The sequence below is a fragment of the Anser brachyrhynchus genome (assembly GCF_964034855.1).
Source record: "Anser brachyrhynchus genome assembly, chromosome: 7".
Classification (NCBI taxonomy): Eukaryota; Metazoa; Chordata; class Aves; order Anseriformes; family Anatidae; genus Anser; species Anser brachyrhynchus.
This window is the reverse complement of record NC_137701.1, coordinates 32,913,751-33,057,929: the sequence shown is the minus strand read 5'-3', so window position 1 is coordinate 33,057,929 and position 144,179 is coordinate 32,913,751. Positions and strand designations below refer to the sequence as shown.

Here is a 144,179-nt window from a genome sequence, read left to right as displayed (position 1 = left end):
ACAACAGATTTTGTGTTTCTATAAACAGAGCAAAGCAAAAGTAAAGAAGAACTAAGTGAGTGTTCAAAGTAAGATTTGAAGCTATCTTTGAAGTTTTGAGCGAATGAAAGGAGATTGATAAAGGATTCTTAAGGAAACTCATCAGAAACTTTATTTAACTGGAAAATAACTTTCATTTCATAAAACTGCCTAAAACAACTATCTTAATAAATCTTCCAGTAAAACAAAACTTGTTTAGTCACACAGTGCCTCAACACTAACTGAGCAATAAATGCAGAAATGACAACCGTATGAGACTATAACACATGAAGTAGTTTGAACTCTGATTAGAATTTCATTTTTATGCTCTTCCCAAAGTGTTTCATCTCCAAAGTAATAAATTCTTTTAAAATATTCTTTTTTATCATCCGATATTGCTACTGTAATGATTTACAAATAACTAAAGACACTTGCACATTTACATTATTATAAACTGCACAAGTATTTCAAAACTGTCATAACAGAGATACAGCAAAAATAGTAATAACAATGATAACAATTGCCAATAATCATCTCATTTTTTTCAAACTAATGTGCCTTTTTCCTCATTTAAATGCCATTTCCATAGGACAATTTATCCACCGTTGTGGGTTTTTTGTTTTTTAGTGAAGTGGTTTCTTCTGTGCTTATTACTGAACAAATATTTTGTAGGAATTGAATCAGAATCAATATCCATCAGAACCAAAACTGTCCAGAAGACTGCGTGTTCCTGTCTGTAATCAAAATAAGAATTATTTTGAAATTCCATGCCATCTGAAAGAAACTGAAAAGAGAGCAGCAGAACAAAACCAGATGTTTTTTACCAAATGTGAGTTTGAAAGTCTTGCTGTGATTAAGACTTTTTCATATTTTTTTTCTGACAATAAGGTGAAAAAAAAGAGAGGAAAACCTCATTATTTCAAATAAAAATCCTAATTGCCTTTTCTGCCTGTCTCAACAATTTATGATTTGCACTGTAAGACTACAAAGCCACAAATCTGATTCTCCACTAAAAGGGAAATGTGCACCGTCTAGCTCCTTTATGTCACCTGCTAAAGAGAAAGTAATCTGTGACAGTATTGTGCTAATCTTTTGAGAGGAAGGATTCAATATTTTGTCCATCCAGATGCACAAAATAATCCCAGAATTATGATAGTTACTAAAAATTGCTTTTTATAGGCTCCAGTGGCTAGTCCACCATATGATGGTGGTCAAGACATCTGAGGAGCTGCTGAGGTCCCTTGGGTAGTTTAGCCCAGAGCAGAGCAGGCCGAGGGGAGGCCTCATGGCGGCCTGCAGCTCCCTCACGAGGGGAGCGGAGGGGCAGGCGCTGAGCTCTGCTCTCTGGGGACAGCGACAGGACCCGAGGGAACGGCACGGAGCTGGGACAGGGGAGGGTCAGGCTGGGGGTTAGGGAAAGGTTCTGCACCCAGAGGGTGGTCAGGCACTTGGACGGGGCACTGGTGAAGGCACCGAGCCTACCAGAGTTCAAGAAGTGCTTGGACAATGCTCTCAGACATAGGGTCTGGTTTTTGGGTGGTCCTGTTTGAAGCCAGGAGTTTCTCCACATATGACTCACAGGGAACCCTCAATACTTTTGTAGCACATTTTTGTAGATGTGTTAAGTTATATAGGAATATTTTGTGGGTTTATGTTTTACAACTTCTAAAATGTCTAAAACAAATCACACAGTGTATCCCAAGGATATCATGGCACAGGTAAATGTTAGAATGGATTTATTTTAACAACTGGAAAACTTATATTCCCCATATTCTGTCTCTATGATACTTTTATCCCAGTGATACTCTTATTGGGCTTTTGTTTCTTTTTGTTTGTTTGTTTTGGTTGTGTTTTTAATCATTCACAGTTTGTTAGGAAAAAGTTTTCTATAATACAGTATGTTAAATGTTAACCTCTGATCTATTGTGCCCCTTGCACCCAAGAAGTTACCTCATTTCTTTACATATAGTTAATAAAAAGACATTTTAAAAATACTACAGCGTTAGTTTCCATCCAGCTGAAACTGATGCAAACAAAAAACTCCTCTATCCAAAATCAAAGATGAGTTCACTTTTGTTTCATAACTGTCTCTGGTATAGCTGTACTGAAATCAATAGCTTTCTACTGGCATCACACAAGTGTAGGAATCAAGCTTTTCCTCCTTATCTACAAAGAGGTGAAGAAGCATGACGTGCATATCAAAGTTTCTTTTCAGAGATTCAGAGCAAACTTCTAAGTCCCTGGCACAAACTGCTTCAAGTAATCTTAGCAGTAAATTGTATCTAGTTACTGAGTCTGAAGCATGGGATACATGTTCGACTGTTTCCTTGCATGGCACAGAATCTGACATATCTTGACCATAATACCTGGACTGGTTACTTCAGCCCCAGATTGGATCTTTGATCTTGCTTCAAAGGGTTCAATTAGTCACTATCCATGGGGGAAAAAAAAAAAAAAGAAGCAGCAATGTCAGCTTTGCTTAAAGCCAAAAGAGTTCAGGGCTTGGTATGTGACTACACAAAATAGATTGTACCTATGTCCTCAATTTGAGCTCACAAAATGGGAGGTTATAACGGAACTGTAATCTATTATTGCTTACTAGTCACTCCTTTTTTAAAGCAAGATACAGCCATTTGGGCTGGAAAGGGCACACAGGAATGACACCTTTCTCTAGCAGGAACAAGAAGTTACAGAACAAATAGAGGCACAGGCTTCAAAGGGAACTTTATCAAACCAACTGGGTAGAAAGTAGTAATATGTCCATGATTAAGCTTAGCAGCCCCAGTAGTAATACTATTGACTAGGACACCCACTGTATTATCTGTTCTTCCTGCCAAGCCCTTTAGAGTAGTCATGCAAGTACTGGTACTAACAACAAGCAAAACCTATCTTTAATATGAAATTTAAGGATGCAAAAACAAACATAAACCTCAGAATCTATTTCTTACTTTGAAGAAAGATTAGTTGTATCAGTGTCTGAATTCATTAAAAATTAACAAACTTGTTTTTAATTATAATACATATATGTTTAATAGCCTACAAATAATCTACCCAAGACTATATGAGACTGAAGATTTAGTCTAGGGAACCTACATTTCCTCTTGTCAAAATCAAATCAGGTTGTGTTACTGAAGAGACACGAAACAAGATCAGTGGTCCCATAGCTTGAGGGTTATTTTTAGTCTATTTCTCCCACTGTACCAGCGTTGCCTGCTTGTGAAGTGTAAAGCAAAATGATACTTCATATAACATAAATTTTGTTACCATATTTAGCTTTTAAATTAATTTCAATATGAAAAACAATATACATCAATAATCATATTCTAAATAAATAGATAATATATATAAACATATTTTTGCTTCTAAAAAGCCTCGTTACATCTTTTTGCTGAGATATTCAAAATGAGGTAGAAGATTCAAAATCAACATTTTCAATTTTAATACAAGATATGTATCTGAATTGTTCATCTAAATCCCAAGATTATTTTATAATCTCAACCCATTTTTCCTAATGACATGAGTTCGCTCAATTATATAACGATGCAAAATGATTTGGATATTTAATAATCATATCTTCTTAAATTTGTTAGTACAGAAGATCAAAGAAAATACAACAATACTGTATTATCTGTACATGACATGGAACAATACAGAGTAAGAATACTTTGTCAATGCTTTGCCACACTGTAGAATGGTAGAATAGCCTTGATGATTTCTATTTAAAGGTAATTATTTAGAGAGGGTGGCAGGGTCACTGATCAAAATACCTGAGATGATGTATTTTTCATAGTCTTCATTGAATAATTCATTAATTTAAAATTCAGTCTCCATTTTACATATTTATTTTGCATGTATTTGACAGCTCCTACATTTCCTTTAATATTTAATTTTCCTAATATATCTCTGTAGGTAGATTAGCAAGAAAACCTAACTGAATTAACAGCATCATAATTTGAAAAATGTTTGTCTAAATTTCAGTGGGTAGTAACTGTAAACAATGAAGTAATTAAGCAGTACAAGTTTAAATATAGTCAATATAGCCCTTTACAGACCCCTTCAGGGAAAATAGAATACAAAAATGCTAGATAAAAAAACGATATCCATCTAATTTTGAAACATCAGAATAAATGTTAGACACAATTATAATCCCATGACACTTTCAGCAAAAGCTGGTTGAGTCTTTTTGCTTTAATTACTTGTGGGTAGAACTTGCCAAGCTTTTACACTAAAAATGGAACACTTCATGTCTAAGCATGTGCAGGAAAGAATTAATACTTGAGACATCTCAGCAAATTAGCACTACATTTATTATGATGAGGCATTAGGGGTAACCAAGAACTGGTCAGACATAAACCAAGGGATACTTCCCATTTAGAGTACCATAAAGAGGCAATAAATGTATCAGAGAACAGAGAATTTTGAACACAAATCCAACCTGGTTTTTAATCACTACATTACGGACCACTCTGAGTTTCTTTACTGAAGACTTTCTGAGCTTAAACCACTTGACTCATGAACGAGCTCTCTGTACAATCTATGCCCTGCTAATGTCATCTTTGTTCTGCAAAACAGCCAGGACAGCTGCTGTAATGTAGTGCTGTCTTGTCAAGGTAATCAAGGCATTATCATGCTAGGTGATAATAATTGAGTTGGAGAGATGTCAAAAGTGTAAACAAAGCATGTGATCTGACTGCCTCTTTAGAGAACAGAGAATAAAAAATATGTCAAAATATTTCGTGCCTTTTAAAGACAGTCCACAGATGATGAAAGCTAAAGGATGTTCCCATGCTTAGGCAATTGAGAAAATACATGAGGCAAGATAGAGAGGGGGGAGAGACAGAATCAAAGGAAGTCTTTAAAGTGCTTTTCCATCTCTGTAATTAACCAGAGTGCCAAGCGTTCAGCAGGAAAGGGTGCATCTGACCTGTGATCACCTCTGTGCCTCTCAGCAGCACGTGTAAGTAAAGCTTTCAGCCTCAGAAGCTGCACTGTAAGGGAATCCAAATGTCACACATCATTCCAGAAAGGGAAGCTGAAAGTCAAAGGGTATATTCAGCCTGCTGCATGTGTGTGCTTCAGCTGAGCCATTATCCAAATGTCAGGTGCCGACTGGTTTAGTCAGAACAGGTGAAGCCTTAAAAAAGGATCCAGAAGAGAGAAAAAGGTCAAAAACACCAGTACAAAATAATAGGTCACCTCTCTCCTTTTTTGCGTGTTGCCTTACAGGTCTTTGGCCTGCCAAAGTCAAAGAAGTAATCCACTGGCTTCTGAAGCCAAAATCAGAGGCTGATCAAATGCCTAGTGAAGTCATGCTTTTATTTCTAAGCCCTTCACAACCAAACAGCCTCACAAATGTTGCCTTTGGGTGGTTTGTGCTGCAAGACTGCTTTTTAAAGAACTGCAATATATAGGACAGAATGGCAGTAGCCCTTCTGGTAAAATCATAGAGCAAATTACTTTACATTGCTGGTCTAAAGGCTGAATGGTGGAACCTGTCTCTTTAATTGAAGGAATTTAACTATGAATCTAGACACATAAATAGGGGTCTGGACTGGCACCAGTCTAAACTATCATAATGGAGGTAGCTGAGAACATATTTTGCTTTCTGATACCTGAGCTGCCCAGAAACAAGTGCCCAAAGTGATATATGAGTACTTAGCAGCTGCAAATGGGGCTCCCAACTAATTAAAAATGTTAGCTGACATCTAGCCGCTGCACTAATTTTAACTGTTAGACTAGAAAACATTAAATCTCTATTTGCTTTAATTATCATCAAGAGAACAACAAATAAGGTGTTTTTTTTTCAGGGCTTCTTTTGTCTGAGATGGAACTCACTATACTCTTGGCTGTGCATGCTGTAAATGCTCCTCCAAAAATTGTCTCTGACTTAAATGATGTAGTGCAGGATGTGTTCCAATGTAAATGAGTACAGAATTTAGCTCCTGAGCATTTTATATTGTGACAGAGCATCACTAAGAAATGAAAATGAAACCAAAACAAGCAGCACCATATTTGTGTTTGTTGCCAAGATTGCAGGTATGGACTTGCTTCTCTCTTCAAATGCTGAAAAAGCCTGCATATAGCTAACACATCAAAGGTAACGAACTCTCTGATTTAAAAAAAAAAAAAAAAGAGAAAGAAAAAAAAGGTTATTATAATCGTATTGATGTACTAATATTAGAATTATTGAAGTTACTAGTGTTGTTGACAGTTCAAGGGTTGCCTGAGGAAAGACAGCCTAAACTATTTTGATGTTGGCTTTGCCTCTGGCTTGGAAATAACTTTCTCCTGAATTAGTTTTAGGATATGTTTTCCAGAGGTAAAGTCAAAGCCTCTATAACTCCTACCGCCTTCCAACAGACCATTTGAAAGTAGCTATAATAGGGTTATTTCAGGCAGCTTAGCAGCATGTGACTGCATCATGCCACAGCTGCTCTAAAACTTTGTAGAGCATTCGTATTTCCATTCCCAGCAGACTCAGGATTTCCTCATCAGCCTGTTTGCATAGCTCAGTCCATGCTGATATCTTGATTGAGACAGATTCTGGTCACTGTAAAGACTGCTATATTCATAGTGACATATGGATATTGGCTGTACTATGTATGCACGTGACCAAACAAAAGAGGAGACATGAAGACAAACAAGAAGTTGTGTCTTAAGAATAGAACTGGAGAAACAGCTGTTACAAAATATTCATCAGGAAATTCAAAGGCAAATGTAAACAAGCCTAAAGAAGACCAACTCACCACCACAACCACCCCCAACAAAGGGGGAAAAAAAAAAAAGAGCTAAAAAAAGAGCTTCTTCCCTACTTTGTAATGTTCCTGCTATCAAATTATATCATATTCTTGTTTTAAATGTTGTCTTTGCAGTCCAATTCCAAAGGGAAAGTCAGTGAGACATGTTAAAATACAAATGAGAAGTTGAAGTAAAAATCTCATCTAAAACTAAGAAAAGAACTGTAAGAGTTTTAAGCATGTGATACTTTGTACTTGAAAGATTTCACCCAAAGCACTGTGAGAAAGAATTAGAAATGAAGCTGTCATCAGTACAGTGATATCCTTCATTTTAATTTTGCTGTGAAGCAATGGAAATTCAAAGGACAATAACTCTGGCATTTTGGGGTATGACCATAAAGCTCTCCGGTTTTGGTGCATTTTTGGATGAGGTCCAGGCAACACTGGTGAGCAATCAAACTTTATCAATGACATCGTGAGGCATAGTTAAAAAAAACACAAGATTCATTTTCATCTAAGTGAGTCACTAGAAATAACATTTGCACAAAGTTCAGTTGAAGTAAAAAGGGTATTGTGACTGTGTTTAAATCAGTGGACCTAAAAGCACTTCCAAGATATTAAATACAAGTCCGTGTCCTTGAACATTCTTACTTATGGAGAGGAATTTTTACATGCAACAGCCATGATGCTCTAATTTCCACTGAAAGGAAACCCAGCCCACAGATCAGCATCTTCCGGACACGTCCTTGGTATGGAACAACCTGATAGGCATTGTGCACAACCCAGACAGTCAGAGTCAATGCATCTGTCAACCCAAATTTCCTTCTCCAGGTAGGACTGAGCATAATCATTAAAAAAGATCAATATAAAACTATTGTGTAGCACTTTGATTTCCTCATTGCACTTGATTTGGTTTTATTTAATGTGACTTAATGAAAAAATATTTTACAAATGTCATGAAAATTTTCTGCAGGAGTGGAAAACCTGAGGCAGTTTATGCATGTAAAGACAGTGTTTTGAAAACCTCACTTTCTCAGAAAGTTTTAATTTCTCAAGGGAATCAGGATTTCCTACCCCTATACTCAGCTTATTAGCACTGCATAAATATGAGTCATGACACACTGGATTTACAAAGGTAAATGTGTGTTCCCTGAAAAAGAAGTCATCCATATTTCATCTCAAGGACCTTTGCGCTGCCAGCAAAATGAGCAGCTAGCTGTACACCTCCACCGTGTGACACAGACCCGCCTGGAGCCCTGCCAACAGAAAAATGTTGGACGTGTCCCCAGTTGTGTAACTGGACTGAATTCATATAAAATAGAAACTTAAGTTACAAAATAGGCACATTTGCATGTACATTGCTTCTGGGACTGATACAAAAACAGGAGGAGAGGATTGAGCTTGTGCGGAAGTTGGAAGATGAACTCTAACATTATACATAAGTAAACACCTTATCCTTTTTCATATTTTCATGATTGTTAAAACATCTCTACAAAAAAGTTCATTAAAAAAATAAAAAGGAAAGAAAACAGTCAAATAAGGTAAAGATTTTTAGAACAACACCAATAATCTCATGGGCTTCTTCGATGACTTTGCAGTAATTGGCAGTGTCTTGGCATAGTCAGAGGTCAATAAATGTCCTGGCCCACCTCTCTATTCATCAGGTATTGACCATTTTTGTAGCAATGTGCATCTGTTGGTCAGCCTACTCATCGTTTCCCTGGATGATTTTGATTTCATCCAGGGAGATATCCGAGGAGAAGAGAAGGACTGAAAGATTTTTTCATTATTTGTATCATTAAAAATTACTTCAGTGGATTTTGTATTTGTATTCACAGCTCACCAAAGCTTCATTTCTTCCTTGGGCATGTTCCACCATGGGAACTCCTCCCAGGGGCACTAATGACCTTCACGTACCCAGAGGTGATTTGAACTATGTTTGATAATTCCACAGTCAAAGCAGAGACTGTCATATATTGCAGATATTTTATCTATAAGCACATTAGACTGTCTGAATTTGTTATTTCTTGGTATTGTTTATATCATAAGGCATTTCTTTCCACATTGTATTCTTTTACCCTAACTGCATAGGGATAGATAAGTTAGTTATTTAGAGCACTGTCAGCAAAAATGTAGATAGAAAGGAAAAGAAACAGATTTTTTTTTTTTTAGTTTTTAGTTTTATGAAAAGATGCTGTATACTTTCTCCTATAAAAGCCACTCAGCTCTCCTCAAAAAGTTCCACTAAGCTTTCAGTATCTTTACTGCATTTGGGAAACCCAAGATAGCTAGTCAAAAAAAGAATTGAGAAGCATGTATCCACACTCATAACAACGTTGCTCTGATCCCTGTAACTCACCGGCCAAGCTCATTCTGAGAAAGTCAGTATGAATAAACTGGTTAAGCACGTATTGAAGGACAAGCAGAGAAGAACACACAAACACACACACGCACAAAGCATGCAAGCATGCACCCCAGCCAGTGGAGAATGTAAATGTTTCCAAGTCCTGGAGCCAACAAAGCTGCTGAAATATGAGATAATATTCAACAAAAGATCCCTACATCAGGATCACTTTCTGAATATGACTTTCATTATTGCTTATTTTTCATAAAAGAGATAGATGGGCACAAGGTCAATGGAGTGTCAGTGTCACAATGAGAAAGTAGGTTTTGGCTCAAATGCTAGGAGTGGATATAATGAGTATAGGAAAGTATGAAATCATTCAAAGAGGGCTACAGGTGGTATTAGGGATTATGGAGTTTGAAAGCAGAAAGACCGTTTTTATATTCAGTCTTGTGCAAGTAGAATGGGAAAAGAAAAGAGAAGGAACAAAAAAAAAAGCCCCAAAGCAGCTGCTTCAGTGTTAGATTCTCTCTCAAAAGCAAGCAAATGGACTTGAAATTCATGTCTGTGGTATAAATGCATGCAGGATCTGTGCTCCAAAGAAATACATCACCCACCTGAACAGATTACTACAGATACAGACAAACCATTTCATGGATGTACTGGGTCCAAGGCTCTGCTAGGAGGACAATTAAGGATAATGTGGGAGAAAAGGCACTTAAATTTTACCTAAGAGATGATTACCTACTTGCTAGGTAAGCCTTGTATGTATGTTTCGTCCTGTCCTGTTTCATCTTCTTCTGCCCTTACAGTTACCTTTGAATCACTTGATCAAGGATTTACCAAGTACCCTGGCAGCACTGTAGAGTCACAAGATCTTCAACCTCTCCCTCCTCAAGGAAAGACCAATACGTTTACATTTAGGAATACGTTCAAGGACATATGTGGGACTGGCCCTCTGTATCTGAATCCCTTTACAACTAGAACTACTGGTGAAGCATCAAAAATCCTGATCTGTCATATAAATGGCAAGCAAAAATGAGGTTGTACTTATGACTGTTTTCTTTTAAAATCTAAGCACAAATGCACAGTATTATCTGGCACACTAACCATTATGCAAAACATATGCATTTTAGCCCCGTGTTTTCCCCGTCATACTCCATTCTCCCGTTATTTCTTTCTATCCTGTAACACATTCAGGATATCTACTCTCTCTTTTGTATATATTAGTAAAGTAATTCACACAATAAAGACTTGTTTATTATTTGGCTCTGCAATTCTACTATAATGTAAAACAAAAACAAAAAATAACAAAAACTAATAATAATAATAACAATAAAATATTGCCAATAGAAAAGGAGACATGGAAGAAAAACAAAGCATCTATCCCTGACTACACAAATACAAAATTAATGTGCAAATACATTCATAAATTAAAGCATTGAGTTCTGATGACTGTTATTTCTGGAGCTGTATTATTCATTGTTTGCTATGTTGTACTGAATTATATTGCAGTCTTGTGTGAATTCCCTGACAGCTACGTAAAAATGTTCATTTCTCTTGCAGCTTTCATGAGTTTTAGCACAAGCAATCATTTGTATCTAAACTGCTGTATCTGCTATACAATATAGTTTTTTCTCCCCTTCTAAAAAGTTTTTTATATATATATAATTTTAATAGAAAGAAGTACAAGAAAATTCCATATAGATACAAAGACATGCTTAGTAAATAGAGAATAGAGCAGAATAGTTTGTCAACATATCTTCAACTGAAATAATTTGACAAACCTTTATGACTGACTAATAGAATTAAGGGAAATGAGCAATTCAGTGTGATTGATTTCCAGAGTGTAAAAGAGCTAAATTCAGGGTAAATTTTAAGCAGATGAAATCAACCACAGATTTATTGGGTCTGCCAGATCTCTGACAGCTTCGCCAGCTGAAACTGCTTTGTGAATAAGATCCAAAACCCACCCTTTCTTCCTCATGTGCTATCATTTTTATAAACTTAAATTGCAGCCTATGTTACATATGGAAGGCTCCTGCTTCACACAGATGGAAGTGGAAATTGCAAAGCCATCGAGCGCCATGCCTTTTACCAACATGATGCTATTTCAGAAACACCTGTGCTAACCACCTAACCTACTGTGAAAATGCACACTATTCTGCAGCCTTTAAAATTTTTCATTTGTTGCCCATGGTGAGGAAAAGAGGAGGTGAAGTGGCTGCATACCAGTCTACAGAATTAACAAAAAAAAAAAAAAACACCACTGAGACAATGGATTTTAACTCCTAGAAAGACCTTTTGACAATCTGCCAGAAAGGTACCCTGGAGCTTCTTCACCTGTTGATCCTTGTTTCTTGTTTCTACATTGATATTTAATCACTTTCTAATGGGACTGGGAGGAACTTCTAAATATAACCCCAGTGAAGAATGCTTTGAAGAGCTTGTGCCCACTGTTTCTGTTACTTTCACACAGCAAACTAAGATGAATGTTAAGGCTTGCTTGTATCATAAAATCTAAGCAACCCCACCCCATATAGGGAGAGCACATAATAGGAAAGTCAAAAGATGGTTCATGAACATAAAGCATGTGGCAATGCTATCAAGCACATGAAGTTCCCCAGTAAACTATGAAGTGCTATTGGAAGAAATAACTCAGCTTTAAAGGACACTGGATTAAGCTATCAGTTTGGAGGAAATAGTTGCTTTAGTGACAGAAAAAGAGACCAAAGAATCTCAGTTAACTGCTGGCACAGTAGGCTATAAAGTGACCTGCAGAGTCTCAGCAAGAGCATACTGGAATAAATGAACAGTGAATCATTTTCATGAATGAAAAGTAAAAAGCTCCCTCAGTGAAGAGAAAAGGAAAGAATAAAAAATGAGGAAAAAAATGAAGAGGCTCATCAGATAACTTTCTTATCTGTGTGACTTGGGACAGAAAAGGAAACCGTGAAGAAAAATGGGACCAAACATACATTACAGATTTTCAAGAAATGTTGGAACACTATGTGAAAATGTATTCTTATAAGTATCAAAGCTTTAAATTTCCACAAATACTCATGTGAATACACTTATTCAGAATCTACATGCTAGGGAAAAAAAATATTATATATATATATATACAACTCATGTTCACATCCATGTGAAGCTACAGCTCCCTAATTAGGCATAAGAAACAGTTCTATCTGACTAATGCAACCAGTTGTGGAGGGTGACCAGGATTTTACAAATGAGATTTGGAAGAGCCCATTAAAAAGCAAACTGACATGCCAAAGCCAGAAACAGAAGCAAAACATGCCAGGTTTTGACAAAAAGGTGGGTACCCACCATTAGCTATATTACAGAGAATGTTTTTGATACTTCCAGCAGGAATACTCCTGCAAGTGTTTATTGACATAAGTATTCCCAGTACATTCTCTTTTTACCAATTAGTAGGCAGCCATGTATGATCTCTGCCCACAAAAGAGCTTAATGTTGAATCTTTGACCCACAGAAGTCACTCATGCTGTTTATCCTGCTGAAATGTTCATTGGCCTGTGCTGAGCAAAAGATTTCATGTGGATCACTGAAGAGGAAGAAACAAGATCAAAAGGAAGAAGCCAATTAAGAGGTGTTGTGGCTGATGTAGTAAAGAATAAGAAAATATTTACTTCACAAGTTTTAAGTTAGACAAGATGCAATCCATAAAGCTAGAAAGAACAATGCTACAGAATATGACCAAAAGCTGGCTAATTCAAAAAACATTCATTATAAGGCTAACAAGGAAAGGGTAAACTTTGCACATGGTGTGGAAGATAGGGAAGAAGAATTCAGCCATGAATGAGAAAGGAGTTAAAAAAAATTACAGGAGATCAAATTATAATCTGTTATGAACAACTATTTCATTACTTTTTCCTGGTTACCATCAGCAGATATTTTGTCCCAGAGCTGGAAAAAATGCAGTGGCTAGAAAAGTGTGGAATAGCTGACAGTGACGGAGGAGAGAAGGATAGGGGGAGAAATAATTATTGAAGAACATGGCTTTATTTAATACTGTAAATTGAATTTGGGCGTGGAACACAGATCTCTAGGATGACAAAAGAATGCCCCAAAACATAATATAGATAATTGGAACACCAAGAAATGCCTTCATAGCTTTTCCTCCACAAATTTTTAGAGATAATTTGTCACTTTTTATAAATGTCGAGAAAACTTAGTTTTGTCAGAAGGATCTTTGAATTTGTTGCCAAAACTGTCACAGAAACTGCACTAACAGTTTGATCCAAAGGTCACTGAAGTCAGCAAGAAGAATACCACTTTTTTATGGGGCTTTGGATAAAACAAAAATATGCCCTGTCCATATTTTAATATTGAATAAATAAAATTCAACAAGAATGATAGGAAAAAAAGAGAAAGGAAAGTAAGGAACAAACAGCCCTAAAATTAGAGTCACCACATACTTCCTCTCTACCATTATAACTGTTATTTTCAGAAGAGAAGGGAACAGCAAACTCCCTTTCACTACAGCCTATTTAAGTAGAGCAAGGATTGCGTTCTCACATCAGTCCTGTGTCCCCTCCTTTATAAAAGAGCCTTGCTTTGAGCTACATACTTCTGTGCTCCTCTTGGGACGGTCTAGAGCATATAATTGGATCCACTTCATATGGAGAAAAAAGCCTGTTAACCAGCAGTCAGTTGTAGCAGATGCTCATTCCCTTGCAAAAATAAAGACAGGAAGTTCCCATCATTCATTTAGAACTATAAACACAATTGGCTGGGTACATTTTCTGCAGCTTTCATGTGCATGTGGTGGTGGTACACTTTCCCTTTGTGAATCAGTTTTCAGGCTTTCAAAAAAATAATTCATTGCCCTTAAATAATGGTGTAACGGTTAGTGAGAATCACTAAAGTCATCCCTGCCAGTTGGCGGTAGCTCCTTAGCAATATGTCACTGAAGTAATTATATCTTGGTACAGATTAGCACAATGTATCATCCAAGTGAGAGTCCTTGATGATGTACTGACGAAGACAGGACTGTCCAAAAAGAAGAGATGGATTCAGAAGGCAGACAGCTTGTTTCTGATTATGCAAAGGGGAAAAGGACTTCCAAAGAGAGATGGAAGTTATACAGGGCATATCACTTTTGAGAATGATGTAGGTGATCTTAGTAAAGTAGGACAAAATCACGATCCTGCTGAAAGACTGCTGCCCTCTGTGAAAGTAAATCCATTTCTTTCCTTGCAGCACACATATAATCCTCATCTGAGTACTCATGCTTGGGCAACTTGCACTAGGCTAAAAATGAATTTCATGGTAAAATCTCTTGTAAAGGATACTCATCTCTCTAAGGGTGTTCACGTGACCACCACAGTTCTGCTAATTATCAGCCTTTCTTTCTTCTTTTCTTTCTTTCTTCCTTCCTTTCTGCCTGCTTCTCTATCCAGTTAATCTACAAGCTTTCTTTATACCCTGGGTAAGTAAAATTTGGTATCAAACATGTTAATAGGGTGGACAGCACATTGCTTAAAATAGGTAATCTCCTACAACAGCATCTCTTCCCTCAGCATTACATGTACCACGGCACTGCAGAGTCCGGGACCAAATGTTCATCTGTGCCCCATCTGTGCAGGTAGTTGTCATGGGTAGCCGCATTCATACCCACAAATGTCTGAAGCTAGGAAACTGGTAAGGCTAAAGTAGTTCTTAAACAGCTAGAGATTTGCTTGCCGTATTCCAGGAAAAACCTGGAAACATGCAAACGATCTTAGAATGCAGAGGTGTTGGGTTTGTGGTTTTTTTTAGAAACAATATCCTTCCTAATTCCATGTGTTGAGGACTCCATTTCATCATGGTGCATAAGGGATTCAGATTTCATAGCCAGAGCTTTTCCTCCTGCATGCCAGAATGGCACCAACTGCTTTGCCTTTTGGCCTTTAGGCACACAGAGAAAACAAACAGGATTTGGGCAACAGAAAGATTTTCTTGAAATAGCTTGTTCCCTTGGCACTATGCAAAGCCAGCACAAGACTGCAGGCAACATAAGCAGCCACCAAGGATAGCATAAAATCAAAGCAAGTGCAGCTTTAGTGTCTAAGCTGCAAAATTCAACTAACATAACAAAATGGGAGCATTAGCCTTAAGATTTTATACAGCTTTCAAATGATTTTAAAGCCAGTTGGAAAAGTAGTTATTTTACCAAACTACTGTAGCTCAAAAGGAGGACTTTTGTTTGCCTTTTTTTTTTTTTTTTACATAGTTGGAGGTAGGTGGAAGGAGTCATTTTTTCCCAGAAAATTCAGTCTTTGTAGCATAGCCAGAGAAGAAATCAAATGTTAGCCTTTTATTTCATTCTTCTACACATCCTTCTCATAAAGAAACTGCAGATTTCAGAATAACAAGAGTTAAACAGGTCTTTTAGTCTTGATTTCTGGCCTTTCATTCTGTTTCACGCAAAACCACAGTAATGTCTCACATTTCAGAACAAATCTGAAGAGCGTGAAGGGAACCATAAGTCTGTGAGTCATGGACAGGAGTTCATCACACTCTCCCTCTCAGCTCCCCCTTCCAGTTAGTTTAGTGCTGTGCTAAATACCCAGGGATAACCTATGGTATAAATATATATATATATATATACACACACAGAGGGAACTATCAGGAGCCTGCAGGAACAAGCAATCCTCCTGTGCTTGTAGCAAACCCCAGTGCTACACTGGGGCAGCACACTCGCACATGCCAGCATGCACAGCTGGGGTGCAGCAGTTTGCCTGTGCACGTGCAAATACACACACAGGCAAGCTTCCTCCCTTGTATGCCCATGTTCTCATATCCATTAGTGTCTCACAGCAATCTGGAGTTCATACTCTTAGTGGTGAATATCAGTAGCCTCTTTCAAAAAACATCATTTACCATACTGAGTAATTTTTGCTTAGACGGAAGGCTATTATTTTAAACCTCAGCATTTCTTCTCAGCAGCAGCAAGATACAGAAGCACGGACCGGTAGGCAGGCAGATGCTTACTCATTAACAGGTACCATCTGGACTAATTTCTATAGGTGGTGATGGACACAGTGGCTTAAAAGTCCCTGTGGAGGCTGCTTTGCAGATGGGAATTTCTTAGACACTCACGTCCTGCTGCTCACACAGAGCTGTCTGAGCAGCACTACCTCTGGGAGCTTAGGAGCTGACTCAGGAAACCAGAAAGCAGGTGGGGCCACAAGACATGGTGTGAGTGCTTGGTGAAAGGATACAGCACACAGATTTAGGTCACTTCATGGGGCTGGGGTGGCCAAGACTGCCAGAAAGAACAGTGCAGAGCTGGGTAGAATCTATAACATTTCCCATAGGGCTCTGTGTGCAATGATCCAAAGCTCGCCACGCTGCAGATTAGGCAATAGGAGTAGTGATGCATCTGACCGGTGCTTGCCACTTCCCAATAACTATTAGATGAAGGAACGAGTCAAGCAAATACAGCTCTGTGCTGAATAATCACAAAGCATCCATGGGTGGGCATTGGGAATTCTGCTGTAAGAGAAAACTACCATTAAAAAAAAAGCTGAACCCCAGCCCTTTCCCTCCATAAAGCCTGTTTTCTTAATGAGTCCACTGCTCAGTCCATTTCTGTCCACCAGCCAAAAAACAAGATACACAAAAGCACAAGATAAATCATCAGAAATCAATTGACTATTCCCCAAATACCCCAATTTATGCCTTTGTTTTGCTACAGTAAGAAATAATGAGACTAAGCAACATACCCTCATTTATAAAGCTTAGCCTTCCAAGAGGAGGGTGTTCTGTTTCTTTCAGCAAGTGGGATTTAGCAAAACAACACTAGAGAAATTAGATGCATACAGTTTTTTAACAATACATTGCTTCTTATTTATCGAGGAATATATAACTGTGCCCAGAAGAGAAACAAGAAGCCAACAACATGAAGCCTCACACAACCATTTTAATTTGACTGGCAAAACATTAAAAACCCTTCACTGCAATGAATCCTACAAAGTCTGGGTGTGTTTTGTGTCAAGAGTGCACAAGTCCCACAATGACTGAGAGATGACAAAACTAAAGAGATGCTGAAAAAAAAATAATAAAAGAAAAGAGGAGTGGAGGATCTGGCCAGCCAAACAGTGAGACTGCACCATACATCCATATGTGCCTGATCTTTTTATTACAAGAGAAATTTAGTGGGTGTTTTGCCCACATAAACACCCTGTGGAAAACTGCACTACAGATCCTCTCTTGCATCGTGAAACAGAATTTTAAATAAATAATTACAATAAATATTTAATAATATACATTAAAAAAATTGAAAATGGTGTTCCTAGGTATTCACACCACTTCTATTTATGATTCTGAATTGATTAATAGACTATCACTTCTAACAGTAGAAAATAAAAAGTAGAGAAAATACAACCTTTTCCACACAGCTTTACTTTGGATATGTTGAATTACTTAAATTGACCATTAGAAACACAGAAATTTAATCTCTATAATTTTGACATTAAAACAACAGAGACTTGTTAAGAAAGACATTCTGAAATGATGCAAATAAAACGTCCATAACAAAAACCTATCAGTGAATTTTTTCACTTACTTAAAGCAACATAATGTTTTATGTTTCTAAGTTATGATTGTTTTTTCTTTCAGCAAAAGGCAGGTTGAAAAATTAAAAGTGTCACTGTTTTTCGTTTTAGAAACTTCTACTGAATTAAGAATGCCCTTCCCACTGAAGCAGAACGACCCCAAATAACCTCAATGTTTTTCAAAACCATATTCTATATGCTATTATGCTGACATGAGATGATCCCTGCTTAAGAAATTTTCATTGGAATCCAGATTTCAGCACTCTTTCTCATAACGAACAGTCATTTTCTTCAGGAAAAATCTCATTAAAGCAAAGTTCTTAGCTAAGATATTTAAAGCAATCATACCTTCTGCAACTAAGCTCTTGCTTTTGAAGCCAAGGTCTTTAAAAAAGAAAGTAAGAAAAAAATTTTTGTTTAACTTTTCTTAATGTTCACCCTTAACGGCTGTTTTGCTGAGAAGTAAAAAAGGTATAGCTGTAAAAAGAAGTTCATTTTTCTCTTCCACTACTAACCTGTTTCACAAGCTACACGAGAAAATGGTCTCTGGCTCCAGCTTTCAGAACACTCAACACAAGAACTGCTGCTGTTATGGAAGGTCCAAGTCAGACACAACATGGAAACCAGGACACTGGTCATAACCTCCACCTGTGTGCTCCTCAGCTGAGAATTTCTATCAGGATATGAAGACCTACAATGCATTCTTCAGAATCTATCACTTTATGACATTGATTTGCACTAAGTGATTAATCTGGAAGCTTTCATTTGACATGCTTTTGCAGGTTTCAGTAATTATACGAGGTTCACAATAAAGAACTCTTATTAGATGACACTGATGTGCTATAGAATCAGAGAATCATTAAGGTTGGAAAAGACCTCCAAGGTCATCTGGTCCAACCATCACCCTACCACCAATGTTACCCACTAAACAATGTCCCCCACCATGCCCAACCTTTCCTTAAACATTCCCAAGGACGGCGACTCCACCACCTCCAAGGCAGACACAAGTCCTAGTAGTAATTCAGTAAGACTCCAGAAATGGAAACATTTGTGCAATTAAAACATTTTTTCCAGGAACCCTCCTGATCTCATTTCTTTCTAAGAGACATCTTTCTCACAACGAGAATTACCCTAGAATGTAGTTTGGTTTGCTTTTTAAATCAAGCCACAACACTTTTGGAACTCAGTACAAGATGTCTCTTTTGCAACCATCTCAGCAATCAACCCCCAACTTTTGCTTAAAAATTCAGTGCTCCCAAAATACATGAAATAAAAACACAGTAAATCCCTACCTTAAAATATTAGCAATGTAAAATATTGATATGTGAATCATTCCAGGGATCACAAGTATTCCCAGCCTCTCATAAGTACAGACATTTCAATGAAACTCAGATAGGGAAGTTCTACACATCTCCAGATATGAAGGAGAAGATGGAATAACATAATTTGAAGTAAATAGCTATTAAAATATGCAGTGACAATTGGTAGGTCATATCCTTTATAGTCATATCCATGGAAATGTCCCACCTATATGTTGTTTTATCATTGCAAGCTCCAATGGCAGTTAACATCACGGGAACTGGTGAATATTGCTCCATCCCAGTGAGCAAGCAGGAGAGTACAACCCATGCTGCTCAGTAAGTCTGTGTCTTGTTCTAGTGGCTGGTAAAATATTAGTTCTATTAAAGTTGGCAGGTTAAGGCTGGAGGCTTAAACTCTGCAAATGTACCTGCATATTTTTCAATTACCTAAGTGTTAGCAGGAGACTACAGAGGTCCCAGACAACCCTAAAGGCATCCTAATGTCTTCAGATATGCTACTTTGAGCCTAATAGACCCACAGAGACTTTGTTAGAGATGCATAAAATGATTGCCTCTGGCTCACTTTGTTCGGCCACCTCCAAATGCTGGGGTGTTGCAATGCAGAGTGTTGCAGAGTCAAAGTGCCTTTCTGGATCCTTCCTTTACATCCTGAAGCAGAATCTCAGGTTGGATGCAATTCTCATTTTAAACAGGAATTTCACCACTGGTATCACCTGGCCTTGCATTAGGACTTTAGAGGGAAATCTTCCAGTCTCACTCCTTTATGATGACCTATATTCAAACCAGAAGAATATTTCAATTTATTTTGGTGAGTTATTAGATGTATCCTTCTCCTTGACTTTTTAGCATTAGTTGTTTTACTATCATTTCTCTTACCTTACTAAATGGAGGCAAAACCTCCTACAGAAGATTTCTTAGTTGATGCTAAGCTAATGAACTTGAATGAAATTAACAGTGGGTGAGGGCAGCTTGGGGAATTCATTTTATTTTATTTTTTTTAATACTAATTATATTTGTCCTTAATAAATATCAAACAGAGCACAGGAAAATATCCAGAGTCCCTTTTTATCTTTTCTTGGGTAAGGAATTACAAGAGTAAATGGACAAAACCTGTTACACATTTCAGGATAATTTTATTTTCTTCCACAAAAAGTGCTGCCGCCTGGTACTGTTTTTGAACTTGATGTTCCATCACATTCCAGTGCTGAAACTATCCTCCAACATTACACATTTACAGAAAAAAAAAAAACCTCTCACTGGGATTTAAGTGACAAAACCACATGTGTGGGCTGTCCCAGTAGAGCAACTAGGCTCAGAAGGAGCCCTGCACCTAAGGCAAAGAGACATCAGTAGAGTACTCCCATAAAGGAACAAGGCCAAGACATGTAGTTTCAAATTAAAATATCGCTTCAAATAAATTACATCAATGGCTCTGGTCTTCAGATCTCTGAATGTCAGAATTGTTCTGATTATGGTTAAAATAGCAGAAGAGCTAGGAAAGCAAGCTTGCATGCAGCCCCAATCCTCTTTCCTTGGATTTATAATTTTACCCGAGACCTGTCTTAAGTGCATTTCACAATTCACCTCCAATGTGGGTCATGTAACTGCTAGCAACATTTGAATTAAAGAGATGCCACAAGTGTTTAGAGGAGGTTGCAGAAGGTTCACTTTGAAGTACCTTCTTTATTGCTACAAACCAGAAAAACTGCTGAAAGACAAAGAAGCCCTCCCCACCATTTTTTGTGGACTCATTTTCAAAACAAAATGAAGTTTTAAATATGAGTGCAAACACAGGTGTGGACATGTCACACAGAGGGCCATCAGTCATTAGCAACTGGAGATAAGACTCCACAGACATCCACGGGAGCTTCATCTCCTCTTCTGATGTTAAGGGTCTTATGATTTAACAGTATTCTTAACCCTACCCTGCTGACTGCTCAATAACCTAATTTTTCCTCACTGGAAATGTGAGATTTAAACTGTTTGTCTTGTAAACCACTAGATTATAAAGAGAACTTTCTTGCTGCCTACTTCTCTTGTTGTGGTCAAGAACTCAAGAACCCAATCTCAAGACAACCTAAAAACAGTACTTCAGACCTTATAGGACAGTTCAAGTTCTTAGGCCAGTTCAAGCAGACCATGTGTTAGATATATGAGGTTAGCAATATTCCAACCAAATGCTTCTTTCAACCAAGACCCGCAATGTGTCTGTGTGGTGCAACTGCAGGTGTGCGGCACAGGATCCAGATCTACACATGCACTTTGGAAGTGTAATGGCTGCATAAACCTGTCCATATACTGCATATAATTGTGCTTATATGATCAAATAGGCTCTGTAACAGATGGCAAAGAGACAGAAAAAAAAATCCAACAAAAGTACTAATTTTTGTGATCAGTGTTTCAAAGAGTTATTATCTACTGTCACTGTTGTGTAAGTGTTGCTTCAGAAGTTTTCACTAAACCTGAAGACATCAAAACTTAAGTGGTTGTAACTCATGTCTAAAATAAATCCATTCTTATTCACAATTCAAATTAAATGCACACTCAGTAGGTATTCATTTAGGCTCTGCTCCAGTTGAAATGGATCTTAGATGGCAGCAAGTTTCCAAGTGACTTGGATCAGAGTGCCTGTAAGCACACATAGCAACTGAAACATCAGCATCTAAGAACTGTCCTTACCCAAACAACAAGTTCCTAATAGGTTTTTGCTGCTGCAGAAACAAAGATTTTTTGGACCACCTTCACAGATTAAGGTTCCTAATTTCATCTAGATCGTGCCTTTCTGGATGTTTCCCTGACCTCTAAATTTGCTAAGCCAAGTTCAACTTTATGTCTACATTCTCTAGCTTTTGTCGGTGTCTTTCATATCCTTACTGTTATTTCTGTGTCATTGTTTTTTATGGCTTAGTGGTTATTTTGTTGCTTAATGCAAATCAAAACCATTTGAAAAGCAGGGAAGATTCATAAATCTTGGAAAGGAAAACTGCTGGAATACTAGATATTAGCTTCCTGCCAAAGAAAGAAAAAAAAACTAGTCAACAAATAAGTGTGCTCTAGCACACTATGCAAATTTTGCTTCCCTGAAGTGACATGCAAGAATGATTTTCTGATTTTAGCCTTTACAGCATCCTCTGAATAGTCTTTGCAAAATTGAGTATTGCACAGAAAGTACAACACCATGTAAAGGTGTTTAGTTTTATCTAAAAACCCAAATAATGGGTTAATAAACCATAAAATTACCGAATAAGAGAGGAAAATAATTAATTGGTTAGCTTACTGGTTTTGCTCCTTCCTTAAGATAAAGATGAACCAGAAAAATATATATATATATATACACATATATATACATATATATATATTTAAAAGATAGGTTCCCTGCTACCATGGAAAATTGAAAGTGTTAATTTTATATTAAAGTTAAAACCATTAATTCTGTTTTTAATACTTGTCTTTGGTGTTAACAGTGTGGTTATAACTTGACAAGTAGAGATTATAGCCCTTACATCTTCCAAGGTGTTAGACATTAATATTGTAGGTGAGCATCACTATGGGTTATGTCAATGTATTTTAATCTAAATTTAAAAGTACCTATTCGGAGTGGTTTTGTTTGCTTTTACTGTGCTTGCATTGTACAGGGTATTTTAGATATAAAGAAAATGAGAGAGTAAAGAATCACTCAAAAAATTGTTTATGACAAGCTGTGCAAAATTCTCAACATGAACTCTAATATTAAGAATGAGTCCGAAGAGCTCTCATTCTCTTGCTCAGTCTCTCCCACACAATGGTTGTAGAAATAAAGCTCTGATACTGCAGTCTGCATGCCAACAGACTGTCTTTGAAAGCTGTGACAGAGAGGAACTGATGTGTGAGATGAGGGAAACAACAGTGAAGAAAATAAGCAATTTTAGATGACTTCTGAATGCTGAAAAATATTTCACACAGGTTATTTCATGAAAAATGAAATATTTTTCAGTCATTATTAGATCTGAGAATGATTCCCTAAAAAATGAAAGGAAAATTGCCCCAGTTACTCAAAAAGCATAAGTGCTGTAAAGATGTTATTTACCTGATCTGTTCCCTGCATGAAACTCTTCTTATCTGCTTCCTTTAACCACACAAACTTTTTTTTTTTTTTTTTTTAGTGGAAGATAGTTTTAACTGTCAACATAGAAAAAGAGTTGGATTTTCTATATGCTCATGGCATTTTATCCCAGTAAGAAGACATTTTAGCCTCCTGTTATGCCTACTAACAAATATGTGAGCATTCCACTAAAACAAACAGTTTAGTTATCATTCCTGTAAGATAAATGTTCATTCAGTGATGCACTAGATATGGCAACAGAGCCTTCAGTTCCCACATGCCCTGCTGACTTCTGGAATCTGGTGGGAGCTTTGTCTGAATATTGACAACAAGACTGGGTGAAATTGCAGTCATCCAATAGCAGGCAACCAGTCGGCACTTCATCCATTCCTCTTCCCAATCAGGAACAGGAGGATTGAAAATTAATAGGTAAAATAAACCTCTGGAAGCATTTGGAAGGACAGAGAGCCAATAAATCATCTGTGTGCTGGTAAAGTGTGACAGCATAGACTGGGGTAGGAAATGTAACATGATAGATAAGATCAAAGAAGAAAAGGTCACTGGGAAGGTTTGAATGATAAACTGCTCTATGAATATTGTGAAGATGTACATATGAGACTGACCACAAATGGAAAGTGTCAAAAATATGGTTAGAGAAATATCTGGTTCTAGTATTCATTAGCGGTAATGTTACTTCATAACTTTGTGTTTCTGCATCCAACAGCTGCCATTGAAAATTTCAAGCATTCTCCTTTAAAAGCATTTTGTACTGAATAAAAAATGAGTGAGAGCATATGAACACGTAATTGTTTCACATTAAACTTCATTAGGATACTGTAGGTGCATTAGAAACCTGTAGGTGCAAAAGGAATCACATGCTAGGTATCTTACTAGTCATTACAAGAGGAAAAACATGAAGAGATGGTTTATGTTTTCAGGAAAGGCATAATACACAATCCAAAACAATTCCTGCACACTTCATTTATAATCCTTCCTTGATTAGTTACTACCCTTTATTCAACAGAAGTACTTTTATGATTTGTGTTCTTAACAGCTGCTACTCTAATGTAGCGGCTACTCTTGTTTAGCATCCTCACCTTTAGCACATCTTTCAGATTGAAGTAATTACATTTAATAGAAGCTGCCCATTTTTGAAGTTGCCCTTGATTTAGAGCTTCAAAGGGAAGTACTTAAATAGAATAAAAGCCATGACCTGCAAACAAAGTCTAGAACAAAGATTAGTTCATAGACCCAGTGTAACACTATCTATAAGTGGAGCGTGCCAATGAGAAAGGATGGTTCCTGGAAAAGATTATACTTCATACTGAAAGAAAGCTTCATTCATATCTGAGCAAGAGGACCACCATTCTGTTGCACCATAAGCAATCTGCTTTTGTTTAGGTGAATAAATAGCCCTTGAAATGATCTTACCATAAAACGTTATGCTCCTTTTTATTTTTAAAACCATCATCTACCTGCTTTCTGAGTCTCTGACACAGATTTCCTTTATGGCTAGGTGGAAAGATTTGTTGCCTCAGTCATCTCCATTTGTGAAAGTGAGATTTCTGTGGCCACTTTGTCTTGTTCATTTTCACCAGTAAGGCAGAAACTGCTTCCTCCCTTGGACTTGGCATGTATCCCCTACTTTAGAGAGTGATAATATCCTAGAAATCATTCCAACCCCCTTTGTTAATAACAGTCTGTCAAAACAATCTATGACAGTCACTCATATCAGTGAAAAAACCATGGTTGCCAGGGATGACCTTTTGGCTTCCAATTAAAATGGATGTATTTTACTTGGCAAAAAAAAATGCTCCTGAGGTCACTTCCAAAGTCCTAAACAAAGGGACGTTAACTTCCAAATGATGGTCAAATCAGCTCCATTAACAGGCACAGCTCATCCATTCAGACCAACGCAGCTCTCCCTATACCGTGAGGCTCTCTTCTGGAAATAACCACCAGCCCATAGTTCAGAGTCTCCACACACTGTATGTCAAAAGCAGGCATATAATTACCCAGCTCTGCCCCGTTGAAGAGAAAAGAGGGATTTCCTGCCATCTCAGAAGACAACTGCACAGGTCAACAGACTAGACTCCTTCATTAGCCTGTTCCCTGGTCAGAAGCAAAGATTGACAGCTACTTTTCCTACAGCTGCTGATGATTAGGACAAGTTTTTCAGTCTCAGAGTTTCCCTAATATATATAGATTAGGGCACATAATTCTAATATAATTTTAACAAGAATAAATGAATTATATACTGGAATATGCAATTATACTTTAATGTAAGTATATTAAATTATAAAAGAGAGTAATTATAATATAAGCATATTATAACATTATACAGTGAGCTACACATGCCAGAGATGGTAATGAATATTTACTTTGCATGTGAATGAAAACTGATATAATATTCAGCTATCTGATTAATGCTAAAATTCTTTCTGTTCTCCTCCCATTAAAAGTAAAAAAATAAATAACACAGAATGAATTGATATATAACTATTGATAATACATGTACTACATGGAACAATATACAGTACAACAACATGAACATTTAACTTTTCTAATGACCTCAGTGTGGTCACGACTCTACCCAGATTGCTCAGAAAGTAACTCAGCTAAAGATGACCCTTAGTGAAAGAGATGAGAGTCATCCCACTGGAATACAGTAGGTACAAAGTATTTCTTCTTGTAATCCAGTGTTACTCATTTGGCAGCCAATAAACCAGATCTCATCCATGGTACAATTTGCCCCTATCTTTTCTGGGCAGTACGTTTGTGCTTGAAACTGGTTAAAGATGTCCAAATATCTGTTTCCATGAGCTCTAGTGAAAAAAATAGAAAGAGATTTGTTGTTGCTGTTATCTTCAGTGTCAATATCTGATTGACATCTGTAATGTACAGGACTGATGAATGCTGTCCTGTCACACAAGGTTCTTACCTTGTGATAAGTGAAATTTGGAGTGCATTTTACAACAATGAACTAACTATACATGATTTTCAAATGGGTCTTTGAATGCCCTTAAGGTTAGTTAGAAGTTTCACAAGTGGAATTTGTGAATTTTATTTCCAACGAAATTATAGAAGTGAAAAAATGTTTGCCTTATACTGACAACACCAAAAAAAAAATCTTTACAGTATCTGAAGGAAATTGTCAGTACAAGTAGCTTTCAGCAATGAGCAAAAGACAACTGTCAGTGAAGTGGCTAAATTTTATAGCCATTCTTACTGATGAGTTCTTGAAGTATTAAAGACATTGATTTAGAAATGGAAGCAGTGGACAAGAATCTGCTAGAAAGCGGGAAATAGGGCACAACCGTGAAAATCAATGCAGTTGGCAAAGAGAGGGACAAAAATATGGAAACATGCAATCACCTTTAAAGTGGAAATGAAAGGAAACATGAAATAGGGCTCCCCAACAGAAGTACCTAACAAGGCAACTTTGCCTGGAATGAATGAAAAATGAAAAGGAAAGCAGAAACTTCTTAATTTCTACAGGGACAAGCACAACGATAAAATTATCTTATGACAACATTTGTCTGATATCCAGGTTAAACCATTTTCTGTCGACTGAGCAACTATTTTAGACTTGCCACTGTTAAAAGGCAACTGTAGACATTTTTAGGAGTGAATATAGACATGGTACACTTGTCTCTGTGATTGTCACTGGCATGACAGCAGAGGAAGTTGAGTCTTGTGCTGTGCTGCCTGCAAAAACCTCTGCAAACAGCTCCATTTTAAATCACAGGTAAGAAGTATTGCACTATGCATGGAGACATAGAGACAGCTCTCATGTCTGAAAGCAGTCCAGGGTTAGTCAATATGTGATTTTAGTGGAGAAAGTGTTGCACTAAGAAACAGTATTTCAGGATTTCAAGTTAGCCATAAAACTCTTATATACCCCGCTAGGGTAGGATACCTGACCACACAGCCACACTTATCAAAACTTGTTTGTGCATCTTATTAATGATTCTTATCCCATCCCTACCTGAAGAACAGGTAGGCCATGAACATATTTTTGCCTGGTGATAGTGCTAGAAGAAAATGCACCACCACCATTGCCCCTAGCAAAACAAATCATAAAATGTATCCTAACAAACATTGCTTTGAACTTCAGTATAAATTGTCATGCGTTTCAGATAGACACTTTTTTTCTTTGCAAAACAAATGTTTTATGTCATAATTCAAAATTACCATAAAATATCTAATGAAAATAAAGATTATCTCAAGCCATAAGATTCAAAAACTAATCACGGTCATTAGCATTATATAACAGTATAACAGTATGAGAGAATAAGATTATAGTTTCCTCTAAAACCAGAAGATATCCACATATTTCAAAAATGTGCATACAATACACTATCTTCAACTTACAGTTGGACTTCTATCCCATTGCTAGACAACATTTTGCATTATAAATTATATCAAATAATAATAATAATAATAAAGTAAAATCCATATATGCAAAGTACACTAAATCTGATTGCACTTCTGTGTTTCAGCTGATTCTGTCTAGGATCTCAGACCATGACCACACACCAACTCCTTTTTCTCACTGTCTCTTTCCTCTTGTGAAACAACAGAAAGCAAGGGCCCATGAGCTCCTGTTACTTAAAAATAATCTTTTCCTTCATTGCCTTTTTATCCTGCCTTCCTCTTTTCCCTACAGCTTGAGGGGGATCAAATTTTGCCATTTGACTTGCATGTTCTCCTTGGGGAAGAGCACAGAAGCCAAGAACTGCATGTAGCATAGTTAATGTTAGACACAGCCACAGAAGTTCCTCTGTGCAGAATGGCAAAAAAAATGTGACAATGATTATGTCTGTTGTACCTAGCACAAACCTTTTTACAACATCATTTGGCTGAATTTTGGCCAGCAGTGCTAGGTTTTCATTTTATTGTGCCAAATGTAATGTTGGAGTGCATGTGCCATCTTTAGGCATTTTAACATGCTGGATGAACACCCGAGTGCCCTAAGATCTAAGCATTTAATCAGAGCTATCATTCTGCTGTTACGGATGCTACCTGGAATGCTGTAGACAGGGAAAGTGCAGGAAGGGGCCGTAATATGTACTGTTTATTAAAATAAAAAGCCAAAATAAGGCTAAAGGTATGTTTAATCATTGAAATGAGAATCTCATAGTGAGACACTTTTAGAATTTATTCTAAATTATATATTAATTTACGTTTTCTGCTATATGCTACTACTCTGGCCTGGATTGCTACTTGGACTGGGTACACACCAACCTGTACATGTAGAAGCCTGACCTTGCTGCTTATTTATTCTCTACTTCCTCACATAATAGTAGGAGTTCTTCAAACCTCATCCCTTTAAAGCACTGGACAGGAGGATCAGGACTGTGTGAAATGTGTTTAAATTTTGTCTTTTGCCAAAAAAAAAAAAAGCTACTCCCATATTGGACAAATATAAAAGCACAAAGGACATTACTGTTCAGGTGGAGCACTTCATCAAGCTTTAGAACTGAAATATGGTTTAATCTAAAAATATCTGGGGATGGACTAGGTTATTGGCTGGTGTAAATCAGCATATTGCCCTGTTTTCTTCTGAAGCTGACAGCCTGTCCATACCCTTTATAAATATTGTTGCAGAGAACATTCAGTAAGAATAAGATTCAGAGTTTACCATTTAGCTTTTCTCATAGCTCAAGTGAGAGTCTCAGCTATCTGCAAGTCTGCCTACGCCCTTGTGTTTGAAGGTGCCAGATCCAAATCTAATCCAATCAACCCATCTTTGACAATTACTGGGTAGGGATTTAGTAGGACATTTCTCATTATGCCAATCTAGTATTTCAGTACACTATACCCCTAGTGACTAGATGTCTTTTCATCCTCCTTTATCTCTCTCTAGTATTTCTTCTGTCTAAAGCCTTCAAATCGTATTAGCCGGCTGTTATATTTATTAGGCATCCTCAATACATTAAAACATTGTTCCCTGTGAAATGTGCTGTTAAGTATTACCTTGGTTAGCAATTTAATTTAATAGGATAGTGACAACACATTGACATTGTTCAGGTTTCTGACCTAATGATTTATGAGACAAGTTACATTTGCAGACACATTGATTTTGGTAACTGCAATGAACAAAAGTGAAGAACAATTTCACTTTATTTATTTATTTATACATCTTTTTTTCCTCATCTCCCAGTATTACTCTATTCATAGAATGGCCTCTTTTAAAGCTCTCTGGCAGTTTGAAAGAGGTTTTGGGTCATGGCATTACTTTTTGAAAGATGCTTAAATCTTTTGTACACTTGAGAACTTCTGTGCATCCCAACAAGTGCCAATTAATGTGTTCCACATCACTGGGTCTTAGAAGTGATATGATAAAACGCACTGACTGTAGTAATCCAATTTAAATGACGGTGATAACTTTGTGCCTTGATGCTTAGATGAAATAAGGAGGACAAGCGATACAGCAATCCCATCACAAACAGAGTGCTTTCCTGCATCAGCTGGTGAGTGCGGCTGGCCAGAGCTGGCCCTGTTCACTCAGATGAATACTACTGGGAGCATCTGAGCAGAAATCAGGATCCTTCACTGCTCATAGGAGAAATGCTCTGCCATGTCACTGTTAGCCACACTAGTCTCACCAGGTAAATCAGGTACGGTGATCAGAATGGAGAGGAGTGAGGAAATGTTGTGGGAGGTAACCTTCTGCAAACAGGACAAGAGATGTTAAGAATTGCCCTACTTTTTTCCGCCATCCATACCCAAGTGGCTGTGTGGAACAAAGAATACAAACTTTGTGACAAGGGAGGGAATGCACAAATATTTGCCATCAAAAATACGCTGGCATTTATGAGATGCATGAGGACTGAGAGTGGAGATGGTGCCTGTGATAGGGCTGCAGCCAACACCCAGAGTTTTCTGCAGATGAGAAGCAACCAGTGAGCAACAACCCTCAGATGTAGATCAGGCAGCAAACAACTCACCTGACTGTCACTCAGTAAGGGCTGACACAGGGAATGCACACTGTATGGCCTGAGAGAGGGGGCCCGCACTCCCATACCGGTCCCCACCAGCAGGAATCATGAAGGACAAACTGGGAGTTAATCGAGTGTTTTCCTCTAGTGATGTGTAACTAAATTTACCCACAGCTAGAAACTGTGCAGGAGTCAATCAAGGTTCACATAGTAAAGCCAAATAACAAACATCTCCTTCCTTCCTTTACTCCAGGTTGAGTGAGAAAAGCCATGTGCTGGTTAGACAGACTGCCAGACTAAAGCTAAATCCATGACAGACTCATGGATTACACCATACTAGGTAATACCACAACATGGCAGTATCTATCTGAAATCTAGAAGGTCTCTTGTTCTATCAAAATGTATCCCAGTTTAAATCTTCATGATCGATCCATGTTTTCCAGACTGATGGAATCTCTTCACCTCTTCCTCTCCCTACTTCTGTCCTCATCCTGACACCCCCAAGCATGCGACCAAAGCAAGTAACGTTCATTTGCTGTTAGCAGCTCTGCTCCGTTACTCAGTTCAACTTGCTCCACTTTATGTCATACTACCTCACATTTATATCCTTTTCACATCTATTTTAAGCTATGCTCTTTTTCTCATTAAATATCTTTTCTAGCTTTAGTATGATTTGGGTATACTAAGTCCATGACAGCATTTCAATAGAATCTTAAATACAACTTTGCCTACTTTGTAAACTCCATCATATTTCTTGCACCCTTGTCCTTTTCCTTTCTTCTGATGTTCTCTAGTTAAATAACATTCTTCTAAAATGTGAAAAAATGTGTGTTTTTCTTTTTTCAATAGCGTGTCTTTCTATGCATTTATAAAATAGCAGCATCTTTCTTACACAATATTAAGAGGATTTCTACCTGTCTCAGTACTGCATGAATGAAAACTAGCAGAGTTGGTTCTACAAAAGTCCTAATGAGAGGCAGAATACAATAGGTGACACCCAGTAAGTGTCATACTGTGTCCCATCATTTGAGCTAGCCCAGCTCATTCGAGCTATGAGTAGTTTGTGCTGTAAGCAAGCAGTGCTACACTATCCTTTGTAGGCATATCATAAAAGACACTTAATACCAATGTGTGAGACATAGGATTAATGATGGAGGAGATTTAAGAGAGAAATGAAACTAAGTAGTGGTAAGAAAAAAAATGGCAGACAATGCCAGGAAGGCCTTTTGAATTCACTACTCTACTAGAGAAAAATTTCTTGTTAATACCACAAAAAGTCTAATAGTAACAACAGCAGAGAATAATTGAGAATCCTTTTCTGTACAAATATAGGACCTTATCACCAATCTTGCAGAGCCATCAATTTCCAACATCACCAATGTGAATTTTACATTGGGTTTATAAGCTAATATTCTGTTGGTTAAAGAATAATATTTTAAGCAAAATGTACCTTTTTATTGCATGAGGTTAATACTTTCATCCCTCTTCTACCATTAAATTAGGTTTTACAATAAAATAATTATTAGGTTTCTGTGAAGTTATTGATGGATTGAAATGTATGTGGCTCTGTGATACACATGTCTCTGTGAATGTGACTACCCACATTTGAAGAGATCTGCAGAGATCACCAGTGTTAAACACTGCTATTCAGTTAAGATCGTTTCAGCCAAAATAATAGAATTTAAATCAATTTTTTTGAATGCTATATTAATTATAAATGAACAAAAGTAGTTGTTTAGCAAGTTTATCTGCTTCCAGCTCTATCAAATGCCACTACCTCTCACTGGTGTGAGTGCTGTGAGATCAGCACGCTGGTACCCTGCCACAGACTCTTTGTGTGACCCTGAATATCTCACTTACAAACAGATCTAATTAGGTGCTTAAATATTAAGTGCTGCAATCCAGAACCCAGATGGAGTCACTGAAGACCCCAGAGAGGAGGAGAAACTGTTCCAAGCAGGAACTAAGCAGACAACAGCCAAAAGCTGCTGTAGCCTGATTTAATGCAGCATGGGGTACTGGGCTACTCCTTGGGCAGGAGTCGAATCCTAGACCAGGATTTGATTCCCTCTTCTGCTCTGGAGCCCTTAAACTCTGATCCTCTTAAACTAGCAGACTATATAGGTGAAGTTGTTTTTCTTCTGTCCTGTCAATCAAAAATAAATAAAATTAAATAATTAAAAAAAAAGTAAAATAAAAAGTTTCACTAGGTCAGAATAGGGAAAAACAACCAGTAGGAGCCATATTTCCGTAGCCTTTGATACTCTGTCTCACCTCCACAAAACTGATTTAAGAACTTCACTATGGAAGCAACCTCTTTTACATGCTCTTCCTCAAATCCTGAAAGTCTTGTCCTGAAAGTACTCATTTGTACACTGGCACAGATTCTGTAAATACCCTTGCAGAATTGTGAAAGGATAAGAATAATGAGAAGAAGAAAAAAATAAATAAATAAAAAGATTACCATAAAAAAAAGAATATATTTGAAATACAACTCAAGAAGAAAAATTTTACAGAAAATCCCATATTTGCCAAGACAGAACATATGCACAGTTTTTATTCCAAGGGACAAAAGTTTCCACTGTGTTTATGCAGAAAATATATCAAATGTATTTGCAGAGAAACAACCAGAAGCTCTCATCCACTACTATAGTTAAAGGGGGGGGGGAGCAGACGGTGTGGGAACTGTGTATCCCTTACAAGTGTCTCTCAAGGCTAGGCACAATTCTTAAATGTTTGTTGCCTTCCTAGTACTATGACTATATCTGCAGTGAAAGCAATAAGCTTAGTCAAACATACGGAAAATTAGAAATCGGAACATTTTCAATTATGGTTATTTCACTCTGAAATCGTTTACTCACTTTAGGAAAACCTTTCCAATTTTCAGACTTGTCAGTTCTATTGAAAGTCTCCCAGTATCCTAGGAAAAAAATCCTGTAATTACTGCTTCATTGAAAGGCATCACAACTGTAAAGCATCACAAACATCACAGGAGTCTTCTCATTTACCTTCATTAGTTTTCGTATCATAAAAGGCTGGAAGATGCTCACAAAAAATAGAGAAGCTAAAAGGTATGACGAAATGTATGCATATAGAATCAACAGGGTAGCTGAAATTAGTTTTGGGAAGAAGTTACTTTTCTTTTACTATAACTGATTAAAGCCAACTTAATGACTATTTTAAGATTTCCTAAGCTAACACCACTTCAACTCCTTGCTGGAATTTTGCATTCCAGTAAAGAACTCATATTTGTTTTGCTTTTGAAATTATGGATTTCTTCAGAGGCTCTGGGATACTATCATATACAGACACTGTATTGCAGGTATTCCCTTACAGAAATAGCATTGAATCTTATGCCACACCTACTCATTGATTTATTGTTTAGAGAACTTCTAATTACAGTAACACTGAGTTCACACTAAACTTAAGAACTGCTACACCAAATTTAAGATTTGCTCGTTACTAGTACTGTTATTTGTTTGTGGCTTTTTTTTGTTTTGTTTTGGATACTAATGTGCAAGCTGCCCACATCAAAAGAAATGGTAGGCCTACATGCATAGTGAAAAGAACTGCTGCTAGAAAGAGACATTACCTTCACACGTCTGTAAAATGCCTATGTTTTATTCCCATTGTCAACAATGTAACTAAACAAAGAACCATACCATTTAATACATGACAGATAAAGGATTTCCACAAGATCACTCATGGCATCTTCAAGAGATTTGGCAAGAAAAGCCAGATCTTAGTTTCTGCCTAGTGTTATAGTGACAAAATAACTTTTCTAGAGCCTACCAAATCTGATAAGAAGTCTTCTGGCCACTCTGTGAGCCTTCAGAAGAAGGTTAGTCCATATCATTGTGAATTTCTACATTGTTATTTTCTGTTTAAGAGTCTTATAAAAGTATATTAACTAAGTGTACGACATCTCTTTCCACAACCCATCAAGCACATCATTTGCAACAGCCTAGGAAAGTCTTACACATCAAGAACATGCCATAACTTTTTTTCAAAAAGCGTACAAATGTTTACCTTCAGTTTTAAGATGAAATCTGTGTACTGGACATGATCTATCCAACCTATCTGGAATTGATTTTTATTGAAACACTCTAGAAAAACAATACTCAAAATCTCCTCTAACAAGACCTATTTTTTTAAGTTTGAAGAAAAAAATTGGTCCAGGGTATCACATTAGGATATATTTTAAGCAGTTAGGTTTGGATCAGATTTGGATTTAGATCAAACATATACTCAAGAAATCAAAGAACTATAAGTTTTGTTTGTTGATATTTTTTTTCCTGAGAAAAATGTACGTAGAGAAACTCATCTAGAATCCGATCCCCAACTGGCAAGCACCACTGGCTAATAAAATTACTGTACAGAAACTGTAACATCAATGACTGTGTTTTTGAAAAAGGGGCAAAATATAATTACAGAACACATTTCTCTTAGAAGTCTGGTCTAGTCCAGTGACAAAGTGAAAGCAAAGGAAGGTGCAAAACAAACTAATTACATATCAGTTATTCTAAAATGGAAATAATTAACTTCTGCAGGCAGTGCAAAGTAATTGAAAGACTTGTTTTTTTCTCAGAATTACTTGGAAATGAAGATGACTTCCTACCTAACCACATTTTGTTCTTAAACCATGTGTAAAATTGTAATATTAGATAAAAAGTAACCAACAAGAAATCACAATTGGTTCACCTGCATTTTAGGCCCATTCTAGGCAGAGTGGAATTAATCAGTACACTGAATTTACGATACTACAGTGAACACAGCTCAGTAGTAATTGATCCAACAGCAGGTGTGTGTAAAATCTAAATACAGGTTTAATAAATTAGACTAGCTTGCTAATTTTTACTTTGGATTTTCATTTATAATCATAATATTTCAAACATGCATCACTATGTATCTTGAAAAGACAATTTTTGGGCTATCAACTTCTGCAAAAGTAAATCTGCTTGGCACAGTACAGAATGCTTCCATTTGTTATTAGTGAAATAAATATACACTCATGAAATTAAGATAAATTTACTGTGTCACTTTTGCAGAGCAAAACATAGCATATTCCCATGGCTTCATTCATGGAACAGGCCATGCCCAGTTTCTGCTTGGGGAGGGAAACACCAGCTTGGGCAGAAAGGAGATGGGGAGGAAGCCAGGCAGCACGTAGAAAAGCCAACTTCATCCAATGAGTCTAGTAATGCCACACTTCCTATTTGCTTAATGGAAAGAGACAAGTTTCTCTAGAGAGCAATTCAGATCAGGAGCCTAATGTAGTTGTTTTGTCTCCTATCTCTCCCCAGTTACTACAGAAGGTGTCTAAACACATTAGTTTTAGTAGAGTAGAGTTACCCCCACCAGCGGCTAATCGACTAAGACATGTGTTGAGACTAATTAAGAGCTTGATTTTCCTTTATTTCTAGGGCATCAGAAAGCTCCAGCATATCCAGATAACCCAAAGTTCCTGTTAGGCACATTTAAATTATGACACTAATTTAAGACATTTTAAACTCAGAGCTAGTGGTGGGCTGTTGGGGGCACTGCAGAAATCTGCTGCACTGCCAATATCCTTCCAGTGTCAGAGAAAAGGCTCAGAGACCAGTTGGCAGAATAGATGCACAAGCAGTAAGTTCCTAAAACCAGCAAGGTGACTTACTTCTACATCATAATGCCATTTGCACTCAACCGCAGACAGTCTGGCGTCTAGAGACCCAAGCACAAAAAAAAATCACTCTTGTTCCGTTAGGGATATACCTATTGGTAAATGCCAGTAAGCAGACAAAACAGCTGACTGCCATGTTTAAGTTCAATTCTGTTTGCCTAAATTATTGACTATAGTTTGTATAGCAAGTATGAAAATATGACCCACAAAGCTGGATTTGAACTATTCAAAGTATGTGAAAACTATATATTCTTATGGCACTTGTATCTGAAATCAGACATTAGCTTCTGAGTACAGCAAGGAAAAGAAGCTGTGTTGAGAGAAATACTGAAAAATCATTGGCAATGGCCCTGCCTGCCAGATCTAGCCCTGGGGTCACTTCATAACCCAAGAGGGCTAGCAAAGTGCAAGCTTGGGGAATTGCAGGAATAGTGCAAATGTGGTAGAAACGTTGCTCTGTGGGATGGACAGTAATTTCCTGTTAGTGACAAATAACTCTAGACACCAGTGGTACTCCAATAGCTTCAATCATCTAAGCATCGTTAGTTTAAAACTGATCTTTGTCAGGAAGTGTGGATCAACTGGGATATTCAGGAAGTCTAAGCAGGAAAACTGACAACAGTTGAAATACATCAAAAAAAATTTTTGAAAAACAATCTATACCAAGTAAAACTGTATCTTCAACTGCAATAAATCACTGGAATTAGAAAAGTGGAAAAATTCCATTCTTTAACACTTTTTGTTCTGAATTTTCAGAATTATTCATGAAAAGTATCCAGTATCTGATAGAACAGAATGCATCCTTAACTAGAAAGATAACTGATGACATGGAACTGCTGCTGAGACAAATTCGTCTAAAAGTCTAGAAACAATATTCTTCCATGTTTTCATTGCAGTAATGTATTTGGTTTTGTATCATTTGCTGACAACAAATGGATATAATCCCATCTGTTCTATATGCCTTCTAGTGATGAATTACCAGCTGTCAGATGGGTTCTTGTTATTTCAGGGCAAACTTAAAAGTGTTTTTAATTTCATTTCAAAAAAATATCAAATACCTACATATTTAGCTTCCATAATAATCCCTCTGACTCCACCTGAAAGAGTGGTCTGAAAGCATTTATATTCCTGAACACAAATAAAACAACCTACATGTAGTTGATAAGTTACATTTAATATGGCTAATTAGCAATACCTGTTAAACCTCATTTACGGTTCAACAGTTTACACTGAGACTTCAGATATTCAGAAGAGATTCCTCAAACAGAAGGGTTGAAGAAGCGTGTCCATTTTCTCACCACAGCAACTGCCTGGCACAATTTCTCAGTCCTATTAGAGTGACATCAAAGCTGCTCGGGGAGCCTGGAAGGATTGTGCGCTATCAGTGTTGTTTACTGAGAGATGTATTACAAACTACTGCAGTGTGCCCTCTGACACCCAAGGAACACAGGATTTTTCAGCCAGAAACACTGTTGCATTGCAATTGATAATTCTGTGTCTTTCAGCCAAGGTATAACCTCATGGTATTGCTAAGGAACAAAGAGAATTGTATTGCCTTATTCTTCCTTTTGTTTAGTTCTTGCTCTTTTATTGTAATGCCAAAAGGGTACTGGACTTCAGATGCCAGCAAGGTTGGCATTTCATAAAGGACATTCAATCAGTCAACAAGGAACTTCTGCAGTTTTTAAATTATTATTCTTTGTCCCAGTTCATCTGTTGCTTCTTTGGTTCTTTGATATCGTTGAAGAATGGCCAGATTATGCAGCACCGATTGCAAAATAGAAGTGCAAAACAGAAATCACAAAACAGGGTCTCCCATAACATAGCAGGCTGATCTAAAAGCTTTTTGCCCAGTGACCTTGGAACAAATCCTTACCTCAGAGCAACCACTCAATAGCATGGTAGATGTCTGTGTCTGTCATTTCATTAAGGCACGACATGGTCCAGCACACCAGGATTTCTGTGAGCAACTGTAGGTTTTGACAAGTTTCAGAAGAAAGGTCCAGTGTCTCCCACCAGGAAGGCAATATTTACTAAAATACCTAGGTACCCCACTCTCCTAAGTGAATCCAGAAAATGTGGTATTTCACTGCATTATAGCAGCTGATAAAAGCCAATGAATGAAGAAGATGGGAATGTCTGGAAAACCTCAGGTAGGTCAGGCTCATTCTCCATTTTGTGCATATTTCTTGCCTTTCATAAACACTGCATTTATCCTTGACTTAAAACTAGATCTATACCTTTGCAGAGCAAATTTTTTCAACAGGTGTCAAGGGACTGAAGTAGAATTTGCATTTTGTTACACTCAGCTTTCACTCCTCCAAGCACCCACGCACTGGGGAACCTGGCACCCAAGCAAATCAGCAGCGTTTCTTACTCAGGGGTCTTGAATCCACCACTAAGAAAGCCTCTCTTCATTTTGGGAGAAAACAACTGACATGAGACAGGAGTCCTTGTCTCTGCTTGCAGAAAGGAGTTTCAGCAGCATGCCAGGAGTAAAACCTGCCTTTTCCCTTCCAGTCCTTGCTGACAACTGCAGTCCTTGGTGATAACTGCTCAAATGCTGTGGGATCCTCACTCTTACCTCTCACAAGAAAGCAGTAAAACAATTTTATATCAAAGAGGTAAACAAATACCATAATGATAAGTACATAACTTCCTTTATAAAGGGTGCATAAAAGGCAAATTAAGCCTGCTGTTTGGTATGATGGTTATTACATACATGTCTTTCTGAGTATTTTAGGTGCTTAAAAGCCTCTTATTATTAGAGTGATGCATACTCTTTTATGAATGTATCCTCAGAAGACCTTGATAGTAAGGGTAATGTTATTGCCTCCTTTTTTAACATTTGTGGGTATTAAACACAAGATGTATATTAGGCATAAAATAGATGAACTCGGGACCTTCACATGGGATTATCCCATAATAACAACAAGAAAAAAAACAGAAGTCCAGATTTTTCAGTCCACAAGAACTTTTTGAGGAAAGGTCAATAAAATTACATTTGCTTAAGTTTAGAAAGAGCATATTGATTATATATATGAGTTCCCTAAATTTAAGGAAGGTTGAAGTACTAGATGAGACTGCCTAAATCCTAGAGTCTTTCAAGGGGAGATTAAAACACCATTTGGCCTAGGAAGATTTAGATTAAGTTGTTTTTACTTTTGTGGAAACAGGATGGATTTACTGACCTCTGGAGGTGCTTACTGACATAAGCTGAAAGTCCCTCTGGGCCTTCAGAGTGATTTAAGTCCAGATCTACGTGACATAACTCATTAAGGATGATCTCAGTGGAAACTGAACACATCCCAGCGCCATCCTTTTAAAGTCAGTACAGCCTGCTATGGTAGTCACTGGGATGAGTTAATCCAGGCTCATCTCATGCAGTCTTCTATCATTCAACAAACTCAAAGATTTACACCACTGCTGTTGGTAGGCAATGTGCACAGAAAATGTAATCAGGCTATACGGCATATATTTAATAAAATAATAAAATAAAAAATAAAAATAATAAAATAAAAATAAAAAAATAAAAATAAAAATAAAATAAACAGCTGATGCATTAGCTTATTTTAACATTAGGAAATATTCCTTTTAGATATAGTCCAACTCAGAATGTTGAGCAGCTGCAGATACAACTAAATTCTCCTGGAGTTATTATAAATTCACTGCATCTCAAAATTAGGCATTTATCTGTCTGGCTACTGTGGCGATTGTTACTATTAAAAGAGAGTACAGAAGAGATAAATAAAAAACACATTGATGCCCTTGATCATTCACTTATTTCTTTCCTGTACCACCCTATTCTATTGGTAAGAAAAAATAAAATATATCTATTCATAATAGCATATTATTTAATTAGCTTTTCAAGACAACACTAGGCAACACACCAGATGCTAATGAAATTCTGGAAGTCCATTATGTAATGAAGCACATATGTACCAACATATTTTGATTTCAAATTGGTTTAGAGATTACAGAGAGAAATTGGAAGCTACAACGCTGAGATGCAGTCTCAATACTGCATGCAGACATGCAATAAGGAAAGGAAGACAACTGATGGTATTGGGAGTATAATTAACAGTTTAAATAAAATATTATTATCAACAATTAAAACCAAAACCAATCAGTATATTCATCAGATTAAAACAACTATGACAGCTGGCAGCACTACTGATAAATTCCTTAAAGATAAAAAAAAAAACCAGCACCAAGTCAGAAATCATTGGTATCCTGAAGGTAGCCTAGAAAAGACAAAAAAAAAGAGTAAAAGATGTGTAATTTGATAAAAACTGAGTGAAGATCTGCAAACAGGGAATCACGATCAAAGGATTAGGCCAGGAATATTATCTATTTAAAATCCTTTAAAGTTACCAGTGTGAATTTCTAAGTCTCTATTTCTGCCTAAATGTAAAATCTCTCTCCAAGGACCCAGTTCAAAGCCAGTCAAAGTCACTGAGAGCTGTAAATTTTGGATTAGGCCTTTATGGTCATCCTGAGGATGTCTATAATTACCGTCATTGCATCACCCTTTTGGAGGGAAAGCAAAACCAGCACATGGTGTCCCACTCTCATGCGTGCCCAGGGCCCAGAGCTGGGAATTGAACCAGACTATGGCTTGTCCCAAGGAGTCCCCTGGCTGCTGAACCTGCGGGCAGAAAATGAAGCCTTCTCTCCTCCCCCTGCACATGCTCAGAAAACTCCAAATTGGTGCTTCCGGTCATATTAAATAGAGAAAACCAAAGAACAAATTTTCTGATGACCTCACTGCATGTCAAGTAGTGCTACATTGCAGGAGTGGCGTGAATTTTCACGTGCCTTTGAATTGCTGTTGTGCTGAAGCATCACATACACAGCAGTCAGACGTCTCCAGTAGTTGGGAGCAGTCACATAGCTATTTCAAGATTGCTGGTGATAGATTTACACAGCGAAAGCAGTGTAAAAAAAAAAAACAATATATATATATGTATATATATATAAAGAGTTCTACCCAAACAAAATGGAAATTGAAGCAATTAAGAATTAGTTTTTGAATATCCAATCCTCTAACCATTGGGACATCATTTTACAAGAGATTTTTGTTACATTATTGTGGCAGTATACAGCTATGTTAATATCCCTTTACCTTATCATAGTCAGGAACGTCTCTTTAGTCTTAAACGTAAATTAAAAAAATAAATAAATAAATAAAAGCAAAAATATACAATATCTAACCATATTTTACAGGAATCCTCCATAGCATTCCACCTGATCTCCATGATATTACTTCACCTAGCGCAGTAAATATTTTTAAGGACTGAAATAATGCAGCAATTCTAACAACTGAATTGATGCTCAGCAGCACAATTATTGTTTCTCTCTATTTGGAAACATTCAGTTTCAAACTCTTTGAAGTAACCCGAAAAAGAAACTGCTGCAGAAGCTCAATCCATGACCACTGTCAAAAATGTTATTGCTCACAATAAGATTACTGCAGTGACTGGGACAATTCCCACTTTTTTACAGAATGCTTAATAGTTGTTACGCATATTACCTAATAAAACATGCATTTTTTCAAGCATGGGTGGAACATAAAAATTCATGTAAGAGCTTTATGTGAAGGTGAATGAGCATAAAAATGAGCAAAATGAATGAGATACAGTTTTATTAACATAATGAAATCTAAACCCAGCAAATTCTCCCTCATTTTAAAATTAGCAGTTAGATCTATGTTATTATTATGTGGTTCTCCTTCTTCCTTTGCCCTCAATGTATTGATTTTTCTTTTCTGCTAATGAACTAGGCACTTTGACAAATGTAAACATGCCAGTATCCAGTAATTTCAATATATGAGCGTACTAGGAAGTATTTACAGAGGTATTCCACAGTAGTCACAAAATGCTTATTTTACTAGTCATCATCAATGCCCACTACATAAATGTATATAATTGTTCAAGTGTTCCATAAGGCATTGTTCCCTGGTCGAAGAACTTGGACAAATTGTTTGACTTATGCTGTGCTCACATCCTCAGCATGCATTGGAGATGTGCCAGAGGAATAAAGTACTCAGCAGATGTTAATTGTGCACTAGACCACACTGCATGACTCTGCATTGTACATGATTTTAAATATTCCAATTACTCAAAGATACGAGGGCAGACTTTTCAGACAGACTTCTACACCTTAAAATTCTTTTTGGAAATGTGCAAGGAAAACAAAGTTAAGAGCTTCTGTAAAAGACACAAGGAATTAAGACGTTTTCATGAGTTTCCCCAAATTTTACATATTATGCTAACAGAAAGAGAAATTCAGCAAAATACAAGTAAAGAAGTTTTGGGAGGGAAGATATATAAGGACTAGCAACAACTGAAAAAGCCTGGAATAAACAAAGAGCAGAGAAAGCTTTACAATCAGCATCTCCACTGAACTAATTCAGGAGCATAAAGTGGGGGAAAATTAGAAATCTGTGGATTCAAAGACCCACAGTAGAGTTTGTGTATTTGAATTCTAAATCCAGGTTTGTAAATTTCTCCACACTAGACCTGTTAAAATACCAGGCCTAGAATACCAAAGACATAAGTCCAGATCTGTATTTTGCATCAAGATATCACCTCATCTCACAGCTTTTTTTGTTTGTTTTGTTTTAGAAAGTTTAGGTAAAAGCTGTCTGATTTCCATTTTCCTTCCTCCCACATGCAATGATCATCTTGTCCAAGGTGCCAGTGCTTTGGATATTTTTTTAAAGAAACTTTTCATTCCATGGTTATACAGGGTATGCATAACAGGACCCTGCTCTTACTTTGGGTACCATTTTGATTTCTTGCCGATATTCTCCTTTAAGAACTCCTCCTGTATTTGGTCATTAGGTAAGCATCAAATTAAGAAGGGAGACATTTTCCAGAGTTGTTCATTTCATGAGAAGATGAATTAAGCGTCTTCCAGTAACTGCTACCAAAATATAATTAGATAGGTTTACAAAACATACTCCTATATATATATTTTTTCCTCTAACGAAAATCATAATTTAAAGGAGATCTCAATGTGTAAATTTTAAGCAGAATCAAAGGAGTTCATCAACACATAAGTCTTTTATTGTCTGACAAGCATGAAAATTTCCTCTAAGTAGAGACTGATTTGATGCCAGCTTGCTGCAATTAGAAAGTAATTAGCATTCTTTTAAAGTGAGGACCAGAAGAATGGCCGGAGGTTGACATTCAATTCAGTGAATAAGCAAGAAAAATGGTGTCTCCTCCTCTTGTGTAGGTGCCGATAGAATTTGGAAATCTCTGGCTGTACTGTAATTCAACTACCTCTAAGGCCAAGCCCAAGAAGTACAAAACAGAGACCTTTTTAATTAGTGAACACATCATACCTTGACTCCTATAAAGAAGTCTGCTAGTAGGTTTTCCTTATTATTTAACACGTCTTCAGCACCTTTTAAGATGAAGATGTTGCCCCTACTAGCTTATTGACTAAAATAACTCAGCTGTCTTATGCGCCAAGGATGGTAACATTACACAGAAGACAAGTTCAAAGACGTCATATCTTTTAAGTTCTACTCTAATGCTTTTTTCAGCTTTTTGCAGCTCTTTTTCATTTCAGTCTCTGTTCAAAGTTGTGCAACAGCATAACTTGAACAAGTGGCAAAAGACTACTTCCCCTTCATAAAATGACAAGAATCTTTAAAAACAGCCTACTGAAGTAGTTCTTACTGAAAAGCAAACCTTAAATTTCATCATGAGCTAGCACTGCATCTGACTGTAGTAAATGCAGATCTAAATCACCCATTCCTTTTGTTTTCTTAAATAGCATATCATTAGGAAGCTTACTGGAAGGTAAAGTTACTGAAAATGTAGAAACATTTGAAGTCATCATGAAAAGCTGCTCCATGATGGAAACAATGAAAAATGCAAACCAGTGATCTGTCATGCTTTTTTTTTTTGAAAGTTTTATATTTTTACGCCTAAACCAGGAAAGGCTGTAGAGACGAGAAGACAAAAGGTTTCTGATTCTGCACTAAAAAAGTAGTTACTTTTTCTCTCATCATTATCTTTCAACAACCGTTTCCTGGAACATAGGGATAAAGAGAGTGAATTATAGTACACAGGGTAAAAGAAAACTAAATACAGGTCAGGATTAAGGAAAAACATGCACAGTTTTCTTTTTCTTTTACTTGCCTATAAATATTAAATTTACCAATAGTGGCACCAGTAAACACTCTTTCACTGGAAGTAGACATGTGAACCAATTGATGACCTGACTTTTGACACCACCAGCTGGAATAGGACTAACCACTATAACATGCTCATCATTAATGGCTCTGAATTGCTAGTAAAATAGAAAGAAATATATATTAAAAATAATAATAAATCACAAAAAGCGGAAATGAAGAAAGAACCAGAAATAAAGTTGAAGAGAAAAGGAGCCAATTAATTTCTCAATTAGGAAAAAAAAAACATAATAGAGGATTAAATTTAATTTTCTTTCTATTTAGAACTTCATTATTCTTCAATTTTATGCAGTTATGTGGAAATTAAATCATGGTGGAGATGGTGTATAAGTCTACTTTAACGCTCACCGGCAGCCACAATAGGCTGTAACCAAAGCTGTAATTATACATGGTTTCTTGGCAGAGTTGTACAAGTTTCAGTTTCTCGGCTTTAATGACTGAAAGTAGAAAAAACTTTAGATATTAGAAAGACACCTCTCCTTTACCAAAGACTATTTCACTTGAAAACAAACAAATAAACAAAAAAACAGACCTCACCAGAAGTGAAAGCTTTAACAAGTCCTGTGCCAGGAATACATTTACTCTTACAGACTGAATGAACAATAACTGATCTGAATATAAATATGACTTCTAATGTGGCTTTCCTTATTGAAACCCCAGCAAAAATCAAAACAGCAAACATGACAGCCCAAAAGCCCTTCAATTATATAGTCTGACAAGACCCAAAAACAGAATAAAATCTCATTGAGGGGAGAGGGAGAGAGAATTTAGTAGGGTACTCAGAAAAGAAAGAAGAAGAAAAAAAAAGTACGTATAGGAAAAAAAAACTATACTATTCTTTTGGAAAACATAATTCAAGGAAGGTGATAAAGGCTTCTATCACCACTGATAGAAGCAAAAATAATTAACAGCCATGCTTGACACTACAGTTATAAGTAACAAATCCTTAGTACAGACAGACTTTTGAGAACCATGCATGGATCACAAAGAGAAGCAGAAAAGTAATCTAAAAAATGAAAGAAATGAGCCAGCACATAAAGAGGAAATCAGTGTTACACCCTTAGGTTGCTCCTAGAACTTGGACAGCTGTGGTAGAGCTCTGGACAGAGCACAGGACACTGTGCCTAACAAAATTAAGAAAAATAAATCACTGGTTGTTGATTTTTTCATGTGATACTCCCTTGTTATTTTTATTTTACCTAAAAGCACTGTTCCTAAAGTCACATAAAGATGAGATTTCTGGCCAAAAATTCGGCCAGGGTTTGTACCTATGCTGAAGTTAATGACTTCGCCCTTCAAGGGTAACAAGCAATTCAGTAAACAATTACATGTAACCATAAAACAAATTAATGCTAAACCTTTAGCTATCCCTCACTGTTGTGGTGACATAATGCAACCTCAAAAGTTCCCCACACAAATACTCTCTGGTTCTGGTAGAAAACAGGGCCATCAAAAATGGATAGAAGGAGAAGAATGCAAAGAGCTCTCTAGTTTTGTAATGAAATTGTGGATCAAAATTGTGGTGAGGCTATACACACCTCAAATACTGTGTTCAGTTTTAGGCTCCTCACTACAAGAAAGACATTGAGGTGCTGAAACATGTCCAAAGAAGAGCAAAAAAGCTGGTGAAGGGTCTAGAGAACAAGTCTGATAAGAAGCAGTTGAGGGTCTGGGGCTATTTATCCTAGAGAAAAGGAGGCTCCAGGGAGACCTCATTGCTCTCTACAACTACATCAAAGGAGGCTGTAGCAGGGTGGGAGTCAGTCACTTCTCCCAAGTAATGGGACAAGAGGAAATGGCCTCAAGTTGCACCAGGGGAGGTTTACATTAGATATTAGGGGACAAAAAAAATCTTCACTGAAAGGATTGTGGAGCATTGGAACAGGTTGCCATAGGAAGTGTTTGAGTCACCATTCCTGGAGTTATCTAAAAGAAGCATAAATGTGGTGTTTAGGGACATGGTTTAGTGGTAGACCTGGCAGTGACTGGTTAATAGTTGGACTTGATAATCTTAGAATTTTTTCCAACCTAAATAATTATATGATTCTGTGAAAATTTGGGGATTAACATGTTTAAGAAGAAAGATATATTTGTATTTATATGGATAAATGATTATTGGAGCATACTACCATAGAAAAAGTATGAATTTATCTTGTCTTGCCGGCTTCAGATCAAGACTAGAGACCTATTCAGAAGATATACAGGTTTAACATAAACAAGTTTAATGTAAGACGAAATTCCATGATCTGTATGACACAATGCCAGAGTAAATGATTGAATGTCCCAGTTTTAAAAGCCATGGGTCCCTAATAAGAATCATTTTTGAAGCAATGAGAAGATGGAAATGTATAAATTTTCTACACTGATGAATGTTAAAGTGTCCTTTCCCTCTTCTTATAGGCACCAAAGCAAAAAGATTTATCTTCTAAAGCTTTGAATCAACAAAAGTGGCTCCTTTAACATCTACTCCTTTCCTGATAAAATAACAATTGTACTCTTATGAATAACGTCCCAAAACTAATGATTTAAAACAAAACTTTTTGTTGTTGTTGTAATTACAACAGGGTTGTTACTTAGTTTTTATAATTCCCACCAAGGAAAATACCTGTTTCCACTTTGAAAAGCCCACTTCCACCCATAGACTTCCACCCCTCTGTGAATGCAGCAAATAGGTTCGCTTCCAAACATTTTAGACTACCTTGCTGCACTTGCAGACAGCTTTGAAATGGAAACAAAAAGACTGACAAAGAGGTGGACCTTTCTGGAGTAAATGATTACATATGATTTGACCAGTTTATTTTACAATATAAAACTTTCCTGTTTTAGGTAGAAAGCCTGAAATCACTTCTAGTGTAGTATATTCTTTTTACTTTAATTATTATCTAAGCAATTTAAATGACAAATCTTGTTTTCACAGTCACTGTTGTTATCAAAGGGACTGTTGACTGCAAAGTCCCCCTTGGTCTCTCATCTTCATTAAGTTTTAATTTTAAACTCATCCAAATTTTCCTCACTCTCAAATTTATCCACATGCAGGGGGTGAGACAGAGCCTTCTAAGTCATTTAAATCCACACAGACCCTCAAAATAGAACATTAGCTGTTCATTGAACTTAATCCCCCTTAGGCAAAACAGCAATTCAACCTCCACTTATTTCTCAAAGCTACCTGTGTCATTTCTATATGGTACTTCCAGAGCTCCTCTGACGGCTTCCATCAACATTTTTTGGCCCTCAGAGGTGCTCTCAGGCTAAAACCAGAGGAGCACCACTGAGAACAAGGTGAGACTGGGGGTCCATGTCAGCCTATGAGGCTTCATAGCCTTTTCCTGAATATTAACATATCCTGAAACTACTAGGTTGAAAGCAGACATTTTTGGGTGTGAATAACAGGAACTGCAGAAAGTGAAAGAAAGGAAATTCAGAAAGCAGCTTGGAAGCTGCTCCCACAGCTGCAGAAATATTGATGATGTGACAGGGAATGATTTGGGGTTACATATGGTTTGAAAGAAGCTGAGAACTGTAAGGAGTTAATGCATCTTCTGTTCAATTCTTATGTTCAGAAAAAAACAGGAGGTTTTACCTTTTTTAATTAAATAGGATTGTATATAAAAAATAACCAGTTCCCTTACAGACATGTCTTAACAGAAGCAACCTACAAGACTCAGAGATTTTGACTAATTGCCCATGTCAAATGGAGAGGGGGCATAATACAGCTATAAGTTTTAAGTTTTAATAATTGGATGTATTAATGAGACCAACATCTCCGACTGTCCTTGGGATCACAATTTCTTTTGGCAATAAAGCATTCACAACAGTTATGGTGAATGTTATGAATGTTTATTAAAATAATGGTACATTCTCGTTCCACAACGTGCAGGAAGTGTATAATGGTGCTACATGCATTATTCATACTATGCAAGACCAAAATAATTCTTTGCTTCAGTCTTATGGATTCATAATTTAAGATGAAGAGACAGTCCCTCTCTTACAAGAGATGTTTATTTTGTTTATATTTAGGTTCACATGAGTCTCGTGGGACACAAGGCAGAGAATGTGACCTAACAAATCAATCAATATGAGAAACAGTTAACAGCATTTCTGAGCACCCTGATAAACTCAGAATAAAAAGCAATATGACAGTCCCCTTTCTCATGCAAAATATCATGTGTTAGACATAACAGACGGAAAATGGCATTATATAAGCTAGCTGGTTGATAAATTCAGAGTAGGAGCACAAAGCAGTGTGTGTAGGAGCCAGCAACCTATTATTTCCTATTGTTGTTCTTTTGTCTCCTGCAGCTCTAAATTTGGAAACACAGTAGCTTAAACTATTTTTGAAAGCTCAAAGAACTTAAACAACAAGCACAGCTAAGGATGAAATTTCAACCTGGTCGTTGTGACTGCCTGCACACTGAGGTTAATAAAGGAAGTGTTGACAGATCCCTACCTATGGCAGTGCTAAGATTATCAATCAAAATGTCTCGTTTGCCTCAACAGCTCTCATTTCTTGACCAGCTGAAGGGATGACAATTCTCTTTTTTCTTTTTTTTCACACAGGGTAGCGAAATACAGATTTCAGTAACGTCTCTTTGGAAATATTGTTTGTGTACTAGAAGTATTTATTGGTTTATATTCTTCATAAATGTTATAGAACAGTTTGTATTTTTGACAGATATTTGCTGATTTATTGTTTGTAAATTCAGATTTGGATCAAGCAAACTATTCCGGAATTCTTAGAGAAACTGTCTAAAGCATGAAGCTGAAAAAAATCTTCAGAAACAAGGTATTCAATATTTCATTTTGACACTGTCAGATAAAATACTTGAGTTTGTATCCAAAAATATATTTTTGTTCAGAATAAAGTACTAAAAACAGAGCTTAAGTTTATTTCATTTTGGTGGAGAAATATATATATTATATATAATATTTGTATCAACCCAAACCAATTCATTCAAAAAAATCATAGCAATAAAATACATCCCTGTTATTGGGCCAGCTAACCATTTGTTAAAATTCAACTACAGAAACACTATCAAGTCCAGATCCGCTGTCTTCTGAATAGGATGACAGCCCTTCTTGTGCCCTGCAGGACCAGGTATCCTTCCAGCCTATGAACCTGCCAGCAGCTATGAGCTTCTGCTCTATACACATTACCTTGGTTGCTTTTTAACAACAGGGGGAAAAAATGACCTTATTTTTCTTCATGCTTCCTCAGTTGTCGGTTTCCCAGTAATATCCCCCTTTTCCCTTCCTCTTTAGGGAGGGTTTTTGTTATCAGGGCCAAACACTAGAATTTCTGTAGCATCCCATAGGATTAGTGGCAAGTTGCAGACATTTAAGAAAAACCCTAAGAAAACAAACATGAAAGTCAGTGAACCTGACCACAGCATTCACATGCGGGGTCTGGTGATCACAAACTGAGCACTTTCCTGAGCCAGAGGATATAGAAATAAACTGTGATGCTTAGTAGAAACCCCCAAACTGTGAATTGCCTAACCAATTTTTAAATTCCTTCTCAGTTCTGGCCTCACAATTTCCACTGTGAATGAGAATTTTTAAGATATTCATAAAGATTTTGCAAGATATTTAATTATCCATTAATTTATCCAGCAATATTAACTATACATAATGTGGGAATTGGCAATCCACATGCCCTACAGAGTAACTGTTTTAAGCAGTCAAAGGGATTTTCAGTGTACTTTTGATGTGTAAAAGCATGTATGTCTTTCCCTCTAGCTGCACTCTGGCGTACCAAGGTTGCATTATGCAACAACCTACCCAGTTGTTGTTTCTAGGAGGCACAAGTCAGATGCCAGTTTAAAACCTCTGTGAACAAACAGTCCCAAAATCAAACTGTAATGTGTGCCACTTATATGTCCCTCTCCAGACTTCTAAAATTTACTTTTTAAGCATTCAGTTTGACAGGTGTTTTGATGTATAAATCATGCCCATAAATTATGTCTGAAACTGCTTTGGTGTCTGACAACAAGCAGAGAGTAAGGATGCCACTTATCTGGAAAAGTGATGAAAAATGACATGAAAGACGACCTTGCCTGTCCTTGAATGAAACACAGGCACACTCAGAGAGATGACTGCCCTGCATGAAGCAAAGTGAAAATATCTGCCCTGGATTGACCAAGGCGGCTGAGCTCCGTGTCCAGCTGAGTCCATCACCAATTCCCACACTGTTGCAGGCTCTGTTTACAAGCCACTTCTTCTCCCTTTTTAAAAGATATATCTGAACATTCTATTATCTTGTTTCCATTAAACAGAGTTCACAGCTTGTATCTATTCACACAACATTGCCATTATGCCCATTAAACATCAAGCCTAAGACAAAAAATTGTGAATCCTTTGCATTATGATAGTCAGAATACATCTGCCCCATACTTTTATTTTATTTCACAGTTCAGTCAATGTTTCACTTCCACATGCAATTTTTAGAGCACAGCAGTGGCATTTTTCCAAGTCCAAACCAAATTAGTCTTTCATTATATGAATTCAATTCAGAGTATAAAATATAATAACTTATTAGTTTTAGTGCTATTTAAACTAGGTGTAAGTAAAATTACATATTTGATCATTTCTCTAGGAATTAACGTTGTGTCAGTTTTTTTGATAACAAAATTTGATTTCATTTTCGTCTGTTATTAGATACTCCTAACAGTGGAACAAAAAAATACATTTACTCATTTCAGTTAAAACTGAAGAAATGAGCTTCTCAACTGAGTCAAGAAACCATTCCCAGCAAGCAGCAAGCTTAGCACACTTGTAGTTGTCAGGACCGTGGAGGGATGTAATCATCCAACTTACATAGCTCAGATAGAAAAAGATGGTACCATGGTATTTGAGAGAAAAGAGAAGCCGAATTCCTGAATTCTCAAGTGAATTTTATCACAGAAAAATGGCAGAGTCATACCAGAGCAAGCAGCACAACATTTTTGAGCGCAGAGCACAAATAGTCCAGATTCTGCAACAGGGCTTCAGTAGACATGAAGTGACTGGCACTGCCTAAGAGAAATATTTGCATCTGTTTGGTTTCTTTTGGCTGGTGAGTATTTCTAAGTCAAGAAATTTTATCTTACTCTCTTTTGAATCGTGTTTTGTTACACAAGATCTGCTTTTGCCATTAAGGCTGACCCTCTCCCCAGCTCTTCAGGACAAGGGTAAAGTATGATCTGCATTTCTGAACATAATTATTGTGCATGGTGTAAGTTCACTCAGCTCAGATTCACAGTAGCATTAGACAGTGTTTTTGCAGCTTAATGTCTAAGATGAAAACAGACAAACTGCCCTCTCTTTCAGGAAAGCTGACAGCGTCACGTTGGAGATTTTCAAAATGAGGAGCTAAGCGCCTGTATAGAAAAGCCCTACAGCAGTCATATACGATTTTAATATATTAATATTTCACACACTTAAAAACAGGAATAAAAAATCTGCTCAGTGTTTCTGCAAAAGAAAAAACACCACTCTGAGGGGAGTCGCCTCCCCTGTGAGCTGTACCCCATAATATCCTTGTGGAGAAACCAGGACCCACAACCTGCCCGTGCAGCCCCATGAACAGCAAAATTCTTCTCGCTTCAGCATCATCTGTGTTGTTAGAAAATTGTTTGTTTGTCACATATGCTTTCTAAGTGTGAAGTCATTCAAATGAAATGAAAGACAGTCTGGTGTAGCTCATTCATTAATTTTCACAGCAGTTGGTGCCCTGTTGGCATTTCAAATTAACGTAAGGAAAAGTTCAAGAGATTTAACTTCATTTCAAATCATGTCTACTATGATTTTCAAGAAATGTTACAAATAGATTAAGTTACATTAGTAAAAGCTAATTGCAGAGCAAAAGAGAAGAATATTAAATGCTAAGTAGCACACTAATTTCAAAGTAATGTAATTTTGCCAGATGAATCACCTCCTACACGAAAGACTGCACTCAAAGAGCGCAGCGGTGATGGTGTGTCACTCCGCAATGCTGCAGTCCCAAAAGATGGTGGTTGCAAGACTTAACCAACAAATTGAAAGGGAAGAATTTTAGATTTGTTTTGGTTTTGTACAGCTCCAGACCCTTAACACACCTTCCCTATATTTTCCAAGGGTCTAAATAAACCTCTGCAGGCCTGCAGTTCCTACACTTATAATAAACTCTTTAGAGCTACTGAAAAAAAAAAATGCAGATCTTCAGGAACTTGCATGAGCTTTTATGATGGGGCTTGAGCTTCCTGACAAAGCTCCCAGTAACTTTTTATGTATTGAACTATCCTGATATGACCATTAAATAAGAAATTCACATGAAAAACCTGTGATCTGGAGATGCTAACTGAGAGAATTAAAAAGCACCAGTTCTTCCCAAATAATAGACTATTCAACCTACTTTATGCATTACTTCCTTCCCTAGTGCGTGGGGAATATCCGCATGACAATGCTGCACCTTCTAACTGAAAACACTTGAAAACTCAAAAAAAGGAACAAAATGTGATAGCACAGGGGAAACTTAGAAACTGTAGCCAGACATTACCTATTTACACATCTGGGAGCTATTGGATGTTGGATCAGAGCTGACAAGAGGACTGAGGTGCAGTGCTTACCTGTTCCTTGAGAAGGTGAGACACCTCATCCAATTCAGGTATCGCAGTGCAGATGGCTGTATTAAGCATTTCCTTCTTACTTAACAGACGGAAATAGATTCTTCTACATTGCGATTTATCTTTCCCCTGTGAAGTCGGCAGTACTGTCAATTTTTCTTCATTATTTTTTTTTCCCCACTGTCCATAGCCTAGATAATCTTCAAAGTTCGGTGGGTTAAATCATACTCTCTGGTGTGTGCATGCTACTGAGAACCTGAAATGAGGCATTGGCACCCTTGAGAGGGTACACTGAAGGGATATTTATGAGGTAGAAAGAAAGGATGAAATTCATCATGTTTCCAAAGAAAAGTTACCTAAGGGCAGGACCTGCGCTGCAGTGGCAACACAGTCAGGTTTACACGCGTGTTGACAAATAGACAAATTCTCACAGGAATAAAACATTTCATTGAAAATTTTCCAACCTTATTTTTCTCTAAACAAGCCTGACTTCATGCTGAAACAGCAGCAAGAACTGTAGAGTTTCTGTGATCAGGGGAACTCAGAACTGAGTTAGATGGAGAAACAACAAATACCCCATGGTACTTCACAAATATTTTATGCCATGGGAGTAGGAGAATACATCCATGAGGAAGCCATTTTATGCTTGTTATATTCAAAGCATGGGAGGAACACTGTGGTTACAGTTCTGACCTCAGTAGACATGGAAGAGCTGCTCTGTTTTGTTTGTTTGTTTTTGTTTTTCAAAATAGCAGCTGCATAAACAGGATCATTCATTATAATAGTTCAGTATTTACAAAGACTGCAGACCCAAAAATTGAGGAAGTGTGTATTAAAAAAAAGTATAGGAAGTACATTTTAGAATATTGAATAAACAAATTAAGGAGCAAGGCTAGGAAAGAGTAGGAAAAATAAACAGCTTAGACTTCAGTGGCGTGAAATCATTAATGTCCATTTATATTTAAGGCAACCTGATGGTTGGCTCTTAACTAGTCTAAACCACGCAAGCTTCTCTTCCTTTTCTGTGCTATAACATACAACCTGCTCTTCAGCTACCTGCACATGCTCAGCTCCTCAGCATGACATGGAGATGACCCTGTCGTAAGGCACATTTCTTTGTGCCTACTGACATGAAACCCTAGAAGAAAAGTGTGTAGACCACTGTCTTTTCACAGACTTCAGAGCAACAAAGTAGAGAGCAGAAGGGCCATGAGTCAGGAAGAAGAAAGTGAGAGAGCTGTTTGTGGGTTTTCTCTGTTCAAAGCCAGCTGAGCAAGTCTAAGTTCCCAGAATGGTTCAGAAGCAGAAAAGCTTGGAGGAAATCACTTATGAGGTCAACGTCAGAGGGTACAGTCACATCCTATGCTGTCTCTGAATTAGACTTAAGGTACAGGTCTAGCATGAGATGTGTTTTAAATGCTACAGTTGTTTGTTACTCAGCTCTGAATAACAAAGAACAATACTCTTCCCTCCTTAATAACTGGTATCAGATGAATGGAACAAGCTCTATTTGGAACTTTCTGCAAATACATGGGGATGATTTAAAGGTAGCTCCCTTTTGCCTGCTTTTCTCTTGGGTCCTTAAAGATGCTTTTACCTGAATTCCATCTGTTTCCTCACCACATGCATTTATGTGGGTGCACTGCCTCATCCACAGCTTCACCCATGCTCATCTGATATTTTATAATTCAGAAATTATAAAAGCACTAAAAAAAGCTCTCTAGAGAGACTCTATTCAAATTTTCCAACAAACCTGTAACTTAGCTATCCGAAAACACTGCTGTTGTTCAGCAGCGTGCCAACTGTACTTTTCAAATAACTTTGCATAGCTACCCATTTCCACAATGATTTTGCAAGATATCTGGAATTTCTTTGACTGAATGCCATAGCCACAAATTCTACCAGCGACATGGAAACGTTGTGTCAGTTGATCTGGGAAGTAAAGCCAGTAAGGCAGTGGAGCCATACCAATACTGCAAGCTCAACTGTTTCCACAGATGCCACTAGGGTCAAGTTTGGATGTTTACAATGCAGATAATCCATATGGATGAACTTGAGTAATAACTTATGCTTGAACTGAGCTATGTTCAACCCAAAATCTGCAACACAGTATAAATATATTAAAAAAAAATAAAACCACTATGCAATGGAACAGTGGGATGCTTGAAATGCAAATTTAAATAATTTCTGCACATACAAGACAACATGCTGTGTAAGGTTTTGACCATCTTTTAAATAAATAAGAGGGAGAAAGCAAAAAAGCAAAAAGGGACTGTAATGATGAAACTATCATCTCAAGCTGTTATCTCATCAATCTGAACAAGGCAAAAAAAGTCACACTATATGAAAGGCTGGGACTGAGGATCTCCAATTGCTGCCTGACATTTAGTCATTGCAGTTAAAGCTCTGCTGTTTTGTAGTGGTCTCTATTTTCCAAATTAAGCACTAGGAATATTTTTCTGTTACTTTTCCAAAGGTTACAAAGTAATGAATAAACAACAATGCATATAAATCTCAAAATAAACGTCTGAAAATGTAATATCTGATTCAATATATACATAATGTATTAATTACTAGCACAATGTTGAGAGACAAGGCACTGCTGTCCATAACTTAGTCCCATATCAGAAAAGGGACTTAGAAATTGTCATATCCAAAGAGGAAGAGTTGGAGATTCACATCTAGGAAGATTTTTAAGAGCAATGGTAAAATCTTGGAGAAAGAAAAATGACCACAGGGATCAATGGGTTCTCTAATTTTAATTGTCTACAAATGAATCGTGTATTTTGACAAATACTGTCATCTTAGTAGCAACAGCAGAGTCTCAAAAAATGTTGTGGTGTTTTCAGTATCTCACAAACATTTTGATTTAAAATGTTTTTCATCAGAAAATGGTGTTTCCTGATATCTAAATATTCTGTGGGAACATACTGATTCCAATATTCCCAACAGTAAACTGGGTTGAGGATGGAATTTCTGTGAAGGTCACAACATCCTGGGACAACTGCTACCCTGCTACTATTTAAATTTTCCATGTACAGCAATGTTTAGTGGAGCAACAAAAAAACACCTTTAAAAATCCAGACTGAGGACCTCAAATCCCATTAATCAGAGATTTTATGATGCAGACATCATGTTCTGCACAACACACTGCTTAATAAGCACACTACTATGTTTTATAGCAAATAGAGTCTCTAGGGAAAACCAGCCTTTATAACATTCTCTGCAGGCCTGAAATTCCTCTTTTTCCCCAGGGAATGCCAATCAGCCAACAAAAGAAGAAATTAGAATGGATAACACTTTGTTCTTTGAGAGAGATGGAGATAGAGATAGAGAATGGAAGAAGATAAAAATAAGATCTAATAGTTACAGACCCTTCCACACACGCCCCTTAGGAACACAAAGTAACTTCCACCAAAAATAAAAGATTTTTTTCATCCCTGAATACAATGGACCAAGACACACCATAAGAAAATCCATCACACAATTTTGTACAGTTATTGTATTCCCTGATACTTCAAGACCATTTTTATAATTATTACTAATTCTTCACATCTGGAAAGAACTGTGGGAAAGGTCCCATAATAGGGCTCCAAAATTAATACTTAATCCAACTTTGTTATTGGCAAGAAAACAGTTAATTCAGTTGCTGTCAGACTTATTAGAATTGTCATGATTATCAGAAGAACAGCTGGTGTAGTTTAGAAGCTTCAATAAAACAATTTGATAGGTTGAAAGATCACAGACCTCTATAGTGTAGGAAGTGAACTTTAAAGCTAAACGTAGGTTGGATTGGAAGTAAAAGGGTCACCTACTAAGTTGAAGGAAGTTATCTTCTGAAATACTTTTACTCAATGACAACTCTGAATCCTACTCACAAGAAAAACACACACAGAAAACTTACAGCTAGAACTTCGGATAAGAAAGGTGTGTGTAAAAAGCTTTAAAAGGAGACTGCTTTACCAACACTTTACCAAATATTTTTCCCCACATTCTTCCATCTTCTGAGCACAGCTAAAAGCAAACCTTAGTTGCCTTACAGACTGCATATCTGCAGATATATGCTGTTTTATTATGAAACGTGGAAATAATGTCACTAATAAAAATAAACAAGTCTAACATGCAGGTAAGAATAAGCATAGAAGTCTGATTGTAAAACTGCAATGTGATAGCAGACTTTTATATAAAGGTTGATGGGAAGATTTGTCTCAGTTCTAATGATGATGAGAAAAAAGGCTGGCACAGAGGATCTATGCAGGAGAAGCAAAGTCCCTCCACAGCTTTGACAACAATTTGTATCCTTAATAATGAACAAAGGCTTACCCTTTGCTATTGCATTGCATAAAACATATGTTTAACATGGTAAATGATGATGCCACCTAATTTTCATCAGTAGATTTTAATGTGCTTTTATGTATATTATATATATTTATATACATATATATACATACACACACTCCTGCCTGCATTACAGATGGCAAAACAGAAGCACCGAGAAGTGAAATGATTTGCCAAAGATCACCTAGGAGACTAAAATCTCCTGCAATAGCAGACCACAGCTTTATATCTTTAGAGCATGCAGCACAGTGGGTTGCAAGGCAGTGTTGTTGTTCTAACCAAGCCAGACTCACCGTTCCCCATTAGTTCTCTACGTAACAGAAATCGCTGCACCTGTTTACAAAATTATGGCTCCCTCTGATTCACACAATCTCCCTTAAACAACAAGGTGAGATACTTCATAGTTCAGATTACTATTTTTGTAACCTTCTTTACTTTCTATTTTGCTGTGGAAGAAACAATGAGTAAGGACATGATATTTCCTTACTCACATGTTTTTTGTCCTTTCTACTTTACCAATTTTCAAGAAACTACAGGCAGAAGGAAAAGAATATATATTGTTCTCTCTTCCTCAGGAAAAAAAAAAAACGAAAATGTGTTCAGATATTCACAAGATTTATGCAGTCAACAGAACTCAATCATATCACTTCTCTTTATTACAGTCATGCTGGAAACGTGAGCGGAGGCAGTTTACCTTCAAAAATGACAAAGAATTATGTTCAACTCTAATTTACCAGAGAAGTTTACAGACATGTGGCTTGAGGACAATCAGGTTTTTTTCTGTCTCATGCCCCAAAGATATCCCCGACCTACAGTAATTATATACTTGAGGCCATCGGTTCCAGAAAGGTTGATGCAACTAAACTGTGGTAACAGCAAAAAACAAAATGAGTCCATGACATCGGACAAGAAAGCAACATATATACATATACACACACACACAGGCAGCATCCAAAAAAGGGAAAGGAGACACAAAGTATGAGAACAGGACTTCAGTACCAAAATCACATTTGGCATACACAAATTATCAAGACAATAACAGACGGGCTGTCCTAAAATGACGGCCAAACTACTCTTGCTATGGGGTGCAGGCACACAGGAGCTGCTTATCATACTTAGTGAAAGTGTGAAGTGTCAGAATCTGAAGGCACAGTACAGGTGGACCAGCTTTCACTGAACCAACAAATTAATTCACAAGGAGCAGAATAAACCAGACTCACTGTCATAGATTTCCATCACATGCCCATTTTTATTACTCTGGGAACCTCACCTCTCTAATCCCAGTGCAATCTATGTCCTGCTCTCCTCATCCTTTCCACCTTTTTGGTTTTCTTCCCTAAAATTTCACCCTGAATCTGCACACACACAAATACACAAGCATGCTCCCCTCACCTTAGCTCCTACTTTTGGCATATTCAGCTGTTTCCCCTTTCTCCAGCAGGATCACAACTTCAGTGTCTTTCCAATGCTTCCCAGACCCGTTTGTTCAAGCAGAAGAAAGGACACACTGGTTTAAAGCTGCTGACAACCTCACAAGCTGCCTCCTTTTGAAATTAATAGCAATTGGTACCTTCCCAACTTGCTCTCAGGTCTTTGTTTGGCCTTGCTCATCTGTGCAACCACTCATTTGCTTCAAGTTTGGAAGAACTTGATATTTTTGTAGAAGTTTGGCTAATAAATAGTTTTCAGCTTTGTGAGAAACAGTAGCTCAAAGCTCCTTATCTTTGGTATCGTTAGTCACAAGAACACCTTCAAGCCAAAGTTACACTTAATGGAAAAATGTGCAGCCTACATCAACTCTTAAATAAAGCCCCAGCAGCGGTGCAATAAGGGCTGAACCAAAGTATGTAGAAAAGCTCAGAAAAAGTTCAAGGTATGCTGGTAGCATAATGAAATTTGCTTGTGAAAGCTTAATCTTATATTTTTCCAAGGGTAGCTAGAACCTGTTTGTCTACTTTCTCATTCTTTGTGGTATGCAGGAAACCTTGTCGTAATCATACAGGTCAGCATAGCTTACATTTATTAATTACGAAAGAGCAGTAATGAAAATGAAAAATGGTAATATAGATTTTCAGTCATAATTTCAGGGTTCCACTTTGCTAAAATGATGTAAAACACATCCTTATTAGCCAGAAAAATGCTGAAACAGCATTAAAAAAGACAAAACCCACAGCCAGGCAGTAAGCAAAAATGTTATGGACAAATTTTATAGAGTTCCCAGTTCGCTACTACGTTGCAAATAAGATACCAAAATACAGATTTCTGTCTCCATAACATTATACAACACACAAATATTTCAGATTAGTATTTACTGTATAACATCCATCTTACAGCAGTATTTTGATATGTCCAAAACAAGGGTACCGCTTATGACCAGACAAAAAATGTATTTTATTTGTTCTTGGATTTTCTATGCATCTTCATTTATGGTAACAGATTGCGATTACTCGCCTTCTTAGTTATATGAAATATGATTTACGTGCACCAAGGACCAAAGCATTTCTGTCACTGTGTGAAGTTGTAGTATCTAAGATGCTGCAGTCATTCTGTAATCTAAGCTTCAGACACTACTGTGTTTAAATTACAGAAAATGCTAGCATGTTAACGGAAACAGCTATACACACAAAAATCAAATTAACACAACAAGTATTAAAGTAGCATTAATGTTGGAAGTTTAATTAACTTCCCTGAAAGTCAGTGCTCTCAGTACACTGGAGATCAGACATCAGTAGCTAAACATGCAAGGAGTAGAGAAGGTGTGGGAAGAGAAACAGTGAAATGATGCAGCTGGAGGGAGCTGGAAGAGATGTAGCTGAAGGTCACAACACACTATGGCCGCTGGCTTAGACAATCAGACACTGGAAAGAAATTTTCCACTGATTTAACACCAAAGAGGAGATGATCTAGGGACAGCCATTGCTGATGCCTGCTATACTGGGGAGACACAGCAGCATGCCTGCGCAGGCATCGGAAGGTCAGCGAGTAGCCTCAGGGAGCCCTGAAATTGACAGCATAAGAGTGCCAGGCAGCTGAAATTTTTAAAAGCACGGGATAAAACAGCCTCACAAATTTTTTTACTACTGTGGCTGTGATGGCAGGTGCTCTGCTCAGCACTCCTCTCTCCAACACTTCATCTCTTCATTTATTTTGAGTACCTCTAACATTCTTTCAGTGCTCCCATCTATACACAAGAAAATAACTGCAAAAAAAGTCCTCTCTCCATTTCTGACATGCCTTATCATGAATCTCATTCACTCTAAGGGGTGTTTCTGGACACCACAGATCCTGCCAGCTGCTGGATTTTAAGGGAAAATCTTTACAGGATGGTGAACTTAGACTGGACAGGTAAGGTGGCAAAATTCCCAAATCATTTTGTTGAGTCAGAGAGGTGTCGTGGAAAAAAATGTCAATTATACTTTAAGTACAGATTCTCAAAAATATTTTGAAATAGAGTCCCTTCTGCTTCCTTTAAAGATTTAGATTAATGCTCTCGCCCTGTCCAAGCCTTGTTTTTCTCACACCTCACATCCCTTTCTTACACTGTAACTTCAGAAGACCTTTGTGGTGTCTCAGGCACTGATGAGCTCTCAAGAGAGCAGGCACCAGCTTTGCTCACAGACAGCAAGAGATTACAGAGTTCAGCAGACAAGGTGATAGCTTCTTCTTTACACAAACCAACAGATGTAAGGATTTCAGAGGCACACAGCACCCTTTGGGCTATTTGTTGACACCAGGATCCTTCCCCCCTCAACATATGGCAGCCAACACTCACTTGAACTGCCTGTGTCTAAAGCCAACCCAGTGCACGTACCCTGGAGAACTGCACGTGAAACCACCAAATGCTGTTAACTTGCTGGATAAATTGTTCCAGCTCTAAGAACTGTTTCTACCATATGTTTACTTTAGAACAGTGAGATAGACAACACTGGAGCTGTTGCCTCTGCATACGTCTACCATAGACACAAAAGATACAACTGCAACTCCTTCAAATAGCTTTATAACACCCAACTTTGGTACTGCTAGCAACATATTCACAGAGCTCTTTGGGGCTACGTGATTTGAGGATACACGTTAACTCCCCCCAGCACCCCACTGCAGTGCCCACTGCCTGCTGCACCTGAGCTAGCCGTTGTAAACCCTGCTCTGATGTGGCGCTTGTCTGCTCCATTGAGGATGGACCCTTTGTGCCCCTCACCTGGCAGACAGGCCCTTGGCACGGGGAAAAGGGCTGGCTGTGCTTTTCCAGTTTCTGTAGAGACAACTGACTTGGTCCTGACATCAGCTCAGGAGGTAACTGTCAGGAAAGTACCTCTTCTGTAAGTCATTACAGTTCAAAAAGCTCTAGCTTTTCTTTAGATGGACTAGAGAGATGCTAATGAAGAGCAGAAGCAAAACAAAGGCTTTTTTCTTTATCGTTCTCCACTACTGACAACTAGGGTGGCTTCTTAACATGGAAGCATTGGATAGGAGATATTTAGAAGTGGTCATTCTTTGACTACAAAGATAAGCAAAACAACTTCTGCTTTACCTATAGAAATACAATCTCCAACAGCACACTTAGACATGAAACACAATGCAGGACATTTTACTTACAGCTATGCAAGTGACTACAACACACACAGTGACTAAGCTGTCTGTGGATATAGATGAGTTGTTTGGGAGTATATTCTCGTTATCTCTATACTAGCCTACCTAAAAATTTTTTTATCTTTTTTATATCACTTGAAAACAACGATTACATGTCAGATTTTTCCCATCTCTGATACTAACATGAACACATATGGTATGAATATCTGGGAAATATATTGCATACATCTATTGCCCTTTTTACTCTTTTCGGCTTAGTTTAGCAACAGAGATTGTTTATCAATATTTTAGACTCATAGACTACTCTGAAAAGGAAAGGAGATTTGAGCAGATGGCTGTTTCAAGCTGCATACCATAAGTGGGTAATGCAGAGATATGCCACTTGATGTACCACTGCACAAACACTTCTGCAAAATTATACACTGAAGAAGGCCAAGCACAGGCTGTGTGATGGAAAACAGCTCAGGTTATAATTTAATTTTTTATTTTACTCTCTCTCCAGATTAATACAAAAAAAACAAAGGCATGAGCCACACCACATCACGTTATGCAAAGGCATATTTCAATTCAATGCATTGATTTACTGGGAAGTTAGTTTGACCTTGTGCCTAATGTTACTGAAGTTAGAAAAGTCCCAATGGCTTTGAATTAAAAAAATTAAAAAAAAAGCTACAGACAGACACACCAGAAACTGGAACTTCCAGAAATCATTTTAGTTTACAATGTCATAAATTCTTATTAGCAGCTCCAGTGAAAACAAAGACAAGGAAGGTAGAACAGAAACACAAGCTCTTCTCTCATCTCCCTTACTATCAAGGTGGCTGGCTTTGACATAGGGTTGGATCACCCAGGGCCATTTTTTCTAGTGAGGTACAGCCAGTGCAATGGCCTGCTGTGCTTTAATCTGTTCCTTCTAACAGCTTAACCAGCCAAGGAAAGAATAATTGTGTTTAAAAAAATGCCCTTGCAAAGGTGAAGAGAGAGGTTAGGTGATCTTAGAGCACTCCTTCACCTTGCTGTCAGCAGAATAGGAAACTAAGTGCAGCCATGGGAAGGTTTTGAAAGTTTTTTTTAGCACATTCAGGATTCCCTGGTGTCACCAGTATTATAAGCCACAATTTCAGCACTCCGTAGGCTTTTTCCTCCTTCTTGAGGCAGAAAGTCTCTAGTGCTGCTCCATATCAGGTTGAGGACACCAGCCTACTGGCCTCCCACTTCAGCAGCTGCTGTGTGCTCTTCTTGCAGCTAAGAGATTGACATTTTGTCACCAATACATCCTTAAGTCTCTTATACTCTTTTTTTTTTCCAGTTTTGGAAAAATAGGAGGAATCAGACTTTCAGACAATTTCCAGTTGTGCCATAGTCACAAGCCCTACTAACAGAAATCCCCAAAGTAAAGAGTATAGTAATTCTGAGATTGTTCCCTATGTATATGATAACCGCCTGCTTCATTAATTATTTTATTCACTGGTGCTGTTAATCTAGGATCTTCTATGAACATAAAAAAAAGTTGCTATAAGTTTAAAGTGATTGTAATTTCAAAGTCACCTTTGAGATGACTACTACAAGAAAAGGAAAAGATGAGCATGGAGCACGTGGAGCAAGGTCCTTTACATGTTTCCTTTGGGACAGAAGACTAAAACCCAAATGTATAATAATCCTCACTTTTTTTTTTGTGACTTTCCCAAAGATCTAATCAAAGCTGAAAGGGCACAAGCAGAAGACGCTATGAAAACATGCAGAGGAGGGAAGGGATTTTTGCAATAGCAATCAAAGAATCTAGAACTATAATGAATTGTCAGACTGTTGCGATTAGGAAAGGTGAAAGGTTTGTTTTTCTTCCATGTTTTTCTTCCAGTTTAGAGAAATTACTTTCCATGACTTTTTCTTTGGTGTAACAATAAAAGCTTAAGAACCATTCAGCTGTTCAATAGATACATAATCAAGATGAAAGTACTCTAAAGTACATATTTCTATGCAAACTAGACAAGCAGAAACATCTTCAAAGGCATGATTCATACTTAAGCTATATTCTTTTCTCACATCTGTCTTTCAGTTTCTGGAAATTCCACGATTTGAAGCACCTCTCGCGTACTTTTCACTTTTTAGCAGCTCAAGTAGAATAATGTCATACTATTATTCATATTTCATCACAGATGAAAAGTTAAAGCAAGTTTAATTTTTAAGATGTCTTCAAGTCAAATAAACTCTGCTTTAATGGGAACTGAGAGTCTTAAATATTTTTATGGATCTGGAAAAAACTGATTCAGGTGATAAAGTGTGGTGGAACACATGGAATCGAAGCCAGGGATCTGCAGTTTTTCTGTGCCTAACCACACCATTTTTATTTTTAATTTTTTTTGTCACCAAAGACAGCCCATCACTTTCTAGAACAACATTTGAAGTTATTTTTTGAAGTACCTATAATCGATGCCATAAGTTATCTATCATCTTTTTTCATCTTCTAGATCTTTTCCTCTGCATAGCCCAAATTAATGCCTGCTCTGACTGATGTTCACCTCTAAGCTTTCTGTTCTAAAGAATTTTATATTGTTTCAATTTTTTTATTTTTTTACTCCCAAATAAACCTAACCACTACTCTTGTTACTCCTAGAGCTATAAGCACAGCCTGCAGAAAGTGATTTGGTAACCAAATCTAAATCTGACAATATGCTAAGTCTTTTCCGCTTTTCAACATAGCAAGTTTGCATATGCCTACTTGCCTTTTAGTAGGCTATTGCACACACAAGTATGAAACCACTTAACTTGAACTATAATCAGTTAGTACTGAACATAGCAGCATATTTGGTGAAGCAGCTCACTAAAAGCTCTCACTGACTTCCAAAAAAAAAAACCACCCACAACCATAAATACCATTGTACCAATTACCAGAGGGACACATGCACATTAGGCAGGTCTGCTGGACTATCAGCTTCCAGAGTGAACTGAATGACTTCCCCGAGCTTACTCCATTATTTCATCATGCCCTTATAGACCTTTGGCAGAGTATCCCTGGGCTTGGGGAGAGGTTCCACCATCCTTGGAGCAGGGAAGAGGACAACATGCTGAAGATCTGATCTGGTCCATTATGATGTGTTTTCCTGAACTATTCGTTATGGGATGCTATTGCTTGCTAGGTAAGTCTAATAATGAGCAGTGTGGTTCTCTAGCAGTGACTACTTCACCCCTTTCATATGCAGAGCTGATGAACTTCTAGTTACACATTGGAGTAAGAGGTATATTAATCATTATTCTAACACTATCATATTATGCATTAACAGTAATATATTTTATTGGAATAATCATCATGACAGTGCATGTGGGTGGCACTACAATTTAATTTTTCATTTTTTAGTGATAAGATTTATGATCTAAAGTTCAGCAACTCCTCTTCAATAATTGATCTAATTTTTGTACTTTAAACACATCTGCTGCCTATTCTACAGAGACCCTCTGATTCACAAATGGAAGCTGCAATTTTAAGCTAAGTTTATTTTTTCGGATGAAATTCATACCACAAAGAGAAAAGATAGAGAAGGTCACCAAGTACCAACTGTGCAAGCTAAGGGGAAAAAACACACTAAAATATCCTTGCCTTTTGTTATTAGTCTACCGTATTTCTTTGATAGATCTTTCATGCAGTAAATGTTATTGACATCTAGATAGCTTATCTGTTGTTTCTGGCTTCTTGTTGCCATCTCCTGTCTTCCTCTGCCTAACTTGAAACTACACCAACATCCTACTATAGGCATATTTAAACATTTGACTGATCTAACATCAATATCTTTTGCCTCTGCTCCTCCTCTCACAAGATTTTCCTCTGATAATGTTATCTGGAAACTCACTCCATACCAGATCTTAATCCATCATGTTCCATCTCTGAATGCAAAATGCCACAGACAGCATATCAGAAGGCAAAAGGTTTGGTTCAATTTTGGTTCAAGTCTGGAAGTACAGCATCACTACCAAATGCAACACATACTTTTTTCTTTTACAGTTAATAAAAGCAGCTGAAGCTACTCAATATATCTAAAATAGTTTTTTGAGGAGGTTCTTGAAGAATATTTGTGCAGTTCTTCTGAAAGTAAAATGTTTGGAGACATGTTTGTGTGCACACACATTTGTTTTTTTTTCTATTGTCAGTACTGTTCTTTGCATAAAAGTCACATATCCAAAAAAAGTGGTGATAAGAGTGTTATTCCTTTCTACTTTCATTCAGAGAGAAGGTATTGAGTAATTATCTCCCCGCTCCCACTCCAACTGCAACCTCATGGTTATTTAAATCCTGGATGCCTTGAGAAAATCTTGTATAAATTTATACATCATAGAATTCTTGAAACAAGCCCATACAATTTAATTCTTTTTACTTTTGGAAAAAATACAGAAACCCACACACCCTTCCATAGGGAGGACGATATCCCGTAGCCCAGAGGGATTCAAGACTGGTACAAGGAGCACTCAACCCATTGGTGAGGGTCTGAGCCAACAGCAGGAGCTGTGGGCAGGGCAGACCCTGGTCAGGAATAAGAACATTATTGGTGTTCTAAAGGATGATACAGTAGGTTTATCATGCTGTTAGTTGGCAGCTAAAAACACCATGGGTCCACTGTAGTGTTAATAACCCAAGAATAGCTAGATGATAAATCAGGAGGTCTGAACAAGGGAGAAGAGAGCACCTCATCTCCCAGGGTCTTGTAGGAGTTAATACTATTTACGATACTAGACTTATTCATATATCTGGTCTTGTCAGATTCATCACATCCTTATTCTAAATTAGCATTTCAACCTGAATTTACAAAAATGCAAAAAGCCATTCATCTCAATGCTTATTCTTTAAAAATTTAAATTCTGTGACTTGCAATGAATATAATATTGGGTTAAATACTTGATCTGACAATTTTTTCCCCCGACGCTTTTCTTTTTACTATAAAAATAAGCCTGTCAGTGTTTTTTGAAAAGAAAAATTACTTATGTGCCTTAGAAGCCTACTTCTCTGGAAACATCTAAAATGCCTATGTTAACTCAGAAATTCAATTCAATTCTTTAAGTCACTTGGGCACATTTGAAAATATTACCCTTGATGTTACTCCCGATAAGAAGGAGATTGGTGTTTTCATCAAACAACCCTGTTGAAATCAAAATTCTAACAAGTTTTCCACTTTGAAAAAAAGCTATTTTTCTCTGAAAAAAATATTTCAAATGAGTTTTCACCTGCTTGACTAAACAAAATTTATGGATTAACACCAAGACAAAGGCCAGTTTAATTAAACATCATGTCTCAAAGTTTTCCATTTCAGAAGGTTATTATACACCATCTTACCTATACATATCATTCTTATTTGGTCATAATTCATTTATCTTCCATGTCTAATTTAAAGACTGAGAATTTAAGCAGTTTAAATCAGAGGGCATTAACAGATCCCTAGCAGAAGGGTCCTTCTCCATATGAAGAGGTTATTAAATAATTGGGCATCTCTGTTAAAGACATTGAAATGAATGTTCTTTACAGTTATTACCCTGTGCTTTCAGTTTACATAATTTTTACCATTTAATACAAGTAGAAGGTAATTTATCAAGTTGGCACATAATTTTCTGATTAGCAAAAACATTTTGAATAAAGGACAAACTAAATGCAATTATCATCAAGATAAATCTTTAGACAAAGTTCAGACAGGAGCCAGTAGCTTCTATATATGAAACTAAGTTTAATTACACCTAGTTAGACTGTTAAATGAGAAAGTTTGCGCTAGGCTGGGAGCTGGCAGATATCTTTAAGCAAATGCCCAAGAGAGATAACAGGCATTAATCCTATCTGCCTAGTCTTCCTGCACAGGTTTTGGGGAACAAGATGGATTTTGAAGGGGATACTGTAATAACTGCTCTCATGTGTGTCATTTAGTGTACTTAGCCCAAACCCTTTCCCCAGGAGGGAAGTAATCACCAGCAGTGACATGTCACAGTGAGACCCACAGTCTACTCCCAGGCACAACTCCACTTACCCAAAGCTGCTCCTAAGCAGCTTCTGTCCTGCAGCCCACGTCACACTCTGGTCACTAAGCAAAGGCTTAACGTAGACATAAAATAACCCTAAATCAATGATGCATACCATTCTGCAGCGCCACTTCAATCTTTGACATATTTGTCTTCTAAAAATATTAGATTTCTGGTAGTACAAAGCCAAAAAGATACAACTCAAAAGTCTATACTGCCAAAGCAGATGCAAAGTGATCACCTAGCCACAGGACTTGGGCTACAGACCTTGGGGCCCTGGACTCCATATCTGTTTTCTCACATACATCGCTGTCTGTGCTAGCATACACTTTAAAGAAAACCCAAGAGAACCAATTTGTTAATCCCAGATGTTTATACATTTATTTTAAAAGGCCTTGGTGATCTGATTCAGTGGTGTCCTGCTCTTGCCTTGCAATTGTCTAGCATAGGCAGCAACAGAACTGGCCCACCACAGTGGAGAACTATGCAGGATATTTTCCTGCCTCTACAGCTGTGAGATAAGCAAAGTGAGACAAATCCTGCCAGTTAATAGCAGTGACTGATTTACCACAAAGTATAATCAAAAAAAGTTATAAAGAAAGTTTATTATACATGGGACTTGTTACACACCCTTGGAAGTACAGTAGATATGAATATCTGGAGTATCTGCATCCTAAAAACTGATGGAAGTCAAGGACAGATATTTGAAAGGGAGCAGACACATATGGACTTGTAACCATTCAAATGAAAACACTGGTTTCAAGTTTGCATTTGCATATTATTGAAGTCTTGTCTAGCTGGTGTGTGTTAACTGTATTAGGAGATTAACTATACATTTTATGGACAGAGAAGTTATGTCTGATCATATAAAGTCAGTACTGTTATACTCTTTCATTTCACTGTGCTCTTGACCATGGGTGTTTTTGTTTTTTCTTCAATTTTGAAGCCTTCAATATGTATTAATAGATATACATTTCAAAAAATGCAAAAGTGTCTTGAAAAGGCCTTTCTACTGTCCATACCTGTAGTTTTCCATTAGTGAAAGAGTCGCTGGATAGAAGGCAGCTCTTGCAAAATTGTTGCCATTCTAACTGCTGCACAGCACATAAATTATGATAACATACTTCACAGGAAATCAGTCACTACAGAAATTAGCCACCTTCCTCATCACCTTAGGCTTTTAGCTTATCACATCATTGACTAACTGCTTATAATGAGTAACACTCAGGGATTATTGTTACATACACAATTTACAGTAATTATGAGGTCACTGACAATGAAATGACTTATTAAAACTAATACTGCATCTGTTTCTCCAGGTTCCATTTAAGGAACTTGGCCATTCTCTTGCCATTTTAAAGCATCAATAAAGCTGTTTCCAAGTTGAACATTCATTTTCATTTGTATATAGACTATACATTTCAAAGGACAAAAACCCATTTTCGTATTAGTCACAGGAACAAAATGATTTCTAATTCACCACCAAGTTTATTAAAAACAAAGTGCTTTTAATGTTGGGTGAAGATGGATTAAAAACATACATTAGCTACTGAAATTAAAATGGAGTAATTTTATTTCTTTAGTCCCCAGTCTGAGGCATCATACCATTAGAAGCGTGGATTTTTTAACAGATATAATTACTGCCTTAAGAGGCAAATCTGGACTCCATGCAATTAATGTACTGAGATAGATATAGACTATAAAGGTGGATACTCATAAAGGTTTAATTATGATTTTCTCTTTTAAAAATACCACTGCATAATACTGACTGAGAAACAGTTGGCCAGCCACCACTGATATATATTTTCCTGTTTTTCTGTCATGCACAAGGAGAACATTAAAATCCCTACAGTGGCAATAAGAATCAAAGAATCTCATTCTGCAATACTTTTTCGCAGAACTGCCCACCAATAAAAGCACTAGTCATGAACACAGTTTAAGCAAATAATTCACAATTATATATTCAGAAGTCACTTCTGCTTGCTGCCTATCTCCATAAACAATCATTGCCTGTGTGTGTGTACATATATACACACAGTCTATGCTTCTTCTCTGCTGTGTAAGTAATTTATTTAAAGTACTAGTAGCTCTATGAAAGCTTACACTTGCTTGAGTCATTAAGTGGTATTTCTTCATTAAATGCCCATAAGACCCTACAAGGACTGAATCAGGCAAGAGAGACCCAGCAAGGTCATACCTTTGACTTGGTTCCCAGAGGGTGTCCCTGCCCAGTTAGACCAAGTCTGTGGCCACTTTCATCCCTAATTTAAGGATGCTGAAAATTGTGGATTTAAAGACAGCATTCCCAATACAATTCCTACATAAACAAGCTTTCAGCATCTACTATTTCTGTCCAGTGTTTAAATAAAAATAATACAAAGCAACCAAAGATGAAGTATAAAACAGCCGAACTACATTTCAGTGTACTTTGTATATTTGTATGTTGTAAGGAAGGGCAAAGTCAGATCCAACAGGGTGTTATACGGCTTCTAATTAAGCTGTCATTTAAGACAAAATTACTGATTTTTCATCTGAAAGAATGCAAGTGCTAAGCAAACACCCATTAAACTACAAAAGTACTTTGAAGAGTCAGACTGACTAATAAAGTCAAGTGCTTTTAAATGACCTGAAAAAAGGCAGACAAAAAATCTTTCATTCTGAATTTGGTCAAGTTCAAGATTGTGGTTCCCTTGTGAATCCACTATGCCATTAACAAGTTACGGCAGTGTCATTGGCAAAATAGAACAGGAACTCAGATTTCAGCAAGAGACAAATCAGCAATGTAACACTTGAAGCAAACAACTGTCACAACTCACTTTCACAGCCTCTTTCAGGCTTTCTGCATTGACTTTGTAAAACAGGCGATGTTCTCCAGTAGCCAGAATGCTGTGATGTGCTTGTCTATGATTGCTCACACTGATTCCACACCACTTAGCACCTCTCCAGGAGAACATAGAACAAAATATTTACACAAATATTAATAAGCAATATGCATTCTCATGGAAAAATCTGGACCATGTCTTCTGAGTGATGAAAATTCATTTCAGCCAACAGAATTGAGACAGAATTCCTCTCTGATTTCAGGACTCCTCAAGTCAATGAATTTGCAACAAGAGTGAAATTAGATATTTAAAGCTTTAGGTATAACCAACCAATCCTGTTTCTGTCAAGTGTTATTTGGAAAAAAAAAGGAACCAAAGACTATGATATCCAACCAATGCCTAGAAATTCTACTTGCTGTTATTCAAGCAGCAGAGGAAGTGAGGAAACTGAACATGGTTTATGCAATTGCCACATTCTTTCTAACAGAAGTGACAAAACTTTGTTTCTCACTAAGTATAAAAAAGAATTCCAGAAATTTTAAAACAAAAGGCAACTACAGTGGCCCCACTGATATTTATACATCCTTTCTTATATTTTCAGTGCAATCAATAGAAAGTTGACTTTCTTGAGAAGTTGAGGGGGAGACGCAATACTTAAACATATTGAGAGATTTACAGATTTCTCAGCTGAATTTACATTTGGCATCTTTCTAACTTACTTTATGAATCATAGCATGGGTAACTTTTTTCTAAATTTCTAAGTCAAGCACACATTATAACGTTAGTTGCTTCCTATTCAGTCTATGCTTACACTCAAGATTTGGAAATGTTGAAGCACTATGAGAAACTGTCAAGCTTTTACAAACAGCCAAAGACATAAGTCAACATATACAACAAATTTGCTTGGACAAATGAATAAACTGTACACTGACCTTAGACTCTTTGGTTAATATTAGCATCTTCTTAATATCTGATTACCCATGAGACTGATTACCTAATATTTACCAGCATCATTAAGCAATTACAACTTTATAACAACTTTGCCAAGTGTCAGGGAAAGACACAGAAGGTCACAATTCACTGTAATTAATATTGCATTTATAGTATGTATTTTACAAACCCTTTGAAGCAGGAACTAAGACTTTATACCTAGATACAATGTAAAATGTGTCATCATACATTCAACACGCAATAGTAGGTATTTGCAGACAGTGTTTAAGTATTTCATTCTGTAGACTATGAAGGGACAGATTACTGTTGTCAAATGAATAACTCTTTCTTGCTCTTGTTATAACCATGTCCCTATCAAAGTTCCTCTGCTAAGTCTAAAGCAATAGCTCTGTTCTTGTTTCTATGGAGCTATACTCCTCCCTGTCACTTCCAGAGAGTCATTTGCTTTATTTGAAACTAACATGAAGGGTAATGCTAAACACTGAAAAAATGACTCTGGTCATAAGTCAACTGTTTTCTTCTACATTTTATTTTTTTGATAGGGGAATAAATCAATTTTCTGAAGCAGGAATCTAGTTTTCCAATTGGGACTAAGACAAAGATATAGACAGTTTAAATTTGCATCAGTTACACCCATATCATCTGTAACCCATTAATCAGTATTGCTTAGATGATTAAACAGCAAAATTTGACAGCTTGTGGAATATTTGTAATTCTATACCTATAAGTAATAGGTGAAACTAGGGATCTTCCACTTTCTATTCTCTGCTCTGTTGTTAATATCTGTCCAGCACCTCCATTATTCATTCTTTTTGACGCTTTTAGTGACATTTTTGTAACATTTCAGTCCTACGTGTTCTTGGCAAGTCTTTATTGGAAACTACTTCTAAATATATTTCCTGCATACTCCAGCCATTAGTCCTATGTAAAATTATAGTGCTTTCTGGGAGCCTAACAGCTACAACATTAACAAAAATTTACAGACCTAGAGCTTATAGACAAAGAAGTTTACACTACAGACTTTCACAAGCATTCCTGCGATTCTCTTGGGAGAAGTAAAATGGAAGATGAATTTGTAAACCACCAAATCAGTTATGATCATCTAGTTGAATCCATCACAAAACAGACTGTCTTTAGAGCAGCACCAGTGTCAGCAAGCAAGCCACGACCTCTTACCTGTCCTGCTTGTGCCCAAGAGTCATCCTCAACATTGCTTTATCTAGGAGATATCTACATATGAGTAAAGAGCATGTATATCTTTATGTGCATGCAAAGATATACTATCGATCTTCCTTGTACCTTTACCACCTTCTTATGAACGTGCATGCTTTCTTCATTAGATAAGGTTCATAGCTATAAATTGACAAAGTTCACTTACTTGTCTGATTCACAGCGAATACTTACCAAATTTCTAATGTGAATTGCATCACCTATAATCTGTTTGTTCATCAGTGAGAATTAGGTTTTGATTTAAACCAGGAGCACACTCAGAGGTGAGAATGATATTAAATATAATTAGCGTAACAAATTGACGTCAGTTTTCTAAGTCATGTATAAGACTGAAAATTTGCTTCCTTTTTTGTACAAGACTTGAAGACATTCATTAGCTAGCTTGAGAGAACACAGAAACATCCACTTTGAAATTATTGCTATAACCAGCTGATGTTCTTTCTAATGAAAAAACATTATGCCTGATGTAATTCTAATTACAGGATTATTATGTTTATAACACTCTGCATTTTTACAGTACACTAGCAAAATGCAGTGTGCTATAGACTAGGAGTTTGCCCTCCAAACAATTACACACTTGAATAAGCTTCCCCTTAGAAGTTTCACTTCAATAGCTTTAATGAGACAGGTCATGTGAGCAAGATTCCTCTTATATATATTAGAAGTTTTCACTCTTTAGTATTTAACCTTTGAGTTGGTGGTCATTCATTACTACCCCACTACCCATTAGCTGTTTTAAATTTGTTTTTCCCCCTTTTTCTTTTCATTTAAGCTTTGTCTATTTTCGGTAAATTTGTATGGAAAGCATGTCTGTTTCAGACAGACTTTTTTCATTGCCTTTGTATTTGAAAACAATATCCTACTTCATAACAAACCAAATAAAAAATACATTTTACTTTGAAAAATGTAAAGCCTCAAGTCTATAAAATGAGATTAAAATTTAATTTTCATAATAAAAACACATACCTTTATATCTTTTCTTATTACTAAAAAACAGTGCTAAACTTCTATTTCTTTACACCTTTTATTAGAAAATATGGTTTTCAGAACCATGTTTTCAGAATATGGTTTTTTGCTCTAACTATTCAGGACGAGCTCGTCTTGCTTTCCCTGTTGGTTTGACATCCAGCAGATAGCCAAGATCTAGAACAGCAAGAGATACTGTGTTTTTTGTTGTTGTTGATTGTTTTGTTTTGTTTTTTCCTTTAACCTATTTACTGCAGTACAGCAAGCATACAGCAAAGACTAAAAAATCCCACCACTGTCTCAGCATACAGCAAAAAAAAATCTTGAGGTTACACTGGACATGGCTAGGCATCATCCCTGATGCGAAGCGAAGATTTATCAGGACACGGCTGAGGTATTCCAGCTCCTCTTTATCCTCCCAGCATATGATTAAATAGATGCTACAGGGTCACACCAGGTGGTTGTAGGCACTGGTTACCCAGATCAGCAGAGCCATCTCAGGTTTGTCCCAGCATTTGAATAAGATGGCTTCTGTTTAAGGACAGCTGACTCAAACCTCTATAAATATCTAAGGACATGGTTTATGAAGCACATTTTCAATTTGCATCTTCTCTCTAATCAAGTCACTCAAAACCTACATGTAGCCAGTCCATAAATTGTTCACTAACTTTTCCAAAATCTTTCCAGAAGGTCTGACATAAGCCCTCGTTCTGGCATATACCTATACATCTCCAAATACATTCAGTAGGACTTGCATATTTATGTCTGCAGAGTAGATTTATATTATAAATTCAACATTTATAGTGCCATGCTACTTATTTACTGTTGCCCATAACTTACTGTTTTTTTCCTTTGTCTTGTGTTTCTGATGCTCTCTCCATTATTGGTTATTTATGAAACTAACTTGTGCCACCAAGAATTCTGTTCATCTTTAATAAAAAGAGCATTAATAAAAAGAGTAAGCAAATAAAATTACAACTATAAAGGGAAATCAGGCTTGATGACCTGTAACAAAGTACACTCATAGGAAAAAAATGATTTTTAAATTGTGTATATACAATACAGTCCAATATTCATACACAGCCTTGTATATTTGTTTGAATGAGCTTGAGCAGCACTTAATGGCAGTTTATATTTGCCTGGGAGATAAAACACTCAGGTTACCACTGACATAGGACCTGTAAGGGGGTGTCTGCGAGGGGTACAACCAGGACCACAGTGGACATTGTAAAATACACCGTTCTTTTTCTCTGACTGCCAAAGAACAGAATAGATCTGGGGGTTCATGAAGTGCCAACTGCTTGGTGAACCAAACCAGAAGCAGACCTGGCAAGAGCAGAAACTGGAAATAAAGGAGGCAAGTCATGTGCAACTTGGGACTGAGAGGGAAAAGGAATCAGACTGACATTCAAAGGAAAATTACTGAACAGGGAGCCAGTGTGCTGCAGCACTTCTCACGAGGGGAAGCAAGCACAAAGCTTCTGGGGACAAACTCAACAACAGAGTCAAGCAGGAGCACACAATGGCCCAGAGACCTCTTACAACCATTATAAAGTGCTACCATTGGCACTGTGAAAACAGGACACAGAATCCAGCAAAGGACAAAGCACTATACATTATGGGAATATCAGCCCAATGTTAAAATGGAGAGAGACCTCAGGAGCTTTTATCAACCAGAAAAGAGGTTAATCTTTGCTGTGGACAAGCTGTAGCAACAAGGGAGATTTTAAGCTAACAGCATAAAATGAAGCTTATGAGACAAATGAAGTACTGTGAAGTCCAAGATGTCATGAACAAGCTCAGCTAAAGTAGAAAGGAAAGACAAGAAACATTTCAGTTACCACTGTGTCAATGACAGGAATCTGTAAACCAAAGAAAGAATTGGAAACTCACTGGTGAGAAGAAAATTCATATAATTAGCATTAGTGAAGCCAGATGGGATGGTTCACAGCATCACTGAAATGTTAAAAATCCTGTTTTATAGCCTGCTTAAGGGCAGAATGGGCAATAGAGGTAGAAGCATATATTAAAGACATCATTACTTGTTTTACGGTTATTGATTACCATGGCACAGAGTGTCTGGAATGAATACATAGCATTTTCAGCAGCTACCTCCCGGAAGAGGCACTGGCACAGCAAACAGGGCTGGAGAACAGGATGAGATTCTCCTTCAGCATCTACCTACAACGTCCAGGAAAAAATATTTCTATTCTATCGGGGGCTTCGATTTTAGATGTCTGACAAATGTTTCACATGCCCTGAAGTTTAAAGTTTGTACAAGTTATGCTTGAGGACTGATATTAAACTAAGTTAATATTAGTTAGCTCTGTGTATCACCTCTTTCTAATAAAAAATGTAGTATGCCTAATCTTGACCCCAAAGCCTGAATACACTAGGGGACAAGTGATCACAGAATATGATACTTGATATAAGCAAAGAAAAAGATGGTGAAACGTTAATAGTTCAGAACAGCCTGAAATACAGTTATTCAAAGTGACAATCCTGAAAAACAGTGGATTCATTTCTGTCCACATTATCTCAAGATTGGAGGATATCCATTTCAGAAAACTAGAAGATTCCAAGACATACTGTCTCTAAGCATAAGTAATGAACTTGGGGTGAGATGGAGTGTATGATGCTACAGTTCTTCTTTTCTGACCATGGCTTACATCTATGAAAAATATCAAAGTTCACAGAATTTTTTTGAACATGAATCTCACAACATAGATATAAGATCATTTGGCTTTGGGGTTAAAAAAAGTTTGATCAATTTGAATTTAAAACGTGAAAATCATGCCTAGTAACAGGACTCTAAAGTTTGTACCTTTAGGAACAAAAAGCATCTTCAGATCCCCAGTTACGGGGAGAGAGTATTCTAACATTGTACTGTAATATGTATATCTATCCATAGACAGCAGAGGTTTCACACTGGTAAGAAAATCAAAAAGAAAACTAAGTTGAAGAAAAAGTATTTTGCAATTCTAAAGTTACAGTTAAGCAAATAGGGAAGGATATGGAACCTCCCTACTACTTGATCCACAGGCAAGGTCCAAACCAACCATCATATCTGAGACCCATATAGCAGACACATTGGGTCAAGAAAGATGACATGGCACTTTCCCATCTACATAGTCCCTGTAGAAAGCAAATGTGCTCTTCCTAGATTCATCCTTTCACTACAGCCATTCATATCACTGCACCATGTGGATACAATGCACAAACTCCAAGTTTTAGCCATATGGCCCAACAGATCATCTCAGGGATTAATTGCAAAAGCAGAACTCAGATTTGGGGCCTGAGTTAAGAAAAAACACTGTTTATTACCATATCATTGTATAGTTTAGTTTCATATGTTCATGTTAGAAATTTTCTGATGTTAATGCAAGTCAAAATTATACAGAATGCTTTCACACAGCTGCAAAGTTTGTATCCTTTAGCCTTTCAGATGTTTTTAAAATTAAAAAAGAAAATACATGTATCATTAACTAGAAACCTTATTTATCTAGTAATTTGTTTTAATAAAGGTATTCTGTGGTTGCATAGTCTATATAGAATTTATCAGCAAAAACAGCTGCTAGTAAGAAAAGCTGTAAGTTTTTTCATGTTGTCCTACAATGTTAAACAACTCAAGGGAACTCATCATTTAAACATTACTATGCATTAAGCACCCAACACAGCACTTGCTCTTTGCATTTTAGATTACATTATCGTCATCACTGGAAGTCCTGGCTTCACCAGGAAAACGTATTCAAACTTGTATAAAATCTTCTTGCTAAAAACAAGATACGTTTTCAGTCTACTTCAGTATAATCCCCATAGCAAAAACTCATACAGCATTGCATAAATTTTTGTGCCTGTACAGCATACGCCCTAAAACATGTTATTGATCTCTTCTGTTCAATAGGAGCAACAGAGTTACAGGAACGACTCTTAACTGGAAACCACAATGTTAAGGTCATTGCTTGAAAACATAGGGTTTTGTTAAGTAGATATTACAGCAAAAACCTGCACAACTCTTGAGCACAAACTGAAATGTTTATCTCAAAGGTTATTTTGAAATTCATTTAAAGGAAGCTGAAAACACCATTTCAATGTCAGCAACCATGATTAGGTACTCTGAAGGCAAAAATCAATTTTGTTAGAATTTGACTTACGCACAAGCATCCAGTTCTACATGTTTTGATCCTTTGTCAGTCTATTTGTTTGTTACATAGTGATAATAAGGATAATTCCAGCCTGAGCTGGAAGTCGTATTTGGGAATATTAAACCATACTGAATTACAGAACCATAGAGCTAGGCTTGATCTGTCTCTGTGGTCTTACAACCACAGCAGACAGAATCTTGAGGGGCACACCATTCCTTCTGTGTCTCTACCACTTCTACCACTGCCATGCTTTCATCTGCTTTATTAGGGTCCTCCCTAATAACACTACAACACTTATTACCACCGCTATCCAAAGCAGAACATCAGCCCTTTAAATTAAGATCCAAGCACGGGTTGAAACCTGGATGTAATAAATAACATTTTCTTGTTCTTATGAAGAATGTGATCCTATTGCTGAAGTTCTTTCATTATTCAATAAAAACGCTAGTATTCTGGCCATACATTTGGTAAAGTCGCTATATCTGTACAGCACCTAAGCTGGTCAGGAATGCTGTCCTTGGAAGACAGTAACATTTTGCTTAAGGAAGTTCTAGATAAAAGAATGATTTCTTGAAAAGGCTATAAGTAACTATTTCTTACACAAGTGATTTTAGGAAGTAAATAAGAAAACTCAAGAAAACAAGAACATCTACAGTGAGAAGAAACCACTCAATCTCCTTGAGACAGATTTTATTTGTTCCACATTTTTAAACACTTTAGAAAACAAAAATCCTTGTCCTTGAAGTCAGAATAGAGGAGAGCAAACAAAAGAACAAGAAACAAGTGTTCTTAAATCAGAGAAAGACAATTTAAGCAATAAGGACATTAAATGACTCAGGATGAGAGAAAAGTCTGCATTTTAGTCAGATTGTCATTTAAGATTTCCCAGGTCCTAAGCTGATGCTATAACTATAGTCCATCTGTTGGAGGGTTTTGATAAATGCAGAGTTTGAGAGCACTTTAAAACACTGGAGGTTAAACTTAACTGACTAATCTGTCAGTTTTCTAATACTGCCATTTTACATAAGGGAAATTAAGCTGAAATATACTTAAGCATATTCAGATTTTCAGAAGGTATTTCATGAGATTTCACCTTCAAGGTTGATTAGCAAATTAGGAACAAAGGGGTTAATCAGGACTTGCAACTAGATAAGCAGTGGCTCAAGAACTAGAGATAACATGTTCACAATTCAGAAGACACAGGAAAGCACAACAGTCATTTGAAAATGTTTAGAAAATAAGAAAAAATACGTAACAGGCCACAGCAATTGTCAAGAGAAAAGTATTAAATGTAATTTTTTTTCTGCTATGGAGTATGAGGCCCCATAGCTAGAGAAGTGGCATAACTTTATCACAAGCATAGCAGAGCTGGCTGCCTCTTCTACAGCAAACAGGAATGAGTGGCCCCAGCTACCTCCCACCCAAACAGAAGGGAGAGTAACAACGCATCCTGGGGCGGCCACAAACCACTCGTCTCACCCAGTGCTGTCATCTGAAAGAAATACCTGAGTGGGATTGCTAACAAATCCTGCTTTAAGTATCCAGGCTCATGGTGAGCCAGTGAAAGACATGTTGAATGGGTTTCTGTGATGCTTCCTCTGGGATCTGTCTGCTACTTTCATTAATGACCTTGATGGCAGAGTAGAGAACACATTTATTAAATTTCCAGGTGACACAAACACATGAGGTCTGTGAGGATAAAAGGCTGAAGACAAGCAAAGAGAAAACTGACATACTGCAGAAATAGTTGAAAGTACACAATTCAAAAAATGTAAAAGTACATCAGAAATACTCATCCACATGGAGGTAATGGGAACAGGCTTCTTGGTCACAGTGTTTTAGAAAGAATTAACTAGTGATGACAAGTGAGCAGGAGTCACTAGCACCACGCTATAGCGGAAAACAGTATATACACACCATGGGAGGATGCAGCCTTTCTACTCTCCACCTTCACTACTGATCAAGTGGAAACAGCAGGCTTAAGCCACAGAAAAGAAAGATTTTAGGGAGACCATCAAGAAAATTGACAATGTCCAAATGGACATGAGAATCAAGAGTTTAAGATAAGTCTCATCATCAGTGGAAACCTAAGAATTCATTACACAGCAATTTCTTAAGAATGGCTAATTCTTCATTCAATACCTAAGAGGAATAATAAGTTACAGGAAAGACCTTCACCCAACCTCATTTTCTCTGATTTAGAGTGGCCTCCATCATTTACATCAGAAGGCTGCTCTCCCCACTCCCTCTGTATGGCAAGTAGAAAAAACAGGCTTTTACTCCGAAGCACTTTCCACAAAGACTGTCTCTCATGACTACAAGAGGCCTAGAGATGAGTTTTCTGATTCAGGCTGTTAATGAAATGCCTACATTTAAGCAGTGTGAACAGAATACTATGGCTCCATGTGGTTTGAAAAAACTTGTGTATGTGGCACAGCAGTTAACTGAGACCTCTGTGGCTGCCTTAATATACTTCTAAACAATAAATTGGACTGATGTTAGCAAGGGAACAAATAAGTTGTCACAAGGAGGAGGGGTAAGAAAGCTCTCACTACTGGAGAGCTCCTCCCAAATCTGCATCAACAACTGAACAATAGATGAAATACTAAGACCTGAACAGATTTCAAGCATCTCTGTAATTGGTTCAACAGAAGGAGAATGCAGTTCAGTGCAAATTAATTCAGCAACAACCAACCAATCACCCTATGCACTAATCAAAAACAGTCTGAAAGGTCTTGTGAGAAAATAGTTATGACTGGTAGTCAAACACTGTTGTAGTTTTGTTGATTATGTTGTTTTGATTTTTAATAGCAGAAGAGTAGCACAACTGTCAGATCTGTGGCATCCTGGCCACACCACTGCTGCTGGCTTAGCACCATATGACATCAAAATTTTACAGCCTTTGGAGATCAGTGTGAGAAGTATTTAAAGGAGCTGTACATTTTCATTTTGGAAGGAAAAAAATTGAAAGAAAATTAAGCTGGCCTAAAAGATATGTTTAGTAATATAACTAATAAGAGTGAAAAGAAACAAAGTCAGATCATCAGATAGTGCCTGAGAGGACACAGACAAGAACACCATGAAAATTTACAATAACATCCCAAAAGTCCTACAAACGATTCCAAAAGTAATACACACTAAAATTATTTGATATGTTTAGCTTTGAGTTAGCATGACTCAGATTCCTCCCTGAGTATTTCCTTCCCCCCCCTCTCCCCCCCCCAATATCCACAGTATCAAGTCTTATCTTTCTTATCTTCTAAATTTCATGCTAAAATTTCTAGGGGCTCTAGTAGGAAGAGCTTCAGCCAAACACATCTTTAAGGTATTCCCTTGGCAGACAAATCTGTTTCCTAAGGGCATTCCTCATTTACTGTTTGCCATCCTGTTTTATGATATCTATTCTCTTTTCTTCTGGGAAATACTTACTGCAGGCCAAGATCTTTCAGTCTGCATTTATTACAAATATCAACAGACTGCATTTATTTGCCACTGTAGCTCTTCTGAGATAATCCAAAAAACAGAGAATAGGTTTTAGAAGAATAAATATCTTTGGTTGCCAGCCTATCAAAGAGGATGTTTCCAGAATTATACATAATAAACAGAAACTGTAGGCTCCATCTTTGCTTTAGAGTTTCATGCATATCGGTAAACATTTTATATACACACACATTGATACCATAAGGCATGTTTTAGTCTACCTTTCTGATCATTTTCTTACACTTTATTTCCAGTACAAATAAAAATACCACAAAATATTAATGTACTTATTACCCTTACATTTTTTAAGGTTTGTTTTCTACATTGTAGAAATATAAACAATTTGATACCATGAGATCACGTGAAAGAGATGTTTCCTTGCTGTTATTTAAGTCCCACCAAAAGCAAAATGCAAAGCTATTGAAAGGAAATTCAACCTTTTCCCGAGACAGAAACCAACCTATTGAACACGAATTACAGTCAGGAAAACCATTATTACCAGGCTCTTACCTTCTCTACTTGTACTTTCACTCACCAGTGACATAAGACAGTAATACAGACAGGTGTTATTACCAGTATTTCACAGATAAAAGAAACTAAGTAGTAGAGCCCAGAAATTATTTGCATGAGTAATACAGGGCCAAGCATTGACTCAGATTTCTTCACTCCCAGCTTTACACTGTATGATACTAATTTTCCAGTTTCCTCTTTACTGCTTGTTGCATCCTAGATCTCCAATACAACATGCTGGTGAAAGTCAGGGTAGATCTCTCCATGGTTATTAGGACTCCCAAGGCCATAGAACCATAGAAGTGGTTAGTAAATTAGAGAAGATTCTTTAATTCCCTAACTACTAACCAAGATAGATGGGTATCTCTGGGTCAGACTGACCTTTCTTCCCTCTAATTTTGTTTTCCTCATTTTTCAAATGAATTCTGGCAAAAAAAGCTACTCCCCCCCAGGAAGTCTTTTTGCATGAAGAGATCTCTAGGGACTCCAAGATGCCATCCACCACCATATATTGACAATTATATTAGGCTTCAATCCATAGGACTTCACAAACTATACAAGGGGTTTGTGATCCTTTTTGTTAAATTTCCAGCTAAGGTGAAGATATTACTGTCTTTCAGAGTAAATTCTACTGAGAAAAATCTAGTTCCACCCAAACCAGGACTCCTGAGAGTCTTGTGTACCTGAAAAAAATAGGAATATTTTGTACTTATTCAACCAAAGAGTCAATTCAGCATAAGAAAAGCATATGTCTGTGACAGAAAATAATCTTATGTCTGATTTTACTCCATACTCAGGAGTATCCAAAACAGTAATCATAACTAACTCTGTATGAGCTGTCAGACTGCGACAATATTTGTCTCAGTTAATTACTTTTGAGAGTTAAGATTTATTAATTTTTTCCTCCAAGATTTACACTCACCACTGGGATTTTTTTTTTTTTTTAATAAGACTGTCAAAGACTGAGAGCAGACACATCCAAACCATGCACAGTGACAATGCAAAGTCACTATGTGGTTCATAGAAGAAGCAACAAGATGTGGCTTTGATATGTTGGCTATAACAAATAGCTTTAAACAGAAGCTGAATTAGTAGGTGAATTACTCCAACAACAGCCAAAACTCACCTATCCATTTTCAAGATAAACCAGAGTTCACACAAAACAATTCTGTGCATACTTTTGTGATTTCTATTTTTGATTTTCTTCGGAAAGAGATATATCCACAGATAGAGTGTGTGTTAACATCTGCTACATTTAGAGCATGGCTTTAATTTTTAAAAGGTAGGAAATATTTGGGAAGGCTTTTGAATTCAGTGCATCACCTCTTTCTTGTCATGTCAATGAGAACTTGCCCAGCTGAAAAATTGATGTTGGCTGGAAGTCAGGGGTGAGCTCTGCGTGGCCTCATTTCAGCTGTTGTTCACCTTGTTCTGGAGCCTGGCACAGGTTTCCCTTCACTGAATCTTTGCATCATTTCTTGCATGCATTTCAAAACTTTTTCTGAAGCTTTTGTAAATTATATGTCCCCACCAGGACCGAATGAGCCATTCACAATGAAAACTGCACCAATATAATTTCAGCTTTTTCTGTCTGCAGATTACCCATGAACAAGTTACAGAAACCTCTAGTGAATTTATTATTCTGAAGTATTAAAAATTTCTCATGAGTAATTAATCAGATTTGCAAGCTGCTTGCAAGTATTTCACTGAAGTTTTGCATTCTCTGCTCTGCTGGTTAGTTTTCAAAGCTGTATCATACTGCTTTTAATGTTTTATTGGGTCTGTTATGAGTTTACACCATTTGACTTAAAAACTATGTTCACGGTTAGATACGTAAGTTTTAAATTATGTACTTGAGTGTAAAAATTAAAATCCACAGATCAGAACTGGAATTATTTTACCATTTCAAAGAATATTGTAATATTTGTGCTTAACACTGTATTTCTACTAATCTACTTGTAAAATTTCCATACCAGCTATAACAGAAACTAGCTCCCAAAGTTACAGGACAGCGGCCACTGGAAAGCCATCTTAAAATTGAAGCAAATATTTGCTATTTCAGTGTTGTGCTAGCTCTCACCTTAGTTTTTAAGGCCTAACCAAGTAGGCGATTAATACATAATCTGTATTATTAAACTGTTTTCCTTCCTCCTGGGTGATTAATGAATAGACTAAAGACACCACATTTCTTCTTAAAATCTTCAGCATAATTTTAATCCAAGTTTCAGCTCTAACAGCCAAGCCAATCTGATTTTTCTCAACTATCCCAAAACTGTCAAACATTTCCTGAAATCAGGACATTTTATGTCTGTCACACCTTAATTCAATAAAACCTCATAATTGTAAAAATCATAGCGTTGTTTTTAGTGATTAGCTCTTCATAAAAGCTTTGCTTTTCAGGAAGCATCTTCATCACACTCAAGTAAAAGTAACTGCTAAAATACTGAGAACCTAAACAGCTATTCTAACTGAAATGAAGAGATTAGGCACCTGAGAATAGGATATAGCTGCTATATCCCGTGACTAAGGGTTAAATCCTTCTCCCTTGTCCAACAGAAAATGCTTCTCTCAGTCATGAAGAGGTGCAAACTGCAGTGGGTTCAAGCTACCCTTTGTTCTCTTCCCATCTTATTGAGGTTTCTTCAGAGACCCAGACTCACGACAGCAAAATCAACACTAAGTTTCACGCAAGTACAGGTTATCTCAGGCAGAAAGTAACCTAGCTATGCTCAACTTTTGATAGTTTAGTTAGACCAACAATTCTTGAACTAATTAATTTATAAATTACCTACATATTTTTAAATTCTACCAAAGTCACAACTTGCTTTGTAAAAGCCTTCTTCACTTGCGCTGTCAGGGCCAGCTCACACCTCGGCATCCAGAGGAGTACAAATACCCTTATCAACACCCCACCAATACCTCTTCTGAATTTCAAATATCATTGAAAGTATGTATTTTGAGAATAGACAATGGATAACTATTCTCAATGTATTTTGAGAATAGTCAAAGGACAGCTATAGATCTTTCCCCTTGAACACTTTAGTTATAATGAGAGACTGAACTAGCAGGATCCTGACCTGTTAGAGCAGCTGCGTGCCAGACATTTTTTTATTTAAAGGAGATGGGATAGGAAATGTAAGAGGGAAAAAATTAGGCCTAACTCAGAATTAGTCCACTGATAATTTTTTGCAGTTCAGAGGAGATATAACAGTTGAGAGAAACCATTTTTCCATCCACATAAATACTTTTAAAGCCACTGATATGTCTGGAAGCATTTCTTGCACATGATTGCAGGCAGTCTGGGGAGCCCATAAAAATAGAAGCTAGTCATGAATAATTTTCACAAATTGTACAAGGACAATGAAGATAGAGAATTAGACTTAATAAGCAATACTATGAGGTTCCTTCATAGAACAATACCCTCACAACATTATGATTGATAACATCTGATACCAGCAGAACTAATGAAATACAGCTTCTCATGCGTTTATATTCCTTACTGCTATACAATCCAACACCATCAAACCCCACATTCTCCCCCACAGAAGCATGTACCCCCCGGCAGCATGTATCCCACTATTTCCCTTCCCCAGCCCACATACTCCCTAACAACCCTCCTATCCACACAACACCCTTCATCCCGCTGACAGGCCCCATTTGCCAATGGAGCAAGCACAGAGAAGGCTGGGGCATACAGAACCACCATCACTGTGTAGGGGCACAACTGGACACCAACCATCAAAGCCCAAGGAATGCTGATTTCGAACAAGGTCACAGAGTTTTAAAAACTTGTGTGAATTTACCTGTCTTTGAGACTCTTCACACTGTATCAAAGATGTCCTGGAGTTCAATGGTACGGTCAGAAAACAGACAGAAGTCTGACGCCACCAGCTTATTTCCTTAAGAAATCCTATCAAATAAAAAGAAAAGCTAGATATTAACATACAAAAAGTACCTCGATATTATGGTACATTGTACCAAACTCCAAACATCACTACTGAACAACACAAGGGTCAGAAGTACAGGAGGATGACAGAAGTTTCAGAGCAAGGTGACAAAAAGATGATGAAATCTGCCAAAATCTGGATCACTTTGTTGTGGCAAAACTTATCCAAAAACTTCATAGCTAGCAGCTTACTGGGATGTGGAAATGGACAAACATATAAATAAGGAATGGGTTTACATGTTCAAGTCCCCTAAGAATCTGAAAAATTTAATGTTTTACTCAGAAGAGGAGAACAAGAATGTTCCAAAGAGGAAGTTCAAATGGTGAACACATTAGACCCCATTAACTGATAGAGAAGGAAGTTTCCAGCTTATTTCTCAACCCAGAAAAAAAGCACTGAAGAAAATAAATAATAAAAAGATGAATGGAAGCTGAAATTCAGATTGAAAATGAGACGTGGATTTTAAACCGTGGGAAGAGTTATAATAGAAAAACATTTCCAGGAGATACAGGAGGTTCTCCGCTTTCTGAAATATTTAAATAGTCTGTGGATTACTTTCAAACAGGTAATCTCTTATCCAGGAACAAGGTTGCAAGAACTAACGTAATAATCATTACTTGGTATCATGTGCTATATGAATATGACATGACCATGGTTTGGCCTTCAGTCTTTGAAGTACGCTTTATTCATTTATAAATCTGTTGATATAGACACACATGAAAAATACTTTTCATCCCTTCTAGCAACAAAGAGTAGTATCCATTGTGAGATGGTCTTGTTTTATTTTGGAGAGTCAGAAGCCCTATAACAAGGCAGAAAAAAAATAGAATAGAAAATTGAACTTATTTGAGGCTTGGTTCTAATTGATAGTCACCTTAAGAGAAGCTCAGCAGGATGCACAACTTGCCTGAAAAATCACTGCTATGGTTGAGCAAGATGGGCAGGGGTAGAGGAGAAAACACACAGGAAAGATTCATATGCTGAAGGGGGGTGGGTGAAGAAAACAAAACCTTCATTTTTTAAAGGCATTTTTTCCCCAGAAAAATCATTTCAAGTAAATATTAAATGCTGAAAGCATTACATTCTCCCTGAAAGCAAAAATAGGAGCAAGTTCACAGGACTGTGACAACTCTTCTGTGATGAAATTCAGAGCTATGAGACCAGCTCTCTTCAGAGCTCAAGATCACAAGGAGGAGAGTGCTTGGGACATCCAGACCACAGACCCGTCAGATATAATCTGATCATGTTATTAAACAGGGGCTATGTATTCCCTACCAAAGCATAGTGTGGAAGTGGATTATGACTGAATATAGCAGATTGCTTTGGGCCCTGGTATACACCAGCCATTCACATCTAACAGGACCCTCTGCTGCTTCCTTCCCAAGCAGAGGAACAGGGCACAGTCAAGTAATTTCTGTGAAAACAGAAGTGTGAATTTGAATGTCAGCTCTGGGTTTGAACAAATGTCTGCCCTTTCAAGATGACACACATGAAAATGATACCTGACCATTTAAGCTAGGAAATCAAAACCAGCTGGACTGTGTGCTATCCACCTCACTATGCTGCTGCTTGCTGAATTCTGGCAGTGGTAAGTTCTTGACATTATCCTGATGGGCTGCTCAGAGCCAGGACAGACCTTTGATTTGACAGACACTTACAGAAGTGTCTTTACTACACTTTACTAAATAAATCACATTTTCTCCTGATATTGTATTAATCAGATCTAAAACCCCTCGATAAAGTAATAATCAAGGAAGACGTACATGCACTATAAGAATATAGCATACATAAAGCAGGAAAACGCCATTTCCATGAGTTCCAAGCACTTGAGTAGTTATCTTCATATGAGGGAACATAGCATTTGTATGTTTAATTTCTGTGCCAACTATATAGAAAGATCTCCACTTACTGCCATTTTTAAACCGCTTCAGCCACTTTTTTTTATTAATACATGACAATTCAAATTAGATTGCTTAGGGAGTATAATTCCAATTTATGCTCAGTATGCTGAATACAGTTTTAAAAACCTTTTGTTTTCCTATTCATATTCTCATGTGTTGACATTCTTATGTGTTGATTTTTCTGTAATAGAAAATTAATAAAGGCTTATTTCTTTTCAATTATTGTCTATGTGGTAATGTGAAAATTGTAGGCTTGGCACAACTGAAAAGCCTGCAGTAGAAGAAAGCTATATATTATCTACTCCCACTATTGCAACATTTAGTCTTCAGATAAAAGGAAACATCTTACTCATTTTGGACTGGTTAATAATTACCTCTTAATACATTCTCAAGACAAATTTCCACTGAAGATCTGCACTAATATTAGGTTTGACAGCAATATAATGGAAATAACAAACAGCTTGCAACCCTAGATAACAATTTTATAGATACAAATTTCAGACCATATGTACTGCTGCATATTACTCCTGTTTCACCAGAAGCATATTCCTAATTCTTAGTTGCACGTAAAATGAAATGACTGTTTAGTTATATCACTGTAAAGTTTTTTGGTGAGATACACACAAAGTTTATGTCAAGTAATAATGTTTTTTAAGAATAGACATCTGAGCAACTGTGCAACTTTTAACACCAGTTATACAAGATTTTCATGTTTCTTTCCATCTCATAAAAACATTCTTTGAAATACTATTTTTAATATGGTGACATGGAAAAAAACCTGAAGGACATAGGAAGTGAAGATGTGTATGAAACACACAAGAATGAAAAGCAGGTACAGAATCCAGCCACCTGGGAGAGGTTTCATAGCTCTGCCTTGCAGCTTCCTACACAATTTGGACATCACATTCCAGACAGACTCTCAGTTCCTCCTCCCATACTGGGAGATGACTGAATTTCTGCAACACGGCAGGCAGATATGACTATTTGCATTGTTATGCTCCCAAGACACAAAGCCATCATCATTCTAGAAATCACAAAAATCACTTTTATATAGATATATTATTGTGTGAGTGCTAAGACAGGAGCTACTTTAAGTGTCATTAGAACAACTACTCAATGCTTCAAGAAAAGCGGCTAGGCAAATTAACATATAAAGTGTCAAATGTCACTAACTGGTATTATACTTTTCTGTTTATAATGTTAAGTAATTTGCTTGTTCTAATTTCTACATCAGTTTGTCACCTGCATATTATTCACTTAGACATTTGAACGGATAAATCCTACTCTTATTGATTGCAAATCTGAGGCAAAAACCACTGAAGTAAACAAAAAACTAAATTTTAAATATTCCTTTATATGAATTGAATGAACTTAATAGCCAAATTATATGTCCTTAAAACATCTAGTTATTACATCAGAATTATTTCCTGCATGTGTCTTTCTTCACCTTATATGTATGGATCAATGATGTTTTACCTTTAGGTTTTACCTTTAGATTTCCCTTCTAGCTATTAAAAACTAGCTATTACTACATATTACACAGAATTTTTTTTAAAACTATAGGAGAATTACAGTAATTAACTTTGTACCAATTATCAGGGTGCATATTAATATTCATGTACTTTTACAGAAAGAATTATCTTGAAATCTCACAGCAGGGATGGTTAAAATGATTCATTAATGTTCTGCACAGGTTTCTTTTCTAATTCATTAAGAAAATATTAGCATAATCATGTGAAATTAATTTTCTTTAAAAGGTTGATATAAGCAAGGGATTAAGGGGACTGGTATTAATAAAAGAAACATGGCTTGCACCATGCTCTTGGTCTCCAGAGGCTGACTATCATAGTTGAGGTATTACTTGCCAGTGCACTTTGATAATGAAGAAGAAATCAGAGATAGATGGAGCCAGTTGAACTGAGGATTTCATTTCCACATATATGGAAAAAAAAAAAGCTCATGCATCCTGTCCTTTTATTTCTCTGTTTTGTAAAGAGATAGAGAAAAAAACACATTACTCAACATGAACAAGAGGCTGAAAGAAAATAATAAAATGAAGCAATAGGCTACAAATGAGAAAAGCATCCAGAAAATGGAATACCTAATGGTAATAAGAAGGTGAATAGAAAGTTCAGCAACAAGAAGGAAAAGCGATCCAATTGAAAGGACCAGAGAGTGAAAGGTAAATAGCCTCCCCCCAAAAAAGTTTCAAGTAAGAAGAAAAAGCAATCTCAATAACAAATGGCAGTGAGAGACTAATAGACTTCATTCATAGATTCACATAAAAAGGCATTTAAGTTAGAAGGACATTAAGATATCTTGTACCATAAACCACAGTGCCTCTTCATAAATACAGCTCTGAAGCATCTGGGGAAAATAAATACGGTTTGGAGATTACACTGAGTTAGATTAACATCACCAAAACAAACCCGGGGAAGAATGCATTCTGTGAGCCAAGACAGAGCTTTTTGTCAATGCTACAATACATCTAGCATTGCTCTTCCATTTCCTCACGGTGACTATTCTTTCAAGTCAGCTTTTAGCTCTGTAACAACACCAAGTTCAATAACACTCAAGCATGCTCCAGAGACAGAGAACTGGTCATCTACTAAGAAAGGCAATAAAAGCTTTTTAATTTTCTTGGTGAGGACAGTGCCAGACTGGTGGTTTATAACCAAAGGATATTCAAGGAGCTCATTATAAAGATAGATAGTTCTTCCCTCTGGCCCTGTTCCTGACATCTGATCTTGGACTAGAATAGGCCCCAGTAGACTACTAAGCAACTCCTCCTGGGATGGGAAGTTTGGCACAATGTGACATTTGACATATTACTTTGTCATTAATGACTTTTTGGTACTCAAGCCTGAGCTACCCACCTTCACTTCTGCAAACTCCTCACACATACAGTTTCCTCCCAGATAGTTTTAGGCCTTCGGTAATGCATAGTAGACATTAACCCAAGGATGCTGGGGTAGTTCTGGTCAGGCAAACCTAGACCTACAAGCAGGTATGCTTTGGGGCTCACCTTCCACTCCAAAATGCAGCATTAAGCCCTTGGTTTTCTTTCAACAAATAATTGATCATCTTGAAGAGATGACATGGTGCAGGACTGCGTATGGGGATGTACCTGCATAGTCTGGGGCCACTTCAGTTCCTGCTCAAACTGAGAGCTACCAAACTCCCAGAAGAGCACACATCTTCATACGTAAAACAGGTATTGTATAACACCTGAAATGTTGTAAAAAGAGATATTCACAGGGGAAATCTGTCTGGGTACTTGAGAGACCAGCTGGCCCTCATGACCTGAATGCATGAGCTCATTTTTTCATTAAGCCTATTACCCAACCTTCAGCCATGCCAAATTCCTTAACCTTTTTCACAAAAGCACCATATCTAACATAAAAATAGTGGAAATAGATACATAATTATTTTTATAGTAAATTTGCAAGTTACATAGCACTTGGATCTCTGAACCAAATAAGAAAGTGCATATGGACTTAACTCTGACTTTGATGTCCTGAAAACTCACGTTTTTCATTTTCTTTTTCATCAGTAATATAGTTAAACCTTGGTACAACTTCCCAGCGCAGTCCGTTATTTATTACCATTGAAATTATTATTCCACAGCACATATAATTTACTTGGAAAGACTGAACTATATGCACATAAGTTCCACTGATTTATGGCAGACATCAATTAATTGTTATACATGCTCGTAATATTTAATCAATTGATGTGAAAAGGCTGCAACTCATTTCAAGCATCAAATCTGTATGTATAGAAAGGGAATGTAGTACAGTAAGGACCCATGGAGAGGTGTGGGGGCATGATTCTGTTGGATGAATGTACAGTTAAGAGAAGAGAGAGACAAAGAATGCCTAGTGAAGTTTGTCCCTCCTCCACATTAATATAACTTAAAGTATATTATGAGTTTTATTCTAGTCTTCTACTTCGAAAAATTTTTCTTTATTCTTAAGATTTTGAAAAGTCAGCATAACCTCTTAATTTCAACTTTTAATAATTTTTCCGTAGAAGACATTTTAAAAAATTGTAGGGCCTAATTCCTGACTCAATGTATTCCTCAAAAAAGTTTGTAATTCTATTGAATTTCCTCTCCAGATCTCTCAATATTGTAGTTGCATCAGCTAAGATCATTTTAACTTTCTTCCTTCTATAATTTTGTCAATTCAAGTAAATTGCCTTTAACATAGAAAAAAAAAGATGCTTCCCCTAATTCATTTTTACCACTTTATCTTACTTACAAGGCTAACATTACATTTATCAAAAAACTCATTATTTCTTCTAAAGACTGTTTTTGTCCAAGTAAAAGTCATTTAGAGTAAAGAGTTTTGAAGGGCTTGGATTTATACACAGATAATGTTCAGTTCAGACCTGTAGCAAAGATTCTTGTTCTCTTATTGACATTTCTGTTATAGCTGGTTTCTGAATGAGGAACGGGAATACGCGCAGAATATACTCAGGGGCACCTTTTTATAAGAAAAAGGTCTTTTTCCTCACAAAGCTTTTCTTCTTGCAAGTTTGCCTGCTTGCTGTTGGGAAAGTATTTTTATGGACCTTTAAGATTTTGTCAAAGCCACAAAATTTACACTGAAAACTTACAAATTACAACTTAAAGATCAAGAAGAAAAATCTATGCAGATTATTCTTATCAATAAAAAGCATAAAAAGTTAGGAAGACATGTACATACACTTCTTTCACACTTTATTTTTAATTCAATTGGGTCATTTCACCTCCTCCACTCCTTCTTCTTTACAGAGAACATTTGCTTCCTCCACACGTTTTTATTAGCATCCTATTGCTTTTCATCACTGTGTTACTGAAACTCAGGTTTTTAGCTTCATCTAGTAACAATGTTAGTAGAATTTCCATTCTAATTTGTGATTCATTAGTTATTATATAGTTTTGTTTTTGTTTCAAATTGCTCTTGGACAACTGGACAGCTTAAAAGTAAGGACAAGAAAGAAAAAACACAATATTCTCAATACAAACATTCATATCATACATGGAAAAGAGATGTTTCCAGGCAGTCTTAAAGAATAAAGATTAAACTGTTTTTCTGTACTAGCAAGTGGGTCATGCAGCCACAGAGGTAATTTATTCTTAAGCCCTAAGCAGATCTAAACTTTTGTGTTACCTTTTTAAAGCTTTATGAAAACTCTAATTGTAGCCATTCCGTGAATAAAATTGGAGCAAATTGAAGCAATGTTGTACTTTCAAAGACAGATTACATAAAGATATCCCCGTGCTGGAAGACATAACAATAAGCACTTTTTTTAAAAAAATCAAGCTTTCACATATGTAGACATATATATATGTGGAAGAACAGGAAGAATTAAGAAATCAACTTTGCAGAAAAGAAAAAATGAAGTGTTTGATACTATGTCAATATCCTGTGACTGCTGTAGTCTATATATGCAAAAGTGCCTCAAGCTAATTATGTACAAATATATAGTTTCAAATCTTACATCTCATATTTCTTGGCCACTGCCAAGAAATGCTAGTGAAATGCCAAGGAGTTGTACTTTTGTCACAGCAAACAGTGCTACCACCTCATGCTCCCAGCATTATACAGCATTCAAAGGTTTTCAACGTTTCATCCAGTATCAGAGAATTATTACATCCTTATCTCATGTTCCAAGAACGAATTCTGTTTTCACCATGAGACACAAGTATTTTGTGTTTGTTTTTATGAGAACAGCACAAGGTGAGCGTGTTTGAGTTTTGTTAAAAATGCAAAAATAATGCATTTAACCAAAGTATTCCTCATTGGTTACTATGTCCTTTCTGTGTTTTACTGAGCTTTGCAGAAGTCCTAGAGGCCAAGCACAGATGACCCTTCTGCTGCTGCTCTCAAGGTTTATCTCAGCCCTAATGTTTTAAGTGGACATACTGAAATCCTAACATGAAAATAACAGCAGTAAAACAACTCAAAAGTCTGGTCCTACAGTCTTTTCTACATATCTTCTATCTAGACTGTTCATTTTCCTCATTTATCAGCACCAATGTTTGAAAATTCATGTTCTTCCCCATTCACCAACACTTCTACAACAACATTTTAGCCAGTTCTAATTTTGATCATTCTATTAAAACAGCAAGGTGACTTCCATTTTTCATGCCAGATAGATCCGTTCCTTTAGAAGTCTGAATCACTCTTTTCTAACCTGTTATCCAGGGTCAATGTCTTCTTGTTTGTTGTCTTTTATGAAATTATAGTTCAGTGTCTCCTCACTCTCAGAGATCCTCTCTTTGCTGCACTATTTTCTCCCTTCTTATGACCCTGAAAAGGGCTCCACACCTAACAGTATAACATGTTATAACTCAAACTGTAAAGAGCATGTGAAAACCATCCTATTTCAGAATACATTCCTCTCCAAGATCAAATATTATGTTTCAACAGCCACATATAGTTTGTGAGATCGTCTTCAGTCACTGATTTCTCAGCTGTTGCAAAATAAAGAATATAAAGCTCTAAGGTATTTTGGAGCTGCGATCCTCTTCCACTGAGAGACAGATGACACCACCAGGAACAGGCTGACCTGTGCTGAATTATTTCTAATACATTTCAGTAGTGTCTCTGTACAAAGTCAAGCAGTACTATCTAGAGCATTCCTAATTTGCATCCTGTTTTATTGCAAAATTCATAATGGATGCTGTAGGCTTCTATAACATCTATGTGCATAAGCTTATAGTGTTGATTACTGACAGAACTCTATAATTTGTTTTGTCTTAATAAAATGTACAAAGAAAGTGACTTTTATGTGGAATAATTCAAGAAAATGAGACAAATTAATAGTAAGAGTTAAAAATCTATCAATGGTTCATAGGTTCCAGAGAAAACAAGAACTGCAAATCACAGCCTGGTTTTCACATAGGATAACCAGACTGATCCATAGAGGATCTTGTTTAAGAAGCTAGAGAAGTGAATTAAATAATTTAAGTAAATATGGCAATAGAACTGAGGATATATATAGTAAGATGGCAAACCTCTCTGACAACAGATTCTGGAGACTGGTGTAGTCTCACGTGTATAGCGACGCACATCAATCAATTTCATCAAATAGAGTCATGATCCAGAAAAGTACAGTCTTTATTAAGTATTTCTCTAAATGACCCTAAAAAGAGTACAAAGGTTTTTCAACATACAGAGGCATAGTAAAGGAAATTACCCATACACCCTTGTAGACAACCCAATTAAAATGGGGTTATTTCACACAACCCCATAAAAATGTCTGTTTGACATTCAGTGACAGACAAAAGGCAAGGTATGTGAAGTTCTATTTAAAAGAATGAAAAAAGCTTTGAAAACATATGATTTTTACCTATAGTTCAAAATAGAGTACACCTGAAATTGTGTCTGATTTTGGTTATCTTATCTTTAAAAAGAAAGCACTGAAGAAAACTCACTAGGTTAGAAGATTAAAGTTAAAACTAGAAAAAAAGAAAAGGATAAAAATTAAGAAAAATAGGCCAGAAGCCAGGCAAGAAGCAGACAAATAAGTACAAGACAGAATACTTTTTTTCACATCTCAAATATAATCAGACAGAATAATGCATCTAAACACAATGAAAGACTATTTTTTTAAAACAATGTATTGATATACTGTGGCTGTAATAACACAGTTTCAATAATGCTGTTCTTAAGAACAAGAAATTGCAAATCCATCATCCTCAGTTAAATGAGCTTGGGCACAGATATGAGACCATAGCTACCATATATCTAGAAAATGAGCAAAATGTTTGTTGGCCAGCCAACTAGGCTAGCAAAGCTATGAGCCAGCCTGCACATACCCATACACAGTCAGTAGTTAAGAGGTACCTTCTGCACTTACATGTTGAATACATGCATTATGACCAGAAATATATAAAGGGCATAGAGTAGCATAGGAAACAAGTGAGCAAGTACAGAAAGCAAGCTAGAAGCAGCCCTAATTCACTGCCTGGTGCACCAAAAGAAATCTGGTTTTTTTTTTTTTTTATTTTATTTTTATTTTTTTTTTTTTAACATTTCTGAGTTTGGTTGCATGGGTTGTATTCAGATTTCGGTAACATTCCTTCAAGAGCTGGTCTGCTTCCTAACAAGTAGCCAAAGCAACAGCATAAATTAGAAGTTACATAGGCATGCTATTCAAGTTACGTGAACCTACAGAGCTACAATAGTGGTAGCATACAAACCCAGAAGCATCTCTCTTCACGTGCTGCTTCATATAACATGCCTGAACCCTGCAGACACTCATTTCTACACTCTTCTTCAAACATCCATCACCTCTCAGACAGAGTACAGATTGCCCCACTTCTACTGCACATTAGCCTAAGTTCCATTACTGCTGGACGTGAACTTATACCCAGCCTTGTATTACCTCACTCAGCTTTCACCCTAGAAATATTGTGTGAGGTTCTGCACATACCCACACACATCCCAGAGCAGCTTGGAAGACTCACCACTACTGCTTACTGAAGCACCAAAGGGCAGCTGCTTCATTTCTCTGAATTAGACCCTCCTTGATCCTCAGAAATTATTTTAATTTTCATTAAAACAAAACATTATGCAGTTAAGCCCCTACACTCTTTGGAATTGATGATTAACCTCTTGATAAGTTGTCTTCTTAAACCACTTTGAACCTCAAAGGCAATAAAAACCCAAGCTACAGACTGCATTCAGGAACTCCTGCCTGCAAATTTATCCATTACAGAGTTTATGTTCTTCCCTCTAGACATTGTAAATTCACACTGCTGTGAATTCAAACTGATGTGCTGATGGTCTGGGGTTATTTTTTTGTTTGTTTTGCTGGTGATGGTTGTTTGCTTGTTTCTTCCTTCCTCTCACTCCTATTTTAAACATAGGACAATACAATCCACTTAAGACAAAAAAAGTGAGAAACTGTCTCATTTAGTGACTAGGACTGGAACTGCCACTTGTAAAATTTTCATTCTAGAAAGCTACAATTCCCTCATAAATGGCTATGAAAGAGATGTATTTGTGAGCTATCTCCTTGAAAACAAATCTAAACACGCAGAAGGGCAGGTGGCTGTACAGTTGCAGTTGTCACTATGAAGTAGATATAAGCAGGCTAGATTTAATGATGATCCAATTGAAAACAAGGTTTATAAAGGTAAATGTGGGCTTTTTAATAACTGGAATTGTATGTAAAATAGGTTAAAACCATATGCAAATTATGGCTACTTTGCAGAACAAAAATAGAATCGTTTAGATTTAAATGGAATCATTTCAAACCTGTTTTAAACAACCTCAGAACGTAACAAACTATTGTTCATTTTTATAAAATACAGAATATTGTTATGATTCAGAGAAAGCCATTATAGATAACAGGACACAACTGCACTGCACATTGTCATTAGTGGAGATGTCACATTTTGCAGTGTAGTTGCTCAAAGTAACTTGTATCAGCTTACCAAAGACAGTATGACAGTTGCAATTTATTTTTGCCTTTTTTTCCCTGTTTGTTAATCTCACAATTTGTTATCAAGGCATTTTTTGGCTGTTTACTTCCAAGTAGCTCATTCTTACAATATATGACATTACAAATAATTCAACTTCCCATTGCATTATTACAGCAGTGGGTAATAGCAAAGCAACACATGGTGCATTGTAGGGTTATTAAATCACAGCCCTATCTCCACAGCTGCTATAGACTTGCAAAGAAACATAACTAATTTTTCCCCTGTTTTCTCATTTACCCTCATACCTCCCTCTTTTTTCCTCACTTTTCTCTGCATCATCCAACATAGCTAAGCAACGAAATAAATAACTTAAGAACATGTGTTATTTGTCACAAGCTACTTGACTCTAAGTAAAATTAATGGCAAAACCCTCGAAGACTTCAGAAGTGCCAAGACAATTCAATTGTCCCACAGACACACTCAGTGAGCACTGCATCCCTAGACTTTCTAGTGTCCCCAAACACCTTGGAGAATCATGGAATATCCTGAGTGGGAAAGAACCCACAAGGATCATTGGGTCCAACATTTGTTGTACTCTCAAAAACGTGTTTGCATCCTAACCCTTTTGCCCCTATCCTCAGGGTTTCACTTACAGCAAGTCTAAAGCAATACCAGACTTTTGATCCCTACTGAGAAAAAATAAATAATATATATATAAAAAGATCTAAAGACTATCAACTATTCTTAAGCACTGTGACAGGTCCTCCTTGGGTATGTCCATGTGACAGGTGTCTGAGACTGCTTTGATAAGTGAATTTGGAAACGAGAAGCAATATAGCAGCGTTACCCCTCAGAGCTACTAATTAACCTCACCAAAAGTGAGATATTTGAGCAAAGCACTGAACTACATTAGTCACTCTGCATGGTGTTGCTGTTTGGTAGCACCAATATATCCTTACTGTCAAAGCCAGTTTGTTTTCATCTGACATCTACTCCTTTGTGAAAGCACTTGTCTCAGTTGGGTTCCAACCAGAGAAGCATTCCCATCACCATTACCTACAGATCATTATCCTTTTTGCTTGTAATCTCTTAAGAAATTGGGAAAAATGTTGCTAAATCCATTACCAGACATTCTCACAGATCAAGTTCAGGCAAATAAAATAGGAACAGATAGTGGAGGGGAGGGAGATCTAAATTTTTTTTTTTGTCACCAGCCCTTTTAAGTTCTCTGCTTACACAAAATAGTGACCTTCAATTTTCAAGCATCAGTCTAAAGGGAATCACAACAGGAAACCCTCTGAAGAAAGGAGACTGAACAAATACACTGAGACCGCTAGGTCACAAGAACTTGACCAGTTCTGACATACAAGAAATGTTTTTCTTGTCCTAAGCCTTTTCACCAGCAGGATCTCTTGGGCCAAAGGGATTATATACAGTACTTTTGTAAAGGTCAGAAAGAACCATTTCTAAAATCTATTCAACTTTCTTCTTTTCTCCTTTTGAATGGTGCACAAGAGAGCAACCAAATAGGCTTAAGCTTCCATTTAACATATTTTTGACATTTTGCTCCTCTGGTGATGGAAGGAAGGGCAGACAGTTAACTTCACTGGTGCTCACAAAGGAAGATATGTCAACAGAGCTTAGACCATATCTTTAGACCTGATGTCAGTCTTCAGAACACCTGTGAAGAAGCCACACTAAGTACTTTGCCACATTTTTTTTTAATCATTCAATGTTCCCTGATGGACCTAGGGTTCATAATGTTTTATTTCAATTTATTTGATAAAGCTAACTCTCAGTGCTACTACAGATAATTTTAAAAGCTCCCTTAAAATATTAACTAGCATCTTGGGTCTGCAAAAGGAAAAACTTATCACCTAATCACAGCACTGCTGAATTACAGAAATTACAGACAGAAAGGAATATCCACTCTATCCATATGCCAGTGAAGTACTGTCCTCTAGAGTACACTTTCTACTTCTTTTTCACATCTAATTTTAAGCTGTCTTAAGAGATTGGTCTTTCAACACTTCTCATTCTTTCTATTCTGCACTCTGAATTTAGGTGTCATGAAGCTTTGTCATGGCATTCATCCCACATTTTTATTTTTCTTAATTTCAACCCATTATTCTCAGTTATACCCCCTTTGTTCCTCTCCATAGGAATTCTTCATCATCATTGGTCTTTACTGAGCAAGTATTTCAAGATAGTTATCATGTCCTCTGCTCTATTTGCATATGCAGTCTAAATATATTGCACTCCTAATATTGCCTTACAAATCAGATCCCTTAGTCACTTAATCTTTCTGGTTGTTCTTCTATAACTTTCCTAAGAAATGTGCACACCTCTGAGGCAGTAGCAGGCAAAGATATGAATTTTGCCTTTGGGCTATGCTCAGCCTAAAGACACCAAAGAAAGTAGCAGTGTTATTTCACCAACCTCCCCTCCCGCCCAAAAAATGCATTGTCGTTCTTGAGCCCTGCATTACAGCATGTTACAGCAGAAGGCAGAATAGACAGCTAGAAGGTAAGTCTAGAAGATAAGTGATGTAAAACCACGGCAAGGATAAAGGAAGAAAGGAAAATATTTTGATGGAACAGAAAATGGCGACACAGAAGATGAAAAAAGAGAAAGGAGAATGCAATCCTTCATTAACACATTCACTTTCCTATAGTGAAAGTATGAAAGCAGCAACAGAAGATTAAAACAGTTTTTAGTAGTTACTATCTTAGTAAGTAAGACCAAATTTCCAATGGCAGAACAGAAAATAGTTGAAAGGTTAAAGCTGGAACAGGACTAGAAAGTGACAGAAGAGCAGAGGAAGCATAGACGTTAGAGGTCCTGTTTTGGCTAAAACATTGGTGAGCAAGGCAATGAAGATTCAATCTGAATCACAGCTACCCTTGAAATTTTAAGAACCCTGAGGAACTCTAGGAGTTGATGAAACAAGATCAAATACCTTTTTAAAACCTCTTTTCTTTTTTTCTAAGTATGAAATCTCATTGTACTGTTGTGCTCTACTGGTAAGAATTTGTCATTTGACTTTAAGCCCTAACATGCTAAACTAACATTTCTCAAAGGACTGAATCCATTGCCAACCCAGCTATCCAGCTGGTCAGAAGTAAATGTTTTTTAGTGAATAAAGTGTTAGTTTTAATTAAAAAAATTACATCTGTTGGTACTACCGTTTTCTCAAGTATATGTTTCCTTTTCTTATTTTTAAATTTTCACCTTGATTCATTATTCTTTGGAATTGGAAGAAGTCCACTTAGGACATTTTAAGTCATTCATATATATAATCAGAATTTAATCTGCAGAAATAATCACATTACTCATGTAGAAAAGACCACTAGAGTTGACTTTGGGAAAGCGCAGTATTGCAGTTAGCAGACTACTATGGTAAGGAGAAAAAAGAGTCATTTAATTAAATGGGGGGGTGCTTCCTGGGACATGGCCGAGTATTGCTCATTGATGGGAAGTAGATTATTTTTTTTTTTTACTTCTGTTTCTGCATAGCAGTTGCTTGTTTCTTCCCTCTTCCTTTTCCCTTTAATTAAATTATCCTTATCTCAACCCATGAGCCTTTTTTTTTTCTTTCTAGCACATTTTCCTCTCCCCCTCTTCCTCTGAGGAGAGGGAGTGAGAGCACAATTGTGGTGGAATTTGGCTGCCCATCAGGGTAAAACCACCACACCCCTCAAACTAGCAGCTCTAAGGACTGCAGACCAAATTTCAACTGGATTCAACTGGAAAGAGAAGACAAATCCAACAGTAGATCTTCCTTTTATATTTACAAAGTTTTCATAGTACGCATGCCAGGTAATTGACTACAGTTTCTGTGAAAAAAATCTCAGGTGTTTCCACAGCTCTGTCCTGAGCAACAAGACAGACGGTTTAGGAGAGGCAAGGAGCAATGACCAAAATATTTAATAGAGTACAGTGGGATACTTGTGCTTCTGATATCATACTGTACTCTATTAAACACATTAAGAACATTTAAATGAAATTGGATATTTCCTTTCTATAAGATATTGTCATTACTTTATATATTAATAAAGTGTTACATATTCTTCCCTGACAAGGACATGTTACACACTGGAATAACTTTCAATTTTGTAAGGTTTGATTTTCATTTTTAAATCCAAAACCAACACAAGTGACTCCCCCCATAATTATTGTTCATATCATCACATGCATTTAAAAATTACAAAACACTCCTCAGTCTGCTAGCCTACTCCCTTATCTTTCCTGGATTTTTTGTGTGTGTGAAATTCCAGAAATGTCTCAGCTATTTAAAGCTTTTGGTCGCTAAACAATAGTGATTGATTTTGTTTGGTCTGGCAACCACAAATTATTCCATAATCATTTTAGCCTGCCAGCCATGCTTACATTGACTTGTTTGCGTTTTAAGAAGAAAACACGGCAATTGTAATGAAAAATGGATGGGGCTAGAGGCAAATAAGAGATTTTTCTCTGCTGTGGAAAATGTATCTACTTTCATTGTCTACATAGAATAGGTTTGGCTTTCCTGTGAAAGCAAAATTAATTTAAAGAAAAATAAAAGGGCATTTTACTTTTCCTTTAAACTTGCCTTGCTAGTAGCCAGGGTTTTATTTCCTCATTTTTCCTGTTTTATGAAAGGAGAACACACAGGCAACAGTGATGTTTCTTTTTATTTTTGATATAAAGTAGTAAAAGTTATTTGAAGAGGAAAAAAGGAACCTGGAATCGAAACCTCTGAATTCATAAAAAGCTTTGAGATTACATGATCAAGAGCAAAAGGAGTCAGACTAGGGCAAGGTACGCTAGTGGCCATGCACCTGAACATTTATTAGAGGGCAGGCTGGCGTGCTTCGCTAACAGGCTCAGGAGTCTAAAGACCAGGTCAGGACAGCAAGTGCCTGGCTGCTGAGCCTTATCAGGGGCTGCCGCCTTCTCCTGTATCGTTCAGCTTATTCATTCCTCATGGCAGCGAATTCATGCATTGCTGACAGTGCTGATGATTTTTACTCACCCTGTACTGCGGTAAAGCCATACCTTCAGCACCTGTTACATGACTTTAGTTTGTGGTATGAATCAGGTTACCTGTAATCTGTGGTGCTACAGGAGGTGCTCTTGGCTACCAGCAACCAGTGGGGCTGAGGCCTGCACATGGGGAGGAACAAACCCAGGCACCAGGACATGTTGGGGGCCGCCCAGCTGGAAAACAGCTCTGCAGAAAAGGATCTAAATCCTTTCCACCCTCAACCATTCTGTGAAGATGGTTTAAATGGGTCCTCAGAAGAGTCTGCCTCTTATTCTCAACTCAGCTTCAGGAATACATCCCTCTTCCAAATATATAAAAAATGATGGTATTGGAAATGGCACTAGCAGTAGAAGGAAAAATGCATGCAGTTCCTGGTCCAGTTGAAAATTCACTCTGGAAAAAAATCTGAGATGAAGAAAAGGAGGTAGATTCAAGGAAAAAGGAAAGAGAAAGATGGAAAAATGAGTACACCCTGCTGTTGGAAGTCATTACTGCACTTCAGAGAATGAACTGAAAGAAAGTGGAAATTCACCAAATTTATGAGAATGTGGAAAAAATGAAGTGTGGCAAAAAAGTACAGGAACAGCCAAGCTAAAATGCATGAGCTGCTTCTGTATGACCTAATAAATGTTAACATTATAAGCTTATTTCTGTGTGACAGACTGACAAAAGCTAGTGAGGTGTCTGTGGAAGGACAAATGGGCCCACGTTTAAACCAAGTTTGTGTTCTCTTCAAGTCTTATGCTGAAGATGTCAGCATAAAAGCAAATTAGCTTCCAAAACCATTCTCAAAGTTTCATACAAAGTCACTTTTATTTTAAGGGAAAATTCCAGGGATTTTTTAATATAGATGAAAAATTTCTCATGTTCACTCTATAACAGACTCCTCTTGGAGTGAGAGTACATGTCTGTGGGTATGGGAGGAGGAATACTTATGGGAAAACAGCACACCAAAGAGGAAAAAACTCTGCATTGAGACAGCACATCAAATTCTTGCATGGATTGACAAGCTCAGGAGCAATCTCACATCCATGGGAACTGAAACTTAGGACACCAAAACTCAGCCAAGCCTGAGCAAACTTACCAGCACACGCTAGTATTAACAACAGGTCTCAACATCCAGGAGAACTGGTGGCCACTGTATGGGCAGGCTATGGGACAACCCCCCCACACACTGAAGCATATATCAATATGATGGATGTCTGAGCAAACAAATAGGGTTTGCCCCTGAAAGCTTTGCTACAACGAAGTATGAACATACAAGTCAATTTTATATGAAAAACATTTTCTGCCTACTATTAATGGAATAAAGCTGTTATTAAAGAACGTGTTCCACCAGTGCCATTACTTATCTACATCTCCAACCACAGTTTAATCCCCTGTTAGGGAAAAGAGAATTTGCAACACTTACGTCCAACTATAATATTGCTAGATTTGAATTCCCTTACAGTTCTTTAGTTTCTTGCCACAAATAACCCACATAGCACTAAGTGCAAGTATATCCTTTGAGTTGTTTCAAGGAAGCACTACTAATATATCTTACGAAGTTTTGTTCAAAAACAAAGGCAGCCTTTTACAAGGAGTTACTGGATCTCAGCTCCTGAAGACCTTGTAAGATGAAAGGAAGCAAGACTAAGTGCAATAAATCTATCTTTCATGTCAATACAAGGCTCATTGCTGTGGTCTATTGCATTTCATGGGAGTTTTAGGAGGTTCAGAAGCAAAACACTCACTTGAAGCTCCATCAAACATAGCTACGTCAAGTTCAAGTCAGCAGTTTTGAAATGCTTTATTTAGGAAGATGGCAGACAGCTAAGGTCTGTCAGATTCTCCCAAGCAATTCAACCTAGCATCAATTCAGCAGCTGCTGCAGCTTCAGCTAGTCCAACCCAAACAAAGCCCCTGCACTTTTCTCTTCTCCTGGGCAAGCACTCTTCTCTGGGACAGCTGGAGTGCAGACATGTACACACATCCTTTAACCGTTAATATTCCCAGTTTCCTAGACTACACAGTCAACTATTCAGGAAGCACAAAACAACCCAGTGTTGAGGCAGGCTAATCATAGCTGCCATACCAATCTAACTCCTCACTGCACCAGGTCACCCCAGGGAAAAAATAAGTCAGGAAATAATCATCTTTGGTTAGGGCTTATTGGCTTTACATTCCCATTAACCTCACATGCTGTGTGGGCCCATCTTACCTCCCAAATTTTAGCTACCACACTATTACGCTTTCACTATTATAAGCATCTAGAAACGAGTAGTTTCACTGTAATATATTCTTACATGCTGAGGAGTCTCAGCTAAAGATGTGCTCCTTTAGGTATGCAGAAAGGCATTTGAGGTAAGAGAAGTTTTAAGAAGGAACACCAGAAGGAATAGAAATAGATCCGCAGGTGATGCTTTAATCAGTGTTCCATAGATGTGGAGGCAGAAGACTGAAGACATACCAGCAGTCTCAAACTGGAGTTCGTTAAGTGGGAGGAATCTGAGTGCATTTTACAATTGTGATACTGCACCATGAGTTTTCTTTTAATGCTAGAACACAAAGTTAAAAGTGCAATTAAACTTTCATTAAAATGAGATTTCAGGAGAAACATGGTTTTGTCATTTCTTAAACCCAAACTTTCTGATGTTCCTTCAGATTGATTATTTGTGCTTCATTTCAGCAGACTGAGAAAGTGAATATTTTTATATATCTGTTGAGAGGTAATTTGCGTGTGATGCACTTTTTAAACACATTTCCTATGCAGTGATGGACCTAGCCCTCTTACCCCATCATAGGCCAAGCAGCTAAAAAGTAGTCTTCACAGACCTCATACTACATTTTAAGTCTCACTGTGACCAGGGTCTGCAGCAGACATAGCAAGTAGCCAGATCCTGCACTTATTCCCAGTAACCGACTGGGAGAACGGAAGTTCTGAGCACCAGAATAAAAAATTGAGACAAGGTAACAGTGTGAATAAATGAAATTCAGTCTTTGAATTTAACAAAAGTGTTCAGTTTCCCTATAAGTAAATAAGTTAATAGGAAAGATCTAATAAATCTGTAGGTGCATCTTCAGAAATGTCAGAGTTCATGAATTCAGATCCATCCTTCTCTTCTATGTCCTCCTTTCTGGAAGTTTCAGTACCCCAATTAATAACAGAATCAAGTGGGTAAGTTTTCTCCTCTTTCTGGATCATATTTTTACCATGCCTCAGAGTGTCAAGAAAGCTATTTAAAACAGTTTATACACCAGTTAAGTTCATTTAAAGCAAATCCAGAAGAGATCACACAGCCAAAAAGCAAGCTACCACGACACCCACTTTATGCTTTATAACCCACAGCAATTGCAGTTCTTCCAAGCAACAGGCACTTGATGAGTCCGTCACTGACAGCCTAACACATGGAAGCAACAGTAACTGATGCCAGAACAACAGTTTGCCTCAGAAAGTAAAGCCAAGCTCCCTTGAACACATTGCTTTCCCATTTATAGATTAGGATGGTGAAAAAAAGAGAACACCTATTTAATTTGATTCAGACTAAGAAAGTGGCCCAAATGAAAGAAACCACAGAGACTTCATAAACGGTTTCCAGCCCTGCAACAAAAACATCCCCATCTTTCCTGTTGAAGACAAGGTCCCTTTGACATATCCAACCAAGAAGTCATTCAGCTGTTTGACCAGAATCCAGAACAACCCCACCAACAGACCACAAAGTGCCTGAGTTGCATCCGAGGATAGCAATGACTTTCTGCCTCCCAGGCTCCCTTCTGCGCATCCACAGTCAGCGATATTTGACAAGACCAGTCCATGGAAGATGTCTAGCCCTCTATTGACCTCTGCTTAATGAAATTCTATCTAGATTAAAGTTAGCACCGAAATCCAGGGCTCAACCTATTCACTGGAGCTAGGTTATTTACAATTTGCCCAAGAGCTCACCATTAGCCTTTTTAACACCACCCTCCGCCCCCCTGCAATGTCCAGCACAGCAAGTCAGATGTGGCCCTTTCTTCTTGTCAAGAACAGGAGTGAAAACAGCCCCACACAAAATATTTTAACTTGAATGTCCTTGAGGGTCACAGGCCTTCTGCACAAAGGATAGGCTGTGAGGGGGACAGCTGACTCCGTGCACCCTCCTGATTCTGCAACACAGCAAATTCACAGCAGCTGCCTTGCCCACGAATTAAAGCAATAAATGTCAGCTGAAAATCTGGCTTTAAGCTGGAAGCATTTGTCTGAACTCTGACAGGAGCAAACAGCACACACTGCTGCTTAACAGCAAGCTGTTAGCAGCTGGACAGCATAGAAGTTAGAGGAAATCAAATAAATGGCTATAAGAGCTGCAGTTTCTCCACTGAAGTAACCAGAGTCCTATCCCCAAACCCCAAACTTCTGTCGCCACATCCCGCAAGTTGTTCTGATGAGAAACACCGTGGACACTATGGGGGGCAGGGAAGGGAGGAGTACTGAGCTTTTCATTTACATTTATTAGATACAAAATGGGAACAGATTGAAGCCCACTGCTCTGAGCTGCATTCATCTCCATTCTCCCAGCACCACAATCACTCCCCTGTGCCAAGCTGCTCATCTCAGCAGCGCAGAGTCCAGCAAGGCAGAGCCCTGGGGCATAGCAGGTAAATTATTCACAATTTGCCCAGGAAGGCTCTGAACACAATACTTCTCAGCAAGTACCTTTTCTAAAGATGACAAAGGTTATTTATATTTCTTCTTACATGCTGCAGAAGTTATCACCACCCTGCAGAGGCGAAATAAAGTGAATGCTCTGTGCTCTTGGAACGGGCACTGCATTCGCACAATGCTATCAGAGCTCAGAAAGACCTTATGGTTTCCGGTAAATGCCATCCTGCACTTGTCCTTTGATAAGATGCATGTCTCTAATGTTTCAAGGATGTTCCTTAGGGCACCATTATCAGAGAGATGGAGGACAATGAAAATGCTGTGACTTCACAGATACACAACTGTAAAGACCTGCAGGAAAATAGAATAACCAGGACGCATATTAAGAGCAATATTGTACATCTAACAATCTCTTCAAAAAGTATGTTTCAAGCCACAGATGTGAAGTTATTTGCTGCTGCAGTTTGCTGTAGATGAGCTGCAGTCTGACTTGCAATCCAAACTGGGTGAATATTCCCTACTCTAAAAAGCAAAGAAGAGCACAAAACCAGCAGCAAGGAGCTGAGAATCTGGAGGGCAGCATGTCTTGCTATGATGCCATGGGAGATGCTGCCGCCCTCCAACACCATAGAGTGACAGTCCTGGCAGCTGGTGAAAAGTAACTGTCTTAGGCATAGAAAAGTTGTGGTGGCAAGGGGGGAATAAAACTAACCACTAGCCCACAGGTATGGTGAAATAAAGCATTTTCAAGCATAGCAAGCTACATTAAAAATGGTAAGGAGCCTTTTTGCAGAGCTTTTTTTAATTCTTAACAGCTGTGTTTTTTTCATACTTTCTAGCAGTCATGAGATACAAACAATGAAGAAAATACCCATATTTGCCCACAGCTGTGTGTCAGACCCAGCCACGTCAGCTCCTCTCTGAGTTATGAAAGGATTCATGCTTAAAAAAAGCCAGATGACTGCAATACATGAAAAAGATTTTCTCATACCTAGAGGATAGAAACAAGTTACTGTAACCCATAACATTTTAACTGATCTCAACTCCCAAAGGTTTAGGAGAAGAAAGAAAGTGGTAGAAGTAGCAAGTAAAACCATTCCTGATTATTGCTGGTAATGCAGGGGAACACTGCTAAACCTCATATTTGCAAAGTTATCCTAATAACTACACAATAAAATGCAGCAAAATGCAGGGGAGGGACTGAACATCCAGATTTCCATCTGCAACTGTAAATGCATTGTAGATACCTCAGCTGTTCACAACATTCATCTCCCCGCTCTAGTTTCTTCAAAAATTATAGTAGGGTGTTGTATCACAGCAGAAGAAACCATCAAGGACTATTAAATACAAAAATGCAATATAGTGTCCAGCTCAGAAAGCCCCTAAACTGCAGATTGCCAGAAGGTAGAAGAACCCATCAGAGTTTGCCAGTTTGACTTATTTCCTCACTCTTTCCACAGGCATTTGCTGCCGAGGCCACACAGTGGGATGGAGCGACCTGTGCTCTGAGCTGGCAGGACTGTTCTCACACTCTTCCTCACCAGTCTGGATGAAGGCTGAGACTTCAAATGGTGTCCCCAAAACATCATACAATGATGAAGAAGCAGAGATACTTTTACAAAATTAAGTGAAAGTAAAAGGTGATGGGTGTTATGGGCAAAGAAAAAAAGTACACCATAGACAAAGAGTTATAGACAGGAAAATGAAAGAGGATTTAAGTAAAATCCATATGTCCTTCCACAGGGAGAAGACCTGAATAAAACTGTAATCCCTTTAAAGTAAGGGATATTGAAGTGAAAGTACCTGCCTTGGATACACCAGGTGCAGTTGATACAGGCACTCTGATACAGTTAATATGCCTACATTAATAATAGCCTTAGTGACCCACAAGATCAACATGAAGCGAGCCTGTTCCAATAAGTCTCTTATAGAGAATGTAAATAGGAACAGATTTATCATGATTCTATGGCTGTTGTTGTCTCACAGAAGCATGTGCCACAAGTGTGCTGTTATTTATCTAGCTCAGGAGGCACAGTTTTCACGAGGATTTAAGGCATTTCATCACACCTTTCTTAGCATAAAAAAGAACTTAGTCTGAGCAGAGCAAATAGCTAAGAAAAGCAACTTGTGCAAGCTTTTCATACCAAGGGCATGATAGACAGGAGTACTCATCTCTCAGCTTGAATTCTACTCTCCCAACAAGTGCTCTCAGCAGAGCTTGATTTCAAGTCCAAAGAAATCCTTCAGTCTCTCGCCAGTCTCAGGAAAATGTCTTAAGGAGGAGGAGGAAAAAGGAAAATCAGTCTTCACCTTAATTCCCATCTCTAAGCATCTCTTCATAAGCATGGAGAAAACGATACTTCAGCAGTCTAAGTGAGACCTTCTCCAAGGCTGGAGCCACTGAAGGACAACTACAGAAAGAACTTAAAAGAATTCCATGATGTTTTTTTCATATTTACCATGCAAACATATTTTCTACTTTAGGCTGCAGGTGCTGCTGTTAGCTAGAGACATGGAACATGCCTTTATCCCCCTTCTAACAGTACACAAACCAGTTTCAGCTCCCAGATGTACATGGAAAAAGTTGCTGAATGAAGTATTTTGCTTAGTAACATTTCTGTAGAACTGCAAACACAAGAGACCTGAATTATTATTGGATTTCCGTAACTCAGGCCTGCAAGTATTCATAATTAACTGCTGCCCTGAGTAATTGCCCACAAGAATCTCTGCCACTGTGAGCAAAATAGAATCCAGCCTAAAGGCATACTGTTGTTAAAGTAAATTGAATTAAAAGTTAAAGTATAAATAAAACCAGAAGCAAGTACTTAAAACCAGTTATCTATTTTTATTTTTCCTCCCTTTTTCCAGCAATAAGAAGTACTGATATGTTCAACATGAAAGCATATTTTTTCTTTCAGCAAATAGAATGGAAATAGGTCACCATTCAAAGGGAAAAAAATCACCAAACCAGACAAAATCTGAGGTGTTTCTAGGTCAGGACCTGTTGATGAGCTTGCTCCAACACACACTGCAGCCTGCACTGGAAATTGGGTTTTCTGCAGATACAGCCAACAAGTTCGGAAGAAAACCCTGCTGCTCACAAGGTGTAGGAAACCTTTAGTCAAACCTTTACAAAGTCCCTTCTGACTGCATAATACCAAAGCAACTCTGTATAGCCCCCTGCTCCTCCAGACTCAGCCTGGGGGTGAGTCACAGACCAAGACAGCGATCCTAACCCAAGGATATCAATGTAATGACTGCTCACATTTTGTGACTTCATTAATTCCATAAGGAAGATAAGAACAGAAAAGTTACTGATATGTAAGTCATCCAGCATTGGAAAGGGTTAACAGCCCCTCCAAAAGGAATAAAACAAAACGTTCCATAAGGAAAATCCTGCCTGATATAGCTGAAGTAACATGAAACAGCTTCTGAATTGGAGAGAAAGGAGAAGAAAACAACTGCTAATGGTGCCTGTGTCCACTTCATCCTCATAAAGTAAGCAGCAAAAGTCCAATACCACTTTGGAAGACAGATAAAAGAGCATCATATCACTGGGTGCTCAGAGGAAAACACCTCTCTGCACCAAATTCAGTGAATTGATACTGAACCACTATTGATTGAAGTGGCTGTGAAATGCTTGAAGTGCAGGTGTACTTAAGCCTTTTAAAATAAAGTAACAGAAGAAAAAAGTACAGTAAGCTATGGTCTAGTCACGCACAGGCCGTAACAGCCAGCTTCTACAGCAGTGGGTGCAACAAAATATACACTAACAGCAGCCTTCTTGGAGCACAGCATTAACATTCAGTTATGTATGTATAGGACAGAAACACAGAAACTGAAGAACCAGGCAGGCAAAACAGCAAAAAGCTCACAACTTCTACACCTGAGAAGGATGCTAAGACAGGGCTTTCTTTAACGTTATTTTTCCTTTCAAAATTATTGTTAAAAGTGTTTTTTGTTTCAAGGCCTGTTTGCTCACTGCTCTGGTTACACCTCAGCTTGTTTACTTCACAATACCCCAGTCACACTCAGTCCTCTTCTGTCCATCTGCTTGCAATTCCTCTGAAAACACCTGGATGAGCTGTATCTATGTCTTACCTCACCTTCAGGCTGAAACTTCACCAAGGCACTTACTGGAAAAACCAGGAACTGAGAAGCACTTCTAGGCCCCACAGGTTAGATCCAGGTTTTATCTGTTACTGCTCATATTCACATAAGTACACACACCAAAAAAAAAATCAGCAACATTTAAACTCAAGTCCAACTTGCTGAGCAAGCAGAGCTGATAACGCAGCATCCCCAGAGAGGCCCAAAGCTCTTGGAAATACTAGAGCAGAACTGACAATGTAATTGAATCAATGTCAGTTAACCACAGAAATGCCACTGAATATGAATAGGCAGAGACATCTAGCCAATTGAAAAATACCACTACAGAAAAGGATTCAATAAGAACTCCTTAATCAATAAGATTTTCCAGTATTCAGAAAATTTTCTGACTAATGAATACTCTTATATGCATATTGAAGTCTAAGCATTCCCTAATACAAGCAAAATAAACCAAGAGGGAAAACGGTAAGGGTCACTATCCAAGAAGAATCTCCACTTTATATTTCATGTAAAACTTGCAATTTTATAGCTTGGAGAATTTCACGCGCTTGAAAGCTACAGAGGTTTCTGCTGAATAATTACCATCTCAAAACCACAGAGCCGTCTTAAGCACCAGAGTCATAATCTTGAAAATTCAATTGTTTAATAAAGGCAGTGCAGTTCCACTGGCTGGGTTTTGATTTTTTTTTTTTTAAAGCCCCTTAAATAGAAAGGTAGAAAAGGGAAAGTGGGAAAGTATTCATGAACTAGTTCAACATGCAGTAGAAGTTCATGTCCAGTTGGCTTGAATGATCTTCTCCAGAGTCAAGTCACTCAGACTGAGACATTGAACTGAAATACTGGGAACCAGGGAGAGATCAAAGGTAACTTCAGAAGTTCCTCATATAGCACCAGCAGCTCAAGTGAGAGATACTCAACCACAGGTAATAAGCCACTGGGGATTCAAACAGCAATGAAGAAAAAAAGGAGCAGGAGGGGGATTTTATTCTATTTTTTAATATTGTAAATGCAACAGAAATATAAAGTAGCATATCTAAGGAGTGTGGGGAAAACCATGAAGGTTGTTGGCAAGAGCACTCAGAGCAAAGGAGGAGATATTTTCTAATAAGACAGGGGAAAGAAAATCTTCAAACTGCAGTCCTTCTGCAGTACCTTCTCAGAAGGCTGCTGCATTTTCTAGATTTCTTGTGCTTTGGTGCAGAAAAGTAACCAAACAAATCTTTATCTACAAAGTTAGACATTTAACACTGGCATTTGAATCCTATTGTTTCCTCACAGGAACTACCAATAAAGTAAAAAAAACCTCAACTTTCTGATATATTAAAAAAATCTTTGCATTAAAAAGAATGAAGTACCTTTACCATTTATATACAATAGAAAGGAGCAGAAGAACCTAACATCTCATATGCTAAGCACCTCTCTTATTTCCACCAGCTATTTCATGTTGGTTATAAATGAGGGCTACATCTGAAGAGTTTAACATCTAGTCAGAACAGACATGAGCTGTTTTAGGATTAACACCATGTAATTGGCCCCACACATCTATGGGACCAAAACAGACAAACACTGGCAACAGAACAGGATTACATGCAGATATTGTGCAAGCATCAGATACATCCACGTATTGGTGAGAGATTGATGCCACAAAAAACAAACAATTTAGGTCTAATCTTAAAATAAAAATGTAAAGACAGAAATAGCATAATGCACAACTTGCCTTTGCATTCACTGTGTAATCAGGACAGGCACACACTGCCAAAAAAACCCAAGGATAGAGTCACAGATAGTGCCTAAACAGCAATAGGTTTGCTTCCTCCTTTCCTCTATCTGAAGATATAAAACCCACAGATTATCCCTCTGTTGCATTCACCTTTCAATTTGAACAGGAAAGTACAGCTTTTTTTTTTTTAAAGCAGTTTGTCCTATATGCAATTTTTATTTTCCATTGATTTCCTGTTGTAACTGTACTTTATGTGAAACAGCATATAATAGAAGATATATATCCACGTTTTACTGACCCAAATTGGATTTGTGTGCCATTTCTTCTGATAGCCCAGTTTCATTTCATCCATCGTTATTTTACTCTGCTCTCAGCCTTCATTTTTTTCAAGGAGAAACTCATCCTTACACAGGAAAGACAGCATATGATAACCCACATTAAAAGCTCACTGAAGCTTTATTTGGAGCTCATAGTTCGCAGCACATGGATGAATTTCACCCTCAATAAACACAGGATTTCTGGCTAAATAAAGGAGTATTCAAGCCAGTATTAAACATGTTTTCTTCAAAACAGAATCCATACTTCATTTTGGAAGTGAGCCATGCCCACATCCCGTTTCTGACTTTCAATATCTCCTTAGCTTCTCAAACAGCAGATAGCTGAGGTTAGGATATTGCCTGTTAACCAACCCCTGTCACAGAGTCAAAGATACTGGCAGCATCAATTAAGCCCTTGCTAACAATCAGAGCCTTTCTCACTAATACATAGACAGCTGTATACCTCCACACTCCTATGTCATGTAAGTGAGGATGTGATCACCTACTCCAGCGTTTGCTCTGTCATGAATATATTATATCTACTTTTTGCATTTAATCCAGCCTGCTTAGAAATTGACTCCAAAATTAAATTCTTTAGAGAACTATATAATTCAGTAATTTTAAATAAGATTTTAGTATAGGGGAATATCTGAAACACCTAACTTCATCAAATGAATTGTTGAATACACGCATTCCTTCAGCCTAAAAATAACTGGAATAGAACAGTGGACAAGTACATCCCAGGACATCTTGTATGTTGTCATAGGTGAAAGAAAAGGGCTGCCCACAGAAATCTCATTTTTTAAAAGAATTTCATTTCTGAAAGCATTAATAATTAATTCGGTAATCAGAACAGTCAGGCTGACTCAGAAATAAAACACCACTCGCTTTTTACTGTTATCAGAGCTGACTGCTCTTTATCCTGTTTGGTTTACCTCCTTGCTTAAAACTGCTGCATGCATGAAGGGATTCCCTATGACCAAGTAGCAATCGACCTCTCAAACAAACAGGGTTAGTGCCTCCATTGGGATGCCTCCCTTCCCTGCATCATCCCCAAGTTCAGTTCCCACCCCACTACCCCTCTGACTCCTCAAAGGCTTCTTCAGACCACCCATGCTTACTTCATTCTGGGATTCACCTGGGTTTTTCTACCTTTAAAAAGGTATTTTTCTTTTTCTATGCCCAGTGGTATTTTCTGAGCTTTGTCAAGTTGTTTCCTTTTTCTCCTTAATAAGAGGCAACCCCTCACTGAGAGATATATGAATTACAAAGAGTCTGGTATGATGGGTTTGTACTAAACACTTCAGTCTTATTAAATATTTCCTACCTCTTAACTCAGTTACATTCAAGCAGAAATATATCTGTCTCATGGATTTTTTTCCTTTACAGCTTTTTTTCTGCTTTCTATTTTAGTTTGACGCATGGGTTGACATCTTTTGTTATTCCCTTAGACCAGAAGGGGCATCTGCAGGCCTGCAAACTGAAAATGAATCTTATTTTGCTCAACAGGGAAAAGGCACCATGGGATTCATCATGGTTTTGTATCAGAGAGACTAATTGACAGCAGACTAAAGGCATTACACGGCTCTAATTTCATGATTCCCACCACAGCTTCAAAACCACTTTTTCTTTTCCTTAGAAAGAAAATAAGCATTAAAAGCAACACCAAGCAGCCAGAAGGATGAGAGTGCTGTGCATTTGTATGAACCAACCTACTGTAAATATTTGCTAAACCACAGCAATTTCATGCAATGCAATAATTTAAGATAGCTAGAGTAGAAAGATTAAAAGAAGGCATTATTCTGTATTTGCAAAAGAATAATTTTTACTTAATTTAAATGTAAAAGTTTAAATGCCCACAGGCCAGAATTTGCCTGTCATGTTCAAGCACTAATTTTAGTGACAGAAAAGGCACTAAGGCACGTTTAACCTCAGACATTTCAGTGCTATTTAGTCAGAAGTAGAAAGTTAGGCACAAGTGTTTTTTTGTTGTACACATGCTGCCAATTTCCTTATCTCTATTTTGTGTGGTTTGAAAATATCATTCATGACTAAAACTATTAGTTTCTTCTGAAAGTCTTCCTTTTCCACAACCAATGCACATACACCAAATCACCTAATACACAATGACAGCTGCCAAACTTTTTTCATCTCCAAGTTACGCAACCCTTCTTCTATTTTAATCTGTTCACTTCACAGTCACAGCCCTCCAAATTATTCACAAATTCTGGATCATCCCTAACATCAGCTAGATAAAGCAGTCACTTGTGACAGCAGCCCTCCTCAGCCATCCAACCAGTCCCAGCAGATGTTCCAGGTCTCTTCCTCTCAATTTCCACAGAAATCAAAATCACAAACCTTGGCTCTCCTCTTCTTCCATCCCCAAAATTCTCATGTGGGTTCATACCCAGTATATTTTTTTTTTTTTTTTTACTCATACAGATAAAGTCAGAGGACTGTGTTCTTAGACAAACTCTCTCAACCAATCACTACATTCAATTATGTTGTATATGATTTATAGTTATCTGAACTTAAATATTTATATGTAAACTTTATTTGAAACATTGTCCATATATTAACATCACCTAAGCTCCAACCTTATTACTAAAACTAGAATGGTCTTTTTAGGGCACTAACATAGGCAACATATTTCAAGCCCTTGCCTTGCTGCACACAAGTCAAGCAAGTGTTCAAGACTAGCTACAGAGCTATTGTTCAGTCAATATAAAAATACTTTTTTTTTTTTTAAGAAAACTTCCTCACAACAAAAAAGACATTAACATGCCAGTTTAAGAATGTTCTCAATATCTAGAATTGTAAATGTAGTTTAGAAGAGTCTAACTCAAAGAGGGTGGAAAAAGCAAAGAACACTAGCACTTTATTTTTATTTAATCCAATTAATCTTTTATCACACTTTGTATTCATGTCACTAAATTATGTAGTGATAGGTGTCACAGAGTTCTTCCCTTGCAAAAAAAAAACAGATAGAATAAAATAATTGCAAGTCCTCTTCACCAATAACAAAATGAAAGCCAGAAAAAATTAGAAAGTGCAATTCAATTGCATGGGACTTTGGTTCTTTGGTAATTTTGAATTGACAATGTGACCTTAATGGGTATTTAATTTGCAGTGCTTGTTGTTTTATGTTAACATTATGTTTCCAGGAAAGCTAAAGTAACATTAATGTAAGGTGAATTTAAGTATTTGTAATGTCATAGGAAATACAGTGCTATTTTCATTATGATCTGCTGGGAGCAACGTAGAGGAAGGACAGCTTGTCCATGAAGATGCACATAATAGCTTCTTTGTGAGATGAACCAAGCCAGACTTAGGTGCTACAGAACTCAAACTGATACAACCCTCACTAGGCTTCCAGAAGTACCTGTCACTGCTGACACCTTTCTGAATGATCGGAAAGGCATTTCCAACAGTCTGCAGCTGTGATGCACAGGGTCCTACTAACAAAGCCAGAGAATTTTTTGATCTGTTCTGGTATTTGACAACCCTCTTCTGTTAAAACTCTTCATCAAATAACACCACTTTGACTGGAGTCAACAAGTTGTAAGACAGCCAGTTTCTCACACATCAAGTGAGAAGTTGGTGCCACCTTCATGAAGGGATTTGGTTGCCAACACCAGCCCAATGCTAACTCAGTCACAAACAATGGCCTTCCAGGGATGACACTTAAAACAAGGAACATTTGCTATCAAGATTTCGAAAGCAGCAACCAAAACCACGCATTGGACTGTGATTAACTGTTGAGGGCAGGAAGCGTGGAGGAAACACACATACAGAAAACCTAAGCGTTAATAGACCATGCCTTTAAATCCAAAGACACAAGTAGGGCATGAAGGGTTGGAGAAGTTTGTATGAAACCCCTAGAAAGAGTGAAAGTAGAGCACAAGAACCACATTGCCTACTATTAGTAGTACTGATGTTGAGAAAATGTTTACCCTGAATTCAAGTGATGAAAGTTATCAATGCATTCTCTGTAGACAATATTTTAAAAAATCCTTCTGAGGACTGAAAGGTTCCACAGGATGTGTAAAATTAGCATTTTACATTATTTATTGTCACAGAAACCAACAGCTCTTGCTTCCATGAAAATTTTCACCTATTACACAGCCACAAGGGGCAAAGCCTACCCTATTCTTCCAAGTAGCTTCAAGACCTCCCAGACAAAGTGTATCCATACAGACCAGCAATGACAAGTAAGTACAGGAACATGCACAAGAAGATCAAAGGACCACTTGACCACTTGCTTGCCCCTTTGGTTTGTGGGAACACTAAAAAGGAGCAGCTTAACAGAGAGTTCTCCACTGACATGCCAAGATGATGAAACGCAATACCCCTGATGCCACCACTATGTACAGTAATACATGTAGGTATACAAAATCTACTTTGCCTAATTATTTTAAAAAAGGGAATTTTCCTTTCAAGCCCCTTACAAAGTGCATTAACCATTACTTAAGGAAATAATACAAACCAAGGTGTTTGTGGCTGGCTACACTAACTTTGATAGTGCTTGAAGGAGAAAAGCCAATAAATTGATTAAACGCTAGCTGTAAGAAGTTGTGTCATATTTTCCTTACAACAGAAATGGTTTTAAGCCTTACAGACTTCAGCACGAATTTAGTCTGACATAGTTTCATTCAGTAAAAGAGGAATACCAAGCAGATATGCAGACTGGACAAATACAGCACATGGAAGTAGTAGCACTTACTCTGCCAGCCTAAGACAACACATTATTTCAAGCATCACATATCTCACTCCACTTAATGTTTCTCAGCAACATTTTTTCCTTAATACTTCAGCACTTGCTATGAAGATTATTGGCATAAAAAGGCCAAATGAAAATTCAATTTTAACCTCGTCTGATGCAGTATATACTTGATATCCAGCCCTCAATCAGACATTGTGGTTCTGCTAGTTTGTATCAGATCAGAGTTATTTTTTGTTTAATCCAAAATTGATCCAAAATCTTTTTGTCAGAGTTGCAATAATTCATTTTAGAATAATAAAACTGCAGGTGGTGATGATGTGTCTATATCTGTAGGCTGCTTAGATAAGGTTTGTATGTGCTCTGAACTTGAATAGTCTCTTCGGAGATTTAAACTATTTATTAGTCATGGTTAAATGAACAACAGTTTCAAATACAGAGAGAACAGATACACTTAAGTCATAGAAATCCTGTGCACGCAATGCGTGGAAGGAGATAGGAAGACTCTCCTGCTCCAGCCATGGCAGAGACACTGAACAGCAAAACTTCACCCTGCTCAAGGCATTGGGGTGTTACAGACGGTCCCTCCAGAGCAAGCAGCAGCTTCTACAGATCATGCTTTGGAAGCAAATTTCTGCACCACTATGACTCTAAATGTGAGATTTAACACAGCATCTCTCTGCTGCAGGGACTTCTGGTCACAGAGCTTTATATTTACTCTTTGCTTCACTGATTTCAGAATATAATCAAACTCCTGGTCCACGAATTTCAAAAATTGAAGTCTCAGAACATCTGTGCAACATTTCTACTTGGTGTCCCCTTTATCAAGTTGATCTTCCAAGCATGATACTGATGCACCTCACTATATATGAAATACCACTGAGTGTTGCTTGACAGCTACCAAACAGTTACTGTGGTCCTCAGAGTTTTCACGGTCCATAAAATAAAAGGATGAGTAAGGGGAAGTGAGTGTGATATACCAGGACAAAAAAATGCAGCACTGAAATTAAAGGAATACAGCTCTCCTTTTAGAAGAGGATTTAATTTTTTTTTCATACTTGTACAGTTATAGGAAAGTCATAAATGGCACAGTGATTTATATTCCACATAAATAGGAGTAGTTCCCTTCAGTACATTCCCAGAAACCTAGAATTTAAATACCCTAGATACAGGGAGCAAACTTTTAGAGAAGGAAAGGGACAATACATGTCACATGAAAGCGTGTAGAACACTGGGATGATGAGCGATCATATGTAATGGCAATACCTGCTATTAGTCCTGAAAATTAATGCAATATTACAAGGCTTGTATTCCCCATTTTCTCCTCATGGAATCCCAATAATAGTCCGGTTAAAATCCACACACATACCCCAATCAAAATTCAGTTTCACAAACATCATTACTCCCAGGCAGAAGTACTCTCAGCCTACCACTTTCCCTTTGCTGGAAGGAAAGGAAGGTTACTGCTCACTTGAGCAGTGATCAAATAGAGGAAAAAAAGTTGGCTTCACAGCCCAAACAAGTTCAGACTCACACTGTGGGCTCATCTTCAGAACTGTCCTCAAATTAGAAACAATATCTGGCAAGTCAAACTAAGGGACCAAACGCATATTTGGGAGTCAGTTTTTGTCACTCACACACCCCTTATCTCAGGGAAACTGCAGTTCTGGGAAGCAAATACCCTCCTCCTCCCCAAGGCTTCCCTCAAACATAAACCTTCCCCATTTAGTGGTTTTGACCACTGGAGCGCACCAGTCAGTTTTGCTTTCTTCCATCACACTACAGAAAACATCCTCTACAAAACAGCATTAAATATCAGAAAAAAATCTACAGTTAAATCCAGGGGGAACTGTGAAATTAAATGATACAACTATGAGACAGTAGCTCGTTTCCTTTTTTTTCTTTTTACCTAAAAGTAAATCCCATCAAATCCAAATAAAATTTTTGCCTTTTATCTGTATGAAACAGAGCAAGCAAGATGAATGCAGAAGATCAGCTGAATACAAAGTTAGTGCTGGTACAGAAAGAACTGGACCACTGTGTTACACTGAAGACAAATGCTCAAATTTGATACTCTGCAACCTCAACACCATTGTGGCTTGGGAAGGAGAGTGGGGTGGTGATGGCACTTGCATACTGTGGCACCTCAACGCTCCAAAGCATTCATTGAAAGAGCTACTTGAAAGGAAAGCAGAAGGTAAAATGAAACTAGGGACCACAAAACTCATAGGGTATGGGCTTTTCAGAAGTGCTCTTCACACAATGCATGTTTACAGAAGCCTCCAATGCCCCTTTTCAGAAGTCTGTTAATAGTTCATCTGTGTGCAGTAAGTCTTGGCCTAAAATGGTCTTTGACACGGACTGTAAAATACACATCTTAAAAAGACCCAATGGACAATGAAAGTCAGTATCATGACAAAATGGATGATTTCTGATGTAATCTCTTTCCACTCGTGCCTTCCATATAAAGGAGACATGGAAAATATCTTCCCCACTATAGAGATTAAGAATTCTGCTTCAATAAAAGCACATCTGGCTGCTATGGTGTTGAAGTAAGGGCTTATTAGTATTACTGCTGTTATTATGATAGCTGTTCCCAAATGAACTGTTGTCCTTTCTGAAGGAGTCAGTTGTTAGATAAGATAGCATCATTCCTGTAACATACAAAATATTACTGTGAAGACAAGATGAATCCAAAGATGGTACAGAACAGGATAGAGATAAATAGGCATTTTATCCTTTCTAGATATTTTGACACCGAAACAGCTTGATGACAAAGAAAAAAAAATTCTTCTTCTACAGCTAACAACTTCTGCGACAGTGGAAGCTTGAATAGGAGAAAAAATAGAAGTAATTTTTTTTCTAGGCTGTCAAGTCCTTTGTCTTGACCCAACAAACCTATAGATCTACTTCAAAGCACAAAGGGAACAACAACTGTCACATTGGTATGACACAAACCAGATTTAAAAATATAAAGAGAAAAGGAAAAACAGCTTGTTTATATTCTGATAATCATGTGCTCTGGCTTTCCTCCTCCTCTATCATTGCACACATAAAACACTCAAGAGGGAAATACAACATACCTGTCCCACACAGCACTGGTGGTCTTGGTCTCTTCAGGACACCAAGTCCCAAAAGCCCTCTCATCCTTACTTCCTCAAGGAGGCCAACTTTCAGAAAACAATAATGCACTTTGTCATTCACCCAGAGAACTTCTAAGCTTGCTTTGGAGGATAACATACAGGACAGGTGACACAAGTATGTGGTGGTGCATGTAAATGAAGTCAAGTCAATACTAACCAAATTTCCTAAAAAGTCAAATTCCCTAGAACTGCAGTGAGGATGTATGAAAAAGTATTATGCCATGTAATCCTGCAAGACTGTAGGGCACTGAGGAGAAAAGATATATTTTTTAATATCAGTTAAAGCAGCACCTTTGAGCAGATGAACAACTGTACAAAAGTGTTTAATGGCAAGCAGAACACAGAAAGGTGATAAGTTTATTTTTTCTTTCCTTTGACAACAAAGTAGAATCTACCAGCCCAGATATCTCTACGTTATGGATGTTTGACAGCTAAACCCTGGATTGAGCTTTCTGAGAACTGACTATATTTTTAAAAGGTTACCAAGAGAATATGCAGACACTGCTCCAGTGACAAAAACAACCTAGTAGATGTGTGCAGGGTGTTGGACATCTTCCTCTTGAGTCCTACACTACTATTACATATAGAAAAAAATTTCCTTGGGACTCACAAGTGAAGTCACCCTTTTTGTCTGTTCTTTAGAAAATACTGGTATTAATCATATATTTAAGCTATAGAAAACAGGTATTCTGTTCATGCTCCAAACACCCATACAAGTATTAGTGGGTCATTCAGCAAGCATTGGCCAACAAAAGACACAAAGGAGCAGAACTCCAGATACATTTTGTTTAAAAAAAACTGTTCATACATACCCTTCCTGCTTTCACAATAATATTTTCACAAAATATAAATTGTCATTTATCTTCATTTCAGGCAGTAAATAAAATAGCATTCCCTCCATAAATGTATGCATGTAGATCTAAAATTTGGCATGCAAAGACATGAAAAAAAGCACAAAATAAACACATTTTAAAATTTTACTTTCAAAGTCCAATTTAACTAAAAAATCAAGTTTTAGACTTTCTTGAACCCAAAAACATCTGACAATATAAGCAGATAAGTCAAAGTCCCAGAACATCTGTTAAGACAGTTTTGCTAAACAGATATGAACTGCATATTAACATATGAAAAATAGTTAAGTGCTCAGTGTTTACTGTACCTTAACAGGCAGCTTTGTTTTCTGTTTTATTGTTTCAGAAAAGTCCAATGAACAGCATTTTGTAACTTTGCCATTCCTGTAACAGTCTATAGTTGAACAAAAATGAATTACTATTTTGTAAGGGGAAAGATAACCTATTTTCTTTCTGCAAGCAATTCATGTTAGGATGTTTATTTTTATGTACTTCTCACTGTTTTAAAAAAATCGTTAGCTACAGCAGGAGCTATTGCTTCAGTAAAAGTGGCAAAACAGCTTTAGATATAAATCTCATTTCTAGATGTACACAATTTTCAGGCATGGCCACTTGTGTGCTCTGTTTCACCGGTCTATGAGTAAAATGAATTTACTGCTTCCTTTATGAAGGAAGTCAAGTAGCACCTCCCTGTAGCTTTAAGCTCAGAAAGCTTGAAAAGATTTCTCACCTGGTTTAATTTCTAGTTTGTAGTAGACACTATCTACTCACAGAAACTGAAGACTAACCAGGGAATTTCTCATTACTGAATATTACTCAAATGACTAAAACACAGTTCTTCTCTTGCTAGGAATGGATCCTATATGCTCTCTAGAATTATCAATTATACTTCTGTAGTTAGAGTGAAGTTATTTGTTATACTTTCTCTAGAATTGCTGACTAGCCCATAGCTTAGAAAGCGCAGAAAACACCACCTGAAGTTTCTGTTAACAAAGGTGTGTTATTTTGTCTTTTCTCTTTGTTTCTCTGGTTTGTAGCAGCAGCTCTATAAACAAGGGGAAAGAGTCTATATTACATTTGTCCAAGAACAACTGCTTCAGATAATTTATTCCCATTAAGTCACATCTTTAGGTCAGATGAAACAATAAAATTTGCAGAATCTCTTCAAGGAGTGACTTATGTTGAGATATTCATTGTCAGGGTTGAATCTGAGTTAAAAACTAGATTTAATAAGCACTAGTATTTAAAACATAGCAAGACATACTAGAGCAAGTTTAAAAACACTGCAAAACAAAGGCAAACATTTCAATAAAATGACCCTAATTTTCAACCAGCCTTATTCATTAACTGTATCTGGTATCAGTTCCAAAGATCATACCAACTTCAGGCACAATTCTAATTTCCAACAGCAGCAGTTAAACAGCCAGACGTGAAGAGGGAGAAGGAAAGAGATATGACATTTAATGGAAACTCTTGTCTTGGCAAAACCTACGGAAGTGCTGAAAAGTTAAGGTATTCCTTTCCTCCAGCTCCTTGCTTCTAGCATTGTAGCTGCCTGTTGACTTAAGAACTGAACTGTAAACAGCCATGGAAGAAAAACAAGGAAAAGGAGATTTCCTTAAGATATCCTGCAAGTTAGTTGCTTATTACCTTCTCACCACTTAGATACACACCATTACTCAGACTATATCTTACTAAACAATAAAAGTGACATGGGGCAGGCACATCAAATCAAACAGTATAATTACATGACAAAAACATGCATCACAAAGCCTAAGATTACATTGCACATATTTAATAAACAGCTACATGCATACTACATAAATCTGTAACAGTATTACTCAGGAACAGGTTGACAGGCAACACAAAGCAGGCTATAGCCAACCTTTCCCTTTTATTCTTGGATGTGTCATGCAAGGTGGGAAATGTCTGAAGTTTAAAAAAAATCAGAAAATGACTGTACTTAAAAGGATTAAGTGATTCAATGGCATTTCTGCAACCCTCCAGGTAATTGAAGAGCTTTTCTTCCACCTGTCTCATGAAAAGCCCTTAATTGTAACCACTAAACAGAAATAGATTTCTGGCTAGTTTTACAAAATGTGTTGTTATGTAGCAGCAATCCACTGCAATTTAACTCTGCAATACAGCTATAAAATGGTTGATTTGGTTTAGTGCCTTACTTCTGAAATACCTCACAAACTGCACATGGGAGCTACCATGAGAGAGGTCCAGACTACAAAAGGAAAAAAAGTCTTATAATTATAAACTTCTGAGGGGTTTTGGTGCTGTAATCTTTCTCTTCACAAAATAACAACACCCCACACTCTACAAGCCTGCAGAAAACTTGATTTCCCATTAGTCCAAAGTACAATCAGAACCACTTTAGCAAACCATTAGTGTGCAAACTGGAAAATGCTAAAATATGTGGGTTGTTATAATTTTTTCCCTTCCACTCTTTGCCAAGGAACGGTATTTCTTTCCACTTTGCACCTCAGGCACTACAACAAAGCACAGTTGGAGTGAAAAGGACGTTCACCCTATCACTACTAGACCATGTGCCTGCTGGGTTACATCCTTCAGAAAGGCTCATCCCTGTTGCTCCCTTGCCCACACAAAGCACTGCAAATGACCACTCATCTCCATAGAGGATCCCATTCCAGCTACAAAGTGGCTAAAACAGGCTGGGGGTTTCACTCACATACATCTCTCATTATTGACTCACTCCAAACAAGCTGATGGCCCTGATGCTCATCTACTCTAAAGCCAATTAGTCTGAAATTTCATTTACCCTAAACCCACACTATCATCCTGGCAGCATAAAGAGGCTTTAGAATGAGTCATGGCTTAATTCATTCCTCCTTTATAATGCCAGAAGAGCATAAAGTGGCCTAAGTGTAGTGAAGATCATCGCCAAATGATTTCTGCCATTGATTTTGTCAAAGTAGAATTCAACCCGATTTTAGCATATATTGAACTGAGCTTGAAGCCCAACTCAGCTGTGCTGGCATCAGTGAAACTGCCTGGTGAGCTCAGCTAGGGATGTAAGATAACCAAATGTCTCCAGCCACTTCATAAAGGAGTCCCAACAAGGCCTTGTTAGAGAATATATACAATTCAGAGGGTAGGCATTGAACGCATCATAACTCAAGTCCTTCTGTTAACTCATAACATGGACACCAGAAGCAGATGGGTCAAAGGTATCCAGTTGTTCCTGACCTGAATTCCTCCGATACTTTTTAGTTACAAATTCTACCTTAATATTAGTTAGCTAAGCATATTGCTTGATATCTCAAGATTATAATTTTCTATACTTCTGAAACTTTTTGCCCTCTCCCATCCCCATTCCTTCCCAGGGGCAACTAGAGCAGAATTATGCTAAGAGGCCTTTGACAAAGGCAATCCTTGTGTCTTTTCTCATTGTGTACATAGATCACGTTTACACTGCTCTAAGCCACAAATAGCTACCATACAGCAAGCAGCAGAACATCAGAAGATACTATCAGTCTTCATCTATTCCAGGAGTCTGTTGTTAATAACAAATTCGCAGTTATAACCTGTGTTCACCTGTTGTCCACTCATACCTCACAATATTACCACTAGACTTTCAGTTTGCCAATTTTTATTTAAAAAATCCTTCGTTGACATCCCAGCTGACACCCCCCTTAGCAACTCCATAGGTTAAATACAATTATTCCAGCATTCTCTTAGTTTTGACTCCTGGGGAGCACAATTGAAGTAGTCAAGTGGAGGGATGATGTTTTTATCACTGCTAAAAACCATGAGCTCTTCTCATTTCTACCCATGCAATTCCTCTTGACTAGGCTTTCCATCTGATGTTGTTATGGTCACTATCCTGCCTGTAGAAATTAATAGCCAAAAACAATACTAGTGGTCTAGGCATATGCAGTTTTTCCAGTTGAAATTAGGGTGGCTAGACTAAGACAAGATCTGAAATTCCCAGTTCACTTCTGTTTCCAATATCCATTCTTAAACTGCCCCAAACCATTCATCCCTCCTCCTCAACCCTCAGACTCTTGATCAAAATCCTGCCCAGTATTTTAAAAATTAAAAAACTCAACTCATGCTCTGGATGTGGAACTGCATAGAAATGAGAAATAAATTGGTTGGATGTGTTTCTCAAGATATAGTGTCACATATAATAATTATGGTCTCCCATTTATTATGGACAGATTATACAAGTAGATTATACTATATGACATACAGGTGATATAAATACATGCTAAAAGTAAGGCTCTTGTGAATGTTTGCAATGAAGCATCTAAGAAACTACTGAAGAAATAACTGTTTCCATGCAACAGTCCCTCAGACAGTAATGAACAAAGCAGCACTACATTTTCAGCATGTATTCAAATCATTATTTCCTCTTCACGAATTATATCTGACATATAACATGACTAATCACTACTACTATCTCTGCACAGAATTAGTAGAATGTGTGGGGGTTCTGGCTGGACTAGAACAAAAATTCTGAATGACATTCAATTAGCATCAAGCTCAGTTTTATTAGAGGATGTGACATACAGATTCCAAAAAAAAAGTTTAACCTAAACTCATACTACTGGCAAACTAAAATCAGTAAAACAATTATTTGTTTTTTGTTTATTTTTGTTAAAAATAACCATAGTTAAAAATACTGATTACCAGGAAACAAAGTCAAAGATTTTAAGCTTTCCTTTTAAACTTCTGATATTTAATAAAAGTTTTCTTAAAGTTGGGAAATAATTTGTTTTATCCACTTTCCAAAGGAAAAAATTGTTCGTTTGTTCATTGGGAAGTATTCTACATAGTATTTAAGTGCATTTTGTTATTGTGTAGACAAAAATTTTTCATGGTAGAAGGCTTAACACTTTCCAACCAGTACATGAGAATAAGTGATCAACAGAAGTACAAATATAAGACTTCCTATGTCCATCCCTGAAATCATTGCCAACCCAGACACCATCTTCTATATGCCATTTTTGTCTTCAGCTTTTCCTTACTGGTTTCCTGTTCTACAGGCAGCACTGAAAGTGTGCAGTTAGGCATTAAAAAAAATTAGTCCGCTCCAAGTGTAAATGTACCACCTGAGAACCTGACTTGGATACATGGGAAACACTGGGTGCTCAAAACCGTGTGCTGTGTAAGTTTTTGTGGCAGCATCACCATTCCTCAGGCACCAGCACCTCTGCAACTTGCACAGAAATGCCTGTCCTAATCATCCAGTTGAATTTGTCACCATCCATTGGTGTCAAGAGTTGTTTGCATTAGAGACCCTAACTTAAACTAGTAAGTCTTTCTCCAGTCTTCAGTACACACTGCTTTGCATTTGGTATTGCTGAATTTGATCCCATTCCTACTGCTCTGTTCTTCAAGGTCATTTGTATCTTCTGTATGAGATCATCTTTAATAGTTCCTTTAACTTTTGATCTGCCAGGAATTTTCACTAGGCCAAACTCACTTCTTTTGGTGCTAAGGTTATTTCATATACAAGGGAAGAAAAATAATGAAAACAGATGTACTATGAAAGTGCAGTTACTTCAATGTTTATCAGTGTTTTGTACAAGAAACTCTGTTGAGCCCTGGCTTGCCAAGTTCATTTAGACAGTTACACTGACTCTGTTAGTGTAACTCCTGCAAGTCACACACAGTGTGATGCAGCCCTTAGAAGTATATGCATCTGCATGTACATCTAGATAATTTAAACAAAGGTTATATCAGGAAGGGCAACCCCAATACCTAAGAATCAAAATAATTAGCAGCATCCCATTTGCAGAAAACTCATATATACAGTATTAATAAAGGACAAATTACAAGGCATATTTTACATGCCCCATTAAACTGGTAGGATTAAGTCCACACAAAATGTAATTGTCTTTTGATGTGAATAATGAACAAAGAGCCCAATCAGATGCAGTACGATCTAATTTATGACACAGCCCTAGAAATTTTGGTGATTAGTGTCACAGCATCACAGGTTTAATATATTACAGTGTTAAGAGGTACACAGCCCTGTTGTAAATTATTTCCCTTTTCTCTCCTGTACATCTGAGATGACAGGATGAAGGTAAATTTCTCCCTGACCATTTAGACAGCTCATTATTTCCCCGGAACGCCCCTGTGCCATCTCTAATCTCTGCAATGGATCATCATTCATTTAAAATACAATTCACTACAAATAATGCTAAACAGAACATCATTTTCTATTTTTTCAATATTTTCAAGGACAAGTTCTCAGATGAATTCTATAGAGACTGACAAACTGGAAACACCCCCAGAAACATGAAGGTAAGACCCCGCTATGGGCTAGTTTCTCAGGTAATACAAGCTGGAATTGTTGCTTTTGAGCAAATATTACACTGGGATTGGGTTAGCACCAGAGAAGAGATCAGGTACAGAAGCATTCAGAAAGCCATAGAAATCATCTCCAAGAACCCAGAATTAGATCAATAACTTTATTTGAGGAAGAAAATATTTTTGCAGATATTCATGCAGTACATAAAACAATGCATTAAGAAAGCTAGCCAGAAGTAGCACTCTGAGTAATCACTTCGGTACTGATCTGAGATCATGAGAAAAATCAGCATGGATCTGACGACACTGATGGGCTTTTATCATTGGGGAGGAGAAAGAACGTAGCATACAATTAATGCATTATTTTGATATTGGGAAATGCAACTACCTGCATAACAGCAGATCACCTACAGCAAAACAGGTATTTTTATTATAAATTATACTCCATCATAACTGTTCTCTGAATTTTTTAAAGTGTACCCTTCGGTTACCCACCACCTGAGGGTTTCAATTCTCATGTTGATGAGCATTGCACATACAATGTGATAACTGAGACACTTGAAGTTCCCAGTGCCATGCAGGGAACAAATCTTCAGTGGTATCACACAAATGATCACCACAAAAAAAAAGTGTCAACAGTTTGCAGGATCAGTCCCCGTAATCAGTAGCAGAGTATTGTTTCTAGAGGAAGGGCAAACAGATGATTTTGCTTGTGGGTTTACTTAGGGAGGAGAGGACAGATGGAGCTGAATGTATCAATGAGCGATGCTCAAAAAGGAGGGCAGGTTTGTACATCTGTGTTGAGAAAAACACCAAGACTATTGCACAAATGGCATGAGAAAAAAACAAGTCAAAAGTCACTGGTGCAGCTGCGATAGGATCCTGGGAAAGCTGCAGCTCTTAAAGAGACTGATTTGACCCTGGTTGGTTCAGTTTGCTTATAAACTTGGGGGGGAAACTAGTAAGGTACTATGAAAGAAAACACATGATAATGATTTCCATTGGCTTACTGCATTACAAAGGATGGTACCTCTACAGATACATAATGAAAAAAAATATAAAAAATACATAGTAAATATCTGCAGCCTTAATGAGGCCAATGAGGGACCAAGAAGAGAGAATAAGTAATCAGGGTCATAGTAACTGAGCCTTTGCAGGAGTCTTGGGAAACTGAAATGTTATGTGGTGAAAGAAATACAAAACAGGATATCTTTACAACCCTTATTTTAATTTTACTTTAAATATTGAAATGGAAACACAGCCCTGACTGGAAATGCCATCACTAAAGCCACTGCTTTAACTGGCTACAAGACACAGACTAAGATCTTATACAAAAGTCTGAGAAAAAAATTGTAAAGCAAGCTTCAATTTCTAAATTTTGTTGTCAAAATCTTGTTCTCTTTCAGAGCCTCTCTGGTGTCCTGAGAGTGACCTGAAAAAAGCACCCCTTTTTTTAGGAAGGAAAGCCCCATCTTACAAGCCTGCTCAGGCCCTCAGCACAGAGGAGGGCTGAGTGAGAAGTCTTATCTGTTACCCAGCAATCAGAGGAGACGTTCATCTGGTTTATCTCAGGCTTAACCTAAATAACAGATTATAGGCAACTATTCACATTTTTTAAAAATGTCACAATCCTTTGTTTGCAGCAGTCAGGCTTGATTCCAAAGAATAAACAAGAAATGTGTGGAAAAATGGAGCAGCTGGAAGGTCGACAGAGAAGACAACTTCAGAAATTCAAATTTCAGTTCACTGGACATCTTATAGAATGTGTCACATTGAATAAAAGAGAAGGAAAGAAGTCAGAACATTGCAATTGTTTCTGATGTGCTGGTTTAACAGACTTCAGTTATTTCAGCCAGATAAAGGTTCCTGAAACTTCGTCTTTGTGCACTGCCACATTTAAAGTTTGTGATACTCAAATCTGAAGAAACGTTAAGTATTAGAAGAGCAGGAGATTAACTGCAACAATGAAGATCAAATATAACTATTTGTAAATTAAGGTATTGAATTCAGATTGCATTTGAACCTCAAGAGAAAAAAACTAATAAAAATCCACCGTGAAAACCCTGACAAAAAGTAGTTAACAATGAAGCCAGACAGACCAGGTTATAACTGATGGAGGCTGTGTGCTGTTTTGACACTATATGCACAAAAGAATAAAAAACTGCACAGAAATGTACCAGAGGTCTGAAGTGCAACAGAGCTGGGTCAAGGAAAAATATTGGTTCTGCAATGTCCTTCCTTCTGCTGGCTTGTTGGGTTTGCCTGGGTCGATCTGTTATGCCACCTGGAAAAGCTTTAAATTGTTCCAAGGATGGACAAAACTTGTCCAAAAAGAAGAGGTAAATAATGACAGCATCTCTGGACTCCAGTAAAACCTCCATGGTACCTATCACACCACTTCAGGTTGATAATGAATGAACTGCCAAGCTAAAAGCAAGTATGACATTTGTCACTTTAAGTTGGTGCACAACTCAGTGTCTTACCAGGATTGTCAGGAGAATCTGAAGTGGAGGCACAGCTAGGAAAAAAATATGGATAAGTCTCAGGATTCACAACAGAAGAAAATAGACCCTATACACGATGTAAACAAACATTTGGTTTTACTTCATGGAAATCAGGAGGAGAAGCCCAAAAGCTATGCCCTTATTTAAGAGGGGTATTCTAGATTATCTTCTAGAATTGCTGGTTTAAGTAAGTGCTTAAAGTCATGCCCATGTTTAGGGGGTTAAGTTTTTTGTTAGAAATAACACGCATGAAAAATTCTGGCAATGAGGCACACAGAAGTAAGCAGAAATATAAGGAGGCTGAAGTGTTTGAATTTAGTCATTTAACTGCTAAGCCCCAGCATTTCTCTTTCTACGCATTGCAGGGGAAAAACATTTAAATAAAAGCCACCAAAGCAGTTCAAGAGCTCAAGCTCCAAGCTACAAACAGCAACGGCACAAATTTAAAGATCAACCACAGCCAGTGAAGACAACTAAGCCCCGGAATAAAACAGTTCCGAAAAGATATTTTCTTCTGTTTTCCCATCTACAGTAGGATAAACACAAGGTGGGATCGGATTCAAGCTAGCAAACTCACAAGTCTGTAATGCAATGGATACAACAGGTGGGGAGCAAATTAACCCAAACACTAGTTTGGTCTGTAAAAAATACCACAAAAGACATGTAGAGAAAAAAATACCCCACACTCTCCTACATCCTCTTCTGGGAGAAACTCAGGGGAACAGATTATTTATAAGCTTAGAAGGCAAGTCATAAATATTCAAAATACATATGTAACACTTGCCTTTTATCACTTAAGAAAAGTGATTGCTTTGGAAAGGAGGCAGCACCTAGAGCCTGGGAAAGATGGTGCAGAGGAAACATGAAATTGTGTATCCTACCAAGGAAGGATCTCTTACACTTCTGGAACACGGTGGGGAAGGGGCTATTTAAACACTATCTCAAATACCAAATTAAACTCCAAGATCCCCTTTGCCCAAGAACAGTAACTGTACTATGCTATTTTGAATTTTCAGTTTGCCCAGCAACATAACTTTGATTACACCAATGTTTCTCAGCATAACCAGAAGCAGAAACAAAAAGACTCCCCAGGCTACCACCTCAGCCCTGGGCTGCCTATCAGCTGCCCTCAGATGCTCACTGCCTCAAATGGCATAAAACAGGAACAATTGCACTTTGTATTGCTCAGTATTACATGAAAAACTTTTATTAAAACAGTTCAGAAGAATTCCTACTAATGAAAAACATCACTTTCCTTTAATCAGCCAATTCAGCTCATTCCAGAGTTTACCCGGACCAAGGCCTTGCAGTTCAAGTACAAGGGCGATTCAGGGGCTGACCCAACTTTTCCCCAAATCTGCCCAATTTAGTGGAAACTAGGGCAATGTCCATGCCAGTGACTTTCCACTTAAAATCTTTTCCATCAGGAAGTCCACCCAAAGAAATTTGGTTTTAATCTTCTGTTTTTGATGAGGGAAAAAAGCTGCCAGCTCATGAACACCCAAACACACCTGCTTCAACACAGAGCAGTCTCATAGCAATCAGCCTCTGGGCAGCATAAGAATTATGCCTTCTGACTGCTTTCAAATTGGATTCATAATTTCCTTGCAGGAGACATTGCATGTTTCTCAATACTGGATATGGCAGATAGAACAAAGACATTTTGCAAAATTGACCAATTTTTTTTTTTTATTGGCACACGGTATAATCAGTCTGCTTGCACATCAGACTGAACTTCTATTAAACAGAGCATTGCAGACTTTCAAAACACCTTCAGAAAAGAAAAGTTTCTATCAGGAGCAGCAATAACATATTTCTGCTCTAAGCTGTGAAGTCCCTGAAAAGCTGGATTGATACAAAGGCATGTAGCACCACCTGCTAAACACGGGAGTGATACAAGATTCCTGCCCCAAGCCTAGGCACAAAAGGGTTCTTTGTACTGCACCAAACCTGGGCGAAACACAGAAGAGGAAAAGAACTGATTTTTCAGCTTTTAAATATATTCCTAGTACTTGGGTGAAGAATTCAGCCTAAAAGAGTTCCAATAGAAGCAGCTATTCATTCAAGGTTTAACCTCTCTTGTATATCAATTTCAGCACTCATATAGGTTTTAGTTCCTTATACTGAATAACTGTTCAAGCCATGAACAGTTTCACTGGTGGTCTGAGTCAAGATGCAATGGATAAAGGCATTCATCATGACTGAAGCTACCAGGTTTATAACCTTAGACTTCTGGAGATTTGTTTAATTTCACTGACAGTATACAGATTTAGTTTCTCCAACACAACTTGCCTGTTGAAGAACCACTATAGATTTAATTAAAAAATAGGAAACCACAGAAACTTACCTATCCTGCCCTTAACTGATAAAGAATTTAATTTTCTTCTTCTAGTAGGAATTTTCATGGATAACATTGTTTGCTTGGAGCTGAGCTTTCATTTTCCTAAGGGAAACTTTTAGTGATCTCCAAGGTTCTCCTTGGCAGACAGTGCTCATAGGCACCTTCCTAAGTATGTGGTCTGGAAAAGGTCAACCCACAGCTAATGGATTTTGTCAGGAAGGTGTTCTGTATCCTCTTGTGAAGAAAGCAGTAATGACTTATCCAAAACAATTCCAATTTTACTAATGCAGATTAAAGAACTAATTCTAGACGCTAGAGTTTTGTCATATAATACCTCAATTGCATAATTTCCTTTGCTCAGATCAGATGGCTCAGGTAATCCACTACAATAGCTCAAGATTCATCTTTATTAGGTCTAAAGGAACTGTCCAGTGTATTGACTTAACCTGCATAACTGAAGGGCAAAAAAAAGTCATACCAGATTTTCCTTTTTGAGTTTTACTCCAATTCATAAAAGCAATTTACAAACACAAGTCTCAACAGTTTGGGAAATCTGTCCATTTAAAGCTTATAATGAGTTGAATAGTTTGCTATTTCCTACATCACTGATTATTTCCATGCACAGTCAATCAGCTGTATCAAGTAAGATTCATTATAACTTCCAGGCCAGAAATAGCTGGTGGCAGGTCCGAGCAATCCTGCTTTCTAGGTGCACAAACCAGAGCAAGGGGAAAATCAGCTGGAAGGAGTCACATCTGCTCGACTTCCCTGTGAGAACATGGACTGAAGCAGTAGAGAAAGGTGCACAGCAACCAATGTGCTGGAATCAGCTTTTAATAAAGCAGAAATTTTACATTCAAATAAGGCTGAAAGAAAGCATTCCCTGAGCAACAGAAACCCTTTGATACCAGTAGATATCAGCAAGCTGAGAGGAAGCAGTGGTACAAGCTGGAGAGGTTTCTACAGCTTGCAGCATGAAACCCCCTTAGCAGATCTCTGGCCAGATCTGCAGTTTGTCAAGGACTAAAGACTGTTTTGTTAATAAAAATCCTCTGCAAGATCTATTTTCTTTATTTTTTTTTTTAAACATTACTGAATGGTAAAAAATAAGAACTGTAGCAATCTGAAGCAAAAGCTCTGCCAAAAGCACACCTGAGCAATCAGTGGGTCCTGGAGATCAATATCCTGCTCAAGGTGCCATTCCCAAGTTGTTGTGCCAGGGAAAACAAGCATCAGTTTGTGGGGAGATTGGGATTAACCGCTCAAAGAAATTCACATAGCTCCAAAGCATGACTTTAAATGCAGTTGTTCACAATTTGGTTTTCAGCCAGGACTGAGGTGAAAGATGGAGCCTGCAGGCTTTAAATAAGCTCCTTGCAAAGCTGAAGCACTTCAACCATATTGTTTGAAATGTTAAATATGAGATTTAAAAACTGCATTTGTCTTTAAAAACAGTCTGAAGAATTGAGCCTCTAAATCCAGGGGTGGCACCTGACTGAGCACAGCCTGCTACCCTCAGCTGGATGTTCAATTCGGGTACCTAAACATGTAGTGATCTACCTGCAGGCTCCCTGAAATATAAAAATGATTAAGTCAGATTTCAACAGAAATCCACTGCATTTAAGCCACAAAGAACAGTGAATCACAGCTTGAGCTGAAGGAAGAAGCCTGAGGGCAGGGCTTGTAACTGTAGTGTTGACAAACCCTTAGGCTTTCTCTACATCCTAGAGAAAAAGAAATAAAGAAACACTCATCTAACAACATCTTTTTGTTTACTAATAGTAACAAACCCAAGGGACCTAGACTGTACATGTGACAGCCATACAAGCATATGCATAGCCTTTAACCAAGCACACTGAGAGGAAATATGACAGCATAGTAAATTAGAGAAAAATTTAATGTAAAGGAAATACAAGTTCACTAGATATCAAAGTACAGTAACAGCATTCACAGACTGAAATATTAGACCCTTGTTCTGCCCAAATTAATTCGCTCAGCATGACTAAGTTCAGAGTTCTTAAAAAGTCTATCTACAGAAGTAAAGATAATCCTTAATGATAGTCTTTGGTACTAAATTGGTCCGTCATTTTTATCTAAGCTTCCGAGGGCAGTAAATACTTTGTATCCTGCACACTATTAAAACTTTGTTCTTCAACTTCAGTTGCAAGAACTGAGCATCTCCCATAAGCCACACCTGATAACAACTGGTCCTCCTGTGCTCAATTAATCTCCTGACACTTTAAAAAATGGGAAAGTGGGAGCATTCCCTGCTTAAAAAGGGAAGCAGCATCAAGGGAAAGGTTGTATGCAATAGGCTCTGGTCAGTGCCAGGCTTGTCCCTCTTGTAAGCAATTGCAGCAAGTAATAAAATCTATGTAAAATATTTTATTCATTTTGCACCCCATAGCTCTCTACAACTCAAGCACACACACAAGGATCCAAATAACAAGCCCTGGGATGTCCAGCTGCATACATTCCCTGCAGTACTTCAGGTTGACTGCTTACAGATTATGCCCCCCTCCCCGGCTTGTGCCCTTTTCTCCAAAACCCTACAGCCAGGGAACACCTTAGTTCTAGAAGGAAAAACTGTTTCCAGGGCTCACACACCTCAAAATGAGGTGAGTAAGCCAAGGTCCATAAGTAGTGTTCTGGAGGACAGGTGTGAGCAATGCAGTTTATCACATTTTACAAGTGTTCTGCTGAATTGCTGTAATTGGTACTTAGTCAAGTCAGTGGGGAAATTGCAAGGGAGATTCATAGAAGTCCAAATCTGAATTGTTAGTTCTTCATTGGCACCTTAATATTTAGTACAAATTAGCTCCTGTGCTGACAGCTTACAGTAATAACACAGATTTGATTTAAACACATTTGCACACACAAATCAATTTAGTTTACAGCATTTACTCACCAACAGCTAATGCTTACACCGCCAGCTGCACAGGCACAGCAACTCAGGTCTGCGGGGTTATAAATGCCAGCCTACCTCTCCCATGAGAGCACTCCACAGCCTTTTTGCTTTCTGTTTGCATCTCTCCAAAGAGATGAAACAAAGCACTTGTTGCAAGAGAGTTTCTGAGAGCAGAGTCCCTAGTACATCTTATAAGGCCCTCAGCACACAGGTGCCCAGGATGAACATGGCAGCTGCACAGAGAGCCCAGCCCTAAATCCTTTGCCATTGCTTTAGCTAGAGCCTATTCACTCAGACAGTATGGGGCATAGCTGTTCCCTCACTCCTTACCAATGATATTCCAGATATTAAATCCCATGTTATTTCTTATTTATTCAGGGTTGGATGATGGTTCAAGTGAAACCACCTTAGAGAGAACTTTAATAAAAGAAAGCGTAGGGAATTTTATGAAAGTTGGGGGATGTTTTAGTGTGCTGCAAGTTGAAGAGTACATTTTTGGCAACAGCAAGACTTTCTTTTTGGCAAAGAAACAGACAATTTTAGGGGTAGGGGAAAGCTTTCATCATTAGTAATTTCTATTGCAATAAAGTCTTGGAAGATCTAGCAAAACTCAACAGAAGTCTTTATCTAACTTAAAGCAAAGATAAAATAACTGTTTTAAAAAAAAATACAGAATTCTGGCCTCAATTATTTATAGTTTCTATCAAAAGAAAAAAGAAATCCTGTGGGAGGACAGAAAGCAGTAGGTGATTTAAAAGGTGTAATCTCTCTTATTTGGTCCAAGAAGAGCTTTTTATTAGTTTGGCTATTGAACGATTTTTTGATTCATTTCTGCTTCTTTCCTCTTGTCTCTACATAATATTTCTGAAAGAAAAGTCAAGTTTAATAACAAGCAGATGTAATGTATGAACAGATACAAAAAAAAGCCTTCAAGATGATAGTTTCAAGTCATTTTTTGACAAAATGTGGTGGCAAGATTATACATTGCATCTTCTTCAGCTTCTGTAAAGTAGTTACAATGAAATTGCATTGTTCCCCCTCATCTTTTTAGCATACCACCTTTAGATAGAAGTGGCTATTTTTCCTTATCAAACGGCGCTAAAAAGTAGCAATATAACAGGGGAAATAGCAGTTCCTCAACTACTTTTCCTTACAGTATCCAAAAAGAGAAATGCAGATTAAGACAACGCAAGACGCAAGAGCTACCTGCACAAAGAAGCCATTTTTCACATGGGACTTAATACGTCAGTAAGCTACTGACGCACACAAATCAAGAGAAGAGTTTAATTGTTAGCTTCCCAGGTCCCCTACCACAAATTAAACGCCCTTATTCCACCCATTTCCTTGTTCTCTTTTGATCCTTTGATGCAGAAACTATACCTTGGAGATCTTGTCTGCACAACAGGGCCCAGATAAGGAGACACATGAAAAAGACAGAGCATAGCACGTACTGCGGCTATTTATCTAAACTAAAAACAAAGAGCTCAGAAATCCACAAAGATATTCCCAAATTCCATTTACTTAGATCAAGTCCAAAGACCATAGGATTTTTCTGTTCTTCTTGTCTTAATAGAATCTGGACCCCCATCGCACAGCCTAGGAGCTCCCCATTACTGAGCCTCTTGGCTCAATACTTTTATTCACACATTATTTGCTTAGTATATAATCATGGGCTGTTCTGGCAGTCTTGATAAAGCACTTAGTTCTAGTATGCTAAGCTTTGTCTCTCATTTGTCCCTGCAAGACAGCTTTTGGCTCTCCTTAGATAGGCTCTGCATGCTCTTACAATTAAATCACTAACAAATATACAACCTATTTTAATCCCCTTTCAAAATGCAAAAACACAAACGAGTGCCAAGAAGGACATTTTACAAAGAGACAAGGTACCTCAGCATCAGCTTGCGACATCCAGCCGAGTACACATCCTTCACCTTCTAGCAGGCAGTTCATCAAATTTTCTCTCCTATTGTCAGAGGGAAGTGTTGGAGAAGCACACGTCTTAAAAAGCAGTTTGGGTCAGCTTCTTCCTTCCCCCCACAAAACCACTACTCCTCCAAACCCCTCCTTCTTCAACAGGTGGCCACCTGCTCCAGCCCACCCTCCACGAGATGCAGGTGACACCAGTTCTTCCAAAGCACTCAACAATTAACCTAAACAGGTCCCAGATGTCTCTGGAACTGGTCCTGAGAGTCTTCTTATTTGTCTATATTATACATGTAATAAGTTATACATTTATCTAGGAGTGCTGTGTGTTCCTACAGCATCACATATATGTTATCTGACAGATTACGCATCTCCCCAGAAACTGTCCTAGTCATAAACAAATTGAATAAGCTGCATTACTTAATACTTTTAGTTGAACTCAGTAAATACCTCAGATTCCACAAAATTCTGTAGTATTTTGGAACAATTTTGTTAGTTTTGGTCAATTCTAAAAGAAACCCTCTCAGCCTATAAATACTAAATTATCAGGACTTCTGTTTTATGTGTTTTAAGATGAATAGTGGAAGTCACTGGATAAAATGGTACACACAGCCACGGTCTGAAGTTTTTCATGCAGAAAAAAAATAATGACTGCCTAAATCCTTTATAAAATGTAAAATAACTTTGTATAAGCACCAGTCACTCACTACAAGATGCCACAGACGTTTCCCATGAGTGAGAGCAAACTACGTATGTATTCGATATGTTGGGCATGGTGAGCCCGTGGGGCTGCATTTCGCACTGGTTAATTGAACATCTCAGAGCTGCTGATTAGTGTGAACCACAATGAGCCAACAACTTCGTTGTTTTTCTGTCTCATGGTTGTGCACTTGGTAGTACTGCCATGCAACAAAATGTTTCTGTGCCTGCTACACAGGAGGATAAAAAGAGTTACTGATGGACTTAAAACAGGAGTTTAAAATCAACTTTTAGAACAGGTGAAGGGCAGAAGTCCCTCTGTTTTCCTCTGTGTGCTTGGAATTGATAGCACTTAATTTCATGCACTTGGGGGGAAAAATGTAATTAATAATCTGTAGATGGTCTGTGTTTTAGAGCTTGTAATATGCCTAAAGACACTGCTGTGGCTATTCTTGTTGAACAAGTACTGCTTAGTCAGCTCTCCTGAGCAGTGTGCCAGTAGTGTCAGCCCAAAGCGTTCAGCTATTCTAAGCTGGAAGCTTCACAACTATGAGTTTTCAATTAAAAAATACAATTTTTTACTCTTTGCCTTCTGATTCTTATTTTCATCTTCATAGTTCAGTCAATGCCTGTTTGCAAGTTTCTTCTCCGCAATCTCAAGAGCTTAGCAGAAGCTGCAGTTCCCATATAATTGCCAAGAACTGAAAACTGAGACCTTAAGCAGAACATTAAATGCTGTAACAAAGACAGAAGAAACTGTGAAGTTTGAGCAACTCAAGCTCCCAAAACAAGCTTATGTCTAAACTTTAAGAAGTTCTTAATGATTCAAAATTCACAGCTAACACAGGTGTCTTGAAGCTACACATAGGCTTGTTGTTCTCGCTGCAGACCTTGATACCTATGCTTAATGTAACTGGGAATTCATACAGCGGCTACAATGGAAGTGCATTGATTGACTCCAGAAGCCGATATCAAAGTTCACCAAAAAAAAAAATATTATCTTCAGTAAAGCTTCTGTTCAGAGCTAATAAGAATCTTGGAAAAGCCCATTAAGCAGGGTCTAAATACATGTACACCTTGACCCCACTTCTCTTGAAATACTTGTGCTTCGTTTCATAATATCAAGTTTCAGCACTTCTGAAATATGTAGTCTTTTGGGTTCCTGCTTTGGTGACAAGCTTTTTCCTTTTGATCTCAGTGCAGGAGTTTTCTCTGGCATGCTCTCTGCTCTCACCTTTTTCTGGTCTACTTCCAAGAACTGAACATTTTTAGTTCTCCCATTAGATTTTAGCTTTTGTGTATTTTGCTTTATTGGAACTGGCAACAGGGTGCTATTTAAACACAGCTCCATCTGGCAGAGTCAAGTCCTGCAGGTAGGGTGTCATGTTTGATTTCATGCTTTCATTTGTTTTGTAGTTGGAGCTAAAGAAAAAAAATGTTTACTATAAAAGTTACCTTCATAAATTCCTTTGAGAGATCTTTTGTTGTTTTTGTGGGACCTACTTGTGTCCTTATGAATACTGCCCCTCCTACACTGCCAGAAAGAAAATAAGTGGGGTGCACATGGTTTGGCTTTGGTCATGGGATTTCCTTCTCCTGCAGTCCATGGCAACTGCATGTCCTAGGCATGTATGTGAATTTCTTTGTCAGCATTACAGCTATTCGACAACATCGTAGGCCTAAAATAAAGCTGACGTTTTGGAGACTGAGTTTTCAGGTTTAGAAAATGAACACAGTTTTCTTTCATCGCCTTGGTCCAGATCTGTTATATAGTATGAGGTTACATCTGACACCGGGAGAAGAGATATGCTAGACTATTATACCAGCATGATAACAGTTGTACTTCACAGATGGAGCTTCTCAGCCAAAAGGTGATAAAATGGGAAGCAATGCCTAATAAACATCACTTACTGGGACCTTTCTGGTGAGCGTATCAAATAGATCTGGTGAACACAACTGTTTCCTTCTTAGTCTCCTAGACTGAGACATTATTTCTTCTGTTCCTTTTTCTTCTCAGAAAGACACATCTTCTAAAAAACTCAAAAATATGATGTTAAGTATGATTTGAGATATTCTTCACTTTCGATGGAGTATAGACCACCAAAGCAGATACCCAGCGGCCAGAACATAGAACATGTGCACAACCTCTCATTAGCGGCTGTATTGAACTGGGGGGTTGGAGAAAACGGGTGTGCTGAACATAGTACAAATAGCACACAAAGAAATTAAGTTCACAGTATAAAATGGCAGAAGGTTACAGATGGAAAGCTCGCATCTTCACAGAAAACCAGTGCTCACGTTCAAGCCTGAGCACTATTACACTACAGGTACACCAGCGCTGGCCTTGCCCAGGAGGACAGCTGGGGTTCCTGAGACCCTATTTTCTGTCTCGTAAGCTAATTCACAGCCCTCTTCCCTCTCAGGTAGTTAGCAGCTGTTCTGCACACACAGAAGGAACTGCAGACAGCTAGAAAGCCCTCACCCTGCAAAAAGCAGTTATCAGAACTGCACTGGTCACAGCCAGCAATGACCTCATAGCCCAAGCCTGGCCCACATGGAGTCTGGCTTCTGCCAACAAAAGGAGACAACAGCAAACTCTGGGTCTTGCAGAGCTCATGCAATAGGCACTCAAGCTGATTGCACAACCGTGGAATTAAAGTGATCTTTTATGTTGTTTGCCTTCCCTGCTTATACAGCTGCAAACGTCAAAGGCTGTCATGCATAGGCCAACAAGTACATTTAAGTACCAGGGTATGCTAGAACAGCTGCTGCCTGATCAGGAGAACCATCCTTCAGGGCCATCTCATTAACAATTTGGTAATTTATATTGATGGCAATGCAGGGAAACAAAATCAACTGTTGTTCAGGCACTTGCAGTCCTCAGCTGGACAGTTTGCCTTTCCCCAGGAGTTGCATGTATCCCCCTCCAGTTTAGGGAAGGATGAAAGAAAATGGAAGATGAGAGCTGAAAAGCAGTTATCTGAGTACAACCCACATTGGCATTGGTAGATTATAGCTCACAGTGCATTCATTTTTAATGGATTTAGTAATTAATTTAGTAGTTGACGAACAAACGCATGCTGCAGTGGTTTGACGAATTCTTGTGTGCTCCAAGTTGGGCCATCCAGGTTACATAGGCTAATGCTTGGCCTCTGAGCACCAGCAGCACTCAAGCTCTTTTTTTAACATTAGAAACTTGAGCTAACATTTTGCTTGCTTCTAAATAATGTCAGTGACTGTTGAATCAGGATTTGGGCTGAGACATTTCTCTGTAGCAAAGCATGAGCTGGCAAACCCAATGTCACCAAAGAATGCTGTAAACAAAGGGAAATGGGCACAAAATGGCCTGAGCATCGTTGTCACAGTTCATGTTTCTGTGTGCAGTGCTGTACCTACAGACCGAGTCTCACCAGGGGACTAATTCCCAGTGGGCATTGTACCAAACACTAAGACTTTCTCTTGAAGAATTGCTTTCTGATCTTCACCCTTGCATTTCTTTTATTCAGCCTTATCTTCTTGGTTTTCTTTCACTGTAAGCCACCTTTCCCCATATTGTTATTTATTATTTCTTATACTCTAGACACCTCTATTTCCAGACAGTGATGAGCTCCTTCTCACACATACATTTGTGAGCCAGCCCTGTCTGTCTCCTCTTTCTCTGCAGCTTTTGACACCGTGCTGTTTAAACAACATGGGATTAAAATAACTAGAAATGTGCTAGCATTTTTAATCAGACAGAGAAGTCTGGGAGAGCTTCAGAGACGCTATGATTCACATAGAGATTTTGAGCAGCAATTTCAGGCCCATCCCAAGGTTTCTGAAACAAAATAAGCTGCACCTCATCCTCCACATTATTGCAACTTACACCCAGTCCTCAATTTGAAGTGGACAGAGGTAAGGTGCCTAAAAATAAGTAAAACATGTAAAACATGTAAAAAAGAAGGAAGCATCCTTGACAGATGTGACCCCAAGAGGGAAAAAGGTGGACTGAAGAGTTGATTAGCAAGATAATTAAACTAAACTGATTCCACTGGAAGTGAAACTATCCCATAGAAAATTATGACCACAGCTGCTCCCCAGGAAGACACTAGTTCTTCCATTGCTCTGCCACTGGGTAGGTACTAATGCCATTTTTTTGTTACCCCATGGGCAAAGGACTGTATTGTCAGTCTCTTAATGCTCACTTTTCTTGGTTATGTGAAAGTCTGACAATGAAATTTATATTCATGATATTTTACTCCAACCACTGTAGCCGGCAGCAATGCCCAGCACGCTGAATGAAGTTCATGCTTTTTTTCACGTGAAGGTATCAAAATTAAATAACAAATTTACAATGATAGGACTGACGTCATTGGATTAACAGACACCTTTGTCATTTGTTCTGATATTCCTAAATAAATCAACTTTTATTGATATTCTAAGTTTCAGCATTGCTTTGGCTTGAATTACATTTTAACAATGCCAGTATTTTCTGTTAAAGTTTAAATAGCCTCTCTTAGCAACAAAATGTTAGTTCTCACCTTCCAGCCACTTTCTGGCTGTCTGTCACAAACAACACATTCAGAGAAGTGAAATAAGCATGAGAGATGTTTCTGTATATGAATAAAGAGGAAATTTCAACTAAAGCCTCTATTTCAGTGGCTTATTGATTCCCCTATACCAACAGATGGGACAATCCCAACACTGCAATTACATCTGACATTAAAAAAAAATGCAGTTAAGGGCTGCTGCAACTAACAAAATTATAGAAGACATTACATGCTCTCTGTCCTTCAACGTCTAGTCTTCACTTGCGTGCTGCATATTTTCTCTCACTCTTCGAATCTGTCTGCTCAGAAAGTAAAGGTTCACTTGGCAATCTGCTGGCAAGAGCCAGTTCGTGACACAGCCATGTGTTTACTGCTGTCTTCTGCTTGGCCTTTGCACTAGGGAGGAGTGGCTTTTACTGACAGTGTATGAAACTCAGTGTCTGTCTTTTATCCTTTGACTACCTAGAAATGACTGGGAAATTGGTCTGGAAAGCTGTTTTTATATTTCTATTAGAAGAAGGTGCTGCCATCAAAGAAGCAATGGTGGAGAGCAGCCTACATGCCCACCCCAAAGCAGGAATCCAAGCCCCTGTGCTGAAGTATGCTATGGAAGTGCTCTCAAGCTGTGGTCTGCAAGATAACAGGAGACTGGGTACATCTTTTCAAAAGGCAAACAAAGAACTTTTGGAAAACAAAATATTTTTAAGTGCCCTTTTAGCCTATTTTTTACTTGCTTATAAACAAGAAAAATTTTGAGGAACCCTCAGTTATTTTTTAAATGAGGTGAGTGGTGCCTTTATAAAAGCAATGAAGAAATACGGTGTGAAAGGTCTGGAGAGATCCTCTTCAGAGAACAGCAGAACTGATCAGTGATTTGCAAAGGCAAATGTGCTGGAGAGCTGGGACCTGGGACATCAGTCAGGTGGCTTGAAAAAAGAACCATCTTTCTTCAGAAACATCTACAGAAGACAAGGACTCCAGATCTACTTGAGTACAAGAATTTAGCCCAGTCAGTGTGAGAATAACTATCAGGACCAGACACTATATATTGCTGCAAATCAAATATGTCAGTTGAACCAGAACATTTCCTGCTAACCCTTAAGCTTAGATGGACTAAATGCTATCTATGCCTCCAAAAAGGAAGTTAACACTATTTTACAAGATACCTTTGAAAATATAAGCCACAGTACACTTACAGTCCCTCCTTTAATTTCATTTTGGAGAGAAAAGTAAGTAAACAGGATGGTAAAATTGCAGATTTAGTTGAGTAATGGGAAAGCAATCTTAACTATTGCATCTGCAAATGTTGGCTACATTGTAGTGCCAAAAGGATATACCAGATCTGAAGTTGATTTCTAATTGGATAGTAGTTCAGCATATTTCTAATCCCAAAATAAAAAATGTGGATGAGGTAGAAAATGTGGAAGCTTTTCACAAGTTATAACAAATTATAAAAATAAAATAGTCTGTTCTGTATGGGAAGAAGCATAGTATTATGACAGACTTTCTCACAGCTCTGTTACAGGAGTGATTTTCTAGCTACTGATAAAAAGTGCAGCAGATGCAGAGAATTATTCAAGTGCCATTTTACCATGTAGTCCACTGTGTCAGTGGGCTGTGCTCTGACAATAAGCAGCAGGACCAGTTTGCAATCCACAAACATGTAATGTTTCAGGAGGAAGACTGAAGACTGAAAAAAATGAATCTACATGATGCTTTATCTCAAA

General features: G+C 37.6%; 1 long non-coding RNA gene across 1 annotated transcript; it reads right to left on the bottom strand.

The window, feature by feature from the left end:
• Positions 1 to 25,324: 25,324 nt before the first annotated feature.
• Positions 25,325 to 137,354, bottom strand: LOC308198425. Its single transcript, XR_013953897.1, has 3 exons — positions 137,189 to 137,354; positions 85,284 to 85,390; positions 25,325 to 25,891 (listed from the first exon to the last, which is right to left on the bottom strand). It is a non-coding gene; the product is annotated as an uncharacterized lncRNA (long non-coding RNA).
• Positions 137,355 to 144,179: the final 6,825 nt, after the last annotated feature.